The sequence below is a fragment of the Zonotrichia leucophrys genome, chromosome 2, assembly GCF_028769735.1.
Source record: "Zonotrichia leucophrys gambelii isolate GWCS_2022_RI chromosome 2, RI_Zleu_2.0, whole genome shotgun sequence".
Classification (NCBI taxonomy): Eukaryota; Metazoa; Chordata; class Aves; order Passeriformes; family Passerellidae; genus Zonotrichia; species Zonotrichia leucophrys.
In genome coordinates this window covers 2,521,782-2,665,960 of record NC_088171.1, presented here as the reverse complement: position 1 = coordinate 2,665,960, position 144,179 = coordinate 2,521,782, and the positions used below count along the sequence as shown (strand labels likewise).

Sequence of the window (144,179 nt, the reverse complement as noted above, 5' to 3'; positions counted from 1 at the left end):
GCTCAGCAAGAAGAGCACTCAAGTGGGACCCTCCAGCAGAGCCTTGGACCCCGTGTCCTGCAAAGCCAAGCAATGGTGACACTGTCATTGGGGGTGATGTCCTTGTCCTTGGGGTGATGGCTCCATTCCCCAAACCACCTCCTCTATCCAACCTTTTTCTGCTTCAGAGCCTCCCACCACCATCCTTTGGGAAGCACTTGTGGATTTTTCAAAGGATGGAGCCTTGGACCCCGTGTCCTGCAAAGCCAAGCAATGGTGACATTGTCATTGTCCTTGGGGGTGATGTCCTTGTCCTTGGGGTGATGGCTCCATTCCCCAAACCACCTCCTCTGTCCCACCCTTTTCTTCTTCAGAGCCTCCCACCACCATCCTTTAGCGGATTTTTCAAAGGATGGTGTAAGAGGTGCCTTGGGGAACGAGCACTGCCTGCTCAAAGGCTCTTCAATCCACCCAAAAACAGGAAAGGGGAGATGGAAATGTGGATTAATTCACAATAGAAATAAAGCAGAGGTGCCCCAGGAGGGAAAACCAGCTGAACTGATTGTCTCTAGCAAAGAGAAAGATTTGGGACAATCTTCTTGGCCAGGATAAATGTGCAAAATTTAAACAGGTGATGTTTGGGAGGACATTAAACAGCCAGAGAGAAGATGATGAAGCAAAGCCTGGGATCATAAATTGAGCCTGGGATCACAAACTGAGCCTTCCTCTGCATCAACAGCAAAATAAATCCATGCAAAGTAAGGCTGGATGTTTGCCCAAGATATGATCTTGGACAGGGGGATCAAGGCCACTGAAACAGGAATAAAACCAGAGCTGGGTGTTTCAGGCTTAGCATTGACTTCTGCAACTTTGGAATGGGAAATGCAGGTCTGCACCTCAGAAAAATTATTGGGATTATTCCTTCTTCCAGATTGGCTGAAATGTTTTTTTCCAGGTAGTGGGAACTCAAAACTTGGTGTTTGGGTATGTGAAATTCAGCTCAAGGCTTAAACCCCTCCAGAGGAGAATCTGACCAGAGCTGGGATGGTTTTGCCAACACTTATGTGGACAAATCTGAGAGGGTTTTTTCTCTACCAGCTTTTTGGAGGAACAGGAAATCTCCTGCTAAACAGCATCTAATCCCTGTTCCTGCACAGCAGAGATTTCCAAGGGAAGCTTTTTCCAAACTCAGAGCTGCATTTTGCCATTTTACCAGCAGGATACAGCTCATAATCGAGATTTCAAGTGAGAAAGAAAAATCAGATTAGCCTTCCCAGCAACTCCTAGTAAAATTTGTTGGTTTTCTTTTTTTTTTTTTTTTTTTTTTTTTAAACATAGATCTACACAGTGATGGAATTCCTTTGGCTTTCTGATAAATGCTTTGAACTTCCAGCTGTTCTTGTGAAGAGAAGAAACATCAAAGACATTTCTGCAAAGGCCATTCGTGTACTTGAGCAGCTCAGGGCTCTGTTCTTCTCCTGGGATGCCTGCAGGAGACTGAGGGGTGTGAAAGTGTGGCTTCTCCTGGGAATTCAGGAGAATTCCCTCTTTTCTGTGATTGTCTGGCCTCTTTAAAGCTTCATTAAAGATCTTTTTCAATCCACTGCTGTTCTTCAAGGACCCACATCATCTCATTGCCCATCAGCCATGTGCTGAGTTCCTCTTCCAGGTACTTCCAAAATTTGGAATAATCATGTTTCAAACTACCAAACATCAATCAATTAATTCTATGGCATGGATTTATGGATGAGGGACCCTCAGATGGTGACTTGGTTATAAAAAAGGGATCTGGCATTGCTCCCTTGTGGGAAATAGATTTGGAGAGAATCCTCAAAATTTGATAGAAGGTTGATGTAGTGTCCATCTGTATGCAAACCTTGAGATGGGAAATGCTGGCTTAGAAACGCCATGGAATGGACAGACATTGCTGAGAGAGAAATGGAACCAGGAATAAGTTTCAAAAGTGTGGCCTTGCAAATAAGACTGGATACTTTGGAGAAATAGAACTATGAAAGATGCATTGTAGTTGCATCCATGAGGGGTAATTTTAGATGATTGGCTTGAAGGCATTTTCAGCATGGTGTGGCTAAAGCTGATAGGCCAAGAAACACTTGTAATGTATTGTAATTAGGAAATAATTGACTTCTGATTGTGATGGCGATGCCTTGTGCAGGCTGCCCTAGAACAGAGACTGGACAGAGCTAAAGAATAAAGCAGGGATTTATTAAAAGCCTCCATGGATGCACCTTGGGCAGCACCAGAGCCCAGCCAGGGCTGCACCCAAGATGAACCAAAATGGCCCCAAAATGCACAGTCCTGCAAGTGATGGTTGGAAATACCTCTAGATGTCATCTCAGCCTTGGAAACAGCACATGGAAGGGTTCAGAGTCAAGTTTGCCGTCAAGAAAAAAATAACAAAAAATTGGAATAGAAAATCGTTCAAGTCTGATTCTTCTCCTGCAGTGGGGTGATGCAGGAGGGGAGAGAACTCAAAGCCCTTTCAGACAAAGCCCCATTGCAGCTCCCAGAGTGCAGAGCTGTGCCTCTCCATCCTTCCTTTTCCAGGGAGAAACTGAGGGAGGGAAATTTGCTCAGACAGCAGGAGAACACCTCTGACAGCTCACATTTACTCTTCTGACACCACCCTGCTCACTGTCACATGAGGAAATGCTCATAAATATAATTTTTTAATTTTTTTTTTACTGTGGTGGTTGGAGAAACCAAGGTGATTCTTCCTATGTGATTTCCCTGCAACTACTTTTGCTGCTTTTCCAGCAGCCACAGCTTTAAAATCTGGTTTTTAATGAGCAGAGCCCAATCCATGTCCTCTGAAGGAGATCTTTGCAAAGTTGGTTGGGAAATTAGGAATTTTCTCAACACCATCCAGTAATTCCTAAAGGGAAAATGTAACAGCAAAGGATATTCGCCTCAATGTTACACTGAGAGGGGAAAAAACCCTGTTTCAGACCTGGGATGTTGGAATCCAAAGAAAGTGTTGAGGATTTGGGCCAAATTCACTGAAACAGCCTCAGATTTGGGGCTGATCGCCCTCCTTGCTCGTGCTGCAGTGGGAGCAGAGCTCACAGCACTTTTGAGTGGGAATAAAGCAGGATCAGCTCCATGCCAGGCTCCAAATGCTCTGGGTTTGCTGCTCTGGAGCTAAAAGGCAAACTGGGATCTCTCCAGCTCAAAGATCACCCAGGGCAGGAGGGAAAGCTCAGCCTCCATCCCCTGCCAGGTTGTCCTCAGCATCTCTCAACTCGCCATAATGTCATTAAATTTGGAAAACACCTATCAGGTCACCCAGTCCAGCCCTAGTCCTGCAGCATTCCTTGAGCTGCACCACTGCAAACTGAAGGAAAATGAGAATTTCCAGCCTTTTTTGGCTGCAACTTCCGCACCAAGGACCCTGCCCCAAGCCTGGGTAGCTCCAGCCACAGCCAAGCTGGGTAAAGCCCCAGGTTGACCTAAAGAATATGGGATCTAAAGATATGGGATATAGGAATATGGGATCGTAAAGAATATGGGACTGCCACCTCCTCCTGCTACAGCCAAGTTGAGGACCCTTGTTGTGGCCTGGAAAATCCTAAAGGATGTGGGACTGCCACCTCCTCCTGCTACAGCCAAGTTGGGAAAAGCACCTGTGAGGAGCTGGAAAATCCTAAAGAAAATGGGATTGCCGCCTCTTCCAGCCACATCCAAATTGGGGAAAGCCCCAATTGGGATCTGGAAAATCCTAAAGGATGTGGGACTGCCACCTTCCCAGCAATGTGGATTTGCCCCAGCATCCCCCAGAAGGAGCCAGCCCTGAGATAAAGGAACTTGTTGACTTTTAACACCACCTGGGAGCAGGGAGGAGGGGAAGGAAGCAGAGCAACAAACCCAGAGGAGGAGGAGGAGGAGGAGGAAAACAAGAGGTTTACAGCCTGCCTTGAAAACCCCTATAAAATAAGAAAAAAAAAGGAATAAAAAGAGTGACATTCTTGGCTGCCCTCACACCTATTAGCTTAGGAAATGGTGCCCTGGGAGCTGGCTGAGACCAAAGGCAGGGACCTGTTAGCAGGTACTTGAGAGAGGGGCTGGAGCCCCGCACCCGCTCATTCTGCCCCCCTAATGACCATATAAAAGGCTCGGGGGGCAATCAGCGCCCTGCGAGCCCCCAGCCCCGCACAAACCCCCCCTGGCCGTGGCGGGGAGCATCCCGAGGGACGGAGCTCCTGCATTTCCATCCCTGCCCAGCTGCTTTCCCCAGGAAAAGCGGGATGGTCACACCCCAGGGCGGTCACACAGCCTTTGATGCCTGCCAGCATCTCTGGGCAGCGGCTGCTGCTGCATCCCAGAGGTGAATCCCGGGATAAAGACAACTCCAACCCGCGTGTTTTGTAGCAAAATTGCTCATTTTCCTCCAGAATCACAGAATGGTTTGGGTTGGAAGAGGCCTTAAAAATCATCAGCTCCAACCTCCCCACCAGGGGCAGGGATCCCACCCCTATTTCCTGGGGAAAGCGTCAGGTTTTGTGGCAGTGCAAGAGCTGTAAAAAATTAAAGTTATCAGGGAAATCTAAAGGAACGTCTTTCTGACCTGGATGAGGCAGCAAGAGTTGTCTGGGCTCCCCCAAAATTTGGCTGTGTCATTCCTGGCTTTCCCAGAAGAGAAATAGGGATTTTGCTGTTGATTTCCCCTGATTTTTTGGTCTGGAAAATCCTCCAATTGTTTTCCATGCCTGTTGTGGAGGGCAGTATATGATTTGAGGATATGGAACCTGGGACATGTCACTTAAAAACCTTGGAAAAATTCAGATGGGCTCCTACAGTGTCTCTAAAATTCCATATTAAGAGGGGATGAACTGTTGGATCATTCTCTCACCCTTGTTTTGGTCATGGATTGGGTTTTAGACACCACCCTGGAGGTGATGGAGATGAATTTTTGGACTGGAAAATCCTCCAATTGTCTTCCATGCCTGTTGTGGAGGGCAGTGCAATATTTGAGGGCAGGAAGCTTGGGACATGTCACTTAAAAACCTTGGAAAAATTCAGATGGGCTCCTACAGTGTCTCTAAAATTCCATATTGAGAGGGGATGAACTGTTGGATCACTCTCTCACCCTGTTTTTGGTCATGGACTGGGTTTTAGACACATCCTGGAGATGATGGAGATGAATTTTTGGACTGGAAAATCCTCCAAGTGGCTTTGATGCCTTTTGTGGAGGACAGTGCATGATTTGAGGATATGGAGCCTGGGACAAGTCACTTAAAAACCTTGGGAAAATTCAGATGGCCTCCTGGAGTGTCTCTAGATTTCCATATTGAGATGGGATGAAGGATTGGATCATTCTCTCACCCTTTTTTTGGTGACGGATTGGGTTTTCGACACCACCCTGGAGATGGAGGGGATGAATTTTTGGACTGGAAAATCCTCCAATTGTCTTCCATGCCTGTTGTGGAGGGCAGTGCAATATTTGAGGGCAGGAAGCTTGGGACATGTCACTTAAAAACCTTGGGAAAATTCAGATGGGCTCCTGGAGTGTCTCTAAATTTCCATATTGAGAGGGGATGAAGGGCTGGATCATTCTCTCACCCTTTTTTTGTCACGGGTTGGGTTTTAGGCACCACCCTGGAGGTGGTGGGGATGGATGTGAACCAAGGGGGCTCTTTGGGAAGTGCAGCCTGGTGTGTTGGGGGTTAATTGTATCAGGACAAATACCTGAGGAATTAATAATGATTTGCCTCTTGAAAAATGTAACGCAAGAAAAAACACGTTGGGAAATGCCAGAAAAATGCAGAGAAAAAACAAATTGTGGGGGTGTGGGGGTTGGTGGTGTGGGGAAGTGGTTTGGGATCCCATTCTGGTTTAGTCTAGGGGTCACACAAGAGGATTTTCCCTGCTGGATGAGGTCACCCTGAACCCCAGGGCCTGGATCTGCCCTTTGCCCAACTTCCCCAAAAGGGGAGACCAAAATTTTGGGGGATTTCGTGCAGGGCACGACCTGTCTTGCTGTGGTGCTGCAGCTCCATAAAAGGAGCTGGGAGGAAAAAATTCAGTCTGCTGTGTTAGGAGAGGCAGGGCTGTGGTATGAAAGGCATTCCTGAAGAGGATGGATCACCTGGGCTCCTGTCAGAGTGCAGATCAGGGATGCAAACCCAGCACGAGCCGTGAACAGCTGTGCTGCTCTGTCCCCATCTGGGGAACTCCTTGCTGTGCTAACATAAAAAGAGAAAAGGGGGAGGAAAAAAAAGGAGAAATAAAGTGATTTACAGGAGTAAAGGAGTGCTTGAACCTCTGGAAGCTCACAAGTGCTCATGTCCCAGGGAATAGGTGAAGCAGAGTAAGAGTTTTTTATAATTCCCCCTAATTTTGCACATCGAGGATAAACAAAAAGATGCTGGCTTGGCATGGCAGCATCTCCAAAGTCCTGGATTTCCCTGCTGCCATGGGACATCCCCAGAGGGATGGCAGTGCCTGGGGAGGGGACCTGAGGTGGCAGAGCCATTTGGAATGACACAGTCCAGGCCTGAGCCACATCTCCACAATGGCCCCTTGTTCCCACTTCCCCAGCTGTGCCCTGCCAGGGACGTTGGGTGTGCCAGGGTGGGCACTGGGCAGCAGGACACGATTCCTGCTTGGCTGTCCATGGTCCCCCACTGCTGGAATGGAAAATCCCATTTCCCTGGAGGGTGAAACCCTTTGGTTTCTGGCATTCCCACTTTGTTTTCTCGTTGATTCCCACCATGGCTTTCCCCCAGGTGAGCCTGGTGTTGGTTTGGGACCTGCTCATGGATATTCTGGCAGCAGAGGAAGAGTTTTGTGGTGGTTCCAGGTGTGGGTTTCTCTGGGTCTGAATTGAAGGCACTGGAGATGTTATTTCATGTTCACACTCAGGTGTTTATTATTTCTTATCTCAGTCTCACTGCTGGGAGTTCAGCAGCTTTTCATTAGAAGGCACAAAATGTCCAACAATCTCTTGTTCCAAGGCCTTCTCAGACTAAACTCTCCAATTAAGAACTGACACCTGGATTATTTTCCCTTTTAACCCAATCACTGATCCCACAGAGCTGCAATGGGCACTTTTCTGCCCAATTACAAAATGCCACCCAAACCCATGGAGAAGGAGGAAGAAGCAGCATGAAGAAGAAACCCAGGATGACACCCTGTGCCCTCCATCTTGCTGCCATCCACAACACACTAAAAACCCCAAACCCTCAATTTCTCACCCAGTGACACACCTACACTGCTCTCTATAATCTATTTCACACTTTTGTGGGTTCCAGTCTGTCTTGAAGTCTGGGAAACTTTCTCCATGGATGAGGGTCAGAGTCAGTGCTGCCCTGGGGGTCAGGGCACCCCAGAGCAGACACAGAAATATTCCCTGTGCCCTGGGTTTGCACAGAGTTTTGTCATTAATTTCCCTGTGGGCACCAGATTAAGGCAGGGATGCCCAAAAATATTAAGATTTAGGTATTTTCCTCTCATTTTGGAGCCTTTTGGGATACCTATCCTCCCTATTAAGCAAACCACCAAAATCAACACAGTCTGCTGCTCAGCTCCACTGCCAGGGAATGACACAGCTGGTTTTGGGGTCAGGATGAGTTTTTTGATCAACAAAAACGGGAGCAGGGAGCTGCCTCGTGCCCTGACCCGGAGCCAGCTCTTTGATTGATGCTGCTGGGAGCTCGTGCTGCTGCCAAACAGCTGCTGAGCCACTTCTCAGCCACCACTTCCACTTTCTGCCAGGAATAATCTTAGTCCTGAAGCTGTGGAGTCGTTGAAATGTGGAGAAGGATTTTGAGAAGAAATTTGCAGTAGTACTGTGCCCGATAAATATGGCATGGAAGGAAAATACCTGGCTGCTTCCCAGACATCTATTCCATGGAGCTTGGTGAATATTAGAATTAATTTATGAAAATCCAAGAACCTTCAGCAGCCTTGAAATGCAGAGATTGGATCCTGGCAGTTGGATTTTAGTTCTGATATAATCCTGCCTGAATGACTTTTCCTGAAGCTTCAGTGCCTGAGAGGAAAGCAGAGGAAAAAAAAAAAAAAAGGAAAATCAGGACAATTTGTGTCCATTTACAGATCTGTGGTTCAACACCCCGGCTCATTCTCTCCTTTCTAATTGCTGCTTTCTTCTCTTTTGTTTCTCTCTGCAAGCAGCCGCAGCTTTCAGATGTTTTAGGGTCATTCCTCCATGTGCTGCAATGCTAATTATTTCTCCTGCCCTAATTGGCTTTTCCATATCACTCCCAGGCACCCAGGACACCCAATTCACATGAGAAACCCTCCCCACAGCCACACTCAGGACAACACAAAAACAACAAAAAAAAGAGACACTGGGGAGCAAACCATGGGTTGTGTCATTTCTTAATTGCGCTGTCTTAATTAGGGGGTTCCAAACCTGCTGCAGCCATGTGCCCAGTTTGCCCCGTTAACACTTTGGAATGATGAAAATTGCATTGATGACAGCCAAGATTCCTTTTTTTTTATCCACAATATGCAAAATATTCAAATTGGAAACTACTCCAAACACTTCCCAGTTCATGAATGATTTGGGAAAATCTCTCTCTCTCTCTCTTCCAGACAATAATAGGAATTGGTGCTGATGTCATGGAACAGATCCCATTCAGAAAAACCATTGACAAGTGTCCAAATTCCTCCAACTGTTAAATCTCCTTTAATTTCTCCTCTTTGTGGAGATATAAGCTGTGGGGGTTTTGTTTGTTTGTTTATTTCCCCCTTGTGGAGAGTAAGTTTTAATTTAATTTGCATGTTGGGTTGCTGCTCTTTTTGTGTTGCTTTTTTAATATATTCAGAGCATTTGGGGAGCCTGAAGTTTGGAGGCAGAGGAGGGGGAGATTGTTTTCATTGATGGGATGAGAAAAGAAAGAGAAAAATTGGGGAAAATAAATTCCACAAGAGGAAATGGATTATTTTTTTTCCCACACATTTTTCCCAGGAAAAAAAAAAGCAAAATCCTGTATTTTCTCCTTTTTTAATAGTACCTGCTTTAATAGAAGTAATTGCAGCAAGGGCAAGGGAAAAAAAAAAAAAGAAAACACCAAACAACTAGGCAGGGATTAAGGTAGATAAATTCCAGAGAAAGATTAATCAGAAGGATTCATGGAGACATGCAGCCCTCACCCAAAAACACACTGAAAAATTAATAGAAAGAGGATTATGGAGAGCTTTCCATGGACATCCTTGTGCCCTGTGTGTTCAGATGGTGTTTTCATCCCGTCCATGAGGATGAGGATGTATGGGATGGGGATGTTTTCTCTTCTATAAAATACATAAAATCCCTTCTTTCCCTCCCCTCTCCACTTTCAACTTGCTCCCTTCCAAAGTGGAATTCCTAATTTCATGCTTTAGAGCCCGAAATGAGCAATTTGTAAGAAAGAGGAGTTTCCCTGCAGGCTGAAGGATAATGCTGAGGACCCTTGTCTCTCCTAGAGGAAGATTTAGCACTTCTCAAGGGTTTAAAAACACCCCAAAAGCAGCTGTGGGAAGATTTGTAGTTTGTAAAATCTAATCAGATTTTACCACCTGAGCTGCTGAGCTTTGCTTCGGTTAAAACACAGGAGCCAAACTTGCCAAATCTCTGTTTTTTGGATCACGTGGCCAAACCCATTTCAAAATGAAAGAGGAGGGTCCCTAAAGGCAACATGGGGATGTTTATTTTTCTCTCTTCACCCCTGAAAAATGCCCATTTAGAAACGCCACTCACCCAAGGGATGCACAGGTGACAGCCAGGGATGCTCAGCCAGGCTCAAACCTCTTCTTTTCCCACCCAGCTCCATCCCTGGCCCGATGTGAATTCCAGGAGACAATGAGAAGTGTTTAAAAACACCCCAAAAGCAGCCGGTGGAAGATTTGTAGTTTGTAAAATCTAATTAGATTTTACCACCTGAGCTGCTGAGTTTTGCTGTGGTTAAAACACAGGAGCCGGAGCCAACCTTGCAAAATATCTGTTTTTGGGATTGTGTGGCCAAACCCATTTCAAAATGAAAGAGCAGGGTCCCTAAGGGAGACATGGGGATGTTTATTTTTCTCTCTTCACCCCCCAAAATGCCCATTTAGAAACGCCACCCACCCAAGGGATGCACAGCCACAGGTGGGGACAGGTGACACCTCTGCTTTTCCCACTCAGCACCATCCCTGGCCCGATGTGAATTCCAGGAGACAATGAGAGGTGTTTAAAAACACCCCAAACCCAGCTGTGGGAAGGTTTGTAGCTGCAGGAATATTCTGTGCAATCTAGATCAGATTTTTCCACCTGAGCTGCTCTGCTGAGTTTTGCTGCTGGTTAAAACACAAGACCAGGAGCCAACTGTGCAAAATCTCTGTTTTTTGGGATCGTGTGGCCAAACCCATTTCAAAATGAAAGAGCAGGATCCCTAAAGGCAACATGGGGTTGTTTATTTTTCTCTCTTCACCCCCCAAAATGCCCATTTAGAAACACCATCCACCTAGGGATGCACCAAGGGATGCACGGCACAGCCAGAGGTGGGGACAGGTGACACCCAGGGATGCTCAGCCTGGCTCAAACCTCTTCTTTTCCCACTCAGCTCCATCCCTGGCCCGATGTGAATTCCAGGGGACAATGAGAGCTGCCTGAGGCCCATGAAAGGCTCCTGCCCTGCTGGGTCTGGGGGAGATAACCCCGACCAAACCCCCGCCAGGCTCTGCTGCCGCCCTCCCCCCAGGGCTGCGTCCCCGTGCTTGCAATTCCTGTGTGTGGCACCATTAAGAATTGATATGCTCGATATGAATGGCCATACTTCAAAACCCCCTGAATAGACCCCGAGCTTGCCCCTACCACAAAAAAAAAAAAAAAAAAAAAAAAAAAGAAAACCCAAAAAAAAAAAAAATTGTTGGAGGGAAAAAAAAAAATAAAAGTCCCCTACTCAGCCTGGGAGGGAAAGTTTGTGTATCAATCTAGTTTTATAATAGTGTAATTTAGTGTCTAGGCCTGGGCTCTGGTGGTGATATTGTACTGCAATGAATGAGCCAGAGGGCTCCAGGCTGAGCAGGAGCTCGAGGACCCGGCTGCTCTATTCAGGCCAAACTAATCGGCTTCAGCTCAGCTCTCCGCCAAAGCTCCCCTCTCAGTAGTGGGTTTTTCTCTGGGTTTTTGTTACTGTTTCTTAAAGAGCTCAGCTGGCTGCTGAGGCTGAAAAGAATCAAATTATTAAAGATTTTGTGGAAAATCCAGTGAGAATGGGCCCATGCAAGAATAATAGCATTGTGCCACCGTGGGCCATTCCCAGCTTCCAGTCGGGAGAAATTGTCAACTCTGTCTTTGTTTTCTTAACCCTTTCAATGGAAACAAAATAATATTTAGCTCAGCACAAAATACCTTCTTTTTAATTTCTAATCCTTTCAGGTTCTTTTTTTTTTTTTCTCCTTCCCCCCTTCTCCTCCTCCTCCTCTTCTTCCCTCTCTTTCTCTCTCCCCCTCTCCCTTTTTTTGTTGGCTGTCCTCTGAAATACATTTATATCCCTCATACATTCCCCTTTCCCTTGCCAGTTGGCCAGAGGGGCATCTGTTATCAGGAAAGCCCCTTCTTTTTTAAACAGGATGTAAAATGGGTGATTAAATCCTTTATTAACAGTTGCCACCAGAAAAGGGAAGAGGAAAGGGAAGCGTTTTCTTTCAAGCTTCTATTTTTAACATTTAGAAGCAGTTAATAAATCATTAGTGTGTTGTTCGGAGGGCTGGTTGTAAAATGTGTCATGTTTTTAAATGTCAATACATTTTAAATTTAGAGAAGTGTTTAATTAGCATACTGTAATGGCATTAAGGAAATGTCTGTCTGTCCATCCTCAACCCATCAGGGAAGATACAGACAAGCAGTTTAATCACTCTCCTCCTTTATTTAGGGACTAAGTAGCTTTTCCTGTGTGATCCATCTCTTTTCTGGGCTATTTTCTGCACACACCAATCCTGAATGCACTGGGGAGAGGCATTGTGTGAGGGATGGGAGGAAAAGGCTGCTGGGCACAGCGTGGGTGTGGAACCTCAGCTCCCTGAGGAACAGGGGGTGGGCGTGTGCCGCACCCCAACTCTCCTGGGGGATGGATGCCCATGGTCAAATCTCCTATTTTTGGGCAACAAAGTGACTGCCACCTTTTCCAGGCTTTCTCAGGGATGGAGCAGAAGGAGGAAAAGAGGGGGGGAAAATGAAATTATCAAAACAAAACCTCTCTATGCCAAGAAGCCAGCAGCAGGGACACAATGCCAGATCTTGTCCTGATGACAGCAGAGCTAAGCTGGACTTAAACTGGATGAGCCCATAACCCTCCAAGTTATGGCATTGATAGAAAGCTCAGTATCAGGGGCTGGGGGTGAAAATAATGAGACAAAAGGGTATTTCTGTCATATTGTGGGAGAGCCCTCTAATCAGGGTATTCTCCCTCAGCTTTGCTCTGCTCTAACCTCTGATAACACAATGAGGTCATCTCAGTGAGTGGGGTGCGTCTGGGGACACTTCTGTGTGTTTGGGGCTGGGGGGACTGTGTGTCCTGTGTCACAGACTGGACAGTGTCACAGACTGGACAGTGTCACAAATCCATGTCACAAGCCCATGTCACAAACTGGACAGTGTCACAGACTGGACAGTGTCACAAACTGGACCGTGTCACAAACTGGACAGTGTCACAAACCTGTGTCACAAACGGAAAGTGTCACAAACCCATGTCACAAACTGGACCGTGTCACAAACTGGACAGTGTCACAAACCTGTGTCACAAACTGGGCACAGTGTCACAGACTGGACAGTGTCGCAAACTGGACAATTTTACAAACCAGTGACACAAACTGGACAGTGTCACAAACCCATGTCACAGACTGGACCGTGTTACAAACTGGACAGTGTCACGGACTGCAAAACTGGACAGTGTCACAAACCTGTGTCACAACCTGGACAGTGTCACAAACCTGTGTCACAACCTGGACAGTGTCACAAATTGGACACAGTGTCACAAACTGGACCATGCCACAAACTCATGTCACAACCTGGACAGTGTCACAAACCCATGTCACAAACCTGTGTCACAAACTGGACAGTGTCACAGACCGGACAGTGTCACAAACTGGACAGTGTCACAAACCTGTGTCAAAAACTGGACAGTGTTACAAATTGGACAGTGTCACAAACCTGTGCCACAAACCCATGTCACAAACTGGACAGTGTCACAGACTGTCACAAACTGGACACAGTGTCACAGACTGTCACAAACAGACCTTCTGTCCCCCTGTCCCCAGCAGCTGAACAAGGGGACAGCTCCTGTGTTTTCCCTGTCACAAACGGAGGGTCCCATCCAAGGCATCCTTGCCAGCTGGCTTTGGGACAGGGGAAGCTTATTCATGTTTTTAGAGCTCAGCCAAGCTGAGCCAGGAAGGCTGAGATGTTTTAAGCTGGGGGAAGGGCTCAGGGAGCCAGGGAGGTGCCAGCTGGGAGGAGGCAGGAGTTGCATTATCCCGGTGTGCTCTGGAGCTGAGCCCCCTTTGTGTGTGCTCCCAGGGACAGAGTTATCTCCCTGTGGGAACCCAGGACATCCCTCTGGCTGTCCTGGACTGCCAGGACCCCTTCCAGGGGGCTCAGAGACCCTGGCACAGAGCCCAAAACACCTGTGGGTTTGATTATGACCCATGGAGCAAATTGCCAACCTTAGATGAAGATCTGCAAGCCACAACAGTTTAAGTAGAATATTAGTGAAGTTATCACTGGGTGAAAAATATATTTTTGGGGTTTTTAGAATGGGGGTTCAGGGGGTAAGATGGAGGAATCTGGTGTGTCCAGCCTTTCTCCTTCTTCTTCTTGGCCTCCATCTTCTGCTGTGATGGTGGCACTTACAGATTGGTTTAGAGTAGAAGCTCACTGTCTAACATAGGTGATGGGTATTGGAAAGTAATTGTAAATATTGTATATCTAGTTTTTAGTATAAAGACATAACACCACCCTGGGGCAGGCAGAGTGCCTGGAACTGTCCTGTCGGCTGGACAGGAGAAAATTTTTTATAGATAAGGAACAATAAACAACCTTGAGACCGAGCAATGAAGAACTCTGACTCATTCAAGCACCGCCTGGGAAAAGAGACTTTCCAACTTTTCTCGGGGCCATTCTGAGCAGTGAGAGATCCCAACATCTCCATACCCCTGGCATAATGCTGGCTTGGGAGGGGACTTTTTGTGGTTCTCCTGGCACTTGTTGAGGGGACAAGTCCACCCCTGCTTGCTTGAATCATCTACAATGGCAGGAGAAGAAGGGAGGATGTGCTGCAGCACCGTGCTGGTGCTGAGGGATTCACCAGTGAGTCAGCCCAGTGTAGGTGGGTGTTTCACTGCAGCCCAAGACACTGACATGTCTGCTGATGAGCCAGACACAGAGGAGATGTTGATTATCTTCCTCTGGACAAGGTGTTTGTTGGGGAAGATGAAACAGGAAAGCCTTACAAATATGATTGTCTGGCAAAAGATTTTGAGAATATGGAAACTATAAGCGAGATTGAAATTAAAGCTTTGAGATACCTCAGTTACTGAACAATGGGACAACAATGGTGTGGCTGGCTGAGGGTGATCCCCTTTTGGTGAAACAACACCCTCTGCTTGCAGACAGGCCCAAGGGTCAGAACAGACCCTACAGCTTGGCAGAAAGAGCCCAAAGAGGAGATTTTAGGGTTTAAAATGTAACACAGTATGGTAATGTAGTGATTCTTATAGGCTGTATGTAAATACTATAGGATTTGCATGTTGTACTAGATTGGTTAGTGAGAATCAGAATATTCAACACAGAAAATTTATTGTATTGTAACGGGAGCTTCACACTCTTACCTCTCGTCTTTTACTTCTTGTCTCTTAACTCTTGCCTTTTACGCTCTTACCCCTTTTACTCTGTTATTCTTTAACTCTTTTACTCTCTCATCCTCTCTCCCCCTCTCTTCTCTCGGGCCTGCTCAGAGCTGTGGCTGCAGCTCCCAGCAGGGCCCTGCACCCAGGCCCTTTGCAATAAACCCCAAATCCCAGCAGGCCCCTGCACCCAGGCCCTTTGTAACAAACCCCAAATCCCAGCAGGCCCCTGCACCCAGGCCCTTTGCAATAAACCCCAAATTCCATGACATGGCTTCAAAGATCCCTTGTCTCTGACCATCCCAACTGTGCTACCCTCCAATGATCTTACAGTGTTTGCTCCCCATCCCATCTCAGGATGTTTCCTCTTCAGTCTGCTCCGAGGAAGGAGGGAGCATCATTGTGCTTTCTGTCTGAGGTCATGGGGGAATGTCCCAGAAAAATACCTGAACCACCTTGGTGTAATGTTGCTCCTGGCCTTTTTCAAGTGTAAAAACATCCTTGGATCTTTCAGAGCAGGTGATAAGAAGAGCTTCTCCTAAGGAATCCTACCCTGGAGATCCCTCAGACATTAGTTCAGGGCCTCAAACACCTTTTCCTTGTTAGTCAAACCTCACCACCATTACTCTGCTGTTCTGGATCCTTCTCCACCCATTCAGGAATGTCAGCTATCCCTCACTGCATACCACGTCCTGTGGATGACAGGAGAGAGCACCCAGTGTGAGAATCCATAAAATCAGAGGGTTCTGGGAAAGCTGCAAAAGGCAAGCCTCAGAGACAGCAGAACTGTGAGCAGAGCTAAGCAGTAGCCATGAGATTGGTCAGCAGAAAAATCATGTAAAGAGTAGAAAGGTAAGGACAAATAGAACAATGATCTATGTATTAATGCTTGTCTAGAATAACTCCCTAAACTGCAAAAAAGTTTATCTAGTGAGATATTAGGGAGTTTTAAGCTTAATAATGGAGCTCCGTGCATTGTGTTTAAGGCTTACAAGCACGTATTGGATTTAAAATAAGCAAGCACTGTTTCACCAAAGGTACATGTGCTTATAGTCATTGATAGAACTACTGTCAATGTGCTTTTGCTTTGTGGGATTGGTCAAAAAACTTATAAAGTAAGTTATAACATTAAGTTCTTGGTCTGCTGCCTGGGATGTGAGCTACTGGCATCTTCCCATTGTCATGACCATGGAATGAGACTGATGCTGGAAAATAAAACAGCTCAAGGCACGTTCCACAGCAGTCCTGTCCCATTTGTGATTTGTACATAAACCCTGGCCAGAGATAACCCAGCACTGTCCATTGGGCTCTCCACGACTTCCATGCTGTGATTCCCACTGCTGACCCCACAGCCACTCCCCAGCACCCTTTGCTGGACACATGGAAGGGGTTAAGCAGGGGTGACTGAGGGGAGACAAACCTTCTCAAGGACATTCTCATCCTGGTAACACTCAGCTTTCCTCACCACAAGCCTGGAGATCAGACAAGGAGCATCACAGGAATCTTTCTCAAAGTTCCCTGTCTCTTGTGGTCCTCTTTGGTCTGCTCTTGGAGATGAGTTTTGCACCTCAGGGGACTTTTGGTTGATCCATGAGAGCTCTTCTAGATGCTCATGGACCTGCTACAGCTCATGCTGAAGATGCTGTTATACAAGAGACAGTGTGTCCTAAACTTGGCTGCAAGCCTGGATTAGAAATTAAAGGCAAATAAGGCAACCTAAGCTCTGGAACTGCATCAAAGGCAAAGCCAGGATAATGGGAAGGATCCAATTTCACATTTAAGTTTGTTAAACAGGTGGGTGGTGGCTGTCGGTGCTGCACACGTCCCTTTATTAACAATTTAAAAATGAAAGGTCTCTGCCTGGAGATAGCTGGAGGAGCAGAGCTCTTTTGGGCTGATCCTTTCTCATGCAAAATTCCTACTAAATCCAGCAGAGCTACTCAGGCACGCGGACCATCGTGGAAAAATTTAATATAGAAGCCAGGACAGTAATAAACCTTTGGCAGTCACAAATCTTCCTCTTTCTTTTTCATTTGTGGGTAGATCCATGAGTAAATAAGTCCCAGTTAGAAATTATTCATCTGTTCATTCACACAAATATGGTTTTTGTTTTGGATGGCTCCTGAATTTCCCTGGAATCAATTATACTCCTTGCACTGAGCCTCTGACTGCTTTCCCTGAGGTAGGCTCTGGTTAAAGATGACAATTTGGCAAAGAGAATTTGCCAGATGATTTCTTTCCTTTGGCTACAAATCTTAATGTCATAATTATTGGGTAGTCATTAAAGCCAGAGTTAGCAGAGATCTCACTGACAGCATTTTAAAATCTCTTTGCAATGTAGAAAAAAGGCTTTGTGTAACCTTAGAAAAAGTTTAACAGCTTCATTCCAAGACTCTTACACATGTTTGTTTGCATTTTTCACTGGACAAGAATTATTAAAGGTGTCTTTTCTATCTACATCAGGATCAGGATGAATAAATATGATTTTCATTTATTTTTGGGCATAACTTTGTGTAACCTCAGAAAAAGTCTAATAGCTTCATTCCTAGGCTCTCACATATGTTTGTTTGCATTTTTCACTGGACAAGAATTATTAAAGGTGTCTTTTCTATCTACATCAGGATCAGGATGAACAAATATGATTTTCATTTATTTCTGTGCATCACTTTGTGTGCCCTGTTGAATTATTGCTACTTTTTGCCTGATTTTTTTTTTCTTGCTTATGGCACTTTCTGCTTCAACTGCAGACCTTTTATATATCTGGACTTTTCCTCACATTTACATTCTCAGCCATGTGATAAACAGAGCTGAAAAGAAACAAAACCTCTTCCCTGGATTTTCACAAAACCTTTTTTCTTGATTTTTAGCACTCAGAACCAAGTTGGAGAAATATGCACACGAAGACTCAAAACTCAGAAAATAAACTGCATGGATCCAGCACGAATTATTTCTAAGGTGTCAGGATGTTTGAGCAGATCTGATGATTTTGGCAGAGAAGTGCCTGGAGAGGTTGTTGGGCTGCTTGGCAAGGGCAGCGCTACACGAAACAAGGCTGTAAACAAAAGGAGGTAATTAAAATACATTTGCCAGAAAAGAGCCCCAGATTTCCCATGCAACGTGGAATACTCCAGGCAGCAGAGCTTTTCCTTTCTGTGCTCCCCCCAGCTCCTTGGTTTTGTCACCTCTCAGTCAGAGGCAGGCAGGACAATGGGAATTCTTTGAGGAATTCTCTACAGGGGACACGACGCCGAGGTCTGTGGTGCCAGTTTTACATCTCCTTGGGACTTGTCTTCGTGGCAAATGTGACCAGAATAGCTATTTTGGAATTAGCTTTCTATGGTGTCACTATTCCAGAGGAAAGAGATTTTATTCCAGATGAATTACCCCGTTGAGGAGGGCGCTTGCTGTTTTTGCAGCCAAAACACGTCATGGGTGGATCAGCACGTGGAAATGTGCAGAGATATCTGACATGGAGAGGGTCAGATGTGATAAGGCCACATTAATGCCGTGCTCAGATTATGGTCTTATCTGCAGCATTATGTGGGGAAAATAAAGTATTCCTCCTTAAAATATGTTTTATTAAAATACCTTGCTCAGCACAGGCTGCACACCTTGTGTCTCTCATCAGATAATGGGGTGAGAGGCTCCTCCAGAAGGATCTCAGCTGTTTTTCCACCCAATTCTTCCATCTTTGGGTGGAAGAATTGCTTTGTATAAAATTTTACACCTCTTTGATTAAAAAGGAAGCCAAAATTCAGATCCTAATCTAGAACTATGAGAGTGGTAATGAAACAAATCCTCCTTCAGGTGACCTCTCCTCTCAGACAGGACATGGGACTCATCCTGCCAGCTCAGATCAGGTACAGGTTGTGTTCTCATGGTGAGAACACTTTGTCATGGACATCTTTTATGGAAAATCCTTTCCTTAGGATTTTTTCTCCTGAGAAGCTGGGAGGCCTCAGGAACAAAATGTAAACATTGATTATCTGCTGCTGTGGAATGCAACAGGTGCATCTGTGATTGGTCTCATGTGGTTGTTTCTAATTAATGGCCAATCACAGTCAGCTGGCTCAGAGAGTCCAAGCCACAAACCTTTGTTATCATTCTTTCTTTTTTTATTCTTAGCTAGCCTTCTGATGAAATCCTTTCTTCTATTCTTTTAGTACAGTTTTAATGTAATATATATCATAAAACAATAAATCAGCCTTCTGAAACATGGAGTCAGATCCTTGTCTCTTTCCTCATCCTAAGACCCCTGTGAACACGGTCACAACATCTCAGACAAAAGCTGCTGCAGTCCCTGAAATAAACATTTAAGATGCCAGAAGGACACCTGTGGACAAAATCTGTGCACCTGAGTTCAGTGGTGGACCTGGGTTTCTCAGAAATTGCCACCTTCCCATTAATTCCCCAATACCATTATTACTTCTTGCCAAGCATTGTCTTTTGTGTGGCTCAGGTCCCTCCACACGCATGTTCTGTCCTGGGTTTAAAATGTTTTTAAGCAATGGGGAGCTGGTCCCCATGGCTTGGCACTGCCCTGCCTGCAGAAATATCCCTCCTGTCCCTGGTGGAGGTGCTGATTCTGGATTTTTTAACCATGTATGGCCCATGGGGAATGATAAAAAGACACAGCACATGTTGAGGCAGCATCTCTGAGCCACAGAGCCTCCATATCAACTGCCCCAGAGGAGAGATGTCTGCATGGGTTCTCCCAGTTTGATGGAAAATAAATATTCTTAGCTTTTTTTTTTTGGGGGGGGGGGGTAGTGTGAGGATGTTCCTTCCAGTCAAGTATTGTTGGGGAAATTGGTCCATCCCCTAAAAGATGCTCCATAAATTCAGGGGAAAATCAACCCTACAATGGATTAAGGCCACTCAAGAATTTGTGGAGAGGGTGAATATCTTTTATTGGGCCATCTGATATGGCCAGAGCAGAGAAATGTGCTTCTGGCTACACAAGATCTCTTTCTCATCTAGATTAGCAAAAATTAGGAGAGATCAGACAAACGGAGTCGTTAGATTAGATTGTGCCCTGTGGTGGTGGAGGGTTTGCAGCCTCCCATCTGTGACGTAGGCTGAGCCTTATCTCATCAAGTTATGCTCAGAATGAACCTCAGGGGCCTTTTCCTGCTGCAATCATTTCTACAATCCCTGAGGATATGGATGGATGGCTCTGGAGAGCATGGGCTGCAAGTCCAGTGTGTTGCAAGACTGAAAATGTGGACTAAATATTGGCAAAAAGCAAATTACAAGGGTTGGGTTGGCCTTTGGAATGTGGGGATTCCATCCCTGTGATGCAAGTGCAACACTGGGGGAGTTATTTGCTCTGGGACCCATCTCACATTATTTACTAAAAATTGATGTCTAATCCAAGGTAGTCTTTCACCTTCTGCTTAATTAGAGAGGTCTGGTTGTCTGGAAAGAGATTTATTCCATCAATTTTGGGGTCAGAGGATGACTCTAATTCCTGGTGTGTCACATCAGCCTCACTTCAGCAGCTTTTGCAGAATGAGACATCTCCATCTGCCTCTCCAGAAGGCAGCAAGAGACCCAACTCCTCAGCTTTAGGAGACCAAAACCAAGTGAAACAAATCACATCCTGCTTTCTTTGTGCTTCTGCTCCTCACTTGTAAAATAAAGGTGAGCAGCCTCTGCTCCATCACGGGGAAGGTGTGGATGGGGATTTGATGAAGAACGTGAGGTGGGTGATGTGGTCACACAGCTGAACTTTGGCTGCTCAACCCTGGAAATGCCCCAGACCAGGCTGGACAGGGCTTGGAGCACCCTGGGTTAGTGGAAAGTGTCCTGACCATGATTTATTATCAAAAGGAATAGTGGTGGGAAGGCACGGAGGAGGACTGTTGTCACTGGTGGGTGGTTGATGCCCAAAACTGACCTTGGAAATGTTGATCTGAAAACCATGTCCAAACAGAGGAGCAAAGAGTCTCTGTCTCTATGGAAGCACCTCTGGTGATGGGCACTTTAGAGCCTACAACAGCCACTGAAAATCCAGGTACCTCAGCAAATCCCAGGGGAAATAAAAAGTAAAATAGGGATAATGGAAATGCTGCATTTCAGATCTTCGAGTGCCAGGAGCAATGGGAAAACAACAGAATGTGGGGCAGCAGTGCAGAATGCAGCTCATTTGGGTCACTTTTCCTTCCCTGTTATTTCATCCTCTGAGAGGAAAATTCCAGATCAATTTGGAATTTTTGATCTGGAAAATCAAGATCAAATTGATCCCTGTGCTGGTGACTCTTCAGGTTTAGAGTCTGGAGGGATTTACAACCCAGCTGTGTCTGGATGGAGACATCAGTGCCTCAGCTCTAACACCTGGAGTTCCTGAGAGGGTTTAATACCATGAGAGTGGAGAATTTGCAGGAATTATTGAGAGTCCCTCTGCAGGATTAAATTCCAGATCCTGGTTTTAGTGCTGCAGCTCTTCTCTTCAGCCAGATTTTGTCTTGCAGGACTGCAGGGATGAACCAACCCTCTGTCCCACCTGCACCTCTGCTGCCAAGGGCAGAAGAGCTTCTTTTGAAGCCTAGTGGGAGAAAACCTTCTTTTTTCCCCCAATATTTTATTTAGAAAAGGACAAATCAAGATGGGATTGATCATCACCCCTTGGATGTCCTCTGAGCTGAAATGAGAGAGGGCTGGGATGAGACATATAGTCTGTTTACAGCAAAATCCAGCATTTGAGGCAACAAGAAGAAATTCATTGTCTCAACAGACACATTTTGGCACAATTTTTGCCCCAAGAAACAGATGGAAGTTTTGCTATTGAAGAGGGAGATGTGGCAGCACACGATGGTGCTTCAAGCAAACTCAGTGGTGTCATGTCCCTTAAGGGACACATTCTTCTAGAGACATCCCTTTCCAAAAACACCTCTCCAAACACACATCTCCTGCAATTTTCCTTGCAGGAAATCATTCAGCCACCAGATGTCTCTCCCTGCTGCCCTGGTGAACAAGGAGGACAAAAAATGGAAGTCAAGTCTTATGGAGAAAATGCTTCTTTATGGATTTGCACTCTTGTCTTTGCTAAACCAGATGCTTGGAGTTGGTTTTTCACCACCTCGGTGGGCACTCTGCTTCAGGGGTGGGTTTTGAGGCATCTCCATGGGTTGAGGAGGGTGGAATAAATTCTCTATGGACAATTTATGGTGGCACTTTTGAAAGATTGGTGCTAACGAGGTCAGAGGAGGTCAGACTTTGGAGGTCAGAGGAGAATTAAGGAAGAGATGGTCTTTAATGCAGGGATTAGTGGAGTGTCCTAGAGGAGTGATGAAATCAATGATTTGAGATGGTAACACCTAGAGAGACAGTTCAGTCGAAGTGGAGTCCCCAAAGAATATCCAATCATGAATTTAGAGCATGGAAAACACACCTAGAGAAGACTCAGTTCCAATCTCATTGTTTCTCCAAACTGCTGATTCCCAAGCTTTTAATCTGTCAGGTATCCAAGATTCAAACTATCCAAAGTCTGAGGCAACTTTTGCTTTCTATTTGTACTGAGAAGTTTAAAGTTAAAGACCATCGTGTGATCTGGACACTTCAGAGTATTCCCAACAAATGGGGAGTTTCCTATGGAATTGCACATTCCTAAGACTAAGAAGTCATGGACCTGGAATAAGTGCAAGTTCCTCTGTCCTCACAAATAATTTAATAATTTAATCATTTAATTCTGCTTGGTCGTCAGTCTGCAGCAGGTTAGGAATGAAATGTCCCAAATTTCCTCCCTTTTCCATGGAAAATCCACATTTTTTTTTTAAGAACAGCAGAAAAGACTGAGTTTATGGAGCTCGTGGACTTGCAGCCCCTTAAATTTACTCTTCAAAATCACCCCCAATTTGGATTTAGCTCCTGAATCCAACAGAAAAATCCAACAGAAATCCTTGTGCAAGTGAAAGATGGCAGCTGTGATGACTTTGGATCTGGAAGAGGAGCCCACCCTCCACCACTGGCACACTGGGAATGATCCAGCAAGGTGAGGGCTGGGTTTGAACACCTCGTGCAAGGTCTGAATGTTCCTTGCAGCCACAGAGTTGAAATCCAGCTGACTCAACTCAAGCCTTTTGTGCTTCTTCAGCAGCTGTTCAGATTAATGCCATTAAGGATTTATTATTTCATAGCCTGGGCAGACACTGAGGGCATTTTTTGGTCAAGAATTGGATTTGTTTTGGTGTCTTCAGCTGCAGGTTTCTCCCTAGTTAGAGGCGGCCTTCACTCTTCAGGTCCTGGGATTATCAAGAGGTTTTCTTCTTATGGGAGGCATTGTAGACTTTTCAGGGAGAACCATTTTTAGGCCAGGGGCTGACATGTTGAAAGGAAATTTTGATACCAAAATTTATTTAACTCATGCAAAACACTTCTGAAACATATGTACATTTTCTTTAGTGCTTTATACCTTTTTATGGATACTTTCTCTAAGTTCAACCTCACAATGGGGAATCCTGCAAATCTGATTCATGCAATTTTGGGAAGGTTTCATCAGCCCTAATTTGCACCTCTAAAAGTGAGATGCCCAGGTCCAAGTCAGTCAGCCCAGGCTTGTTTTGTGGTCAGGGCAGAGGAGAGTCACCCCCAGGGGGAGATTCATCTCCTGAAACAGACACCCAGGTTGGCCATGAAAATCCCTTGCTGGACGTGACCTGCTCTCTCCTTGGCTGTAAAGATTTGTCAGGATTTTAATATTTTCAAAGTCAGGTGGAATGACCACTGTGTTCATTTTTTTCAGTCAGACTAAGAGAAGAAATCACCTTTTTCTGAAAGCCATTCCCCCATGAAGTGTTGAAGGAATGGTAGTATCTCAGGATCTGTTTCACATTTATGTCCATGGATTTATGATCAGCTGGGCTGGATCAGGTTGTGTTGCCCCATCTCCTGTCTCTGACACAGGCCAGGTGTAGGAAAAGGGAAGGAGAAGAGGACAAACCCAGGGTGACACTTCCACCCAACTCCCATGGATTTCCCGTGGAAGATTTGAATCTTTCATATAAAACCTCCTCACGCGTCTTTCTTTGCTGAACACTGCCCAGTTGCTTCTTAAATGCAGATAAATTTAAATCTCCAGCTGAGATTTCCCATGGAAGATTTGAGTTTTTCATATAAAACCTCCTCACATGTCTTTCTTTGCTGAACACTGCCCAGTTGCTTCTTAAATTCAGATAAATTTAAATACCCACAGCTCCCTGTGGCGGAGATTTCTGCCATCAAACCCATGAGCAGAAAACCTTTCTGTTGCTCTCACCCTAATTACAGTGGATGTCTCCTGGGTGTAATATGATGAGAAATGGGTATTGGATCCACATTCACCTCTCAGCACTGCTGTGTCCCAAAGCCTGGCTGCCCAAGGGTTTCTTTGGTGGATTGTGCCAGCTTGCACCACATAACCTGTGCTTACAGAGCAGTTCCCACCTTCTCCATGCCAGCAAGCTCTAACCACCTGCTTGATGAGCTAGCAGAACGTTCAGATTTTTATTGGCTTGTACTAATTGCAAGCCACAAGGGAAAAAAAGTAATTTCCTTGACATTACAGGTTTGATAAATGATGGTGAAAGGTGGACCTGACTTTTTTTCTAGTTAACCAGTCATTGTGCTGTTAAAAATCTGATGTTTTTCTGCATTTAGATGATTTGTAAGATATCTGCTTGGCGTGTAGAGCTGTGTGACCTCCTTGGGTACAGCTGTTTTTACAGACAAATGGCTGAGCCCACAGCAATGGTTGAGAACTGGTTTTATTTATCAGCATCACTGTGGATGGAAACAGAGATAGCCAAAACCAGATCCCTGGGCCTGGAAGTTCTTTGGGGCAGGATCCACCACCCTGTGCTGTGTTTGGGCATCACCCAGCACATGAGGGATGGTCTTAGGATGGTGATGAGCCCAGAGGCACCACCACAAAACAAGGATTATCATTGTGATGGAGGCTGTGATAGCAACAATCACACCTGGATCTCATTGTGCTCCCCAGCTACCAAAACATCCTGATTAAAGGGGAGGGAAACCAATCCATCCAAGCTGCACAGCCAGTCCTTTGGTCACATTTTATTCCATGTTTGGAGTGCCTGCTGCCTTTTAATGAGTAACCTTTCTCTTCCCCCAGCAGGAACAGCATCTGCTGCTAAGGCAAGGTGTGCCCAGCAGCCCCTGCCAGCCTGGAACAACAGCTGGGACCTGGGGAAACTTACTCAGAGCTCTTGAGGACCACTCAATTATCATTCATTAACAAGCCTAAAGGTGAGCTCCGTGTGCCAAACCCCTCCTGTGTGACTGTGGTGCTTGCAGGGTGGTGTTCCCACTCCATGGCTGGACCAGGAACGAGTTTCCTTATTGATTTAGCTGTTCAGTGTCAGCCAAAGTCCTTCCCTTCCCCACTTCAGGACTATTTACTTGTCCTGCCCTCCCCACTTCATCGAGACATCGCGTTGTCCCAAGGGACACTGAGGGAAGCACAGCAGAGAGAAATCCCCTGCAAAGTCCTGGCATGGAAATGTGGAAGGTAAAACCATCTGTAGGTGCTTGAAGGGGCTGTGCCTCATTAAATTCTGCACTCACAGTGACAATTCTTGGTCAAAAAAACTCCCCCATCTTCATCCTGATTAACCAAAATCTCCCGCGTGGTCCCTTCCGTGACCTTGGGTCTGAAAAATAAGTAGGACCCAAGCTGCTTCTTTATTTTTGATAGAAATTAGAAATAAATAAATTTCTGGAATCTGGAAACACACCTGGAATCTGGGTGTGTTGCTCGTGAAGGAGCAGCTTGAGGGACAGAAATTCCACAGGAAGCATTTGTCCTCTGGAAAGCAGCAGTTTGTTGAAACTGGAATTCCTGTGGGGTTGCTCAAGACCCGGCTGGAGTTATCAGTCCCTGGTGACTCAGGCAGGGCTTCAAGCCTTTGTCTGATAGGGAGGAGAGGCCTGGACCTGGATTTCCATATGCTGCCATAAAGGCCTTGACATTCCCAGGATGAAAGGCACTTCCTGCACAGAGCAGCTGCATTGATTAGGACAGAACAAACAGGTTCAAGGCTCTCCCTGGATTCCTGCATGAAGGAAATTCTCACTGTAGCAAAGCTGGCATTTCTTCACCTCAACCTCTCTTTCCCACACACAGGATTGAGAATTATCTCACATATTCCAAGAAAAAAATAAATTGCAGAGCAAGTGGATTTTTGAGAGCTCAAAGGCTTGGTGAGGCGTAGTCAACACAGCCTTGCTGTGCTCCCGTCTGACAAAAGAGTAGATGGAATTCAGGGTGTTGTGATGTTCCTGATGTTCCAGAACCAGGAGGAATGGCACAAGGATCCAAAGGGTCAGCTCCAGACCACAGACCTGTTCTAAATCACCATTAAAGTGATTTAACCTTGCTGCCCTTGCACAAAACCAACTCGAGGAGGAACTGAGCTGACCTCACCCTAGCACCACCACCGAGTTCATTAGTGAGCACTTCACCTGCTGACACTCCCAGGCAAATCCCAGACCAGATTGAAGCCCTGTGGAATGCAAACCTGGCTGTGTGCCTCCAAATGACTGCATGGTGGGGGGAAAAATCCCTTCCACACCTGCAAATAAAAGACATCAGTAAGCAAATTCCAGAGCCAGGCTGGGTAGCAGTGAGATGGCAGAGCTTTCAGATTTCATTGGGTCACAGAGTGTTTCTTTATGGCCTGGTGAGCTGCTGGTCAGGAGCTGCTTTCAGCTGGATTTCACAGCTTCAAAGGATGCTGGCTTGGACTGATTGCTCAAGCGGGATCCAACTTGCAGATGAAGACATCATCATTTGGGTGGCAGGATGCAAAGTGCTGCCTGCTCGTGCTCAAAGCTCTGAGCTCCTGCTGCAGCCAGTGGAGATGGGATTTTCCAGGTGCCTGACTGAACACAGGTGTCCAGAACCATCTGTGGTGTCTCAGTGTCATTCCTCTGGGTGTCCCCCTGCCAATCCAGAAGGACACAGAGCTCCCAGAGGGTCTGTACGTGCCAAATCCAGATTTCCAAAGGGATACTGTGACGGTGTTCACAGGGCGCTCAGGATGAGGGAAGAGATGAGGATCTGACTCCATGCTTCAGAAGGCTGATTTATTATGATATATATTACATTAAAACTGTACTAATAAAATAGAAGAAAGGATTTCGTCAGAAGGCTGGCTAAGAATAGAATAAGAAAGAATGATAACAGAGGTTTGTGGCTAGGGCTCTCTGTCTAAGCCAGCTGGGCTGTGATTGGCCATTAATTAATAACAACCAACATGGACCAATCAAAGATCCACCTGTTACATTCCACAGCAGCAGATAATCAATGTTTACATTTTGTTCCTGGGGCCTCTCAGCTTCTCAGGAGGAAAAATCATAAGGAAAGGATTTTCCATAAAAGATGTCTGTGACAGGATACAGGCGGCACTCAGCCCTCATGGTGAAATGAATCCCTCAACTCATTGTGAACAATAACAGGAACTTGACAGTCAGACCTCAAGTTCAGGCAAACTGGGCTCAGTCACTTGGCTGGAGTGTCTAACACCTGGTGAATATCCTGAGGGATCTGAGACATCTCCCTGGAGCTCCCAGACATGACACAGACTCATGGAGCAGCACCCAGAGCACAGGCAGAGCCTGGAGGGCATTGCCGTGCCTGTTTGTGGTTCTGTGGGCACCTTCACTGGGCTGGGTGAATCCATGAGCTGAGCCCCACTCCCTGCAGCCCATGGAGCCTGTGGGGCACGGCTGTGACTTCATGGAGGCTTTGGGGGCCTTGCTCAGGATGCCTTGTGCAGGCTGGCCTAGCACAGAGACTAGATAGAGCTAAAGTATTTATTAGTATAAGGTATTAAAGTATTAGAGTATTAGGTATTTATTAGAAGGCCTCCATGGATGCACCTTGGGCAGCACCAGAGCCCAGCCAGGGCTGCACCCAAGATGAACCAAAATGGCCCCAAAATGCACGAGCGCTCCCGGGCTCTCTCCCTGGGATCAGTTCTGCTCCATTTGCACCTTGCAGTTCATTGTCCCATTCCAGCTTCAGCCCAGGCAGTCCCACGGGGTTTGTGCTCCTGGGCTGAGATTTGGATCATTTGTCCTTGGTGCCCAGCTGGAGCAGGAATTGTTTTGTCTCCCTGCTCTGTGCACAGAGCTCACCATGCCCTGATGTGGAGCTCAGACCCACACACTAAAGCAGCACAGAACCTGAAAATATAAAAGCCAAAACCTGAGGCATCATCCACATTGAGAGTGGTTGGTTTCCACCATACTGGTGCAAATAACTCAGGTACAGAACAATCTGCACGGTTCCTGTGGATCTGGCACATCCCAGGCTGGTTTGAGGTGCTGTTTGTGCATGGAAAGCAGTCAGGAGAGGGGATAAAGTGCTGCCAGAAGGGTGAACCTGGCCATGGTTTGCTGAGGAGTAGCTCAGTCAGTGCTGAGGTGAAAGACTGAGAAATTTGAGGCTGTTCAGCCTGGGGAGAAGATCACAGCACCTTCCAGGATCTGAAGCAGCTGCATGAAAGCTGGAGAGGGACTCTTCATCAAGAACTGTAGTGACAGGAGAATGGGAAACATCTTCATTCTTAAGGAGGGGGAATTTAAGTGAGATACAGCAGAAATTCTCTCCTTTGAGGGTGCTGAGGCCCTGGCACAGGGTGCCCAGAGCAGCTGTGGCTGCCCCTGGATCCCTGGAAATGTCCAAGGCCAGGCTGGACAGGGCTTGGAGCAACCTGGGATAGTGGAAGGTGTCCCTGCCCATGGAAAGGGGTTGCAATGAGATGAACTTCAAGGTCCCTTCCAACCCAAACCACTCTATTTCTAATAATTCTAATCCTAAAATTCTAAAATTCTAATTCTAAAATTCTAATTCTAATTCATTCTTATTCTAAATCTAATTCTATTTCCAATTCTAATTCTATGAATTTTTTTTTTTGCTGGTGACCAAGCTTCACCAAGTTCAGTGCACTGTTTCTCAAAGGAACACGGAGCTCTCAAATCTTCTGTCAGGTTCCTGGTACCCCTCTGCAGCACCTCCAACCTTAAATCATGCCTGGGGATGAGGTTTGACTCTTTGCTCTCATGTCAAATATCTCCCACTTGGTTGTGGAGCAGTTTTGGGTGACTTTTGTGAGCTGGGTTGTCTTGAGCAAAGGCAATTGCCATGGCTAAATGTGACCACAGATTGTGCTGCCTTCCCATGGGGGAATAATTCTACAAAACCAAAAGGAAACTTAAAGAGTTTCCCAAATAATGAAAAGTCCAGGTCATGAGGCAGCAATAAGTTAATAAGACTGTTTTATTTCATTCCTAAAATGATCTGGAGGGGCTAATAGTATCTGTAAGCTGAGAGTAACTGAGATGTTCACTCCTATCTTAGTTTTTCCTATTTAGGTTCAAAAAAATAAAAAAGGAAAAAAAGATTCTTGCTCAAACCTGGCAAAGCAGGCAACGCAGCTTAACAAATAGGCTTATCTCAAGTGCTCTTTAATAAGAATGTTTATCATTTATTTCTTGAAAATATGCTGAGCCTGGAATGCTGAAACTTTCTGTGGTGTTTGACCTGTGCTGCTCAAAGCCAGGCATGGGGGGTGGTTTTGGGAGGGGGATATTCTGTCCCAGCGTGCTGCCCACCTCCCTGCCCAGGAAAAAGTTGTTTTACATTTATACAATAAATTATAAATGAACACATTTATAGATGTGTTCATTTAGAGCCTCTGTAAGAAAGCAGATTTCTCCAGAAGGTGATTTATTCCAGCTCAGGTCTGTGGTTTAAATAATTGGGATAAATCTCTGGATGTGCTTAAATCCCTCTGTCAGTTATAAAGAAGTCATCAAGGTTGGTTTTAGAGCAGGTTCAAGGCTCCCAACCTAAAGTAATAACAGAGGAAGGAGGGAAGGAGTGATTTGAATTGGCAAAACCAACATGAAATTTCTTCTTCTTCCAGAGACATTGTGAAAACTCATCCCTTTGCCATGTTGGCTTTTTATTGCTCTGGGAGAAGAAACTGGGTCCCTGTCCTGGTGATGCTCAGCTTAGAAATGGACTCATGGCAGTCAAAATGGATTTGTTTTATTTATATTTGTGTTGTCACCTCCCACAGGAACTGTTCATGAATTAAATGGTGACAGCACAGGTGACATTTCTTCTTCCAAAGCACACAATTCCTGTCCCACAAGAGGAAGTCATATTTATTTCTTATTTCTCATAACCTTATTTCTCATTTCTTTTAACCCAGCTGAATTTCAGCCTGTAATATGAAATTCCATCCAGTCAACACTAGGGAACAGTGGGAAACAGCACCCAAACGCAGAATTAATTAAAATTAATGCACTTTTTTTCTTTTTTTAGATTTTAATTATAAAGTTAACACATCTATCAAACTTAACTGGTAACAAAAAACAGTTACAAGACATTGCTAATGTGCTGTCAGTAGAAAATGGGGTAAAAGCCAATGAGGTCACAAGCACAACAGCAGAGCAACAACACTGTCCCGATGAGTTATTTCAGCAAATATATACTCTTACTAATATATACATTTATTCATAAAATAAATAATCATAAAAAAATCATCAGACTTAACAAAATACTGAGAGGGAGGAAAAAAAAAAAAAAAAGAAAAAAGGTGACAACTCTACTTTGTACAATAGCTTTGGAATTCCAGGTTGTATCATACATGCAATCTGTACACGGGGGTGAGGGCAGGGGTCACAGACAGTGATGGAGCTTTGAAGGAGGCGATGTAATCAGGCAGACAGTCTGTGGGAAGGGAAAGCAACAGCAAAAAAAACCCACTCACAAGAAGAGACTTGTCCCTGAGTGCTGGACAAGCATGTTTTGTACCGTGGGGGAATCCCCTGGGGTGCTACAGGTTTTGTGTTTTGTGCCTTCCACACTGCTGGTGGGCTTGTCAGAGAGTCCAAAGCTACAGCAGGGCTTGTTTGGGCAGGCTGGGTCCTGGCAGGGACAGAAAGTGATGCCACAAGGGATTGATGGAGTGGGATCCCACTGGGATGAGGAGGTGGAGGCTGAGCTGCCATCAGCTGGGGACAGGGACGACCAGGACTACAGCAGAGATCAGGAGGGTTTTATCTGATTTTGGAATTTTTGGGAGGCTGACCTCAAACCTCTTGCGCTTTCCAAGGGGCAGCAGCAGGTGGAAATATTGGCAAGGAGCTCTGACACCATGGTGCCATCCCTCAGAACCATGGGTGACACTCAGCTGCTTGCTCAGCCCGTGTCTGCAGCAGATCTGCCTTCAGGATTTTTGGTGGAGAGGAATGAATGGAGAGAAATAAATAAATACTAATAAATAATAAGAAGAAACTTGGAAAAGGAAGAGAAATGGGGAAAGCTTCTCCTCACGCTTTCCCCACTTCCATGCGGGGCTGTCCAAGACCTTCCTTGGTGTAAGTAAAGGTCCACAGAGACAGAGGAGGAGATCATGTGGAACAGACCCTTGTGGCTTCAGGAATTTCCTCCATCTGGGTGGTGTCCACCTAAGGGCAGGATTTTGCCCATGGATGACTTGGTGGAACCTGTCCATTCCCTTTATGCGCTCCTCAGCAGGAAGAGCACAGATGCTCCCTTGGGGTCACAGCCATGACAAACCAGGCAGTAAAGTGAATTAAATAATTATTTTTACAGAACAGGTTCACCTTCTGCTCCCCTTGAGACACTTGTGACTGATTTTTGTTGGTTTAAGTGAGAATTGAGACCATGACCAGTTTTCCACCTCAGAGAATCTAAAGAGAGTTTGGAATCTGGAGTGGGATCCTGCTCATGGATGAAGACATACACAAGCCTGTGTCTGCATGGGATTGAGACATCTAGACACCCATCTCTGATGGAGAACCATCTGTATGGCTCTGCCAGATATGCCCTGAGATCCAAGGGAAGCCCACATTGCTCCAGAGTAGCTTTTAGGAGCCACTGGGGTACCCTGGAGCATCCCAGATGGCTCTAGACACCTATTTCAATAATTTAGTTCAGCCCTAAACGCTGAGTTTAGGCAAATGGAGCCCATAATTTGGTTTCTATGGGGATTTAGGCACCTAACACATATGTAGATACCTGCCTTTAAGCATCTCACTTTGTATTCCAAGTCCCACTCTAGGTGCCACTGCCTGGGAATCAACTCCTGGCCTCTTGCTCATGCTTGAGAAAAATCTCCTCCTCCAAAGTGGAAATGCACCAAAGACCCCTCTGGAAAATGTAGAAAAGTGGGAAATGCAGTCAACTTAACCAAGCCAGGAAAATACTGAGAGGGGCAGGAATGAGGACTAAACACCCCTTCTGGAAATGGAGGCCAGAGGAGCCCCCATTTCCCACCAAACTGAGGAATCTGCACCCCACAGCTGTTTATGGAGACCTGAGCTGGGGGTGAGGAGCTGCAGAGCAGGAACTTTGCTGGAGAACACAAGGAAGGGCAGGAAACAGGAGGATGGAAGGGTTAAAATGTGAATAAAACAATTCAGCCAGATGTCACTGCTGCTTCCAGTGAGAGAGGGGAAATCTGGAAAAAAGAGAGACTCCCATAATGAAAAGTCACAATTAAAGCAGCCAAATTTAGCTTGGAGGGAGGTAGAAAGTAGGAAATTATAGGTATGAAGAAGAGATGAGGTCTTGTCCTGCCCAGCCCACCTTCTCTCCCTTCATCCAACACTCCCTGACATCTCACCCCAGCAGCTGCTGGAGCTCAGGAATGACAGATCTGAGCAGGGCACTTGGGCTTGGTGCCTTTCATGGCCCAGTTTTCATCCTCCCAAATGGATTTTGTTAAAGCATCAAGGGAAGTCTGGAGTAATTTCCATAGTGCAGACCCTGGGACTGGATTCACAGCTCCCAGCTCCTGCAGAGTGCTCATTCTCCATCCCTGAATATCCCCAACAACATCAAACACCAGATTTTCAGCACTGAAACCAATCTTTGAAGCTAAAAAAAAATTTAAAAAAAAGTGACCCAAAGCTCAGAGTTTTTCTCCTGTATATTAATTTAAGGATGGGGGCATGATAAGAATATGAAGACACATGACAAATGTAACATAATCCAGGGACATTTCTGTGGCAAATGAATGCAATGAAAACACCAAAAAATATTTGAGATTGAGAGGCAGAAGAAATTGTTTTCTGGGGTTTGTTAATACAGAAAATCTGCAGTGCTCAGCTTAGACGACAGCACTGCAGGGCTGACGTGGTCAGTGCTGACTCAGGGATGTCTGTGCCATATTGCATTTTGTGGTGTGGTTGTCTCTGCAATCCCCTCCAAAAATTAAACCCCAACTGCTCTAGTTCTGCACGTGAAGCTTCCCATGAGGCGTGCAAGCAATTTGGGAGATTTCAAAATGCTTTGGAGAAGACTGTCAATGCTGGGTACGACACTCAGTGAGAGAGATAACTGGGATCAAGCATCAAAAATGTTCTTCCCTCTCCATATATTAATTTTCTCTGAGAAAGAGAAGCCCCCAGATTCTAAAACTAAACCAAACCAAGGACAACAACAACAACAACAAAAAAAAAGTAACACCCAACAAGACAACCAAACTCCTAAACTTTCCATTTCTTTCATAGAAAGAAAAGAGATGAGGCCTAATTCACCCCTCGCAGGTAACGCCACTGTCTTTAATACCTTGGATGTGGAACTGATGGGGCCCATCTGACCCATCTGTCCAGCTAAAGGAGAGGCTGGATAGCAGCATGGGAGAGGATGGAGTTATGGTCCTTTCTCACTTTTATTTTTTACATCTGTTCCTTTGTTGGGTGACACCTTGTCCCTTTCCCCCATCCTGCCAGAGACACCTCTGGTACAAACCATCTGCCTGAGGACAAAGCTCACCAGGGAAGGACACCAGGGAGCACAGAGGTGAAGATGGCCAGCTCCCATTTGTGGGAAATGAATGATGTTTTCCTTTTGACTATAAACTGGAGCATTACACCAAGGTGGGGGAGAAGGTCTGACAGAAAACCATGTCAAGAGAAGTGCCCAATTCAATTGCCTACACGATTACATCTTGGGTCATTTTGGACACCCAGAGGTCTCTGACTGCCCAGGTTTATGATCTGTGTGGGTCTTAGGCCATTGAAACAACATCTGAACCCCAACAGGACACTGTAGGGCACCTGTAAAATGTCACCAGATGTTTCTATTATTGAGTGAAATGCCAAGACCCTTCCATAAGTAATGTCCTGCTGTTTTCACAGGAGAAGCTGAGGCAGAAGGCAGCTCTGGGTGGCATTCAGACCATCTCCTGTAGGGAAGGATGGCACCTCACTCATCACTGGCTAAATTTTCTCACTGGTTCAGTGGAAACCCTGACTCGAGACACCCAGTGTAGGCAGTGGAGAGGGATCTCAGTTTTCCAAAGACACCTCCCAAATTCATGTGCAGCAGTGAGCAATGGCCCAAGCCCCCTCTCCAAAACACAGGCCCAGCTCCCAGACCCCTGGCAGGATTTTTTCCCCCTCAGGGATGGGCAGAGCCAGCCCCAGGACTGGAACCCCCTGGTTGTGTTTGGGGTGACGAACAGAATTCACTCAGGCATTTTTCATCGACTTTAGTAGCAGCTGCTCAGCCCCTTACATTGGATCAGCACAGGGATGATTAATTACATAACAAACCCAAACAAGCACCCACAGGCTTTGTTAAAATCCCCTTGGATGGGGAGGAGTCCCCAACCACTGAGCTGGTTCCAGCCTGACCCCAGCTTGGAGGGAAGGAGCACAGCCTCCAGCCCATCTCAGATGATGATCAGGTTGTAGCTTCACCTCCTTGACTCATGGTGGATTTCACATCATCAGTCTGGACCCACGGAAGAGCTCACAGTCTGCTCTGAGCTCAGCAGCTAAGTCAGAGATACACCCAGAGGGCACTTAACCAAACATAACTTAGGTACCATTCTAAATACCATGAATCACCTTCTGGGTTTGTTTCTTGCCATTGATCCCAGCAGAAAATTAGATAAATAGCTTAGACCGGATGAAATAAATCCCACTGTTGCAGTCAAAATTTGTTCACCTCTAGAGGCAATTGCTCAGCAAATGCCCAGTTTCAATTTTTTCCCCCCCTGCTTCTCAAAACGCTTCACCTGCTGGTGATGCTGGGCTTGTTCTGGTGCAAAAGCAGAAATGGTGGATGGGAACATACTGTGAATGGGCTGGGGCCAGATTCCAGCTCCCACTCATGGAAACCAAATCCTCCAACCCATTCCTTCACTGGTGTGGTATAAAAGAAGGAGTTTGAAATCACTTGGCTTAAAAATCTTAGGGTAGAACCAGTTGTGGGTGTGACCCTGCTGCAGTCAATGGATTGAAGGGACTGTGGTGGCCTGCAGTGATTTGAATTTCCACTGTTGTGTCACCATTTATTGGCAGAAGTTCCTGGTAGGACATGTCTGACATCTCTCATTGTGGCTGCTTGCGCTGCATCACATTAAGTAAATCAGATGTATCTTCCCTTATCCCATCCTCTCCAATTTATCAATGTCTTCCACCCCTTGTGTGGCTTTCTGGAGCATTTGCTTTCCTGACAGATTGTGTTTGAATGTTGGTTACAGGTGCAATCTCCCCCTGCAGTGGCTTCCTTCTCTATTTCCCATGATTAAGTTTTCCTTTTCTCCAAGACTGCATTATGAAAATCAGTTATACATCCCTTAATTGATCTTCATTTAAGTTTTCAGTGACCTATTGCCTTCTCCACATGGTGTGTGGCCATTGATGATGTGCAGTGTTCACATGGACAGGTGTCACAGATTGATTTTTCTCCCCATATTTTTCTTTGCTTCTCTCGATCTCCTCTCTCCTTCTGCTCTCATTTCACTGCAGCATTTTTTTTTTTTTTTTTTGCAAAGCACTGATAGAAGTGCCTCCATCAATAAGCAAATCTTGCTTGTGCCCTTGGGCACAGCCCTGAGACAAATGGGTGATGCATAAACTGCACCAACCTAGGAGTAGTCCCAGGAGACGCTGTGAGTCAGAGCCAGCCCTTGGAGGCATCATTTCCTCCTGTTTTCTCTCTGATGGGATTAAGCTCTGTTTGTTCCCTTCTTCTTCTGCATACTCCCTCCTTTGGTTCCTGGGAAAAGGCTGACACACACAGAGAGGAGCACTCTGATTTCTCTACAAAGATTTCCAGGAGTGATCCAGCCAAGGGCCATGATTACATTGCCATGAAATGGGAATTAACTCATGCCCTGTTTCCCTTTCTGTACTGAAGAGACAGAATAAACACCCATCCATTGTCCTTTTTCCAGGATAGGAACCCAAAAGCAGGGGTGAGGCAGAGAGGACACAGGGCAAGTGCATCTGGGGCTAAAACAGGCTGTGACTGTGCTTGGTTCACCTCTCATTTACCCCAGTATTGACCAGGAATAGCCCAAGCAGGGTTCCAGTGCTGTAAATACCAAGGTGGTGGGCTGAGCTCATGCCTGATCCCCCGAAGGAATTCCTGATGCCCATGGAGGAGGTGAGACCTGTTTCTGTAAGCTGTGATCCTGACCTGGAGTTGGAAGCAGAGCACCATGCAAGGAGGGCACTCAGGGGTGAGCAGAGCAGCAGAGATGGGCCAGCACTGCAAAGCTGGGGTTTGGCTCTGTGTCCAAACCTACCCAAACTCTGGGCTGGTTCACACTCTGGGTTTTGTCCATTTTAATCTGTGCCACTTTTACAGGAATTAGCTGTGGAACAAGGTTTGGCTTGAGTCTGAGACTGCTCCAGCTTGTGGGGTGTGGTGGTGGTGGGCTGCTTCACCCTCGTGTCAATTAATGGGTGACAATGAGTCCTTCAGATCCATGTTCCCGACAGACCTGTGGGCTCAGGCTGCTGCCAAGTGCCTGGGGAGCCTGCATCAGGTGCAGAGAGTGGAAGAACTAAGTGCACTTTCCAACTGCTGGTGACAGACCTGCTCAGTGAGGTGGGAAGGGTGAACACTTTCCCTTGCCATCCTTTCCCTGGGGTGCTGAGGAGAGGGATGTCCCGTGCTCAGGAGTGAGTGAACAGCCCCAGAGATTCACTGCACCACGTTTCCAAGGAAAACTCACTGGCTGAGCCACGTGCCAGGCTGGAGAGCTGGAGCAGCATTCCCAGCTGCGGGACTGCGTCCTTCTCAATGCACACAGAGTCCTCTTCACTTCACACACAAGACTCTGAACTTTTCCATGCTGTGCACATCACCTGTGTGCCAACAGGGAGTTTACAAGAAGTCATCAGAAGTTTTCTCTCTTTCTCTCCCTCCTCTTCTCCCTCCTTCCATTTCTACAGATGTCACAGGATCCTATGTCCAATCTGGCAGAAGCTACTACGCTAAAAAGTTCGCATCAAGAGCTTGCCTACTCTCCAGCTCTGTTAAATATTTGTAGACTTCTCTGGTTCCAAGGCAAAAGCAAAGTAGTCATATTTTTTATTTTAAAAATCCTTAATTTATCTGCTTTTATTTCTTTTGCTGCTGTTGCTCATATCACACAGTCTGGCCATTCGTGTTTGCAGAGAGATCTCTCAGAAACTCAGTGCTGTTCAGCACAGCCTCTGCCTGGCTGAGAGAAAAGGAGATGCTTAGGAAGATGCAAGTCTTTCAAAGGACACTTAATCACACGAGTCACTTCAGGTGGGTGGGAGCAGAGCAAATCCATGCTTTTGCTAATGCTCTTCTTTCCAGCTCAGTGTTGTGGGCTGGTGGAAAGAACTGCTCTCCTTCCAGAGGCATCGGCATCGGGGCAGAACTTGTGTGACTGCCAGATGTACCTTGGGATAGCCCAGGAGTCATTAGACCTATTCTATCCAACCAGTTTTAGCCTTTTTATTTTTTAAATTTTTTTGTCCAGTTTTAATTCTTTTTTAATATCAAAAAAAGTAGACTTCTCTCACGTCTGCAACCTCAGAGGAAGTAGGCTCAAAAAATCCATTTCTCCACTCGGAGCCCGGCCAAGGGGGGTTTTTACGCCTGATTTATTTGCACGTGTGGACGTCGTAGACTCGTATGCACTCCTGGCAGCGGACGTAGCAGCACCAGTGGAAGATACAGTGACACTTCTCTTTCCTTTTCTCAGTCCTCGTGTTGTGCCCGCGGCCGCAGCACAGGAGGTCACAGCCGTCGATGCCGTGGGAGGTGACGTTGCAGATCCTGTCGCGGGTCCCGAAGGAGCCTGTCTCGGGGTTGGGCTCGCAAAAGTTTGGCGAGTTCTCGTAGTAGACCAGGTCCTTCTCAGTGGGGGCCTTGAAGAAGTTGTATTTGGGCCGCAGGGTCTCCACCCAGCCGCGGGATTCCCGGTGTTTCTCCACCACCATCTCGGACGCGCTGTCGTACTTGTCCTTGAGGTAGTCGCCGATGACCCTGAAGTCGGGCTGGGACCACCAGCAGGTCTTCACCTCACAGCTGCCCGAGAGCCCGTGGCACTTGCACTTGAGGTGCATCAGCTCAATGATGGACTGCAAAAGAGAAGAAGGGCAAAGGAGAAGGAAGACGTTAATTGTGGCGGTGTTCACAGGGGTATCAGGATGAGGGAAGAAACGTAGATCTGACTCCGTGTTTCAGAAGGCTGATTTATAGTTTTATGATATATATTACATTAAAACTATACTAAAAGAATAGAAGAAAAGGTTTCATCAGAAGGCTAGCTAAGAATAGAAAAGAAAGAATGATAACAAAGGCAGCTGTCTTGGACTCTCTGTCCAAGCCAGCTGGGCTGTGATTGGCTATTAATTACAAACATCCAAGATGGGCCAATCAAAAATCTACTTGTTGCATTCCACAGCAGCAGATAACCATTGTTTACATTTTGTTCCTGAAGCCTCTCAGCTTCTCAGGAGGCAAAATCCTCAGGAAAGGATTTTCCATAAAAGATGTCTGTGACAGTTAACCTGTAATTAAATTTATGACATCCTGCCACTTGGCCATGATTTTCCAAGGAATTATGGATGTTTTCATAGATATATTGTTGTGAACAAAAATCCTCTTATCCCCCAGTCACTTCTGGGTCTAAGCCATAAAACTTCCGTACTTTACAGTTTTCAGTGACTGGTTCTGACTCCCAGCTCAAATTTAAGCATTTACCAAAAAGCTTTCACCAAGGAGATTTATTAACTTCTGGCTTATCAATGTTCATGTAGGAATATTACAGTGCTGTCACACAGGAAAAAAATTCAAACACATCTGGACAGAGAAGCAAAGAACACACAAAGCTACTCAAACAATTCCTTCATAAATGAAAATAGCAGCTTTTCTGTTGGAAATAAAAGGAAGATGAAGTGTCCTAACTATCTAGAACAGAACTCCATCCTTTACATATGTTAAGCAAACAAGGTTCAAGCCTTGTTATGACTACTTTCAGAAACTGAAAAGGGATTTGTTTTTATTTTATAGCCAGGGTTATGATTTTTCTAAAATCACTTCAAAGGAAAAAAAAAAGAGCCCTACTTTTGATTTTAATGGCTCAGGCTTCAACACAAAACACTTTCCTGGGATAAATGGGAGGGTGATTATTGATCCCAGAAGCTTTGCTGCTTGTTTTTACCTCTTATATAACGAGTTTAAATAAACAGAGGTGTTGCCCTCCAGTACTCTGGGGTGGGAGACAACCTTATGCAACTTGATAATCTGCATTTCCAGAGCGATCAGCAAATTTCTGGGTACGTGAACAGGCGAGTGCCAGCCTGAGTCCATGAGATTTGCCATGAATCAGCACCTTGGTGCTCACCAGGTGTTTCCCTGTGTTATTTACGGAGTATCACCCTCCACAGAGCTGGCTGCAATTAGCGAGGAGGGAGAACCGCAGAAGGTTTTGCTCATAAAATCACCCCGAGCTTAATCAAAACTCCTGGAGGAGCAGTGGGGTTGGAGTTCCTATGGGAACTGATAGGAAACATTGCCCATGGCTCAGGTGTAGCTGGGAACACTCGGATGTGGAGGTCTGGAACAGCTGTCCCGTGGGTGCTGGCATGGTGACGATGGAAAACACCAGTGCTTTCTAAAATACTGGGATTTCGGGTCATGGTGTGATGTCTGTGGGATTTCAGGTTGTGGTCTGATACCTGTAAAATGTCCTAGAGTCAAGGAACAAAACTTAGAGTAAAAAGACCTCTGCAGGCCTGTGGTCACAGGGATGTTTGTGTCACGGACACATTTTATGAAAAATCCTTTTGCCAAGATTTTTCCTCCTGAGAAGCTGAGAGGCCTCAGAAACGAAATGTAAAATAAAAATTATCTGCTGCTGTGGAATGCAACAGGTGCATCTGTGATTGGTCTTGTGTGAATTGTTTCTACTTGATGTCCAATCACAGGTCTAACTGTGTCAGGACTCTGGTCACTCACAAGATTTTATTATTCATTCCTTTCTAGCCTTCTGATGTCTCCTTTCTCTTTCTTTAGTGTAGTTTTAATATATAATTTTCTTTTAATATAATATGTATCATAAAATAATAAATCAGCCTTCTGAAACATGAAGTCGAGATTCTCATCTCTTCCCTCATCCTGAGGACCCACAAACACCACCACATGTTTGTTTGTTTTTTTCCAAGGATTCTCACTTTAAAACAAATTCTCACTTTAAAGGAAATCCCTCCTTTCTAGAGCTTCTCCCCAGCCCTCTTTTTCCCACTACATATCCCAGTAACTGCCCCATCCCTGGTGGTTCCTGGGATAATTTAGGCCAGAGCTGGAAGAAACCACATCATTGCTTGTGGTCGTCTCCATTGCAGACAATTTTGGTTTCTGGTGGTATTTCCCTGTCAGAAGTTGTATTCCAACAGCTCTGCTGTGGTGTGGGGTGGGATAACACCGCTGGGAATTCACAGTATCCACTTCAGGAGCCCTCAGGAAACCCCAGCCTGCCTGAGGACCTGTGGCTTTGGTACAGCTCACTGCACAAATGTCCTCCTGGATATGTGCAAGACCTTCTGCTGTGGGGACAAGACCACATTAACCTGTTCCCCCTTATCTCAGAGAAGCTGTGGCATAATCTCTGTTAGAAAAGACTTTGTGGTTCAGTTCTACAAATTGTTTCCCACAAATTGCATTCTTCTGGATTTATGGGCTATTCTTGACATTAAAAAAAAAAAAAGGAATATCCCCCTTTTGGGATTATTCCACCTAGGGAAAAGATTCATTGTGTATTAAGGCAGATTTTGTGCCTCCTTTCCCCTACATGTTTTGTTCCAAGATTGTTTGAAGTAAAAACAGCTTCAGGGCATGATCCAAGTTTAATCAGGAGGCACCAGAGTTCTATTGCCTCTAATTTTGTTCAAATATTTCCTGGGAAATACAACAGGGTTGAGAAGATGGGTTGTGGGAAAAGCTCTCCTGGCTCTTCTCCTCCCTCAAGGCTGCAGAGAAGGGGAATGGACAATTGCACTCAAACTTCAGGTGCCCCACAGTCAGTGGAAAGAAACAGCCACAATTAGGACATTATTAATAACTCTAATAGTGGAATAAGGGTTAATAACTCTAATAGTGGAATCACAGAATGATTTATGTTGGAAGGGACCTTAAAAATCGCCCAGTTCCAACCACCCTGGAATGGGCAGGGACACCTTCTGCTGGCCCTGTCCAGCCTGGCCTTGGGTACTTCCAGGAATGGGCATCCACAGCTTCTGGGATATCCTTCTAGATATCCTCATCCCATCTTCTGGGGGTAGAAATCCTCTTATGTTGGGATGAAATCCCATCCTACACCTGCCTTGATCCATCCTCTATAAAAGAGATCTGGACAGATGACTCCAAGGCAGGTATTTACATGTGTGTGGGTGAATTCATGTGGAGCCTTCACAGACCAGTCACATCAATCTAGAGCTATCACAGGACATGTATTACCATTTTGTGACACAAATTTGCCCAGATTTAGGCCCTTTGAGCCCCCTTAATCCCCTCCCACCACTCATCCTCTCAGGTAAGAAAACACCAACAGGAAAGGAGGAGATGAAACGCCCTTACCGTCCTTCCAGCCTCGTTGTTGTGCCGGTTCATGGCCGAGCGCGCGTCGGGCCGGTTCTCCCGCGCGTCCGCGAACTCCCGGGACACCATGCTGCCGAACTCCACGTCCTCACTGCAGCCTCCCCACTTCCAGCCCTCGCCAGGAGAGCCCTTGTGGCGCGTGTCACACCCGCAGATGGTGGCCGAGCCCTCGGCACAGGACCTGGTGACAGCGAAAGCCACCCCGGCGGAGGCGATGGCGTGGACGAAGGCCGACTCCCTGGTGGCTGTTGAGAGGGAGGAAATGTCACCAGGATATTTTATGGAAAATCCCTTCGCCAGGATTTCTTCTCCTGGCAAGATGAGTAGCCTCAGCTTCCCCATGTTTTGCTCCTCTGGAATGTGATTTGGAGAGTTGTTTATTCAAACATGTTAATTGTTTTTACTTAGTAACCAATCCAAGTCCAGCTGTGTCAGATTCTCTGGTCTGTCATGGGTTTTTATAATTCATTCTTTTCTAGCCTTCTGATGTCTCCTTTCTCTTTCTTTAGTGTAGTATTATTATATATCATATCATATCAATCATATCATATAATGTTGTAATGTAGTGTAATGTAATGTAATGTAATATAATATAATATAATATAATATAATATCAGGCCTTCTAAGAACTTTAGAGTCAATTCTCATCTCTCACCTCGTCCTGGGGACCCTCACAACACCACAACAAGGAAGGGCCAGCGAAGGATGGATTTGGTCAGTGCTGTGAACACTTTCTCTGGAGGGCATGGCAGAAGGCCAGGGAATCCTCCTCTTCCCTGTGGTCTGGCTTGGACCTACTCCAAAGACTTTTTTTTTGCTAGGAAATGAGTTTCTGCACAGACAGGACCAGGCTTGATCCAAGGCCACTGAGGTCAGCCAAAAAGTTCTGACTGGGGTCATCCTCAGGTCTTTGGAGAGGGCCATGGCACCACAGACAGCTGTGCAAATCTGAATTTCAGGGGAATATTCTATCTGGTACTGTGCAGCCAATGCACCACATAGCCAGACCCTGAGCTGTGGGCTTTGCTTCAGAATTTGGGTATGTTCCCAAAAAAATTAAAAATGCAGGTTTACACTTAACAACAACCTGGGACCAGCACCAGGTAAAGCTCCTCTTCCTTGACAGGGAGAGGTGCTGGTGGCTGGAAGGTAGGAAAATGCCAGGATTGTCACATCCTCAGTCCTCAGGATGTGAACCAAGCCTTGTCCCCTCCCTCCATCTCTTTTCCCCAAGGCTGAGTGTTTTACTCAGTGACAGCACTCAAAATGCACCTTACACCTGCCCCAAGTTCTCCTCCCTTGCCTGATCAAGGTCCCTGCCAAGGGGACTGGAAATGAGGGAAATGAGCTTTCCCTGGTGCCCACAGGCTCAGGCTGGAGGGTGGGATCAGCAGAACGATCCCACCAGAATAACTAGAAGATGTCTTGGCCAAGGACTGAGGAGTTTTAGTCTTTGTGGAGAACTTCCCTCACAGCCTTCCATGCCAGGGAGAGCTGGGCAGGGAAGGGGAGCAGGAAGGGCTTTCCTGGATGTATGAAAATGAAAACCAAACTTTTCAAACTGCTTTGCAAGTGGGGAGCACTCCAAGATATCAAATTTATTTCTCTTTCTCTTCCCAGTTTTTGATTTATTCACTCACAAGAAATGACCCCACAGTTCAACACCACACCTCAGAAAACACCAGCAGGGTAAAAATGGGATTTTTACCATGAACAGGGCTGCTCTCAAACCTTTGGGGCAATTCTAAGCAGGCACAATGATTCTGACAACAGGCCTCCCTGAACCTCCTGTATTATTCCCCACTCACCTTGTGGTTACAGACCAGTTAGCCTATAAACTGTGTTCTTCCTGACACTTTTTAGATTATTTCACTGAGACATTGAAATATTAATGGATCCATAAAGTCACAAGGTCACATTTTCAGTCGATGCAACTTCACCAAAGCTTCTAATGAATTTTATATCACCTGACTGCTCAAAAACCACTCAAACCTTCCCTGCACCATATTTTGCTGATCTGAGCTTTCCCTGGGCACTTTGGCTTAATCTTTGCCTTCCAGATGCTTCCAGGCTTTGCTAATGTGAAGAAAGTTTAATGCACCAAGCCAAAAAGCTCAACATGTTTTTGGGGAGCAATCACGACTGTGGGGCAGTCCTGGCTGGATTTTAGGCTTAAGCAAGAGCTCAAGCTTTGCTTTGGGAAGGCTACCAAACACAACAATATGCAAATCCCATAATGTGCATGACCTTACAGGCTGAAGGGATGAGCAATGTCCTGGAACACGTTTGCCAGGCCACTTGGGGAGGTTATTAACTCACCGAGGGCTACAACCAAAAGAAAAAAAAAAGGAAAATGCAGGAACCCTGAGGTCGCCAGTGTGATTTTGAAAAACCCTTGTTCAGCATCTGGCCATGCTGGAGGATGCCAGCATCCTGCAAATGATGACCATGCAGTTCTTGATTGTGAAAGCTCAGCTTGGAGCATGGACAGGAGAGCCCCGTTCACACAGGAATGGGGATTCTGCATCTTACACTTGCCTAAGTCCAGGTGGGATCCAGAAACCAAATTTTGGGGGTGCAGCACTTCATATGAGGTCTCCATGAACATTTCTGACCAGCTTTGGGGTCTCTGAAGAATGAAAGGCTCCTCACAAAAGCCAAGGAGGTGAGGTGAGGGGTGGATGCCATGATAACCTCTAAATCTCTAAAAACCAGTTTCAGAAGATGGCCTTGAAAAAAGACCAGATATTTTAGAGAATTAGAACTGTGAAAGATGCATTGTAGCAAGACCACATGGGGTGGAATAATAGGTGATTATAAGCGATTAAAATAATACGTGATTGGTGTTAGAAGTATTAGCAGCATTGCCTGGCAAAAGCTAATAGGCTGAAAAATATTTATAATATATATATTTGTAAGGTAATATTTATAAGGTAATGAGGAAACAGGTTGGCATCTGATAGATTGGCGTTCAGTTTTTCATCTGTCTCACTCTTCATTGAGACTGATAATGGAATAAACTCTTTTAAAAGGCCTCTCAGTTGCCTTGTCTCTGTAGAGCTGGGATTTTCCAACACAGGACCTTGCACTTGGGCTTGAGCTTCATGAGGTTTGCTCAGAGCCACATCTCCATCCCTTCTCTCAGCCTGGTGTCACCAGCAAACCTCCTGAGTGCCCTGGATCCCACTGTCCTTGTCACCAACAAGCAGTGCCAGCCCCAAGCCCCAAGGAGCACCACTGCAGTGCCACCATACAGGTAATTCCTGACCGACCAGGAGGCCCATCCATCAAACCCAGGTATCTCCAATTCAGAGACTAGGATGATGTGCTTCCCTAAAGTTCCTTGGTCAGGCCAGCTCTCATCTCCTGGGAATCACCCTTTCCTCTGCCAGGAGGGATCTGATCCAGGCCTGGGAAGGAGCTGTGGGTGCTGAAATGATGATTGCAAACCTCCTGTGCCTTGCCAAGCTTGGACCAAAAAAAAAAAAAGTGGTGTTTGTGCAGGAAAACTTCTCCTGTGTGGGGATGAGAGGGGTGGCCTTGGCTTGGGAGTCCTTGGTTTGGATTCAGCAGAAGCCATCAGCTCAGTGGTGTTTCCCTGGGCATTGCCCTCACTACAGAAAGATATTGAGGGGATGGAGAGTGTCCAGGGAAGGGAATGGAGCACCAGGAAGGACTGATGGAGCTGGGAAGGGGCTCAGCCTGAAGAAAAGGAGGCTCAGGGGGGACCTTGTGGCTCTGCACAGCTCCTGCCAGGAGGGGACAGCCGGGGGAGGCTCTGCTCCCACAGAACAGGGACAGGAAGAGAGGGAATGGCCTCAGGCTGTGCCAAGAAGGAAAATTTGGGAAATTTTAGGGAAAATTGGATATTTTGGTTGGATATTAGGGAAAATTTCTTCACTGAAAGGGTTGTCAGGCCCAGGGCAGTGGTGGAGTCACCTGGAGGGATTTAAAGGATGTGGCACTTGGAGACACGGGATTCTGTGGCAGTGCTGGGTTCATGTCTGGGCTCGGTGACCTTGCTGGTCTTTTCCAGCCTTAAGGATTCTACAATCCAATGATTCTGTCCAGGTGCAGAGCTCAAACCCCATGGAGCTTCAGGCAGCGCAGCCTGGAGAACTCCCATGTTTGCCAGGACTTGGCCACAACCAAGCAATTCCAGGCAGACAGTTTTGTCTGTAGAGACCAAACCCTAAATCTCAGGTCCATCCCCTAAACTCTGCACGGTTTTTAGCCAGGAGGGCATTGATGGGATTTTCCTTAAGAAGCACCAATTACAGAGAGCTCTGCTCTTCCCAGAAAGCGCCGGGTGCCTTTTACAGCCTGGGACAAGACTCAATCACTCCCCTGCTTTTGAAATGCAGCCACCACTTAAGAGCCACACAACAGGAAGCAAATCGCCTTGTATCTGATGGTAACCACCTGGGGAATGCAGGCAGGCAGGGCCAAGGAGCTCAGCTCTGGCCCCGGGGCACCGAGCTGAGGAGTTTTGTCTCTTGGGAAAGTCGCAGCCAGGTCCCTTAATGACTCCATGAAATTAGGGCACTGGCTTTAACATCTCCTACCCCCCTAAGTGAAGGCAGCGGGTTCAATATTGACGCAGATGGAGCCGTGCCATGGTGTGAGTCACGTCCTGCCACCTCCCAAAAGCCATGGGACATGTCCTGCCTTCCCCCGAGCATCCCCGAGCATCCCAAAAACATCCCCGGGATGCAGCCGGGGGCGGCGCGGCTGCAGGAATGGAGCAGGAGCAGCGTGGAGATGGAGATAAGCAGGAGGAAAGCACGCACTTGTGATGGAAATGAGGGGTTATTAAGGTGCCATATAAAAATGCAGGAGATTTGGCCAAGATAGCAGGAAAGTGCCCGGTGTTTGTCAGGCCTGGTCCCTCTCTGGGTGGTTCTGGTGGCAGGAGGTGGTTGGGGCTTGGAGAGCTTCTGGAAAGTCACCTGGAAGGAGGAGGTGAGCAGGGACCAATTCCTCATGGAGATGTTGACTTCAGAGCATTTTAACCGCTTAATTTTGGTCACCAAAGCTCTGCCTTCAGCTCGTTCGATTCCCTGAGTTTCCCTGCAGGGCGCAGATTTGGATATCTGCTGCTTCTCCACAATTCCCTCTCCATTCTTGAGGTACTGAATATCAGTGAAAAAGTGACTTACAGAGGGCCTTAGGGGTGTCCACTAAAGCAGAGCTCTCTCTCTCTGGAAAGGGTTTCTAAGAAGCCCAGACTGAAATCTGAGAAAATGAACGTCCCCTGAATATTCTGCGCAGAACTTTCTGACCACTTATCCCAGCACCAAACCCATCCTGACATGCAAAACCACTTGGCTAAGCAGTAAAATTTTGACAATCAGAGGCCTGAGGATGATGTGACCCAAGATTTGCTTTTCTGCTGTGACAGGGCTGTTTTGTGTGACTTTGGGCAAACCCTTCAGTCGCTCTGTGCTTCTCCTTCCTTATCTGTACACCCGAGGACAATCCTGCTTATCTCCCCAGGAGCCTGCAATGCTAAATTCAGTGATGTCTTCAGAATTGTAAGGAGAAGGGATTGGAGCCCAGCAGAGGGTTCTCAGATTGTGGGATGAGGAAGGCAAATGAATAACTGCATGAATATCTCAGCTGTCTGATATGTGGCAACTGCTCTCGTGTGTTCTTCTGCCCAGACAGTGACTTATTTTCCCTGAGTCTTTCCCTGAATGATGAAATGATTAACCCCAGGTCAGGTAGGTGTCTCAGATATGTGGCAAGATGGACTGTGGTGATGCAGCAGGGTGAATAGAATGGTTTATTTTGCTCTGGAAATCCCTTTTTATCACATCTATAAAGCAACACTGAGCCATTCTCCATTCTTGAAACCCTAAATCTTTCCTTTTTGAAACAGAGTCCTTGGAGTGAAGCAGTGAGTGCCTTTTGGGCTGGATAATATATAAACAACATGGAAAAAACCAGAAATTTCCCAGACAATGAAGGAAAGTCTTCCCAGCCATGTCTGCTCTTGAGGAGAGGATCCTGCTCCATTCCATGATTGGAAAGACATTGGGAATGTGTGGCTGTGAGCCCACAATTTCTGACACCACAGACCTCTGGAGTGCCCTTGGGAGAGGCATTTTGCTAAAAATGGGGTGAAATAGAGGAAATGGTTTATCTGTTTAGCAGGGCTGTGGGGAGGAGCTGTGCTGGCTCCTCTGAGCTGTGTTTTTCAAAGCTAAGAGTCTGCAGAAAGTACCTCTAACTCCAGGTTCTTGAGACACCCATCTTTGAAGGCTGGAAGGTGCCAAGGCTTCCCAACATCTTTCTGGTTGGGCAGATTCCTTAGGTACACAGAGAGTGTGAGAAAGGGTTTCAATTCCCTCCTTGGCTCCAGGGGATAGAAACCCACAGCTGCCAGTTAAGATTTGCACAACAGTTGACATACTGCACTGACTCTGGATTAAAATGGAAAAAAACCCGACCAAATAAACAAAATAAACCCTAAGAACTCAGAAACTGGAAATGAAGCTGGGAACAAGCTGGTGTTTGTGGTATTTGGAGCAGCACAACCCAGCCTTTTACACACACAAAGAGCTAATCCCAGCTCAGTTTTCCTGGTTCCTGTGGTCCTCCTGCACCTTTGGCATCCCAGGCATTGGAAGGTGCTGCCCAGTGGAGAAAGGTGGTGAGGAATTTGTGAGGAGCTTTGGAAGCTCAGCCTTAGACTGAGGTGGGGTGAAGCACAAACCCTGTGAGGAGCCCCTGAGGGAGCTGGGGGTGCTCAGCCTGGAGAAAAGGAGACTCAGGGCTGCCCCCATCACTCTCTGCAGCTCCTGAAAGGTGCCTGTGCTCAGCTGGGGCTGGGCTCTGTCTGCAGCAGCACTGACACAGCCAGAGCACACAGCCTCGAGCTGCACCAAGGGAAATACAGGTTGGATATCAGGAAAAAGTTTTTCACAGAAAGAGTGATAAAGTTCTGGAATGGCTGCCCGGGGAGGTGGTGCAGTCCCCATCCCTGGGTGTGTTTAACAAAGCCTGGATGTGGCACTGGGTGCCAGGGTTGAGTTGAGCTGTTGGGGCTGGGTTGGACTGGATGACCTTGAAGGTCTCTTCCAACCTGGTCATTCTGTGATTCTGTGAATTCTGTGAATTTGAGTTTTGACTGCAGTGCAAAGATCACCAACCCAGCTGCTCTCAGCACGCTGTGCTCTCTTTGAATCCACCCAGAAACATCTCCATGAAGATAAACCAGTAGGCTCTGAATGAAAGCCCACGCTGCATCACTTTGGATGAAAAAGAAGAATCCCAGAAAAGATTAATACAGAACGAGCCTGCTGATTGCTGAGGAGCTGGTGGCCCTTGGGAGAAGGAGTTTCTCTAGGCTCTGACAGCCTTGCAGGCACAGCTGCTTTCTGAACAGCAGGAGCAAAATCCAGAGGGACTGGTGAGTCAGAGCTCCCAGGATTTGCAAAAGCACATGGAGGCATCACTGCTGGCTTATGCCAACACAAATGGCATTGCCTGCTGGCCCTGGGATCCACGTGCAGGAGGAGCAGAGCACCCCAGGCTGCCCCAGATTCCAGCAGAGGATACCCCAGTCCCCCAGCACTGCTGGGCTCTGCTGAACTTGCAGCAGATCAGCACATCCCTGACCAGCAGATCCCTGAAAGCCAAAACCTGAGAGTTCAGGATATGGGGATGGTGTCCCCCACCTCACAATGGTCTTTAGGAGCTTGGAAGAAAACTGGGGAGAGACTTTTCAGTAGACCCTGCAGAACTAAAATAGAGGCAATGGTTTTAAGCTAAAAAGATGTGGATGCAGACATAAGGAAGTAATTTTTTGTGATGAGGGTGGTTGTCCAAAGAGGTGGTGGATGCCCCATCCCTGGAAGCAGCCAAGGTGAAATTAGGTGGGGCTTTGAGCAAGCTGATATATTGGAAAGGGAGCTGGATTAGATGAACTTTAAAGGCTTCTTCCTTCCAACCTAAACCGTACTAAGAAATGAAGGTTCACATTTTCACAGGACATATTTCTCCCCAGGGAAAGGAGTGATAGTAGGGCAAAAGAAAAATGAATGCTGAAGTTTTTGGTTTTTTTTTGAATGATCACCAAGCAGGAAATCATTTGCCAATCAGAACTATTAAATATTGGCCCAGCGCCAGGGGAAGGCAGAGAACAGGGAACTCCTTGGCACAGGCTGGCTGACAGATCCATCCACAGGCTGTGCCCAAGTGCTGGAGGGCAACAAGCTCTGTTCCCATCACAGGGGAGGAGGAGGAGGAGGAGGAAGATCACAGGGGTGTCACGGTGCTGGGACCCTGGCAGTGCTCAAGGGGAAAACACTGGGAACGTTGGAAACCAAATATTGGCACTGAGAGCCTCGGAGGCAGCTGAGCTTCAGCTTCCCCACATTCCTCTGGATTGTACAAGAGAGGATCCCATCTCAGATAAAGCAACCAAAAGGTTTTACATAAGTCTGGCTCAGCCTCCAGCTGCCCTCAGCTTCCCTCTGTTTCCAGAGTTCCCATTTCCCTTGACCCATGCTCACCATCTGCAGCACCTCAGACCTCCTCAATTATCCCTTTACTCCTTAAAAAGGGGCTCCTTGTCCCACATGTGCTGTTTGATTTCCACCCATTAGGATGGAAGTGCTCAGCACGAGGACTCTAAAAGGAATCAGAATTCCTGGTGGGAGGGAGACTCATTGCACAGAGCACATCCCCAAATTCTGCAGCGTGCACAGTGTCCATTTCATCCTGGTTGTGTTGGAAAACACCTCCCTAAGTGGAAGGAGAGGACAAGTCAGGATTCCTGGTGGGAGGGAGACTCATTGCACAGAGCACATCCCCAAATTCTGCAGCGTGAGCAGTGTCCAGTTCATCCTGGTTGTGCTGGAAAACACTTCCCTAAGTGGAAGCTTAAGGAAGAGATCCTGAGGTCTTTAAACTTTTGTTTCTTTCCTTGGTGTCACTGCCAAGCCTAAACCACCAAATGCCCTGACCCTGATTTTCTGTCTGACCCACCAGGGAGCCCTTGTGGAGCCCTGAGGAGCCTCCAGAGGCTTTGGGAAGATCAGAGCCTGGTGACTGCACCAAGGGAGCCTCTCTGGACAAGGGTGACTCCAAAACTCTGCCTCAGTTTCCCCATCTGCAGAGCAGTGGGCAGACAGCTCATCCTACCCTCTCCAGCCTGAGCTTTGGGCACCTTTTCAGCCTGCAGCATTCCACAGGGGTGGGGAAAAGGGCAGGAATGTTCTCCTCAGCCTGTGCTGCATGATGCCTGGGCACCCCATGAGTGATGCTGGGATCACTGTTGATCCATGGAGCCTTCCAGAAGAACCTCAACACCTGGAGCTGCCTCAGGGCTGAGTTGTGGTCACCTCATTGCAAAGGGGTGGGACTGGGGGACCTTTAAATGTCCCTTCCAACCCAAACTATTCCATTATTTATGACATGGAGACTTTCTAACCAGCACCCCATCTGGTTACAGATCTTGGCAGCAGCTCAGGATGTTCCAGAGCAGCTCTGTGCTGTACTAAGGTGTGCCCAGGGTTATATAAACCCCATCAATCTTATCCTGAGGACCTTGGGAACTTTTGAACAGGAGCAGAGCCCAAATGGCTGCCTGGGATCCCTTGCATGCAGAAGGATCACTAATTGCATTCCTCAAAGATCTCTTTGTGACACTGCAATCAGAGAATTATAGGATCACAGAATGGTTTGGATGGGAAGGGACCTCAATTGTCTCTTTCCAACCCCCTAGTAGACACCTTCCACTAGCCCAGGGTACTCAGAGCCCCATCCAGCCCAGCCCTGAGCATTTCCAGAGATGGGAATCCACAGCTCCAATCTCCACACAGTTCCACAGACTGGCCTGAAAGATCTGGAGCCATTCCCCAAGCTCCTGCTGCCATTGCCTTGTGTCACATCCCCTCCTCTTCAGCAGCATTCCCACATGGGATTATCTCCAAATCCAGGGAAGCCCACTCCACCAGAACAGCAGTCCTTGGTGCTGCAGGTAACTGAGGCTGTCCCTGGAATGGGATGGGGGGGGCTCCAAGGAGCAGCTGCAGCTCTGGGAGAGCTGCAGCACCCACAGCACTGTTACCTTGGTGTTTTAAGATTTTCTAAACTTTCTGATGCTGACATTCTTGTAGTAAACTTTCTCACATACTTTCTGTAAATAACTCATTGTTTTGCATTCCTTTATGGAAGAAGAGAAAGTTGATGGTCTGTTAGTTTAACCAGTGTCATTGGAGAGGTGGCACTGTCACCCTCCAATCCGCTGTCACTTTTGGAAAACCATAAATGTTGAAGTCAGAAAATAACCTTCCCTTTTTTCTTCACCTTGAGAACAGCAGTGTGAGCTTGTGGTTTTTTGTGTCCTATAGTGACACAGCAGGTGATGCCAACCAGGAGCTGTCCCACAGCCCTGTGTGGCACCACAGCCTGTCCCCTTCCTCACAGAGAGCTCCGTGCCCAGCTGGCTCTGCACAGTTTCTCATCAAAATCCAGCTCCAGGCTTTGCCTGGCTTCTTTAACCACTTAAAAATCAGGCCCCTAGATGCAAAGACTTATGCAAATGCGTAATAACAAGAAGTTAACCACACTTTTGCATATCTGAAAGGAAAGGTTAGGTTTGGGTCCCATCTGTGTTTTGAACGGAGTTTTGATTGAGTTCTTGTTTCCTCTGAACCAGCTGTGCTAGTGTCAACACATCCCTGGGAAGATGAAAGGCCCTAAAAAGACATTTGATCAGATTAGCAGTGATTCAGCTCATTGGAGGGAAATTATTAAATGGGCAATTCCTGCCAGGGAACATGAAGGTGATCCAGATAAGAGGCAATGCTGGATTGAAGGAGGTTGGATTAGCTCAGCTTGTAAAATCCTGAAGGCCAAGTTTCCCCAAAACATCTGAGTGATGGGAGTCTTCTCTCATTCTTTTTCTTTTCACTTTCTCATTCTTGTTCTTTTCACTTTCTCCCTGTTGGTTGCTCATGGCTCTGGTTGCACAACAGAGCTGAAACCTCCAGCGTGGCACTCAAACCTCCAAACCTTTCTCGCACTTCCAAACTTTTCTAGCACTTCCAAATGTTTTTTGCACCCCCAAACCTTTCAGGCTGTACCTGGAACAGGCAGAGCCAGCTTGCCCAAGGCCAGGGCAGCCTGCAAGCCTGGTATCCTGGGCCAGTGCTCCCTGCTGCCCTGCCTGTGAGCCCAGGGTGGAATGCTCTCCCCAATTAGCCACTGTCAAAACAACCCCAGGTGATCTCGCAGGTAACCAGACCCCCGAGATAGGCAAATCAGCAGGACGGTCTGGTATCAGTAACCCGAGTCTGATACCTGCAAAGCAAACACTCCCTTATCTCTCTCCCTATCGCCCTATCTCTCTGCTGATCTAATCATTGCCGTGTATGTCTCCCTACCTACCCCGCTCAGTGCTTTATCTGCCTTTCTGTTGGCTTGGTCATGTGTGAAAGGCTCTGATCCCCCCCTCCCTCCATCCCGTGAATGCCTTCTCCTGAATATTCCTTCTTCCTGGAGCAGCACGGTCCAATCCATCCGCCCCGAATTTGCCCCTGGTCTCCCCAACATCCCCGGGAGGCTCCGGACAAAAGGAAGCTGTGTGTGCCAATTGGGGGTGATTAGCAGAGATACAGGGCGCTCATTGTGCCTGGACAGGGTCCTTAATGAAAGGGGAAGGAGGAAAAGGACTGGGGTGAAATTCTCCAGGCTAAAGAATCATTGGGGTCCCTCCTGGCTTTGGGAAAAAAATAAACAAGGCAAGAAAAAGAAGGCAAGCCCCTAAAACCGCTATAAAAACAGCCCCAACGGTCAGTAGGATACAGGCAAAAAAAAAAAAAAAAAAAAAAGGATATAATTGTATTCTGTTATCAGAAGCAACATGGTCGAACAAAAGGATCTCCTTCGCCCACCTGAGAATGGAATGCGAGGCTCCATTTCGCTGCTCTGATCGCATTTGACAGCCCCCCTCGAGACTGCCTGGTTGGTATGGCAAATCGTCCTTATTACCTGCTGGGGGGAATGAATCCCCCTTTGTGCTGCCACTGTCACGCCGCATTAGGTTGACAATGGGCCGAGATATTTTATATGAAATTTGCCCTCACTTGTGATTAGCCAGCACCAACTAAGTCATAGCAACCTAGAACTATGCATTGGCCGGGCCCCGTTGTCGGCCGAAAGGGAAATCCCTATTCAAATGGTTTAATAAAACAATCTAAAGGGCGTGTGAATCGTGAAAAGCATTTTCACTTTTCTCTTTAGCTTAATCTCATGGTCGCTGGGATATTGTGCTCCGAGCAGACCCCAGCAGGGTGTGGGCTAAGGTCCCCCATCAACTTCTTTTACAGCCTCCTTTTCTGCGAGTTAATGATATACCGGTGTGATTGCCTCCCGCAGCAAGAAGAAACACGCATTTGATGAAAAGGATGGACCTCCTAACACATCCTAAATGGCAACAATTTCTCATCCAAAGGTCACAGGTCATAACCTGGATTTTGAATCACCACCCAGATCTTTTTCAAAGCCCTGCTAAAGCTGGGGGATTCGGCGAGGCCGTTTTACACACACACACACAGACACGGCGTTATCTCCAGAGGTTCCTGCTCTGCTTGAGACCTGAGCTTAGAGCTTGGAAACAATTGGATTTTCCCCCGGTTTGGGGGCTACAGTTTGCTGCTTTTCACATCCTCTCAGCCCCGGGGAGAGGTGGGCAATGCAGAGATGTGCAGCCCCTGAGGCTCACCCGGAGCTCAGCACAGCACTTGGGGTACAAGCAACGTCCTTGCTTGAACCAGCAGCTTCTCTTTTCTGGCCTGCTGAACTAAAACAGGGGCAATGTTTTAAACTAAAAAGATGTGGATCCAGACACAAGGAAGTCATTTTTTATGATGAGGGTGGTGAAGGACTGGAGCAGGTTGTCCAAAGAGGTGCTGGATGCCCCATCCCTGGAAGCAGCCAAGGTGAAATTAGGTGGGGCCCATTCACCCCAAACCTGTCCCACTCCCAGCCCCAAACATCACCTCCAGCAGGGCTTTGAGGTCTCAAAACTCTCCCCACCTGCTTGAAGGTGTGGAAAAGCTCCCCCAGTGCTGACCCCTCCATAGATGAGATCTCCCATAATGGGTGAGATGCAGCCACAGAGGTTTGGAGTGGGGTGGTGTCACAGACATCTTCTATGAAAAATCCTTTCCTTAGGATTTTTCCTCCTGAGAAGCTGGGAGGCCTCAGGAACAAAATGTAAACATTGATTATCTGCTGCTGTGGAATGCAACAGGTGCATCTGTGATTGGTCTCATGCAGTTGTTTCTAATTAATGGCCAATCACAGCTGGCTTAGACGCTCTGTCCGAGACAGAAGCTTTTGTTATTCTTTGCTATTCTATTCTTAGCCAGCCTTCTGATCAAACATTTTCTTCTATTCTTTTAGTATAGTTTTAATGTAATATAGATCATAAAATAATAAATCAGCCTTCTGAAACATGGAGTCAGATCCTTGATTCTTCCCTCACCCTGAGATCCCTGTGAACACCATCACAGGGTGGGGTGGGAGAAGGAGACACACAGGGCTCCCCTTCTGCATTTCTGCTCCACTTCCTCACTGGGGCTGGGAGGAAGCAGGGTCCCTGCAAGGCTGGATCTCAGCATTTATCTAAAGCTCTGCCTCTGCAAGGCAGGGCTGGAAATCCCCAGGGTAACAAGCTCCCTCACGAACCTCCCTCAGCCCAATCCTGAGCACAAACCAAAGGTGAAGGGGAAAGCAGCACAGGAACATGATCAGTTTCCCGCACTTTTCTCCCCTCTTGATTCCCCTCACAGAGCCTTAATCCAGGTGGAGAGTTCATCTCCTGTTTGAACATCAAAATTCTCCTTTGAGGTTTTCCCACTGGAGCCCAGCAGGAAGAGTGGGGCTGCACAGGCTCTCCTGAGGGACCCTCTTGCCTTCCAAAATCCACGTTAACCTCTCCTAAAAGGTGCTCACATGAGCTGTGGTGTGTTTCCACTACAGCTCCCCACATAATTGCAAGCTATCTGGGGCAAGGAATGGTTCTGTTATTAAGTGCTTGTACACTATTTAGCACAATGGGGCCCTGATCTCTGCTTGGGGCCTCAGAGTCTACTGTAATACAAATAATTAACCATAATAGAGCTGGGAAAATATCTTAATAAAACCATGGAATCAATTTGAGGCAATTAAGCAATTTTTCGGCTTGCAGAAATTTTTGCTTTACAGGCTCCATTTGGAGAAGGGAGGGGGTCTGGGTGCTGGAGGAGCTGCTCACCTCCCTGCAGCAGGCTTGGGCAATCTGGGTTTTTGGGGCTTTTTGGTTTTTTTTTTTCAGTGGTGATTTTTTTTTAAATTTTTTTTGTGGGTTTTTTGGTGGGTTTTTTTTGGGGGGGTTTTTTTGGTTGTTGTTTTTCGGTTGTGGTTTTTGTTTTTTGTTGTTTTTTTTTTTTCCATGGGTTTCAGTTCCACCCAGTTGGGGAAGCAGAAAAATTTTGATGCAGTTCCCACAGCATAAAAGCCACTTTTTATAAATAGCTCATGAGAGGAAGCATGGTTTGGAGGCTGGATCTGTGGTCCCTAAGGGAGAAGGGGCTCAGTCCTACAAAACAGGACTTTTCAAAAAGCTCTTTTGCCCCAGCTGCCCACCTGTGAGATGGAGAGCCACCATTATCTTCCCATTTTCTAATCCCAAACACTTTAAGGGAATTTCAGATCTATTTAGAAACTGAGGAATAAGGAAATTGCAAAGCCCCAGACACAGGCTGGATGATTTACAAGCAATTTTAAGTCAGCAGATAAGCTGGGGATGACAGATATTCTGATTATAGTTGGAGCTCTTGTATAAATCCCAAGCAGAAAAGGGAGTTAAATATATTGAACACTTGTCTGAAATGCCTCCATCATTGGGGGAGTGCACGTGAGGACACTGCTGAGGGAGCTCAGCTCCTAAAGATGGGAAATCCAAAATATCCCCTGCCTGACCCAACCAAAGCAGGAACCCCAAAAACTGAGCTGCAGCTCCCTTTCCAGCAGCTCCACCTGCCATGAACACATCTGCTGGCCTGGCGGATAAAGACTCAGAATTTTGTCATGCAGAGTTTTTTATGGCCCTTGGAAACAAGGAAAAGTTATCACAGAACCACGGAACCACAGAGGGGTTTGGGTTGGAAGGGACCTCAAAGTCAGGTTTCAACCCCTCTGCCATGGCAGGGACGCCTTCCACTGTCCCAGTTGCTCCAAATCCCATCCAACCTGGCCTTGGGCACTTCCAGGGATCCAGGGGCAGCCACAGCTTCTCTGGGCACCCTCTCCACCCTCCCAGCCAAGAATTCCTTCCCAAAATCCCACCCAACCATTCCCTCTCCACCTTAAAACCATCCCCCCGTCCTATCACAACTTGCTCTTTCACTAAAAGCTGTGTTCTGAGACATTCCCTTAAATCTTGCAATCCTAATCAGAGACAATCAAAATAATCAGAGCAGAAAAAGTGGAAAAAACCAAATTTCCTCCTTATGTTGTGCATTGCCAGCATGGCTGGGAAAAGTCTATGAGCTGGTGATCAGCCTGATATGGAGAAATGAGTCCTAGAGGTTAAAAATGGAAGAAAATTATCCTGACCACAATTTCAAAGCAGACTTCACCCTGTACAACATCACCTAATAACGTTTAATTTCACCCACCAAGAGGAGCCAGCCTGCTATTGTGTTGGGCTGAAAATGTCACTGGTTGGGTTTGGGAAGCTGAGCAAAGCACAGAAAGTGAATACATGGCCAGGGACCTCCTGGGAATCTGTCACACACTGAATAAGACATGGGACCTTGTGTTCCTGGAGAATATAAAATCACAGAAATGTGATTTTTGGGCACTCTCCATTAGCTTTACAGTTAAATCATAGACAGATGTTATATAATAATAATAATCATAACAGCACTAAAATAGCCAGAATTTTTATCTGCTTGTGATTTAAAACAGCGAAGTTTTCACCTTGCCATCACCAATATAAATGGGCTATTCTACCTCAAAAAAACCCACAAAAAATCAAATAACCTGCTGTAGAAGCAGAGGATACCAAACACCTCTGAATCTGACACACATGAATAAGACACATTCACAAGATATTGTGCTCCTGGTGAATATAAGACCACGGAAATGTGATTTGTGGTTGCTCTTCATTGGCTTCACTGCCAAATCATAGACGAGATATTAAATAATGATAATGATAATGATAACAATAATGATAATGATAATGATGATGGTGATAATAATAATGATAATAATGATAATAATAATAATAATAATAATAATAACTATTAAAATAGCCAGAACTTGTATCTACTTAGGATTTAAAACAGTGAAGCTCTCACCTTGCCCTCACCAATATAAATGGGCTATTTGACCTCAAAAAAACCCCAAAAAATCAAATAACCTGCTGGAGAAGCAGAGGACACCAAACACCTCCAGATAATTTTCTTAATCAGTCATCATTTGTATTCACAAGACAAACAAATATCATTCATCTGATGCTTCCCTTGTTTTATCCAGGTTTCTTAAGCTCAAAGAATGACCCCTCTAATCAGAGAGATGCCCTGTGCCATGCACTGGTCAGCCCTCACATCCAGGAATCCTCTCTGCTCTGGAGATGATCTCTTCCAGCCTGACCTGCACATGGATTTTGCCCTCCCAGGCAAGGAAAGCACTGGGGACCAGACTGGGAATAATCTCTGGGTTGGGATTGGGGTCTCTCTGAAGGGCAATGGGACAATGGGAAGAGCAGGGAGGTGCTCTGGGTTTGGTTCAGGGTCAATCCCTGGCTCTGGGCTCACACATTTTAAGCCAAATGATAACAGATCCCTTGATGAACTCTTCCCTTGCTCGGGCTATTTGCCATTTCAGTATATTTTCTTTCACATTCTGAGGGTTTTTCAGAGCTTTGCCAACCTGATTGCAAGAAAATTCACAATTCCAGCTTTGGCTTCTCATTCTTGCTGCTGTCAATTCACCAAATGCCTGCTTGTTCTTACATCAACCTTGCCTTCATATTTGAAGACTGGACATGATTTTATTCCTGATTTGACTGATTTTATTTCTGATTTGACTGATTTTATTCCTATTTGAGGACTGGACATGATTTTATTCCTGATTTGACTGATTTTATTCCTATTTGAGGACTGGACATGATTTTATTCCTGATTTGACTGATTTTATTCTTGATTTGACTGAATTTATTCCTATTTGAGGAATGGACATGATTTTATTCCTGATTTGACTGATTTTATCCTTATTTGAGGAATGGACATGATTTTATTCCTATTTGTCTGATTTTATTCTTGATTTGACTGAATTTATTCCTGTTTGAGGACTGGATATGTTTTTATACCAGATTTGACTGTTTTTATCCCTGTTTGACGACTGGACATGATTTTATTCCTGATTTGACTGATTTTATCCCTATTTGAGGACTGGACAAGATTTAATTCCTAATTTGACTGATTTTACTCCTGATTTGACATCTGATGTTCAGTTTCAGGTTCTTGAAGAGCATCCACACCCTCCAGCCTTGGGTGTGTGCTCTCCAGAATATTATGTGGGAATATATGTGGGAATAACTCATGGCTCCTTATCCATGATGTTCATTGGAGGGGAGGTGATGACCTGTTCTGATTTTGATGGTTTTCGTGGGAGGGAAAGGCACTTGTGAAGCTGCTGGAGGAGCCCAGCACCTTAAGGATTTCCAGAGCACACTGCTTTCATCCCTGCCTATCTTAGAGCAACAAAATCAAAGCTCCGCATCCTGCGGTCCCCTGGGATGGGAATTGCTGAAGATTCCTCTCTTGCTGTTAAATGTGAGCTCCCTTGGTGGCAACACTGCTGCTGCCCTGTGTAATGACTGGGGGAGAGATGACATGTGAAATGCAAAAAAACTGGGGAAAAAAAAAAGGAAAAAAAAAAAGAACTGAACAGCCTTTGGAAATGTCTATGCAAATCAGTTAGTGAATAAATTGAGTCAACTAAAAATATATATTTTGGCCATCAGCAGAAAAACACGTGGCCTGATTCTCCTCTTGGCCTGGTGTAATTTAGATCTAATTCAGTGGAAGTGGCAGAAAAGTTTAGCCAGTGTAATTAGGAGTGCATATTGGTATTAAAATACTCTTTTTTTTTTCCTAGAAAAAGTTAACTTTGTTTATGACACACTTTTGACTTGCACTGGATATGACTTTGCACACATAGACTCTGTGTGCCCTGGAGGATTCGAGACCCTGCCAGGGGGCTCAGAGACCTTGGTACAGAGTCAAAGACCCCTGTGCCTTTTATTTTAACCCATGGAGAAAATTACCAACTTTATGTGAAGATTTACAAGCCAGGAGAGTTTAAATAGAACAATAGTTAGTTTGTCACAAAGTAGAAAAGGAGAATTTTGGGGTTTCTAGAATGGGGGTTCAGAAGCCAAGATGGAGGGATTTGGGTGTGCCTTGTCCTTCTTCTTTTTTCTTCTTGCCCTACATCTTCTGGGTGATGGAGGCACTTTTGGATGGGTTTAGAGTAGAGACAGACTGTCTAACATAGGTGATAGGTATTGGAAAATTACTGTAAATAATGTAGTTGTAGTTTTTAGTATAAAAAGCTAACATCACCCCAAGGGTGGTCAGTGTGCCACAGACTGACCTGCTAGACAGATCTCAGCAGGTCAGAAAAAGATTATAGATAACAGAGAATAAAAACCTTGACAACCAGAGCAAAAGAATCCTGACTCCTTCTTCAATCTCAGGGCTGGGAAAAAGAGACTTTCCAACACCTTGGGGTCATCCTGACCACAGAGACCCCGAGATGTGCTCCAAAATCACCTAAAATCCCAGATCCCAGACTTGGACCTCTCACCCTGCTGCCCAAAGGCAGGATCCAGTGTTCCTGAGCCATGCTGACATATGTTGGTCTGACCTGTTCTCCAAAACCTCCCAGGTTGGGTCTCCCACCCTGTCAGAACTCCGTACATCCCTTTGGATGTCCAGAGTTGCCAAGGATCCCTCTGGGGGGCTCAGAGACCCTGGCATGCTGCCCAGAACACCTGGGGATTTGATTATGACCCTTGGAGCAGGTTGCCAGCTTTGTATGAGGATATGAAAGTCACACAGGTTTGAATGGTGTAATAACAAAATGTTCACAAGATTTTTGTAAGATTTTTGAGAGTTATCAGACAAGATAGAAGAATCTGGGTGTGTCCAGCCTTTCCTCTTCTTCTTCTTGCTCTCCATTTTCTGCAGTGATGTTGGCAATTTAAGATTAGTTTAGAGTAGAAGTGCACTGTCTAACATAGGTGATAGGTATTGGGAATTAAGTGTAAATATGTTAAACGTAGTTTGTAGTATAAAAGGACAACACAGAGTGCCTGTGGCTGCCCTGCTGAGCAGATCTTAGCTAAGCAGAAATAAAATTTTATAGATAAGAATTAATAAACAACCTCAAGACCGAAAAGTGAAGAGTCCAGACTCGTTCTTCAGCCGCGCGGGGCGAAGCAGAGACACCCTGCACATCTCGGGGCAGCAATTATCAACCAAAACCCAAGACCCTCCCATCCCTGCTCACACCTCGCTGCCCTCTCCATTACTCTGCCCTTCCCAAACTCTGCCCTGCCATGGGCTGGACGTGGAGAGAACTTGTCCCATTCACCTGGAGGGGGTGGGAGTGCAGGGAAGGGGAGGATGGAGCTGTGGAGTTGTGTAACAGAGCTCAGCTCCCTGGGCTCTGTGAGTTATTCCTGCGTAAGCAAGGGAGCCCTTAATTTCTAACTCCACTGGGAACCTCGCCTTTCTCCTGGCCTTTTTTTGAATTTGTTCCCTCTCCACGCTCCTGATGCTAATTTCCCTTCCCTCTCAGCATCTCTCTCATGTGCACTCAGAGGGAGAGGCTGCTGTAACACGAGCAGTCCCTGACTGAATCATCCCTTTGCTTCTGCATGACTAACACCCCTGCTATTTGTCTAACTATTTCCACTGATGTACATTTAATATGTAAAAAGTTAATTAAAGCCTTATTCATAAAAAAATATCTGGGCCAATTTAATATTTTTTTTATAAATACCTCAAGGTAATATTTCAATTAGGGACTAAATACTAGAAAACACTGTCAGATTCACCCTCCCTACTACCACCACCTCCCCATCTCTAATCAAAGCATCAAGTTTTGATATTATAAAGAAAAAGCCACCAAAACCACAACAATATTTACAGGAATTCACTCTGCAGGTGCAGAGATCAATCCTGAGAGAAGCTGAAAACATCCAGCTCTCATGGAAGTCACTCTAAGGAAAACCCAGTTCCTTGCTCAGAGCTCCTTCCCAAGTGAATCTGGGCTCACATTGGGCTTGGAGAACCTTTCTGATCACTTTGGTCCAGCAAACTTTAATCATGCAAATGTTTCAAGTCTTCTCTGCAGTTCCAGACTTGGCAGCTAAAGTTTTGCAGGACTAAAATTGAGATTTGCCCTGGCACAACAAAGCTGCTGACAGTTCCAGGCTGGAAAATGCATCCCAACAAGCAGATGCTTCCCCCTGGTCAGGTGGGAGGAGTGGAAATTCTGGAGACTGTTAGAATTACATGTTCCAAACAGTCTGGTCAGTGGGCAATATCATCCAGGGGCTCAGTGGATGTATTGGTGCATTGTGGAATCCCAGAATGATGGAATGGCTTGGGCTGGAGAGGAACTGGAAGATCACCCAGTCCCACCCCTGCCATGGCAGGGACACCTTGCACTATCCCAGGCTGCTCCAAGCCCTGTCCAACCTGGCCTTGGACAGGGATCCAGGGATAACCACAGCTTCTCTGGAATCCTGTGCTAGGGCACAGGGAACAATTTTTTCCTCAATATCCCAGCTAACCCTCTTCCCCTTCAGCTTAAAGCCATTGTTGTTCAACCTGTGAATGTCCCACCCCCTGTAGGTGACCCTAGAACAGATGGCAAAGCCACCTCCAGAATGTGAATTCTACCAAAGTCAGGAAGTTGTTTACTCAGAGAATGGTAAGGCCCTGGCACAAGTTGCCCAGGAGAATTTGGGGAGGCCCCATCCCTGGAAGAATCCAAGGCCAGGTTGAACAGGGGTTGGAACACCCTGGGATAGTGGAAGGGAGTTGGAATTGGATGATCTTTGAGGTCCTTCCCAACCCAAACCACTCCAGGAGTCTGATTCTGGGAAACCTCAAAATCTGCCACACCAAAACCAAGCCCAATGAAAATGCCATGAGCCACGTGGAAGGAGCAGTCCCCAAACTCTCCAGCAAAGGCTGAGCCATGAGATTCATTCTGAAGAAGATCTCCAGGCCCATTTAACCCAAGTCTTCATTTCAGGAAATCTGAAAATCTGCTACACCAAAAAGGAGCCCAATGAAAATGCCACGTGGAAGGAGCAGTCCCCAAACTCTCCAGCAAAGGCTGAGCCATGAGATTCATTCTGAAGAAGATCTCCCGGCCCATTTAACACAAATCTTCATTTCAGGAATTTTTATGGGGTCATCCCAAAAGCTCCTCCATCTGTGCCTTCAGTGGGGTACCTGGAGCAGTTGCTGGTTGGTGATTTCCCCTCATGGGGCCTTGCAGGCCACACCCCGGAGCTGTCAGAAATGCTAATCTGGGAGCACAGGCCTCAACTGGAAACCTTAAAGAGGGGATTAGAACAGATGAGTCCTCACTGAGCCCTCCAGAACAACTGCAGAGATAAATCTGGCTGCTCCTTTGGAGGGTGTTAAAGCAGGATTTCCTGGGAGGTGGATCCCCTCAGTGGGGTGTTATTGTGTGGGCTGTGGGCAGGGAAGGAATGGATTAGGCCACTGGCAATGGGATGTGGGGCCTTTTCCTGTGCTGACAATGGATCTGAGCTGGGCAGGGTGGATGGAAAACTCTCCGTGGGTGGAGGAAATCAGGGGTGGCTCCTGGCTTTCTCCTGGAGGCCACACTGCTGCTCTGGAGATGGGAATTACTGCTCAGATGTTCAGCCATGGCTCTGCTGGGCCTCCTGGTGTGGAGAGGCAGAATTTGGGTCACCACACGCTGCCCAATCCTGTCCTGCAGCAGAACAATGCCAGTGCTGATAAGAAATGTTATAAATGTTATATCCTGCTCTTATATCACTCCTAGGTCTCACCATCCTCTTGACTTTCTTGAAGATGCACAAAAGAAATGTTATAAATGTTATATCCTGCCCATAAATCACTCCTAGGTCCCACCATCCTCTTGACTTTCTTGAAGATGCACAATTTTTTGGTGTTGTTTCTTGGCTGCAGTGGGAATTTTGGGACGTTTTCCTTCCAATCTCCATGTTTGTTGTGTTGTAGATAAGAGTGCTTTGGGCATCACCACCAGCCTTGGTGCTAATTTTGGGGATTGCTGGAATCCCACACAGAGTTCAGGAACTGAGAGCTCAGCTGAGCAAAGCAGAGAGAGATTTTAGAGAGGAACTTCAGGGGTTCTTTTAATTTCAATAATTCACTATTTGATTTTTTTTATTGCTTTTAATTAATTAATTAATTTTAACTTCAGTGTTTGTTCTTATTTTAATGCTGAGTGCAATACGCAGCCCGTGACGCTCAGAAACTTCTTGAATAAATACATTTTTTTAAACCCAAGACATAAAATTCCCACTACCTGCAGATCCCCACAGTCTCACAGAGGTGCTTAGAGGTCAAGCACTGAGATGAGGAGCTCCCAGATGGCGAGTTTTGCACAAGGAAGACAAATCCTTCACCCAAGCTGGTTAACCTCAGTTGGGTTAAATCAGTTTTTATGGCAGGGCAGTTTGTGCACTTTCCTGGGTGAGGTCCAAGGCAGGTTTGGGTTTTATCATGGGTGAGGAGCTGAATTCAAGCTGCGAGGGCTGGAATGACTCCCCAGCAGCAGCTCCTGGATCACTTGTGGCTCTGCAATATTGTGTTGATGGTTTCTGGCCTGACTGTGGCCTGTGGGCAGCAGGGCTGTGCCCAGCAGGCTGGGTCACTCTGGGATCTGGTTTTCCTGCTCAGATCAGCTCCAGAGGAGCCACCACCATCCTCTGAGGCTCATCCCAAGCTGCCTGATCCCAATCAGGACCAAGCTTATCTCCTCTATCATTTTAAGCCAGGCCAACTCCCCCCAGCCTGAGCTAAGAGCACCCTACTTATTCTGGCAGCATCAATGGAACCAAATAAAAGCCTGAAGCACCACAAGTCACAAACCTCACAAAAGAAGGTGCAGCCCTGCATTTAAAAAACCAACTCCAAGCCTTTTAAATATCAGAAGACCCATCCCTACCAAGAAAAGCCCAATATACCTCCAGCTTTTAGCCAACCACAGCAGTGGTCAAGCCCATAAAATGGGTAAATGCATGCAGTGAATTGCGCTTGATGCAGTGACCTCACCAGTGATTACAGGCTCTTTTCCAGCTGGAATGATGATCCATATGGTTTTAAAATGCATCTACCCCGCTCTCCAGACTTGGAATAATTAATATTTTGTAGCCAGCACCAGTGTAAGAGGTTTGTGTTGTACTGGTGGGTGTTGGAGCAAAGTATATGTGAAAAATCAGGTTAAAAATGGAAATATGTTTGGAATCTTTAAAAAAAACCTCAACTTACAAAACAAACACTTCATTATTTCTTAAAAAATTACTTTATGGCTTTATGTCATGTTGGTGTGAGAATTTCAGGGATGTCACAGTGGCTTTAACATGTACTGGAAAGATCCAAGGTGAGGTTGGATGGGGATCTGAGCAATCTGACCCAGTTCAAGATCTCCCTGCTCATGGCAAGGCTTGGACTTGGTGACCTTTAAAGATCCCTTCCAAAAATCACCAACATTTTCCTCCTTTTTTCCCCAATCTTTTCCTTTGGATCCTGACCCTTTTCCAGCTGAAGTGGGAAGAGGGAAAAGCTGGGAAGAGGGAAAAGCAGCAAAAGGGAAGAGCAGGAAAAGGGAAAGGCAGGAAAGATCAGGAAATTATTCCCACTAAAAAACCACCAACATCACCTCAATTTTCCTGCATTTTTCTCCAACTTTTTATTTTTCTTCCCAATCCTTCCTGACCATTTTCCAGCCAGCCTAGGTGGCTCCAGAGTGGGAAGAGGGAAAAACAGGAAAAGGGAAGAGCAGGAAAAAAGAAGGGCAGGAAAGAGGAAAGATCAGGACTTTGTTCCCACTGAAAAACCACTGACATCACCCCTATTTTTCTCCTTTTTTCCCAAACTTTTTAGTTTTCATCCTGATGATTTCTGACCATTTGCCAGCTGGCCTGTCTGGCTCCGGAGTGGGAAGAGGGAAAAGCAGGAAAAGGGAAGATCAGGAAAAGGGAAAGGCAGGAAAGATCAGGAAATTATTCCCACCAAAAAACTGCTGTCATCACCCCATTTTCCTCCTTTCTTTCTCCAACTTTTTATTTTTCATCCCAGTCCTTCCTGACCATTTTCCAGCCAGCCTGGGTGGCTCCATAGAGGGAGGAGGGAAAAAGAGGAAAAGGAAATGCAGGAAAAGGAAAGAGCAGGAAAAAAGAAGGGCAAAAAAGAGGAAAGATCAGGAAATTACTCCCACTAATCATTCAGCCTCAATAATATAAAACCCACTTCTATATTCTATAAAATACTAAAGGTGTGAGTATACGATGGTTTAATGATTTTCTATTTTAGCATAAGACTGCATTTAAATTAAAAAGAAATAAAATGCCTCATTTTCAATAATTCAAATAAAACTATCTGAAATGTGCAAAAAAAAATTAAAAAAGGCAGGAAAAAAACAAAAGTTGTGATTTTTTTGTCCCATGGAAATTAAGGAGAACATGCAAAACATCTCCAGTTTGGTGCAGCTTCTGTTTTTGCTGGAAAACTGGCTCAGAAGAATAAATAAACACATTTTTTGACAAGATACAAGATCTCCTAGGCTGAATTTGGTGTGCTTAGCCTAAGGGGTCTCCAACTTTTTCATGGCTCGGGGTGAACAGAAACATCTCCTGGTGCCCTCCCCACCCATTCACACTCCCACAACATCCCTGTGGCAACAGCTTCCCTGGGAAAGCAGCGTGATTAGGAAAGGATAAACCATAATTATCAGCTATCATTGAATGTGATTTAGCACCTGGAAATAATGGGGAGGAGGAAATGGTGCCAGGTGCTGAGTCAGCAAACTGCAGCCTTAACTAGGGAAGTGTTGCTGCCCTGTCCATCAAACTGCAGGGGAAACGCTCATGGAGGCCAATAAAAGTTCCTGAATTGTGTTTCAGGAGCTGCAGGGCCCTGTGTGTGACCTGCTTTGGGATATCCAGGTGGTTCTGTGGTGGCTTCATGGGAAAAGGAGATGCAAAGGAAGGTTCTGCTCTGCTGGATCCAGAACCAGAACCAGAATCAAACATCCCTTCCCTGCCCTGTTCCCCACCACTGCTCCTGGCTGGGTCACGAGTGCTTTGTAAACTGATTTTCTTCTCTGGGATGGGTGAGATGAGTCAAAATGAAACAAAAAGAGAAAGACATTTTCTGTTTCTCCAGCCAGGGCCTGCTCCCAGGGCTTGAGGGCAGCTCTGTATTTCCCAGCGTCTGGTGGCTTTCTGCATTTCTCCTTGTGTTTTCACAGAAGCATACAAATATTTGGGTTGGAAAGGACCTCAAAGATCATCCAGTGCCACCCCTGGATGGGCAGGGACACCTTCCACCGGCCCAGGTTGCTCCAAGCCCTGTCCAACCTGGCCTTGGACATTTCCAGGGATCCAGGGGCAGCCACAGCTTCTCTGTGCACCCTGTGCCAGGGCCTCACCACCCTCTGAGTAAAAAAGAAGAATATGAATTCTATAGAACTGCCATTCTATAGATGGCTTTGCCATCAGATTTTAGGGTCACCTTCAGCCAAAGCTCCAGAGCTTCCCTGGGGTTCACCACCCCATCTTCCACATCCTTAAAAAGCCTGCCCAGACCAAAACCAGCCCACAACAGCTTCCTTCAAACCCTTCCCTGGAGCATTTCCAGGCTGTGACATATCCACATCCCTCTCTTATGGGCAGGGAGCACGGGAGGTGGGCAGGAGATGGAACACCACACACAGCAGAGCTTCATGGCTTGGGGTCAGCTTCACACAGCCCTCAGCTGCCTCAGCTTCACCCATCTCATGCTGCTTTCCAATAAATGCCATTTCTGTGCACCTCCTTTTCACAGGAAAACTCCCCACCTGCAGCAGGTGGATCTCTCCAACCCCTTTGCATCCCCCAAGATTTTGGAGCCCACCAAAACCTGCTTTCCTCCTTCGTCCTCACTGCTCAGCCTCGAGTCAGCTGTGCCCCCATCATTCCTAGGAGCACATCATTCACCTGCACAGCAGAAACCCAGACTCACATCAACCCTCCTGAGCCATTCCCTCTCCTGGTGACTGATCCCTGCCTCTCTCTAAACCCTGTGGATCTTCAAGTCCTCACTTTGAAGGAGATGCTCCCAGAAAGATTAGGCTGAGGAAACAAGGAGTGAGAGAGGCTGAACCATCCAGGCACAGGATTCCTCCTGCACCAGAGCTCACCAGGGATTGTGTTAAGCATTATCCTGCTGGAAAACTCCATGGTGCTCTGCAGGAAACACTCCCACTCCCTTGCCATGCAAGCCTATCACAGGAAAAAACAGCAGGGTATCTTTATCCACCCTGGTTTTCCTTTATCTCCTCGAGGATGGAGAGGAGGAAAATCATTCCTGAAAATCATTACTGTTGGGGGTTATTTGAGTGAGTCAAAAGTTTAGTGTGATTAGGAGGATGCTTAGGGTCAGTGATAGGGCTAGTGTGAATAGGATTATGTTTATTGCTCTTCTCTGGATTTAAACCAGATTGTAAGGATTGGAAGTCGATTTTAATTAATGTACGAGAAGAGTAAGATCCTCATCAGTAGATAGAAATGTAGAGGAATAATCATACAACATCTACAAAGTCCAGCTGATGCCTCAGGTTTTGGTTTTTATATTTTCAGATTCTGTGCTGCTTTAGTGTGTGGGTCTGAGCTCCACATCAGGGCATGGTGAGCTCTGTGCACAGAGCAGGGAGACAAAACAATTCCTGCTCCAGCTGGGCACCAAGGACAAATGATCCAAATCTCAGCCCAGGAGCACAAACCCCGTGGGCTGGAGAGAGAAAAACAAGCAGGGTGGGACTGCCTGGGCTAAAGCTGGAATGGGACAATGAACTGCAAGGTGCAAATGGAGCAGAACTGATCCCAGGGAGAGAGCCCGGGAGCGCTCGTGCATTTTGGGGCCATTTTGGTTCATCTTGGGTGCAGCCCTGGCTGGGCTCTGGTGCTGCCCAAGGTGGATCCATTGATTAGGATTAATAAATCCCTGCTTTACTCTTTAACTCTGTCTATTCTGTGTTCTAGATCAGCCTTCTCAAGGCATCACCCCCAGATGATCCCACAGCCCCTTCTGCCCCCAAACTCCCCCCCTCCATTCAGCACTGCCAGCTCCCAACGCATCTCCCGCGGAAGAAAAGCCACATTCACCAGCCTGGATCCCTCTTTGTCAGGAGGGAATAGAAGACACATTTTCCACTCCTTTTGCCTCTTTGGGACGTAGCACACACATTTACGTCCTCAACCAGCCAAACCCACGCAGGGCTGGTTGGTTCTGGAGCCATCCCAAAGCAGCCCCAGCTCATCCCCCTTCCCCCAAGCATCCGGGTGAAGGCGACCAAGGCTTTGCTGTCGCTGTTTCCCTGCTTGGCTCCCATCCATGAGCGTGTGTGTGTGTGTTTGTGCCTCCCGTGGCGAGCCAAGGGCCCGTTTGGGGCCGGGATTCTCCCGGGACAAAGGGATGCTAATTCAGCTCCCTCTGCTGTTCCCTTTTGTCTAGGGCCAGCTCCCACGCCTGGACTTGGCACTCTGGGGATGCGGCAGAGGGAGCTCCTTGTTGCGACCAACCTGAGCCCTCTGTGGGGAATGGACCCAGCAGGGAAAGGGGGAAGGAGGGCAAGGGAGGGGGGATGGAAATAAATCCCTAATTCCGCGCATTGTGAGCGCAGCCCGGGGCAGAGACGGCACCGGGTTTGTAGCCACGGGCTGTCTTGGTGCTTTTCCCCGCCCCTGATCCCTTGTCTAATGGTTAAGTAGCCAGAAAAGGAAAACAAAACAAAAAAAAAAACCCAAAAAAACCCCCAAAAAACCCACCAAAACCCCCCCAAAAAAACAACACCAAAAAACCCAACCAAAAACCCCAAAAAACCAACCAAAAAAACCCCCAAAACAAACAAACAAAAAACCCAAAAAACAAACAAAAAATACCCCCCAAAAAAACACAACAAACAAAAAACCCCCAAAACAAAAAAACAAACCTTACCAAAACCAAAACAATAATATAACCCCCAAAACAAAAAAACCCCAAAACAAAAAACAAACAAAAAGAAAAAACCAAAATACAAACAACAAACAAATAACCCCCAAAACCAAAAAACAAACCCGCTCCAAAAATCTGAACCAAAAAAATAAACCACTCCCCTAAAAAACCCCAAAAAATCCAAAAACAAACAAAAAAACCAAGCCAAAGAAACATCACCAAAAACCAATACAAAACAAAAACAACAAAAAAACAACCAACCCCCCCCAAACCACCAAAAAACCAGCAAAAACTCTAAAACAATCAACCAAAAAAACCCCAAAAAACCCCAAAAAACAAACAAACAAACAAACAAACAAACAAACAAGAAATGAAAACAAAACCAAAACCCAAACCAAACCAAGAAGCCCCTGCATGTCAGGGTTGATAGATGAGTGGGAGGTGGAGAGAGCACAGAGAGCAAACGGGATCAGCTCCTGGAATTGCTGCCATTTCCTTTTCCCCATCACTCCTCTCAGGGTTTGCAGCCTGCACCAGGTGTTGGCTCTTTACAGCTGTTTCCAGCTGTTTCCAGCTGTTTCCATGGGCTGTCTCCTCTCCAGATGCACGGGAGCCAGATCTTTATCCCTTTATCACAGGGAGTTGATGAGGTCAGAGCCTCTCAGAAACCCCAAAAACCCGAGGGCACTGGGGATGGAGAGGCAGATGCAGCCAGGTGTGATGTTATCCACAGTCTCCTGGTGCCATCCCTGCCCAGGGCTTGTCCTTGGACACCTCAGAAGTCACCAGAGAATGAAGTGACCCCTCTGATTGTCCCACCTGGCTCCAGCAGAAAGAGGAGGATCTCCTCAACACCTCAGTGAGGATAACAAAAGCTGAGGGGTAACACCTTGGCACATTTCCTCAGCATCTCTGTTTGCTGCCCTTGCAACCCTGCAACTCTTGCCAAAGCTCAGGGGGAGCTGCAAATCCCCCAGGACTCTGTGGGATGCAGCCACAGCTCCTTCAGATCTCCCCAAACTGCTTGGCCAGAGTGCTGCAGCTCCAACATGCTGGGTTAGCCACCCAAAACCCAGGTCAGGAATGCTGAATTTGGGAATTTGGGCTGGAATGGGCACAGCAGTACAGCATTCCCTCATCCCATGCAGCAATCCCCACTCAAAGCTCAATTTAAACAGACTGGAATCTCCAAGCTCAATTTCCATGGGCTGGAATGGGCTCAGCAGTGCAGCATCCCCTCATCCCATGCAGTATTTCCCACTCCTTATCCAATTTCCATGGGCTGGAATGGGCTCACCAGTGCAGTATACCTTCACCCCATGCAGTATTCCCCATTCCAAGCTCAATTTCCACTGAACCCAACTGGAGCTCCTGTCTGGAGGAGCTTCAGTTGGATTTAGTGGAAGCTCAATTTCCATAGGCTGGAATCTCCAAGCTCAATTTCCATGGGCTGGAATGGGCTCAGCAATGCAGCATTCCCTCACCCCATGCAGTATTCCCAATCCAAGCTCAATTTCCATGGGCTGGAATGGGCTCAGCAATGCAGCATTCCCTCATCCCATGCAGTATTTCCCGTTCCAAGCTCAATTTCCACTAAATCCAACTGGAGCACCTGTCTGGAGGATCTACAGTTGGATTTAGTGGAAGCTCAATTTCCACAGGCTGGAATCTCTGAGCTCAATTTCCATGGGCTGGAATGGGCTCAGCAGTGCAGCATCCCCTCATCCCATGCAGCACTCCCCACTCCAAGCTCAATTTCCACTAAACCCAACTGCAGCTCCTGTCTGGAGGATCTACAGTTGGATTTAGTGGAAGCTCAATTTCCACAGGCTGGAATCTCTGAGCTCAATTTCCATGGGCTGGAATGGGCTCAGCAGTGCAGCATCCCCTCATTCCGTGCATTATTCCCCACTACAAGCTCAATTTCCACTAAATCCAACTGCAGCTCCTGTCTAGAGGCTGGCATGTCCTGCCTCTGTATTTCTGCAGGCAAACCTCTGGATTTCTGCATCCTGCTGGCTGAGAGGAGCTTGCACAGTCGCATTTTCAATCCTGATCCTTCCAGTTTCCTTCCCCATAGTTACAGGGCAGAGTTTGTAGATCTCCGTTGTTGATACCAGGGCAGCTGCCCAAATTGCCATCAGCGGGGAGGGAGACGGGGTGGGGCTGGAAATCAGATCCTCTTGGGAAGAGTTTCATGAGAGAGAGAGGAGAGAGAGTACCTCCTACATGTAACAAACCTCCTGGATGGATCGGTATCTTGTGGCTTTCTGCTCATGCCTTACTTTATTGCAGAAGTGGAGAAGGCTGATGCAGAGCAGGGGAAAGGAGGAGGGGAAAGTCTCCTTTTCCCTGCTGAGATGCCAGAATGCCATCAGGAAAATAGGACGAGATCTGCTAAATGTATTAATTTTAAATAATTATCAAATGTTGTTATGCCTTGAATAGCAAGGGACTGGCTAAATTCAGTGGTCCAGGAGATCCTTTCTATGTTTTTCCATTATTAAAATAAATGGAACCCCCTCTCCAGCTGGGGCTGGATGTCAGGATTGCTTTCCAACAGGAGAAATGCAAGGAGTGGGAACAATGTGCCCCCAAAATGGGCCTCTGAGAAGCACCCATGGAAGTCTGAGGCTGTAGCCCTAGGCTCCCTCTATAGTCAATGGAGAGAAATAAACATCTTGCAATGATTCATGTTATCCTGAGATAGGTGTCTGAGATAGGTCAGATGAATTGCTCCCCGGAGATGCCGGCTGCTCTCCACGGACTGCAAAGGGAGCCTGGGGTGACTGCTCAGACTCTGACAGCAAACTCTGGGAGATGGGATCAGGCCCATCAGGGAGCCTGGGCAGCGAGGCTGTTATGACACAGCAAGAAAAAAAAAAATATATGGAGGAGACTTGTGACTCCAAGGGATGATAACTGAATTTAAAAGTCTGGCTCCATTCTCGCCTGATCTGGGGAAAAACTCTCATGGATTTCACCAGACATGAGATCAGCTTCTTCATCCACAATGGGGAAGAGTCAACTCTTGAACACAGCTTGGTTTGGGCTTTCTTGAGAGAAAGAACACGTGGGGCTCATCCCCAGAATGTCTAGAGTCCAAACTAAACCAAACTTAAAATGAACCTTGAACACAGCTTTGTTTGGGCTTTCTTGAGAGAAAGAACATGTGGGGCTTATCCCCAGAATGTCTAGAGTCCAATTAAACCAAACTTCACAAATGAGCCTTGAACACAGCTTGGTTTGGGCTTTCTTGAGAGAAAGAACACGTGGGGCTCATCCCCAGAATGTCTAGAGTCCAAACTAAACCAAACTTCACAAATGAACCGAGCCCAAAGCCAGCCTGGCAGCAAAGGTGACAGTGCCCAGCATTCCACAAGGAACTGGATGTGATTTGAATCCCACCTCTCTCAGGAGCTAGACAGATGCCTGCTCTGCCCTTCGTGCAGCCCCTGGGAGCAAGAGTCTTCTCATCCAGAGCCGGTCTCCCTGGATTCCCTCAGTGATTGATGGAGAGATGTAGAAACGTCAGGGTGTGAATAATTTAATCCAAACTGTCTGGAATACCTCAGATGAATCATGCCCTGGAGGACCCCAGCAACAACTGGAACTACCTCGACCTGTCTCGCTGTCTGGCGTCAAGGACCCAAAGTTTTGCTGACCTGCAGGCCCCAGTTTTAACTTTTTAGGAAGTCTAAGTAGCAAAGAAAATGGTCAATGCTAGAAGAGAAAATAGAGGGGCTGGTTGTCAACACCAGAGCAGTGGAGAAGATTTGTAAAGAGGAGGCTGTCTATCTCTTGGTGATATGTCAAGGCAAAATGCAGTCAAATTCAGATTTTGGTTTCATTCCAGAAGTCTGGAGGGGAAATTCTCCAGTCTGGATCATGCAAGGAGCCTGCTTGGATAATGACAGTCATGTCAGGCCACGAACAGGCATTGTGTGCTCTGCTGTGGGAAGGAATGAGGCACTGGAGATCCAGGGATTCCAGATCCCTGCTGGTAACACACTCTCCACTGCCAGGGGATCTTCAGAGGGGTTTTTTGGTGTCACTTCCTGAAGGACACTCTAGGACAGTGTCATCTGCAGGAACGTGGTGAGGGAAGACAATAGGGAATGTTTGGGCTTTGTGGTCATTCTGGGGAAGATGACAGAGAGATCCCATCCCACCTTGATTTGAGATGGAAGTGCTGGAAGGCAAGACACCCCCCAGTTTAATAGCAAAGCAATGCAGTGGTCTGAAATATTTCATATTTCATCCCTTGCTCAGCCTGGTGGGTGCCCAACACCAGAAAGGAGACTCAGGAGAAAAGGAGACTCAGGGCTGCCCCCATCACTCTCTGCAGCTCCTGAAAGGTGCCTGTGCTCAGCTGGGGCTGGGCTCTTTCTGCAGCAGCACTGACACAGCCAGAGCACACAGCCTCGAGCTGCACCAAGGGAAATACAGGTTGGATATCAGGAAAAAGTTTTTCACAGAAAGAGTGATAAAGTTCTGGAATGGCTGCCCGGGGAGGTGGTGGAGTCCCCATCCCTGGGTGTGTTTAACCAAGCCTGGATGTGGCACTGGGTGCCAGGGTTGAGTTGAGCTGTTGGGGCTGGATGACCTTGAAGGTCTCTTCCAACCTGGTCATTCTGGGAATTCTGTGAATTCCGTGGACTCCGTGAATTCCGTAAGCTCCATGAATTCCGTGAATTCTGTGAATTCAGTGAAAGGACAGGGCTTTGCTGGCCACAGACAGGATTAACCCCGGGGAACACGAGCAGAGGGTCACTCCAGCACTGCTGTGACTCTCGACATTTGCCTCGGAGCAGGCTCAGCAGCCAACCATCATTTCCGGAATGAATTTACGCCCCTGGGCCTTGGTCACCCATCGGGCTCGCATTTGTCCGCTGGGGAATTTGCTGCACATCCTCAAAGGACTCATCCCATGGGTGCAGAGCCATGGGACACCCCTGCCCTGGCTCCTTCCCACCTCCCTGTGCACACAGAAAGGGCAGGAGTGGCTTCCCAAGGCTGCACACGAGTGTTAAAGTCTAATAAACAAGCCCTGCCGGCCGGGGCTGAAAGAAGCCGAGCCCTCTCCAACAAAGCATTTAATCCAGTTTGGCGTAACCTTTGACATTATTAGGGATCTCAGTGACCCTAATCCAATCAGATTGATTAACTAAAGAGGAGACCCCATCAGCAGACCCCCCTGTGGCCTCTGCTATTTAGCCCTGACCAAACAGTGGGAGAGACGTGCCGTATTTACACCACAATGGGTCGGCGCTGAGAACCTGTTTCATTACAGAGAGACTTAAACTCCCATTACTCCATCAATGTATCATTCTTCAATAGTTCATTAAAAGCTGCTCCTCCACAATAACTATTAACCATTTCTCAGCCCAGCTGGCAGGTTTAAAGCCCTGGCCAGTCTTTAGCAGAAGGAGGTGGGAGTGAGTGAAAGAAATAGATAGACAAGGGCTCCCTTTTTAAATTTAAACGAACAGCGGGCTTAAATAGTTGGAGGTAATTTACTTTTATTGAATGGGGGGGGGGAGGAGAGAGAGGAAACTTTTATTTTGACTTAATTATGTGCCAAAGTCCTTTAAAGAGACAAGGCCCATGATAAGCTTTAATTGTGTTACTTCTCTTGAGATTGGTTCATATTTCTGCCCAGAGGAGTTTCAAAGGGAGCTCACGCGGCACCAAGAGACTCTAAACTCCCAGCTTAAGCATGAACAGCCTCTTCAGGCCACAAAAGCTAAAATAAAGGCAAAAGGCACAATTCCCAATGCATGGCACTTCAGCTGGAGATGGAAAATGCCTGCCAGGTTGCACTGCTCACTTTCTGCTGTCAGTGATGGGGTGTCCTTCTCCTACATCCCCCAAAGTTTTGTCCTGCCTCTTTTTAGAGGTAACTCAAAAATCTCCCCTTCTCCTTGGTGAACTGAAAGATGCAACTACTGCATTAAAAATTGCAAAGCCTCTCAGGCAAGTGGCTGAGCATGAGCTGCGGCTCAGTGGTCACTTCAGGTCATGTGGCCATTGCCATGATTTTCTCCACTTCATAAAATACAGGTGGAGAAAAAAATAACAGTATTTTTCCTTTCAATATTACAGTATTTTTTCTTTCAATATTGCAGCATTTTTCCTTTTGATAATAATGTTGCAAAAAATCAACTGAGAGGTTCTTTCTACTGTCAAGCAGTTGAAATTTGAGCTTCTGGGAAACCAGAAATGAGTTGTAGCGTCTTTATATTAGAAATTATTAAGTTCAGGTAGAGAGAAAGAGATCAGACTCAATTTTTTCCCCATACAGGAATCCTGGTTTTTTTTGCATTCCAAGAAGTCCAAACTGACCAAAACTCCCATTTCCTGGGGATTTACAAGGAAGACCCAACAGTGGCACCTGTCTGAATGCTTCTCCATGAAGCTGCACACCTGCCCATACACTCCCAAGACCACAGAGGAGGAGAAAAACCCCATCCCACAGCCCTGACCCTAAAGCTCATCTCGTTACCCCCCTGCCATGGGCAGGGACACATTCCACAGGTTGGTCCAAGCCCATCCAACCTGGCATTGGACACTCCCAGGCATAGAAAATCCACACCTGGATAATTGAATAAATTCAGTTCTGGATAATTGAATAAATAGGGTGGCATGGGGGATTTCTGCTCTTTCTCTGCCCTGGGTGACATACAAAGAGAAAAAGGGATTTAGGGTTAAGTGTGGCCTTCAACAGCAGCAGGTCAGGATGCCCTGGACATCGCCATTCCCTGGTAGCTGAGCTCATCAGTGCCATTCCTGTTTAATGTGTGATTCACCCCAAAATCCCAGAATTGTTAGGGTAGGAAGGGACCTCTGGCTAAAAGAAAATTATACATAAATATAGTCTTAGTTAAAACATGTGGGATCTTTCTCCATAAAAAGGCAGATGGGGGAAAAGAGTCTGGTTTTAGAGGAGATATCAGAACATGGCTCTTAACAGGACCAGAGTCTGGTGACAGTTTGGCACTGCTGAATCACAGCTCAAGCCCAGTCCTGAATGAGCAATGAGCTCCCACAGCAGCAAGGGCAGCCCAGACAGCGAGATTTGGGCCTGGAAAGGATTTCCTGGAGGCATTAAAATCGATCCTTTTCAGTGAAAGGAGTGCAGATAGTGTGTGAGGCAAAGGGGAGATGCTGCAGGAGCTGCTGAAGGAGAATGGGGATCCCCACTGACCCACACCAGAGCTGCACTCAGATCCTGGGTGCCTTAAAATCCAAGCTGCAAACCAGATTTTTGCTTCCTTGCTTTCTCTCTCTCCTTTTCCCCTTCTCTCTTTCAGGGTAGGAGCTCAAGTATGTTCCTACCCTGGGGGATCTGCCGCACAAGAATGCGACTGAGCTGTTTTTTTGAGCTGTTTTTTTTTTCTTCTCCCCCCTCTCCTGCTGTAGGTGAAGCAAAACTGAAGGGTGGTTTGATTCTCCCTCAAGGAACAACATTCTTCAGTTATGAAATCGTCCCAGTCTCCTCTCCCTCCCTGAGCCTGGCTACTGAGAGCCTCCCCTGTGGGGCAGGGACAGACCCCGGAAGCTGGCACTGCTGGGGGATATTTGGGAATTTGGGAGATGGTGGGATTGGGGTTCCTCTGGTCAGCAGGGAGGTGAGGAGCAGTTTGTCCATGAGGATAATGTGGGGTGTAAAACCCCAGAGTGTCTGGGAGAACATTGGCCAGAGAGGTGGTGGAGTCCTCATCTCTGGAAGTCCTCAAGACTGGGTTGGAGCAACATGGTTTGGGGGAAGGAAATGCCCAAATCTGTTCTGATTTGGGGGAAAAACTGAAAAAGAACAGATGGGAAGCACTGCAGAACACACCCCAAGGTGGGTATGGATCAATTACACATGCCAGATTCCCTGAAAATATTAGAGATGTTCATTCCTCTTTTCAATGAGAGAAGGAGGGAGGGAAGGAAAGGAAGGAAAGGAAGGAAAGGAAGGAAAGGAAGGAAAGGAAGGGAGGGAAGGGAGGGAAGGGAGGGAAGGGAAGGAAGGGAAGGAAGGGAAGGGAGGGAGGGAGGGAGGGAGGGAGGGAAGGAAGGAAGGAAGGAAGGAAGGAAGGAAGGAAGGAAGGAAGGAAGGAAGGAAGGAAGGAAGGAAGGAAGGAAGGAAGGAAGGAAGGAAGGAAGGAAGGAAGGAAGGAAGGAAGGAAGGAAGGAAGGAAGGAAGGAAGGAAGGAAGGAAGGAAGGAAGGAAGGAAGGAAGGATGAAGACCCAGTTGAAGGATGAAGTCCGTGGGGCAGGGACAGACCAGAAGCTGGCAATGGGGGGATATTGGAATGGAGATGGAAGGATGGGGTTCTGGTAGCAGGAAAGGAGAGGAGCAGTTTGTCCAGAGGATAATGTGGGGTAAAACCGCAGAGTGTCAAGGAGGAGAACATTGGCCAGAGAGGCCGTGAGTCTATCTGGAAGTCTCAAGACTGGGTGGGAAGCAAAGGTTTGGGGAAGGAAATGCAAATCTGTTTGATTGGGAGGAAGAACTGGAAGAAGAAAGTGGGAAGCATGCGGAAAACCAAGGTGGGAAGGAATACGAAGGAGAGTGCGAAAATGATAGAGAGAGTGCGGAAGGAAGGAAGGAAGGAAGGAAAGGAAAGGAAAGGAAGGAAGGAAGGAAAGGAAAGGAAGGAAAGGAAGGAAGAGGAAAGGAGAAAGGGAAGGGAAAGGAAGGAAGGAAGGAAGGAAGGAAGGAAGGACCCCTTTGTGCCAAACTTATCCCAGACTTAGTGAGACCAGCAGGACCAGGCTGGGTTGAAAAAGACACACAAGTTTAAAGAAGGATACAGTAGGTCTCACAGGCTCCTACCAACTTATAAGGGAAAAGACCAGATACTTAGCTTAGGGCTTAAATCTCACAAGATTCAACAACCTAGGGCAAGAAAATTCTAAGTGTTCCCACTTTTATCAAGGGGTGCAGAAAGAGTTGCCTGAATTTGCACCCTGTCCTAATTTACTGTGTTCACAACCAAGGAAAGCAGATGCATTAGTTGATGGTGATTTCCCCAGGCCTTTGATCTTCACTGTATTTCATAATAGCATAAAAAACTGCTGTTATCTGCTAAGTCCAGCCCCTAGGAACCATCCCCAACAGCCCCTCTGCCATCATCTAGAGAGCTGAAATCACAGCACAGGGTCAGAAAAGGAGCCTGGTCCAGCTTGAGCACTGCAAACACAGAAACCCTCTGTGCTCATTCCCAGGGTGCAGGATCATGGATAACTAACGCTGAAAGGGACTCAGGGAGGTCTCCAGTCCAACCTCCTGCTGCCAGCTGGAACTCAGATAACCCCACTCCTTTATCCAGCTCAAGTTCTATGTCTATACAAGACATTTTACAGGATTTTTTCAGAAGGGAACGAGCTCACAGGAGGTTTTTCAAGATCTCTGCTGTCAATTCCACCACAGATCTCCCCAAACCCGTAGCTCCATGTCGCAGACAACTTTTATGAAAAATCCTTTCCTTAGGATTTTTTCCTCCTGAGAAGCTGAGAGGCTTCAGGAACAAAATGTAAATAATAATTATCTGCTGCTGTGGAATGCAACAGGTGCATCTGGGATTGGTCTCATGTGGTTGTTTCTAATTAATGGCCAATCACAGTCAGCTGGCTCGGACTCTCTGTCTGAGACAGAAGCTTTTATTATCATTCCATTCTATTATATTCTTAGCTAAACTTCTGGTGAAACCTTTTCTTCTATTCTTTTAGTATAGTTTTAACATAATATATATCATAAAATAATAAATCAAACCTTCTGAAATATGGAGTCAACATTCCCATCTCTTCCCTCATCCAAGAACCCCTGTGAGCACGGCCACAGCTCCTCACTCACCTTTATCCAGCACGGGCCCAAAGATGGCCAAGCTGTCGTTGACAGTGGTGCAGTTCCACCTCCTCCCTCGGAACTGGTGCTGGCACTCCTGGATGCCAATCTTCACCCCCTCTGCCACGCTGGGCATGATCTCCACGTAGTTCCTGCAGAAGCGCAGCTGCTTGGGCACCAGCCCCGGGATGCTCCCACACAGGATGGGCTGGGTCCCCAGGGACGAGTACTGGTGACCAATGGCCAGGGACCTGGGCAACAGAAACAGGGGAAAAGAGATCTGTCAGGCTGGGTTTCACCTTTGTGCTTGGTGCAGAAGAACGGGGAGAGAAAATCAATGTCTTTAGTTCCTTGGCACTCCTCCTCACCAGAAAACACCATTTTCATTGTTATCCGTCACCAAAACATCTCCTGAATTTCCCTACAAGCCAGCAAGGCAAAAAAACTCTACTTTAAAATATCTTCCTTTCCTTTTATTTATCCTCCCAAAGCCTTAATTCATCATTGTGCTGTGAAATATTTCCTTCCTCCTTTCCTTTCCTTTCCTTTCCTTTCCTTTCCTTTCCTTTCCTTTCCTTTCCTTTCCTTTCCTTTCCTTTCCTTTCCTTTCCTTTCCTTTCCTTTCCTTTCCTTTCCTTTCCTTTCCTTTCCTTTCCTTTCCTTTCCTTTCCTTCTTCCTTTCCTTTCCTTCTTCCTTTCCTTTCCTTTCCTTTCCTTCTCCTTTCTTTCCTTTCCTTTCTTCCTTTCCTTCTCCTTTCCTTTCCTTCCTTTCCTTCTCCTTTCCTTCTCCTTCTTCCTTCTCCTTTCCTTTCCTTCTTTTTTCCTTCCTTCCTTCTCCTTTCTTCTCCTTCCCCTTTCCCCTTCTCCCTTTCCCCTTCCCTTCCCCTTCCCCTTCCCCTTCCCCTTCCCCTTCTCCTTCTCCTTCTCCTTCCCTTTCCTTTCTCATCTCCTTTCTCCTTTCTCTTTTCCTTTCCTTTCCTTCCTCCCAATAATTTCCTTTCCAACCAGGGACTCAAACATGTATTTCTTTCTTTGAGACACAAGCACACCTCTTCCAAGATGTTTTATAGGAAATTTTGGCAGCTGAGTCACCCAAAAGGAATAACTCCAGCAGCTGAAACCATCAAGCTCTGAGTCTTTGGAAAGGCAGCAACAAGAATTTGGGAAGGGGAACAGCATCATTCATATGGAGCTTTGGTTAAAGTAAGGGGAGTGAAATAAAATCCAAACCAAACCAACAACCCAAAACCAATCCTAATTAAACTTGAGTGCAAATTCTGTGCTCAGCCCAGTGGAAGTCTTGAAAGGAGCGTCCATGAACCTTTATGGTGGTGAAGCCTTGGAGACAAACAAGTCAGCTCTACAGGGAGATCAGCAGATATGCAGCTAATTAGATAGATTTTTAAAGTGTTTTTTACTGGTGCTTCTAATAATAACCTTGATTACTAAAACTGAAGGGATTTTTAGAGTATAATTTCCTTTTCTTCTAATTAAATCTCGTGATTGTCTTTTCTGCCCTGAATTAATGACAAAGAGGAACCTGCCTGGGCAGTGTGTATTTCTGTTTACATTCATTTTTTTGCTGTGTGGTTTTCATTTGGGAACAGCCTGCTGTGTTTAAATTATCAACAGTGCTGTCAGGGAATTACAGCCTTTACTCTTTCTTGCTTTGACTTAAAAAATAACACAAGAATTCTATTGTTGCCAAAGTCCAGAAGAAAATTGTCTTAGTTCTCTAGGCTAGGATAAAAATTATTTTAAAATTGCTTTGTTTTAAAGGGAAGAATCCTTGCAGCCAATTAACTCCTGTCCTGGAGGGGACTTGGTCTAGAGGGGACAGAATTGAGAAGATGGTGACATTCACATGGTCAGGAGCCACATCTCAAGGGCTTTGCCAGCTCCAGATGAATTCTTACAAATCCACCCTTTCCAGGCAAATAAGGACATCCATTTCTGGATCCCAAATGGCTCCAACCAGGAGTTTAGAACCTGGATAATCAGCTCAGCCAAGAACGTGCCCTCCACTAAACGAACTTCAGATGGACAAGGTGGAACAGCCCAACAACCCAACAACCCAACAACCCAACAACCAAAGCCAAGTGTTTCCAGCTGATTTCCTGAACTTTGATGCCTCTTCCCACCTCTGCTGGACTTCTGGGAGATGATTAATCTCGACATTAGAGGACAATCCATCCTACCCCAGGGAGGGAGGCTGAGACAAACAGCATGAACTGCCCTCCAGAAGTGCCCCTTTTTTCCATTGCATTAAAAGGGAGGAAGGAGCTCAAAATTGTGTCCCTGCCACCCACCCTCCAACACTTGCTGGGGTGTCTCCAGCTGACCCCAGGCTGCTTTTGCAACCAGGGAGCAGCAGACATCTCCATGCCCCTGCCCAGCTGAGCTGTGTGCTTTGGGTGAATCATGGCCTTGCCCCCACCGGCTGGGCTGGCCAGACTCAACCCCCCCTGGGTGGCTGGGGCATGTCTGCACCCTGGGAGTCTCCAGGTGAATCACACCATCATCCCTGACAACCAGCATGGGTAAATTCCTTGAAACTCTCCCACCCACAAAAGTTCAGCCCTGGGTTGAAGGACATGCAGAAACCTAAGCTGGAGGAAGGAGATGAGTTCCTGCAGGAACCCACAGGAGAAAACTGAAGAAAGGACCCACTAAACTCATTTTCCTTATCTCAGTGGCTAGATATGGGGTTTTCTGAGCTTTAGATTAATTCAGGGTACACAGCTGGCAGAAAGCCATCTGTGAAATGGAGCCCATGCCAAGTGTATGTTCTTGTTTCGCTGTTAAATATTCTACAAAGCACTGGACCAAAATTTCTGGACTAAAGACACCTTCTAAAACATTGTTTCAGTCTTCAGAGGACTTTTTGAGTGTTGCCTCTGTTGCCTTTTTGAGTTGCCTCTGTCGCCTCATTGAGTTTTAGGGTGCCACATACCCAAATTTTAATCCTCTGAACTCCCACAAGACTGGGATTTAGGAGGTGTTCCCAGCTTTAGGATTGGGAGGTAAGTGGTCCTATCTCTGTAAACCATCTAGAGAGATGCCTGCATTGAAATCTCCAGGGAAAAACATTAGTTTACTTATTTCTACTCATCCTCCAGCCATTGAGAGTCCAAAATGTGGATGTTTTCTGGTGTCTGAGGTTAACTCTGGGGTAACATCTGTAGAGTTTGTTTCCACATCCAACATCCTTTCCAAAGCTTTCCAAAATCCCTTTACCCAGCTCCCAGAAATGACAATAAAGCATCCACTGAGTTACCATCAACCTGTTGCAGGCTCCATCCACAAAGTTGTGAAGGCAGAAGGATTTTTCTGAGCTATATCAGTAGGACCCTGATGAAGTTTAGGATTCCAACTTAATAATCTTTAATCATTTGAACAGCCAAACTCAAGCTTGTCTCTGGGCTGGTTTTTTTGGTGGTTACTACAGTGGTAAAATGAAAATACCAGTCATAGGAAGAGGAGTTTGTACGTTGGTGACCTCAACTATTCGTTTCCATTGCTGGAAAGATTATCTAAGATTAAAAAAAACACCCAAAAAACATATAGAAATACCTCTAATTGCTTTTCCACACTGCTCCCTGCTCGGTACAGCAGGGAAACAGTCACACCTGACTTTGATCTGAGTTACAGTCTGGAAAATTTAATCTGCAAAAGACAATCTCCAGCAAGAGCCTTGTTCTCAAGGTGTCATCAGCCCTGAGACGGTGAAACACAAATTTGGTGTTTCATGGGGCACTGTGGAGTCACTTGAAGGGTGGAATCTCAAAACATCTCCCCATGAGCAGTGGCTCTGCTGCAGAGCAGAGCTGAGCACCTTCCTCCTCCTCCTCCTCCTCCTTCTCCTGCTCCTGGCTCGCTCACAGCTCCTGGATTGTGATAACATCTCCCTGAGCACCCTCTTTTGGTTTCTACTTTGCTTCCAGCTGTAAACACTTTCTCTCTCCTAAAGTCAATTTATCTTTAGGAGAAACCCAGTTCTTTCAGCTCCCTGTCATTATTATTGATCATCAGGTGGGAACCTCATGAACCTTCCAGCCTTCTCCTCCACCCAGAAAAAAACCCAACAACAACCCAACAACCAATCTTTAGAAAAGATTGGGAAAGTCTATAAAGATCAGAATCTCATTTCAGTGTTGCTCAACTCTCTCGTGGCTCCCATCATTCATTTTTTTTCCTCCTCACTGTTTCCAATGATCAAACCTGGCATTTGCATTTTTCCACTCTCCTGAGCTCTCCTCCCAAACAATTTCCTTCATGTGGGCAATTTTGTGTTGAGAAATGGGCCGAGTGTCATCTACTGTGGTCTAACCTTCAAATTCCTGAGCACCAGCACTTCCTGGATGCACTGACCCCAACCTCTCCTTTTCCATGCAGAATTCCTGAAGCTCTCAATTTTACAAACACACTCATGCCCAGAACAGGCTCTGCTCAAGTCTGAACCAGGGGAAAGGGTCAAAGAGTTGTTCCTTTCAAACCAGCCATGATTTTCTTCCCATTAGCACAGGAGGAGCCATGAAAACACTGCTCTGTATGTCCACAGCCAAAGTTCTTAGCTTATCTCTAAGCCTTGCATGCCCTGGAGTGTTTAATTCAACCTCCAGTGAGCATTTTTCTTTGCCAACACACCTCGAGAGCTCTTCATTTCCCTTATCTCAATCTATCTGCTCCTTCAGCAGAGCCGTTGTAAATAAGTACCTGGCCACCTTCTTAATAAATTACATGGACCCTCCCTCTTGGAATGGACACCCCAGCCAGGTTAGGAGGGAGAAATATGCAGGAAATTCCTGCTCAGAGGTTTTTTTTCAGAAAAAGAGAAGGTTTCAGCTCTGCAGGACCTCACTGACAGCACCACTCTGCTGATTTTTCAAGGTCACCACCTTCTCAGAATGTCACAAGTCCTTGACACATCAGGAGCAGAGTGTGGAGACTCCTACAGCTGCTTGCTTCTCCCTGAATTCTCTCATTCCTCAGCTCTGTTTTGCTGTTTATCCTGGAGAGGCTTTTTGAGAGCTTCCTCCAGGAATGTCCTTCCAGGGTCTCCAGCACAGGGAAAATAACTTCATTTATTAATGCTGAACAGCAAGGGTGCAACTTGCCAAAAAACCCCAGAAAAGACCCTGAGGGCACTTAAATCCCACCAAATATTACAAATTGAGCACCAGGAGTGACTTTGCTCCTCTTGCCCAGCCAGTTCTGGTGAAGAAGTCAAATCAAAGGATGTCCATCTGCTCATACAGAGGGGATTTATGTTCTCTTGTAGATGCTTTAAGTGCTTCTCTCTTTGCAGGGAACCCCCTAACAGCAAGATGCCTCCTCCAAATCCTTTCTTATAAACCATCCAGGTTTCCAGAGGTTCAGCTCAGCCCTTGTTCCTCTCTAACTCATCTTGGCTGCCTCTCTGAGGTGCCACACATCCCTTTGAAGAATCTCAGCCACGTGATGAAAGAGAGGACAAATTGTGAAAAGTGGTTTGTCTAAAAAGATGCATTTTGGTATAATGATCCTAGAATATTGAAATTGAGCAGATGGCTGGAGAAGTGTCCATAGGTTGTGAAAGGCTGTAAGGAAACCCCTCAAGGGCTGTCTCACCTCTCCTGGCACCAGAGGGGCTCACAGGGAAGCAGGTGAGGAGTGGGCAGCCCCACTCCATCCTACAACATCCCAAACAGATCCTCTCTCATCTCTCACCATAACCCTCCAAGCTGACCAGCATGAAATCCATACATCTGAGGCTGCCTAAAACCACTTTTTGGGGGTTTTTTTTGGAGCAATGAGCAGCTGGAAGGCTGTGAAGGGTCCAAAAATGCCATGCATGGTTAATGGCACTGAATGTCAAAAGGCTCTTGGGGAAGGATCTGGGGGCAATTCCCAAAATCCCTCAGCACACAGGGCTGCCACAAGACACATGGAGTGTGGTGTCCATCTAACCTGGACAACTGGAAGATGGCAAGGATATCCCAGAGGTTAAGACCAGGAACAGGAGAAGGAATTTTTTATATGTCTTTTCCATTCTGGACACACAAATGTCCATGAGACTCTTGGGTAGACGCACGGGGAGGACATGGAGTGATCCCAAAGAGATCTGCAAAGTTGATTTGAGGGATGGAGCATGGTTCCTACAAGGAAAGGCTGAGAGAATTGTATTTGTTCAGCTTGGAAAAGAGAAGACTTTCAGAGTGTCTTCATTGTGGCCTTCTTGGACCTGAAGGAACACACAAGAAGGATGGAGAAAGAAAATTTATGAGCCTGGAGCGGCAGGGCAAGGAGGAATGGCTTCAAATTGCCAGAGGGCAGGGATAGAGGAAGGAATTGTGCCCTGTGAGGGTGGGGAAGCCCTGGCACAGGTGCCCAGAGAAGCTGTGGGTGCTCCTGGATCCCTGGCAGTGCCCAAGGCCAGGCTGGACAGGGCTTGGAGCAGCCTGGGACAGTGGAAGGTGTCCCTGCCATGGCAGGAGCAGAATGGAATGATCATTAAGGTCCCTCCAACTCAGGCCATTCTATGGTTTTATGGTTCTATGGTTTGAACCACCAGCCCAGAGGCCAGGCCAGTGGACAGGCAGGAAAACTTCTAATTCTACATTCACTGAAAACAACAATATTCTGGCATAGGCTTTGATTTTCCCCCCATTTTACTATGAAAACAAAACCTTGAAAAAATTTAGAATGAAAAGAATTGGAACTTGTCACAGCACATTATTTTAAATGGAAAAGGAAATTGTTCTGCTCACTATTGTCCCTCCTGCATCAAAGTGGTTTTATTCTATGACATTAAAACTATCCCAAACCCAAGCAACTACAAAATGTGGACAATAGCAGCAATTTTAATCGTTGTTTTAGTTGAAAACTTGGAAACCACCTTAACACAGATCAGCAAAATGATAGGTCTGGCTCTAGAAGACATGAATCAAGTAACAGATTCCGATGAAAGATATTTTTTCAGTTTGGGGGTTGTTTTTTTGTATTGCATGGACCAGTAACAATCAAGCTTAGGCCTAAGCAGTCTAATTACAGAAGTGTCGTACTTTAATTCAGAAATTATGACTCTCTGCAACGTTGATTGTGGTGAGGTCTTCAACATTTGGCTCTGGGCATTTTGCTATCAAGACTAAGACATTTCAAAGAGGTTCACAGAAAGAAATCTAAACCTGTTAGCACAAATTCTGTCTTTCCAGATTTTTTTCCTCCAGCCTGGAAAAGAAAAAGGCTGCAACCCTGTGACTGTGCTCACAGGGGTTCTTGGATGAGGGAAGAGATGAGGATCTGACTCCATGTTTCAGAAGGCTGATTTATTATTTTATGATATAGATTACATTAAAACTATACTAAAAGAATCGAAGAAAAGGTTTCATCAGAAGGTTAGTTAAGAATAGAATAGAATGGAATGATAACAAAGGTTTGTGGCTCGGACAGCGAGTCCAAGCCAGCTGACTGTGATTGGCCATTAATTAGAAACAACCACATGAACCAATCCCAGATGCACCTGTTGCATTCCACAGCAGCAGATAATCAATGTTTACATTTTGTTCCTGAGGCTTCTCAGCTTCTCAGGAGAAAAAATCCTAAGGAAAGGATTTTTCATAAAAGATGTCTGCGACAGCAACCTACTGGGTTAACTGTTCATGCTGGATAATTCTTCATCCATCTCCAAGAACAGCACAAGGGCTATATTTAAATCCTTTTTTTTTCTCCTCTAACCCCGAAAGTATGCCCATAATTGTGTGGCCGAGTCCAACCCTGCACACACACAGAGGTTTGGAGGTGCTTTTCTCCCACAATAACTCCCTCACCCTTGCCCTGTATGAATAACAGCGGTGGTGATGGTGATGATGCAGCAGCCCTGGGTTTCTGCTGCACCTTTCATCAGAGCATCTCTGAGCGTGGGACTCACCTCACCCCACTGTGACCATCTCAGAGTTTGGAATCTCAGCCAAGCTCTCTGTCTACCTGGATCCATGGAGCAAGATCAGCATCTCCAGAGGGCAACTCAGCCCATCCTGGGAGAGAGATGCCTCAGATAGGGGGGCTGAATCACTGGAGATGCCCAGGAGGCAGCACTGGCTGTGCAAAAATGAGGAACATAAACTGGACACCTTTTGTTGGTTTTTTTCCCAAGCTAAAAGTAATAATTGGGAATTTCACCCTTTTTTTTTTTTTTGGCAGAATCTCAGAAATCCTTGGAGAGCTGGAAGAAGAGGCCAAGGAAGATCTTTGCTATCTCTAACAGATTGTTTAGACCGGTTTGGGGCTGGATTGAAAAAATAATAAGCTCAGTGGCAGCTTCAAGAGGGTGCTAAGAAAGCAAAATTCCCTGAGCTGAGGTTTGGCCAGGACAGAGAATTCCCACAGGAACTAAGGCACACCACAACACTCAGCACCTTCCACTCGCAGCGCAAGAGATGTTGCTTTGACTTTGTCTTCCCTTAGGATCTACAGAACAGAGGAGGAGAGAGAATACAAGTATTAACAGCCCGGTTCCTTGGAAAAAGTCTTTGGAACTCTTTAATTACCCAAGGCAATTAACTCCTTTGCTACACATGTCATCTGAAAAACAACCCAGGCAGCAGAATAATGGCCCCTCCAACCACGTTTTCAAGCCTGGGTCCAGTTCCCAGTGACCCTGGTGCTGCTTCCTTTCCCCCTCCTACATCAGGGGCTGCTCCCTGGAGGTCTCCCCTCTTGAGATCTTCCTCCATTTACCTCCTAAAGTGTGCCAGGATGGCAGTGCAGGGTTTTAGAGATGCATAAGCCTTAACATTTTAATCTGCCACCTACACTGCAGTTTATGAGCGCTGTAAATCTCGTGGTTATAATGAACTCATCTAATGATATTGCTGATGGATAAATTCACCTGGGACGAGGAACAACAGTTACTTGCAAATGAAAGGGGAGCAATTTTGAAGTTTCATGTAAACACCTTTGCTGCCTTACTTCTGACTTCTCCCAGCCTAACCCCTCTCAGGGTTTCATGACAAATGGAAAGAATGTGTGTTTGTGAGGCAACCACTGGCTGGCCTGGAAAAGGACCTGCCTCCTTCTCCCCAGCACGATGCTTATATAACTTGGGCACTGGAATGAAGTTTTAGGTGAAAATAGCTCTAATTTTCTGGGTCAGGTGTGCTAAATTAGGGGAATGGAGGGAAAGGATAAAGCAACATATTAGGCAATGAAAAATGCCTACACAATGCAAAGATATTTAGACTCCTACTCTGAATTTCAATAATAATTAGGACTGTGGCTAGTCCTAATGCTCCCAGTTCCCCCCCTCCCCAGCCCTAAAGCATCCCAACTTGAACCTTTTTTAAATGCTCAGCAATATAAAGTACATCTTGTGGTTTCAAACCTCTCATTAAGGCTCATCCCCCTGCGCTGAGGTCCGGCCTGGGTTGTGTCAGTGCTAAATACCTTGGAGGACTGGGCTCAAAGACCTCAGATCCCTGCAAAGATTGGATTTGGACTTCTAAATTGCTTAAGTGCTTAAGTGCTCGGGGGAATTTTATCCTGAAACTCCTCTGCCAGCGAAGCCAATTTTGAAATGAGAACCACGGATGGAGGGAATTGTCATTTTGAGGTTTTGGGTAAGAACAGCAGGATTTTCACTGTCCACTGCTCTGGTAAAGCAAATTGCTCACATTTCTCACCCTTTCCTTGGAAACTCTCATTTCTCACCCTTTCCTTGGGGAAGGTGCTGTGAATATGCATTGGGTGAGCGCACGCAGACCCTCACACACACACACAGGGCTGCACAGAGTTCCTCCTCTGGCTTTCACTGACTCATCAGGCTCACCAAATGTGTGAACTCACGCTATAATGTTCTCCCAGAAAAATAACAAATTGATTTCATTTTTACAGGCTACAGCATGCTATATAATTGGAGACACTGCCTTGTCAACTCAGACCGGTCTGACCCGACCAGAGACATTGCTTACAGCTGTTTACGGAGCCATAAAGTTTCCTCCTCTTTGTTTTTCCTTCCTTTTGCACTCTCTCTCTTTTTTTTTTTTTTTTCTTTTTTTTTTTTTTCTTTTCCCTCTAATGAATCCTACAACTACTTTTTGTTCTGGTCATAAAATACTCCTAAGGAAAATGCAGGAGATTTAGAGAAGCACTTCAGCCAGTGCCTCGTGTTAACACAGGGGCTTGAGCACATATTTAAAACTGAGCATCTGTTTAAGGACTTTTATTGCACCCAGACAGTCAATAAGGAACTTGTCACACTGTTAGGTGCTTTTTTTTAAATGTAATTATCGATACCAAATTAGAAGTTTGGATTGGGCAAGCTCAGGGATTGTTTCCTTTGCAGACCCACAGCACAGCTCCAGTTTCATCGGGAATTTTGCCATTTCTCATTGTCACTGGGTCCAAATCGGAAACATCTGAGGAAGGGCAAACTCCTACATTATTTTATCAACTCTACTGAAACTGCCACCTAGAACTGGGCACAGTTTTTTTGCATTACAAAAAAACCCACCCTGAAATCTTCTGAGTTTGGCATATTTGCCAACCACTCACAATAAGCTTAATTTTTCAGACCAATGTAAAAATAACAGTTTTGTAGAGGGTGGATTTGCAAGCAATTGTATTTTTTGTAAAAATCTTTTATGTTTATCTTTATCAGAATCTCAAAGCAAAGTGAAATGTTTTGATTTTTTGGAGAAAAAAGGATTTCTGATCACACGCCTGATTTTGCTACCATGAAAAAGTTGCTTCACTTTGAACTAATGAACTGAAAAAAAAAAAAAAATCCCAAACCCAAAAGGGCTTTTCATCTACTTGCACTATCCATCAAAATACCTTCTAAGTACTTGGCAATAAATTATGGTTGTGCTTCCTTTCATATCACTCATTCATCATGGAACCTGCTCCTCCTTTGGCCTGAAATGTCACAATTCTCCTCTCATTCAGAGCCTCTGAACCACTCAAGGACTGATCAAGAGGGAATCAGCTGCTCCAGAGTCACAAATAGACAAAAACACATCTTACACCTTCTCTGAGGACCATTTCTGTGCCAGAGGAAATAATGGGAATACTTGTCTGGATCCTGGTCCTGCCATATGGGAAAGGAGCATGAGAGGAGGTCAGGAAAGATAAACTTCTGTCCAGATCTGTATTCCAGCTTTTAGAAAATGTGTAAAGCAGCAGAGGGCAGAGAGCTCCTCATCCTCTCCTTCCCTCTCTTTGGGAAAAGATGACCTGGTATTAGACAATAAAAACCCACATGGAGGAAGGACATGAACAACACCAGAGCCCAAAGAGAAACCAACTCTTATTTAGCACTAAAACATCAACAAGACTGCCATGAGGTCAAAGCTCAAACTTTTTTTCCTGCTTATAAAAGATTTTTTTTTCCTCAAATGAAAGTGCAATTTCTGCTGCAACAGAACAACTGGATTTTCTTTTTTTTTTTTTTTTTTTTTTTTGCAAAGAAACTGCTTTGCATGGGAAAAAATCCTCATGGCTCCTTGACATGTTTCAGCTAGATCTCAGTAAAATTAAAGAGGTACAGACTGATGAGTCGCTCAGAGGTACAGGAAAAATGCCAGTGGATGTCCTGGCATTTGTATACACCTTGAGAGAGAGAAAAATTCTCTCTCAGAGATCATCTCTCACAACAGAAAGAATAACAACCACAATAAAACCTGGTGCAGGGAAGGAAGGGAAAGGTTTAATTTGCCGTACAGCACTGACTTTTAGCATTGTCTGCACACAGCTCCTGTTTACTGAAATGGATCTGCTGGATCTCCTTCAGCCCAAAATTCATTCTCCTGTGAAGGGAACAGGCAGGGAAGTTTCAGCCATAAGGCAGCTTCATTTTCTTGGGGTGCTAAGCAAAATCCTCCCATTTGGCAACCCCTCAACAGTGACAACAACCTAAAGTCAAGGTTTTATAATCTGTTTGGGAGAAGGGAAGCCATATATAATATATATGGCTTTCTTTCTCCAAAACACATTTTATTTATTTATTTATTTACACAAATATATATATCTCGGTGTAAAAAATATATATACATTATATATATCTGTATAAATATATATATACATGCATATTTATATTTATATAGATTTAGACTAGGTGTTCAAAGGAATTCTTCCCTGTGAGGGTGGTGGAGGCCTGGGATGGAATTTCCAGAGAAGCTGTGGCTGCCCCTGGATCCCTGGAAGTGCCCAAGGCCAGGTTGGACACTTGGAGCACCCTGGGATGGTGGAAGGTGTCCCTGCCCATGGAATGGGGTGGAATGGGATGAGCTTTAAGGCCTCTCCCAAACCATTCCATGATTTTATGACTCTCAATTAAAGAGGCCACCTACTCTCCAAATCTCTTGGGTGAAAAAAGGTGATTTCTATGAAAGGTCCTTCCCGAATTCCAAAAACACATCCAGAGCATTATGGCACCACATGTGCAGCACCAGAGGAAGGACCAAGCTTTCCTCCCCAGGCTCTGTCCCTAAACCTGCTGGGGTTTGATGCTCTCACACCAGGAGCTGGGGCTCAAGGAGTTTCCTCTCCAGGTGGTTTGGCAGATGTGGTGCCCTGATGTTCCTCAGAGGAACAGAACTGCTCTCCAGGGTGGAAACTCCTTGGCTGGTGAGGCAGGGCCTGGATGGAAAACATCTGGAAAGGGTCAGGCAGGTGAACGGCAAAGAAACTGGGGAAGGAGGAGGAATCATGAAAGAGAAACACAGAATGGCCTGGCTTGGAAGGGACCTTAAAGGGACCTTAAATCTACTTCCAGATCCCTTGCCATGGGCAGGGACACCTTCCACCATCCCACAAACCCCATCCAGCCTGGCCTTGGGCACTTCCAAGGATCCAGGGGCAGCCACAGCTTCTCTGGGCACCCTGTGCCAGGGCCTCAGCACCCTCACAGGCAAGAAATCCTTCTTAATATCTAATCCAGCCCTATTCTCTTTCAGTGTGAAGCCATTCCCCCTTCTCCTACCACTCCAGGCCCTTGTCAATATTTTATCTCCATCTTTCTTGTAGCTCCCTTCAGGTCCTGGCCACAATTAGGTCACCCTGAGCCCTTCTCTTGTCCAGGCTGAACCATCCCCATTGCAGGCAGGAGGGAAACGATTTTGAACAAAGAAAGTGAGTCAGGAATTGTCCTTGCAGCAGCATAAACCACCCCAAACCTCTGACCTGGGGGATGGAACAAGATTTTGGGTGAAGAGCCAGGGACCCCTCAATGCTGGGGCATGGAAGGATTTGGGAACATCTCCGGTGGCAGCAGCAGCACCTGCACACCTGAGCAGCATCCCAGCCTTAATGATTTCTGTCTGAGAGTGGCTGGGGAGCTCAGACAGGCTGCCAGACCATGATCAGCCTGTGGAGGGCTGATCACTGCTAGGCACAGATACCAGCTTTGACATGCAGCAAGGGAAGCGGCCAAGAATTTGGGAAAGCAGTCCCAGCTTTCTGCTGCAGGCTCCTCTGCCAAGATCCCTCCTGTGTTTACTTTAGAAACCAGAGACGAGCCCTCCTCAGCATAATAACAATAATAATAAAGCTTCAGGGTCACTCAGCTTAGCAGATGGATTCCTTCCAGCTTGGATTTCTGCGCAGAACTGAAGCACTTGGTGGATCTGGGGGATTGTGCAATGCTCATAATTGGGTTTCACAGGAGATCTGAACGGTGACAAAACCATTCTGTGGGAAGGGAGACAAAGCAAAGCCGTCCATGGATCTCAGGTGGGCTCTGAGTGGCCACAGGGACCACTGCAGAAGCAGCTCTGTCTCACCAAAGAGCTGCTCACTCCCTGGTTTTCAGCTTTCCATGCTCCTAAACCCTAAATACACAATCAGAGAATAACGGAATGGCTTCCATATAAATGGTTTGATTTCAAGGTAACCCACTCCAACCCCCTGGTCGTGATCAGGATTGTCCCCAACCAGGTCAGGCTGCTCAGAGCCCCATCCAGCCTGACCATGGATGTTTGCAGGGATGGGACCCATCACCTCTCCAGGCAACCTGTGCCAGTGAAAATGCACCAGAATGTGGGAAAGTAGGGGTCTAAAGGAGATATTTTGACTGGCCAGAAATATTTAATTGAACAAATCACTCAATATTTTAACATCTTTTTTTTCTTTAAATTAAATAATTTAGGGATTTTCAGTTGTCCATAGTGCCTGGACAAGAGAAAGTTCAGTTTTAAAGGAATTTTACAGGAACAACATCCTACATGGTGTAGATGCTCTGTAATTACTGTCTTAGAGCACAACTCTGGGGTTTATGACAATGCTGAACTAATTAATTAATGGAACTCAGTTCCACAGATTATCACCAAGGTTCAGAGGAGCAGAAGGGGATTTAGCAGCAATAAGAAGGGTTCAGTTGTTTTACACAAAGCAGGAACACCTGGAGCTTTGATAGCACCAGGACTTTAAAGGTCTCTGATATCTTCATCTACAGGACATCACCCCAATTATCACCAACCAGGAGGGCAGAGAGGACGCTTTCTTTGGAAGGGATTGCTCAACTGCAGGGCTGAGAACGGCAGTGGAAGCAAAGCCATGGGCACAAGGACGTGTTTACCCCTGGTGCCACCATCAGGTGTTCTCTGCTCCCTTCCCTTCCCATGTGTACCCACGCATGGACACACCTATTGACACATCCCCATGTTTGGAGGCTTGGTTGAACATTTCTCTGCTCTGGTGCACCCAAGCATCCACCAGAAACATCAAGGGTGCCCTCAAGGAACTCCTTCTTACTCCTCCTTTTCCTACTAACAGCGACTAATAATGTTTGGGAATCAGAAGCTCAGGATGGGTGAAGTCTCCAAAAGCTGGTGAGATATCTCAGGGCCAGGTTGAGTGCACAGGGACACCTCTTGGGGCTCCCAAGTGCCACAGGTTTTCTGTAGGACCTGTGCAGTGGCTTCCAGCCCTGCCTGGCTGTCTCAGGTACCCCTGGGAATCTACACCAGGATTGGGAGCCTCAATGGGGACCCTCAGCTGCTGTGGGTGGCCACAACACAGAGCAGAGCCAGCCATCCCACAGGTCCCAGGTGTCCAGTGGAAGGAACTGGACACAACTAGGAGATAAGCAACTTGGCCTAGTCAGGATGGGAGTTTCAATTAGAAGTCCAGTTTAGTGCTGGACTCCATGGCCATGAAAGTGTGGAGATGCCACCTCTGCATCCCTGGAAGTGTCCAAAGCCAGGCTGGACAGGGCTTGGAGCACCCTGGGACAATGGAAGTGGAGGTGGGGTGGAATGAGATGATCTTTAAGGTCCCTCCCAACCCAAACCATTCCATGATTCTGTGATTCCTCAGCTGTGAGCTACTGGCAGTGCAGGTGTCCAATGGGATGAATCCCACCTTAACCTCAGGATTATTTAGTCAGGCGAAAAACAAGAGGTTTGTGTTCAGCTGTACCAAACCCTCTGGCTGAAGGTGTCCAACGGGATGAATCCCACCTCGACCTCAGGATTTTTTGGGTGATGAACAACAGGTTTGTGTTCACCTGTACCAGGCCCTCTGGCCAAAGGTCTGGCTCTGAGCTCCACAGAGACTTGCTGAGAGCAGAAGGGGGGCTGCAGTGGGGTAGAAACCCCCTGCATGGGAAATAGAGCAAATACAGGAGCAAAGACCCAAGCCCAGCAATTCCCACTGTAGACCAAGCCAGGGGCATCCTCACTAGGACACAAAATTCTGGCATGAAGATTCAGCACTGTTCCACTCATTGCCTCCCTGTGAGATGGTTTTTCCTCAGCTGGGGCAGGGGAACTGGTGAGAGGCAGTCACAAAAGCTCAGGAATTCTGCCGAGCTCCCTTCCAACAACACCGTAATCTCATGGATTCATCAACGTGTATAATTACCAAGTCAGACCACCCATTAACTCATCTCCTCTACAGCACTGGCCTGAATCACCTCCTCCAGAGAGGTGCCCACTCTTGATGCAGAGATATCCAGAGACAGGGAATCCAGCATTCCCCCAGGGATGTGCTGACCCATCCTCCCTGTGAGAGCTGCTGGAGCCACTCTCTCATGGCAGTGGTGGCAAAGAGGTTTGTGCACAAGGACTGTGGCTTTCCACACATGGCACCTGCAGGTGCTCATTTGGACTCTGCTGAAATCACCGAGACCTGAATCCTGTCTAGAACAGGAAGCAAGAAGAGGAAGACAGCCAGCCCCCCATAATTTTTAACCTGGGTTTGGTTTATGCCCTTAAAAATAATAATTAGAGGCTTCCCCTTCTCCCTGCAAGAGATCATTTATAGCTTCTGCTGTAAAAATGAGTTTGTGTGTGAACACATTGGCTCTCTGCTGGAAGTGTTTGTGCTGGGTATTCACTGTAATGGGGCTGATCTCACCCAGTGGGTGGTGGGGAGAAGGGGAAGCTTTGGGGTTTTCAAGGGGACCTTCCTGCCCTCCTGCTTTCCCCTCTCTCCCCAGCACAGCTCACCTCCTTTTCCTTTCTGAGCAGCAAGCTGCTGCTGCTGTTATTGACACATATTTCAAACAAGCCCGTGCAAGGGACTCGAGACACATTACATTGCACATGGTGCCCCGGGCCACACATTCGCCTCCTTACACCGACAGCACGTTTTGCTTCATAAAGAATGTGCAGGCCTTCACCTGGAGCTATTTATCTGCTGTGCTCCAAAGAAAGGAGAGGGGGAGAAAGCCCCACATGCCCACGTTGGCTGTTAACCCCAAGATCCAAACCCCATAAGCAGCCAAACATTGACCTCTGTGGCTGTGAGGCCCAAACCACTGTCTGCTGATGGACCTGGACAGATTCCTGCAGTCCATTACCCAGCTTTCTGGGCACCTGAATTTAGGAAAACTCCTTTTTTCACCCTGACTGACCCACTCCCACAGCTCCCAGCACATGCTCCATCAGGGAACACAAGCAGAGCTCCCAGACTCCTGCATCACCCCACCCTGGAAGAGGAAGCCTATCTGGTGATTAAAAGTTGCTGATACACACCTCTTTCCAGGATCAGGGTAATCTTCCCTTGCTGTTAGCAACATTTTTTTTTCCCCTTGCTTTCTCTAAATCTTTCCATCATTGTTATTACAACGATAACAACAATAATTATTACTATTATGCCTTGAACCTGAGTCTGAGATTAGGGCTCCCATTGTGTTAAGAGCTCGGTGGAGAAGAGTCAGGGAGATGATTCCTGCTGCAAAAAGCTCATTTTCTGCACTCAGGCAGGACATGAAGGGGTGAAAGAAGGAGAGAAGGGGCCAGGAATGAGGTAGGATGGGAGGCAGCAGAAGGAGAGAGCGAAGAGCAGCGAGCAGAATAGCAGGAGTCAGCACTGGTGCATTGCCTGAGCAAACCCCACTCCTTGTCTGTGTCCACACATGTCAAATCTCGACAGGGAGAAGGGGAATGCTCCCTTCAGTTTCCCAGCTGCAGAAATGTGCATTCTGTTATTTTTCTTTTTTTTTTTTTTTTTTTTGGACACAGCAGCAGGAGAGCCTTCAGCATCTACTCACAGCCACTGCCTCTTCTCTGCTAGACCCCTGCTTCAAAAGTGCTAAATTCCCAGAATAAAGAATAAAAACCCCTTCCTCTGTGGCAAAATCAGGGTGGAGAACTTTCCTCCACACAAAAAAAAACTCCTGCTCTGCTCTGATTTACCTTGAAAAGAAATACCTGCACTCCTGTCCTTTTGGGGGCTGGAAAGCTGCCAGGGATCCGGGGTAAGGAGTTGCTAACACCGTGCCATACTAATAATTCTTCATTTCACCCACCTTTTTTTCTGTCTCTTTAGATTAGATTTGAAGTGCTGCAGGGCAGGGACTGTCTCTTGCTATGTGCACACACGGTGCTCAGGACAAGGAACCTTTCCACTTCCTTGGAACTGGCAACTGCTAAGGCATAATCATAAATAACAGGGAAGGTCTTGAAAGGCAAAATTACAACAGGGGGCTGGGAGGGCTCTGAAAAAGTTTTGAAAGCTTTTTGGTTTTTTGGTTTGGTGAATGATTAAAAACAAAAGGACATGTTTGCTGGTTCTAAGAAATCAATGATTCTACTGGGACTGGGATACAGGAGCACTACTACAGGGTAAAAGAAAAATCTGTCCAGGTAGAGCATGAGAAGTTTATGAAAAGTGAATGCAATTCCATAATTCACCTTTGCTCTTACAAAAAAACCCAAGAGAATAAATGTAGACGAAATCCCATGGGGTGGTTTAAAAGCTCCCAGCACTGCTCATGAATCTCACTCACCCCAATTCTCAAAGATTCTCACTCAAAGATCAGGTGAGAAGAGTGGGAAATTGTGAATATAAATTAGCACACCAAAAGGCAGATAAGCGATAAGGAAAGCCCATAGTGGATAATCCATGGTCAGCAGTGCTAAGAACATTGAGGATAACCAATAAATAATTGTTTGATGTGTTGTTAGAGAACATACAGAGATATTCAAACACACATTTGTAGTCCCTAATAATGTATTAACCTCCTGGAGATAAACAAGGAGATAAAGAAGGAAGGGAATCTTGGATATTTCTGGATAACTACTGTTAACATTTGTAATAAATCTCCAGGTGATGATGGAAAACAAGAGAATGCCAAATAGGTTAGGAATCCACTGTGCTGTTAAAGAGCAAATGGATAACTGTAAATCTGTTATCTGGCCCAAAAGGGAATTGGATGATGCAAGACTGAACCCACAGAGGATGGAAAAATTGTAATACAATTAGTGGTAGCAACCACAGTTCTATGGAAAACTAATTTTGTGCAATTTTTAAATGAGATTGTTAAACAGAGGTGATAAAAGTGATGTTGGTACAGCATTTTTAGTCAGAATATAAAGAAAAGGAGGGAATAAAGAATTCAAAATGGTCATATTTAGGATAGTAAATATGCTATTTAGTACAAAAGAAATACATGGGGAGGTGACAATTCTCCAGTGTCACTCTGCTGAGCAATGCCATCAAACAAAGCTGGTTTTAACAGGAACTCCTTGAGATCACCTCAGTGCTATTCAACTTTCTTACCAACAGCCCAAAAACTCCACCACATCATCACTGAGAGAGCCTGAGGGACGTGGAAACATCAGAGGGGTGAGAGGGAAGGACACGGGCAGGGCAGCAGCACAAAGAGAGGGGTCAGGATGTCACCCCCCAAAGCCACCTCCATGGCCCAGGTGCCAGCCAGGCTTGTGGCAGTGACAGGAGCCTTGGAAAATCCACAGGGGGATGTGGGGATTTGGGAACTGAGCCCGGGATGGGAATGCTGAGCACAGCAGGGCTGGAGAGGGAGGCCAAAGGAGGAGGGAATGACCCAGAACCCAGCACAGGGGAGCACAGATGCCTCAGGTTTAGCTTGTATATGGTATTATATAAAATTTTATAAAATTATATAAATTTTTATATATTAAAATTTATATAAAATTATATAAAATAGCTTTTATACTGTATTATTTAAAAATTTTAGAGTTTTTCAGATTCTGTGCTGCTTTAGTGTGTGGGTCTGAGCTTCACATCAGGGCATGGTGAGCTCTGTGCACAGAGCAGGGAGACAAAACAATTCCTGCTCCAGCTGGGCACCAAGGACAAATGATCCAAATCTCAGCCCAGGAGCACAAACCCCGTGGGCTGCAGAGAGAAAAACAAGCAGGGTGGGAGTGCCTGGGCTAAAGCTGGAATGGGACAATGAACTGCAAGGTGCAAATGGAGCAGAACTGATCCCAGGGAGAGAGCCCGGGAGCGCTCGTGCATTTTGGGGCCATTTTGGTTCATCTTGGGTGCAGCCCTGGCTGGGCTCTGGTGCTGCCCAAGGTGCATCCATGGAGGTCTTTGAATAAATCCCTGCTTTATTCTTTAGCTCTGTCCAGCCTCTGTTCTAGGGCAGCCTGCACAAGGCATCAGGACAGGACCCAAAATGCCACATCCAGATGAAAAGCTGGAGAAGGCCTGGGAAAGCAGAGGGACATCCATATCTGAGTGGAATGACTGATCCATACCTTCCCCTACATCATCCTCCCCTTCAGATGAGGATATTGGACATGGGACTGAAGCAATTCACACACAGAGATACTTTGAATATCACCAAACTTCTCTTTGTTGCTCAGAACCAGAGTTTTAACCTGAATTATTCATTGACATTACAGTAGGTTCCAATAAATTCCTCTGAGGTTTAAGAATTGAATGTGAGCCACAGGAATTTTAGGAAATGCCACCCAGGTCATCTCTTTGAATGCTCTAACTCAAACAGGGGTTGTTAGAGCTGACAAAGGAGCCACCAGGTGTAGCCCTCATGTTCCTAATGGTCCTGAAGATACAGAGTCATACCGAGATTTCCTTGGAGCTTTCCCACCCAAGTAGTGACTCAGGCCCCTCATTGTTTTCGGGCAGGAATCTGACACGATCAGGCTGAGATGCTCCACGGCTCCAGGCCACAAAGTCCCCTATCACCGAGTGCTGTAAAATCCCCTGATCAGAGCAGCATTCCCCACGAGCCCTCAAAGGGCTGAGCACCACGTTCTGCCTCCAGACAATGGGATGCAATATATCTACAACCATATAAATAGCGAGCTGGATGAGGCTGGGATAAGATCATGGCTTTACAATGCTGCCCCTCCTGCTTTTAACCCATCCCAGTGTCGGCTGAAACCGGGGATGTGGCAAGCCTCAAAGGGATTTATGCCTTGGAATTAGCAGCCTTCTCCAGCCTTACAGGAATAAGGATGTTGATTCTCACCAGCAAATTGCTCCCACTCAGCACCGACTTTCCTCCTTGATCCTTTTAGCACCACCTTTTGTCGAGAGCATCTAATCACTTATCAGCAAGGGTCTTCAACTAAAAACCATTTGGGAACACCTCAGCCGTGGCCCTTCCATTCATTGTGCAGCAGCATCCTGCCCAACAAAGGATTTTGCACCCAGGGCTTTCCTGTAAGTGAGACTGGACCCTGGGTCCCCAGCGTTGTGAAAGACACCCTGTGCCAGCACAGGGGAAGGGATTGCCTTGCTGCAATTCCCATGCTGCTTGCTGTGACAGGACAGAAATGTCTCTTGGGTACCCAGAATTTGGTTGGCGCCAGAGCTCTGGGAACAGACTGCAAGGCGTGGGTTGTTTTTGGATGAATCATGTTTTTAATCATCAAACACTGCCAATCAGAACTGCAGCAGATTTTCCCCAGAATTTTTTTTTTTTTTTGTGTGTGTTATGTGTGTGTGTTTTAACTTAAGAGTGATAATTTCAATTTCAGGGTCCCAATTCTGGATTAAGCACACATAGGAACCTCCCTAGCACTGAGCAACAAAAATTCTCAGCCCTCTTGTTGGAGATGGAGAACCTTCAGCACTGACAGATTGGGTGGGTTATGAAACTGTCCCAACGCTGGATTGGAGATAATAATCACCCCAGTGTGCACATGGATCAATTCTATCAGTAAATTACCTTAATTAGAAGAGAAGGTGATGCAGTTATTAAGGTGTGAGCATGCCACTGTGGGCTGGGGGCATTTTGGTTTGCCTCAATTTCCTTCCTGTGAAGTGGGAATAACATCGCCATCCCCATCCGTGGAAACAGCCATTCCATTAGGGAATTAAGGAGAGAGCTGTTGACACGTAGGTGATAGATTATTAATGAATGAGTATTCATTAGTGTATTTCAGTGGTGAACTGCTGATGGATCACTGGGTGGGTGTTCTTAGAAGAGCTCCAGAGGTGCACATCCTGTCTCTGCCTACAACCAGCTATTTGTCAGTGGTTATGAAAACCTCACTTCCACTGTGGTAAGCCTATAAACACAATTTTGGGTGAGGGAGGCTTCACTTCTACTTCTATTTAGGAATCTCCCCACTTCATCAATAAATTTTATCCTTTTAATCTCTGGAACAACACCAAACGCTGTTGTTTTTTTGCATTTCCACTCAAGTCTTGTCTGATCTGAGGTTTTTTTTTAAGTTTTCAACCTTTCAACTCACTCTGCTAAGCAGGGCAGGTGGTGAGGGGCTGGAAATTTCCTTTTCCCCCCTCCTGGGTCAATTCCATTTGTTCCTGATTTACCCTGAGAGATGGATCAATGAGACACAAGCAAGAATGTAAGGACAGGATGTCCCACGTGCTTAAACATGTGGTTTAAGTGTTTGGCTCAAGGAAAGTTTTCATAAGGATTAGATTTAATGCAAGGAAAATGAGTAATCCCACGCATGACCCAGGTTTCCCTGTGTTAGGTGCTTCAACATTGGACCCTGCTCTGAAGAAATGGCTGCTCCAAGTGTTTTAAGACTTCCATAATTTAAAACCATGAAAATCTCCAAGAATTTTAATAAATAAATAAGTAAACCAGAACCAAAACCAAAAAAACCCCTCTCAGGTCAAATTTTCAATAAATCTGTGTCCAGCTCTACTTTATCAACCAAAATTATCCACTGAGATATTTAATCAAAAACTTGTTTTTAATGAAAACTACTGTTTTCATATCAGTTGCTAAATTGACAAAGATCTTTAGGGATGTTTTAGCAGGAGTAGAAATAATATTGGACATGCAGGAGGAAGGCTTGATCCATAGCCTGATCCAAAACCTATTCCAGAGTAAGAGATTTCCAATAAAAAGACCTCCAGGAAGCCTCTGCCTCTCCAACTGGATGGAGCTGACTCCAAAACAATAAACTGAGATAGGAAATGAGAGCAGAGGGGTGACACAGCCGTGTCTTTGCACAATGTGTACATTTAACATATTTTCACCCATTCTTTCTATTTCTGCAACTTCTTAAATGATAGTCAACAAGAAAAATCCAGGAGAAAGCACAGGTAGGAACCCAGGGAAGACTCAGACAATTGTCTAAGATTTGGTGCTCACAAAAGTTTTGAGCAGATTTGCCTTAAGAGAATCACAAACCTGGTGCAGATCAGATCCCTGAGCCTCACACTCATTTTAAACTTTTGAGTTCATCCACTGTTGCATGTGGTTTGTACATTATCAGTAATGTATAAAATAATTATTACTTTTATCAGCTCCCCTTTAAAACCACTTGGGAGCTTCTGTTTGTGGGGTTTTTTAGGATAGGTGGAAAAAAAACACTGGGGCAGCCAAGTCAAACCTCTAATTTTGGATAATATCATTCTTCAGGTTGTTTTTTCTGCTATTTCTCCTCTTTTTCACAGACACAGGTAAGGAATTGTGGTCAGGCTGTGCCCACCTGGAGCTCAGCTCTGAAGATTGGAAATCAAAAAGGATTTTGCCAGTTCCCCTCATTGGAAGGGCATCACTTCAATGAGCTTGGAGTGAAATCAGTGTTTCCTGGAAAGAGCTGGCTGCAGAGGGCTTTGGATAGAGTAAATCAGGATTCTGGCCATGGTTTTACAGCCTGAGCCCTTTGCAGAGCTGCTGGCAGCTTTTGGATACCCCGTGCAGATGAGATCAACTTAGTGGGCAACCAAGATTGGGGATTTGATCCAAGTGAGGAGATAAGAAGAATCCCAAAGGGCAGCTTTATGGCTTTGTTACTGATAAGGTGGCAGAGCAGGGACCAATCTAGATACCAGCATAATTGATAATAACCTTGGAGCTTCTCAGAGCTGTTTAATGACCCAGGAATCTGGGGAATGCTGGGGCATGGCAGAGCTCCTGCCATGAGCCTGACACAGCTCCTACCTGGGGGCTGTGAGAGCAGGTATTGGGTCAAAAAAGGATTTCTTCAGCCCCAAAATGTTGCATGCCTGAGATCTTAACTCCTCACAAACCCCCAGTCCAGGGATACCACACCACGAAGGTGAAGAAAAATGCGCTTCTCCCTTGGATAATTCAGCGCCTGGGAGACAATCCAAATCCACGGGGCCAGCTCCCATCCAGGAGCTGCGTGTCACACCTCAGCCTGGAATCAAACAGATTCCAGTAGCTATGGGAAAGCATGCAAACAGTGGCTTCCAGCTGAGACAAGTTCAGCACAGCTCGGCCAACGCGGGGTGGAGGCTCCATGTTTTGGCTCATCTCATGGAGCTCCTCCTGCCCAAGGACCACGAGGGTCCCTGTGCAGTGAGACACGAGGTCCAGCCAGGGCTGGGAGAAGGAGTGGAGAGATCTCTGGGCGGATTTGGCAGCCAGCTGGGTGGGTGTGGGAACTCAGCACATCCCTTTGGATGTCCAGAGTTGCCAAGGACCCCATTGAGGGGCTCAGAGACCTTGGCATGCAGCCCAGAACACCTGGGGATTTGATTTTGACCCTTGGAGCGAGTTACCAGCTTTGTATGAGGACATGAAAGTCACACAGGTTTGAATGGTGTAATAATAAAACATTCACAGGATGAAAATGTAGATTTTAGGGTTTTTGATATGGGGGTTATGGGGACAAGATAGAAGGAACTTGGATGTGTCCAGCCTTTCTCCTTCTTCTTGTGCTCCATTTCCTGCAGTGATGTTGGCACTTTGGGATTGGTTTAGAGTACAAGTGCAGTGTCTAACATAGGTTATGGGTATTGGGAATTAAGTGTAAATATGATATACGTAGTTTGTAGTATAAAAGGACAACACAGAGTGCCTGTGGCTGCCCTGCTGAGCAGATCTCGGCTGGGCAGAAAGAAAATTTTATAGATAAGAATTAATAAACAACCTCAAGACGGAAAAGTGAAGAGTCCAGACTCATTCTCCAGTTGCATGGGCTGAAGCAGAGACACCCTGCACATCTCGGGGCAGCAATGATCAACAGCAACCCGAGAGATGGGGAGGGTGAGATCCTGCTGCCGAGCTTGCCTCAGCTGGATTGAGCTCAGCACAGACACAATTCATCCCTGCTCTGTCCTTTCTGTGCAAATCTCATCCCAGGGCGTTTTGGAGCAGCACAGGGTGCACCATGGCCAGGCTGCTGGAACCCAGGGATCCCTGTCAGCTCCCTGGGGACAAACAGCACTGCTGGACTTCCAGAAAGCCAGCACTCAGGTCCTTAACAGCATTTAGTGTGTCCCTAAGGATGCCAGCCCCACCTTGGCTCTGATGGCAAAACCCTTCCTCCTTCCTTCCAGCTGCACTCACACAGGGATCTGATGTAACCCCACAGCCAAGAGCACACTGGGGCTCCGTCACACTCATGGAGACCCCAAAAATCAGTTTGCAAGTTCCATATGCCCTCCTCCTACCAGTATCTTGCCAGGTCAATCAATAAACCCTGTTTGCTAAATTTAGGTGAATTTTTGGCCATTTTCTTTGAGGAGCCTCTTGTTAAACCCCAGATCTTTGATTAAGGAACATGCTGGTTCCTTATCAGCAGGGTGCTAAAGAGAGAAGTGCCACAGTCCTTAAACAATGCTGATCCTGAGAGTCTTTGTGCCTCTGCTGTGGGTACAGCCCTTTCACACCCTTTAATAATGGGGAGTTGAGAAATGACCACCTCACACACTGAGGGTGTGCCCAAAGGAGGGGAGTATCCGTGTCCTGCTCCTCTGAGTGGCACCAGATCAATTCTTCACCCCATCCCCTCTCAGGAAAAGCTAAAAGATTAAAGTTTTGGCCAGAGCTGAGGGGCTCTGACAAAGAATTCCCAGTTCTCATGCACTCAGGAGCTTCTCAGAAGCTCATTTGCAGCTCAGGTAGGACCCATCTCACCAAACATAAACCACCTAAAAATGTAATTACCTAAATGTAGCCTGACTATTCACCCACAGATCTGATGAAAGGAAAGGTTCTTACAGGCAGCAACTCAATCACAATCCAGTTATGGCAACCTAAGTGAGAGAATTCCCATTTGTGGAATCACAGAATGGTTTGGGTTGGAAGGGACAAGTTCCTGTGTCCAACCCCCCTGCCATGACCAGGCACATGGGGGGTTATTCACAGCCTGTCCAACCTGGCCTTGAATGCTCCCAGGGATGGGTTATCCACATCTCTGGGCAACCTTGGTGCTGTCTGCTAAGGGTTCCCTCAATGCCACTGATCCATGTCCCTGATAAAGGAATTACACAGCACTGGACACCACACAGACCCCTGAGGAACCCTGGGTGTCACTGACCTCCATGTGGACATTGAGCCACCACCCTCTGGAAGTGACCATCCAACCAATTCCTGACACTGAGCAGTCCTCCCATCAAACCCACGCCTCTCCAGTGTTGTGGGCACTGAATACAGTGACTGATCAGGTTAGAAGGTAAATTTCATTATTAACTTGAAGGCACTCGAACCTGGTCACAGCGAATTACTGCAGTCGGTGGGAAGTTATAATGATGCAGTTTGTTATCCCTGGGACACAAAGTCACAAATTGGCAATTTCACCATTTTGTATCCAAACAAGAGAATGCCCAAGTCCTGAGGCCGAGGCACAGATAAATGCCTGGAGGGTCCATCCAGTCATATCCTGAATTCCAGCCCTTCCATCGCCTCTCCCATTTCTTTGGATTCTGCAACTGCTTCACTGAAGTCAGGGCACCTCTGGGTAATTCTCACCAGCTGAAGATAAACCCTGACTGAATTCCAGTAAAACATCACTCATTTGGTACCACCCAGCCATAAAATGGAAACTACATCACACATTCCCCAGGTCTTGCCTGGGATCATGTTGAATAAACCAAATTGTGATACTTCCATCATTTTAACATCACTCCTCTACACTGTCATTCTAGATTGTAGATTCTAGATTGTAGAGCATGCAGGCAAGTTGTTTTCTCTGATATTTCACTGGTATTCCTCTTTCTTTCCTTCTCCAAGTTGTGCTCCTGGTACCCTGCAGAGCGATCCCTCCTTGCTTTCCCCTACTGCATACATGTAAACCTTCCATCAAGCTTTAAGGATTTTCTATAAATCCATTTCCCACACATACACCTGAAAATGCTTGAGAGCCATTATCCTCTCATTCTGTGGCCCAGATTAGCACCTAGAACCAATCTTTGCCCATCAGCATCAGTCCTTCCATTCCCCTCACTCTTTGCCTGCCCTCCAGTTTGTCAACACCTCCCTGGCACGGGCAGGGGATGGATCCCTGCAGTCCAGGTGGGCTCTATCACCCCACCAACCCCATCCTGGGCTGGGATGTGTCTCCTGGGGGTTCTGCTGGCCTGTCACCCCTCATTTCCTACTCAGCCAAAGGGCAAATTCAGCAAGTTCAGCACAGCTTGGCCGACGGACTGGAGGCTCCATTTTTTGACTCATTTCATGGAGCTCCTCCTGCCCAAGGACCATGAGGGTCCCTGTGCAGTGAGCCACGAGGTCCGGCCAGGGCTGGGAGAAGGAGTGGGGAGATCTCTGGGTGGATTTGGTGCCCGTGCAGAGCCCGTTCCCTCCCGTGGGTCTGCGTGCTGGTGCGCACCTCGGCACTGCAGCGCTGCAGTCCAGGTGGGCTCTATCACCCCACCAGCCCCATCCTGGGCTGGGATGTGTCTCCTGGGGATTCTGCTGGCCTGTCACCCCTCATTTCAGACCCATCTGAGGGCTGCGTGCCCACGTAGAGCCTGTTCCCTGCCATTGGTCCGCGTGCGGGTGTGTGCATTGGCACAGCAGCCCTGCAGTCCAGGTGTGCTGTATCACCCCACCAGCCCCATGCTGGGCTGGGAACAGTCTCCTGTGGGTTCTGCTGACCTGTCACCCCTCATTTCAGACTCAGCTGAGGGGTATGTGCTTTTTCAGAGGCCATTCTCTGCCATGGGTCTGTGCACGAGTGAGCGCATCGGCACGGCAGCACTGCAGTCCAGGTGGGCTCTATCACCCCACCAGCCCCATCCTGGGCTGGGATGTGTCTCCTGGGGATTCTGCTGGCCTGTCACCCCTCATTTTTCACCCAGCTGAGGGCTGTGTGCCCGTGCAGAGCTTGTTTCCTGCCATGGGTCCGTGCGCGTGTGCGCATTGGCACAGCATCCCTGCAGTCCAGGTGTGCTGTATCACCCCACTAGCCCCATGCTGGGCTGGGAACAGTCTCCTGTGGGTTCTGCTGACCTGTCACCCCTCATTTCAGACTCAGCTGAGGGGTATGTGCCTTTTCAGAGCCCGTTCCCTCCCATGGGTCTGCGTGCGCACATCGGCACAGCAGCCCTGCAGTCCAGGTGCGCTGTATCACCCCACCAACCCCATCCTGGGCTGAGAACAGCCTCCTATGGGTTCTGCTGGCCTGTCACCCCTCATTTCAGGCCCATCTGAGGGCTGTGTGCCCGTGCAGAGCCCGTTCCCTGCCCTGGATCCACATGCACATGTCGGCACGGCAACGCTTTCCATAAAGGCGGAGGCCGCGGCTCTGCCTGCCTCTGTTTGCTCACCAAGGTGACGAGAAGCAAGGTACTGGCGCACAATGAATGAGATCAAGTCATTCACAAGTTGCTGCCTGCCAGCAGAGCTGCTGCAACTGTCCATGCGTGTGTGCTCCGAGCCTCCACCAAGACGGCGAGGCTTAAATCCCTTCCTTTGCCCTTGACTCTGGATTAAGCTGAGGTCATGCACAGGTGTTGCAGGGCTGTGAACGTGTCAAGCCACAGCAGCTCTGCTGCAATCAGTCATCTGAGGATGATGCATTTTTTTTGGTTGCAAAGGAAGCTCAGTGCTTTGATAACCTGCCTGCCTTTAGAGCAGCTGCTTCTGGTGGTAAATTGAAGATTATCCTGTGTAACGCCATGACTTATCCTTCTAGGTAAGACAAACACCTCAATTTTCCTCTCCAACAATAATCAGAGCCAGATCTAAATCAGTGCTACTCGATTACTCTTGAAAGTGAGAACTACTTAAAGTCAATTTAGGGTCAGTGGCAGGTAGTAGGCTACCAGTGTAAGGAAAGTGTGGGATTCCTTCACCTCCACACATCAAAATGAACTTCCACTTCCCTGAACATTGGCTCAACCTGACCCAAATTAGCTGAACCAAAACACAGGGCTCATTCTTTTCTTTCATATTTTGGTCATTCTTTTCTTTCCTATTTTCAGGTTGCCCTGGGAAGCTGTTGATGCCCCAGCCCTGGAAGTTCTCAAGGCTGGGTTGTAAAGGTCTGGAGCAGCCTGACCCTCTGGATAATCCTCCAGATCCATCCCAGCCCCTTAACATTCCAGAATTCCCTAATTCTGTATTTCACCCCCCTGTCTCAATGATAACAGCTCCCTGTGATGTCCAAGAGCTCCATGGCCAGGCTAGCAGAGCTCTCAGCCCTCATTCCCATTTATTCCCAGGATAAACCTTCACTGCTGCACAGAAGTCAGCTGGCCTCACTTTACATAACACCATTTCCAGCCAGGCAGCAGACATTCCAAAGCAAACCTCCCAAGAGCTGCCTTTTGGGAGAAATTGTACTCGCCTGCTTGAAATTCTCTGGATATTTATTTCTTTTTCCCCCCTCATAGTTTATCACATGTTGAATTCTCAGGCTGGAATTCAACTGCTTGAGCACAGGTGTGTTGAGTACCATTTGAGCTGCTTTCCAGCACCCACCTGGCTCCAGCCTGGCTCCCTAAATCATGTGGATTCCTGGGGTGACACAAAGCACCCCTTTGGATGGCACTGCACAACTACAGGGAGCCTTAAGCCTCCACTGACTTGGATCACTCTGGTAGAAAGCCAAATAAAAATATCTGGATCTGAAGCTCAGGAATCAATTCAATTAGTTAAATATTTCCTAAATATTTCCATGTGAAAACCCCTCTATGAGATACACAACACAAGATCATGAGGGACCTGTGGGAAAGCTGCACATGGACTCCAGGGAAATCTCAAATGGTTTTAATCACCTGCAGTTAACCAAATATCAAAACTCTCAGGGAGGGTTATCACTGTTCTCTTTGGAAATTCACTATTTCCACAGGACTAAAATCTTTAGTCCTTTTCCCTGCTTAGCATATTAGGAATCCCAAAACTGAGATTATGGAAAGGATTATCTGCATTAGGGAAGGAAACTTGGAGAAGGTTATCTATGTTAGGGAAATGAAACTGGCAGCACTGGACAGGCTATTGAAAGATTCTGATTAGAAAGAGTAAATAAGTGCTTGGGACATTATTTCTAAGCTCAAAGCCTCTTCATTCATCTCCTGTACACTCAGTGCCTTGGAACTTGACCAGTTCTATGATTTTGGCTCACATGGAGGCAGGAATTGCACCCTGCAGAGAATTTCCAGCTCTCTGAGTCATCATGAACACCTATAAAATGTATAGAAATCACTAATGATTTAAATAGAAATCACTAATGATTTACCTACATGGGACAGCATCACAGAGCAACCAGGACTGGAAGCAGATTCCTACCTGTCCCTCACAAACCCTGAAACACAGTCAGAAGCAATTGAATAATCTGCAAGAGAATGCCTCAAAGTCAGCAATTCTCCTTTGAAAGGTGCTCCAGATTTAGGCCACAGATTCTGAGATATCAGCAGGTCTGACATGGGATCTCTGGGAGACCTGAGGCCTTTTGAGAGGCAGGTCCTTGGATGGCACAAGATCCTCATCATCTGTGACAAAACTCATTGATAAAATTGTAAAGGGAGGATTTTGTCATCCATTTGTCCATTGTGATCCATTTGTCACCCAGCTGATGACCTCCAGGAGGCATGGAGTGGTCTCCATCTGAGACAGCCATCCAGCTTTCCCTCTCAGCAATTAAGAGGATTTAAAAACACCGTTTAAGGGCACAGTTCAAGGTGTTTTCATCCCATTTTTTTAAAAAGTTCTTTAGGGTAAGAATCATGTCTCATTACAATCACCCATTTCTCCTCCTTATCGACCACAGAGGAGACAGGAAGAGATGTCTCTGCTGCAGGAGTCTGAGCGTGGGTGTCCTGGAGCGCATCCTGAAGGAATCACTGCTCAGACACCACAACAAATCCCACTTAGGGCTCAATCTCATGGTCAAGCAAGAGAGCAGCTCAAATTACTGCCTGGTGCTAGCTGACCCACAGCAATCCTACACATGCGAATCCCTAGCCTACAGCAAATGCTGGCGAATGTGATTTAAATTAACCCTTTTTTATTGTGGGTAAGCAAAGTCTAATTACCTCACTAGCTGCAGGCTAGTGAGCACACAGACAGGTACCAGGGGTCAGCTGATGTGTGGTAACTTGCTGCACCGCAGAAACTCGATCAGGACTTTAATTTGCTGGGACTTCCACACGCAGGCAAACCCTGAGACCTGGATTCTAATTCCTCCCAAAGCCCCGGGCAGTACAAAACTGACTAAAAGTTGTATTTGAGGAGAGGGAGAGGTCACAGAGGTGCCCCTCTGTGCTGGGAGGTGCCACGACAAGGTGGACTTCAGTATTGCTCCAAAGCCCTCCACTTTGTACAAATCTAACTGGTAACAATAAAAAAACCCCTCAAATTCCTTAATTTTTTCCACTTTGTACAAATCTAACAGTGGTAACAATAAAAAAAACCCTTAAACTCCCTAATTTTTCCAGTTTAAAGCATTAAGAGCTGCTTGTATCAAAGAGCAGCAGATTTGTTTCACCAGAGCAGGCAGCATCCCTTACAACGGGGCTGTGCTGAGTAGAAACCAGTAAAAAGCATTTATTTCTCACAAATAAATCAGTTTTTAACTAAGTTGAATAAAAATAATAATAATAATAATAATAATAATAATAATAATAATAATAATAATAATAATAATAATAATAGGACTAAATAGGTCCTAAATAGGACTTTTGCTTCTGAGGCAGGAAATAACAAATGAATGTCACCAAACAAAGGTTCTTAGTCATGGGTGCCATGATAGCCCAGTCAGGTCTAAGTCAAGCCTAAGTCACAAACTTAACCTCTTTACTATTAGAAGTGAGAATTTTCAAGGCAGACACTGAGAGTTTTACTCTCCCATCCCACCTCTGCTCTCTGCTCCCAAGACAGGTGTGATCAGCAGCGTTGTGACCATGAGCAGGGTCCTGCTCACCTCACCAGCCTGGGACAGAGCACAGGAACTCTTCATTCCAGACCTCCAGTGGTCCACAGGGTCCATTGGACACTGCTGGAATTACCTGCTCCAAAGACTCTTGAAATGACAAACTCCCAACCAGAAACTCGGATTATACAAAGCATTTTTTTCCAGTTTGGAAGGGAAATGGGAACCAGTTCACTGAAACCAGACTCAGCTCAGAAGCAGACCTGAAGTGTGATGAAGCTGATGAATCCCCAACTGGCCAAATCCCTCAATAGAAAGGATGGATTCTGCCAACCTGTTGACATCTTCAAGATCTCAACCCAAAGTTCTTCCCAAAAATGCACTTCAGCTCAACTATTTCCCCAATAGGGGAAAAATGTGGTGGAATCCTCACTGCAATCCTAAAAAATGAGCCCACAGACTTTTACACCTCAGATCCACTTTCAGATGGGTTGAACTTTCAATCACTAATGCTGGAATTTCCTGGAATGGGAACTCAGCTCACAGACTGAGACAAACACAGAGATAGATGATGGATGATGGATGGATGGATGGATGGATGGATGGATGGATGGATGGATGGATGGATGGATACAAAAATTTCCATCAGGGCTAATTCTACCTTTACTAAATTCACTGTACACAGAATATTTGGCAATTAAACCTCATCCATTCAGGGCTGCAGGAGACTCCAGTCACCTATGGGATCAAGTTGTCAGTATCTATAAGAAAGCACTGGAAATATGGACCTGTTTTATGCTAAAGAGCTGAGCTTGCTGCTCCCACCTTTCCCTCTGACTTTCTAAACAAGGCATGGATTGCACTGCACCAACAAATGAAAGAGTTTCTTAAATCCTAGGGGAAACATGATGCAAAGAACAGCAAAGCAAAGGGAAAGGTGTTCAGACATTGTGGAGCTACAGGAATGCAGATGGATGCTTCAACTGGAGAAAAATTAGGAAAATTCTGTTTAAATTTTCCAGAGCTGAAACTTTGCACTATCTTAGAAACTCAACTGTAATCACTTTTGCCATAAAGGTAAGAATGGGGAAATCACCATAAAAACCAAGTTGCCATGGAGCTCTGGAGGTCACTGGAGACCAGGTGTGATGATATCCCCCAGTTGCTTAGGGTTTTCTGGGGAAACCTCCGCATTTCCAGGTCAGCTCCTCCGAGCACACATCCCCAAAAGCCTGATGAAACACCCAGGCTTGCTCTTATGAAATCAGTCTGCAGACAGAGGCTTTCTCACTGGGGAGGTTTGCAGCAGAGCAGGGCAAGAAGGAAGCTTCCAGAGCGTGGTTAGAAAGTTCCCTGGAGTCAGGGTTGCTGGAGGATCAGCACAATTAAGATTTTGGGAGGACGTGTAGGTACTAGCAGACTTCTCAAGCCCTGACTCTGTGCAAGGAGCAGCTCCTGCAGCTTCCCCAACCACAAACGAGCTGAGGGTTCACCTCTGAGCTGTAACATCGTTAGTGTGACATTTGTCACCTGCCGTCCCCATCCTCCAGGCTATGGAGCTGTGCCAGTTCACACCATTCCAGCTTTAAACAGGCTCTCAAGGCTGCAGCACTTCAATCGATATTGAACAAAAAAACCTCCTCTGGATTCACCAGGACTGGAATTTCACACGTGCTCATGGCAGAAACCAGCGTTCAATGGAGTTCATCTAATCTCCCTGGAACACCTTGAAGTTAGGAATTCAGTTACCGGTATCACCCAAACCCTCTCTGACCTTGTAACAGAATCATCAGGGCCACAGAAGATCAGCTTGCTCTGTCCTAAGATAGATGGCTGGAATAGGTGGGGTGGAATTGCCCCCCGGGGGAGTTAGTCCCTAAAAAAGGGTTCTACATGGAGATTATGGACCAGAGGTTTCATTTGGGGTGACAAAAACTTGCCATGATGAATCTCATCCTCCTGAGCCATAGACACACAAAAACTACAAAAAAACAAGTTCAGGGGGAGAGGTTTTTAAATCAACTCTCAGCTTGGTTTTAAACTAAAAAGTAAGAGATTTAGATGAGATGTTAGGAAGAAATTCTTGGTTGTGAGGTTGCCCAGAGAAGCTGTGGCTGCCCCATCCATGGAAATGTCCAAGGCCAGCTTGGACAGGGCTTGGAGCAATTTGGGACCATGGAAGGTCCCTTCCATGGGGTCGGAATGAAATGATTTTCAAGGTCCCTTCCAACTAAACCCCTTCTATGTTTCTATTATTTCTGTGATTCTTCAGTTAACAAACAATTTTTCTGTGAAAGCTCTACCCAGCCATTGGCCAGTCACAAAGCATGAGCTGCCCTCTGAAGGGTGCACTGATGAAAAATTGCTGCTGTTTTCTCATCAATGTCTTGGCTGCACCCATCACAGCCACAAATGGCTATACCAGGCTGGTAACAATGGTCCAGTCCTAAAGAAAAATGTGAATTTTTGCTGACCTGAAGTCAGCAACCCTTCCCTAGAGTGGCCAGAATCAGTTGTTCCAGAGAAAAAATATAAGTGCCCTGCACAGGATTTTCATGGAACATCATTTCCTTGCAAGAATCTTATTCTGGTCCTCATTAGCCAGATGTCACTTTAAGCCCAGAAATGAAAGTGCCAAAATACTCTTTGTTATTATCTACAACAATCCAGAATTTTTTGCAATAACTGTAAATATTGCCTGGAAAAATATATTGAAAAACACTGTGTTAAAACAAGAAGAGTTTGAAGAAGAAGAAGAAGATTTTGGTCTTTAACCACTTTTCTCCAGGCAAAATCAACAAGGAAGGTTAAGGACCTGACAAACACCTCAGGTTTCTCACCAGCCTCTCTTAAAATAGGGATAAAAACCTTCCAGACACCAACTGGCATCACATCAATGATATTTGTGGGGTGCTCAGGCACCCAGTCATCCCTCCCCACTTTACCTGTCTAAAAGGGAGGTGTTTGGGCTGTTTCTGGAGTGGATGGAGAGAGATAGGCAACTCCAGACAGTGATTCACCACATCCACTCGAGAGATCCCAATCTCAGGAAGGATGAATCGCCCTCAGAGGGTGCCCAACTTTCTAAGATGGTTGGCTCAGATAGTTGAGCATTACACGGCTAAAATTGAGTGGATTTGGTCCAGAGGTCTCTTAGGGAAGGTTCTGTCACCCAACAGAGCAGAGATACCACTCCTGGAGTGCTTGGAGACTCAAGGAGTGCTTGGACATCCTGAGAAAACCCTGATTTCAAAGCAGAGTTGTCCCCAGTTGGTGGAAGGCTTCCTGGAGGATGAATTCCATCTTCCCCATCTCACCTGAGAGGAGATGCCTCAGATAACTTGAGTCAGCCCTTGGGATCATCATGAGACAAAGTCCCAGCACATAAGCAAGTGGGTTGTGGGTTCGGTGGGTATTTTTATTTGACTGGAACATTCAGTCCAGTTCCTGGAATATTTTAAAGACATTTTCCTTTGCTCAGTCCTCGGGCTCATGCACAGTTATGCCTGCTCCCAGGCTAGGTTTCTATCTGTGCAGCACTGGAAGACTCAGAGACCACTGTTCCAAGGCCTTTCCTTCAGAAAATCCAGGTCTTTCCCTCAGAACACGTGGTGACATTTCCCAGATCTATGGAAAGCTCTTGGAAAACACCTGGTGACCTCACAACAGCCTGGGATCATTGCTCATCCCACAACCACACCACCCTTCTCCACTGGCTAAAGAGCTTTTTATGTGCCTGAATTCATATCTCCACATGTTTAAATCTCTGCAGGGCTCGGGAGCTGGCTGTGAGAAACAGGGATTATTAATATTCCGTCAGTGCCCAGAAGGTCTCTGACTATGAGGCAACCAAAGCTGGTGTGGTGTCTGTAGATTATCTGCCCTTGTTGGCTGGCCCTGGCCACCAGGACCTCAATGACCTCAAGTTTCCTGCCAGAACAGGAGCAGTGGAGTCAATCTCAGCAAATCCTTTCTGGCAAACCAAAGATGAACCGAAATAATTGCAATTTGAAATGAAGAAATGGCAAAATTTGTGGTTTATGTAAAGCAGAGGAGTTGGATTTTTCTTTTTTTTTTTTTTTGGGGATGGCTTCTCAAGGGTGCTGAGGTTAGAGGCACGGGCCCAAGTTACTGGGAGTCAAACCAGGGTGTGAGCCATGTGAACAGCCATGTGAACGTTCTTCCCCCCTGGTGAATATGAACCACCTCGTGTTTATTGCAGGGAAAGAGCATTCACACGGGCAGTTACCACAGAAAAACTGGCATCTGATGAGTTCACACCCTACCTTACCTCCTGGTAATTTGTTCAGGTGCCCATCCCCTAAGGTGCCATTCCCAAAGTGAAGGTGGAGGACGCAATGTCCCCTTAATGCTCAGAGTCAGCAACTCCGTGGTTATGGCACCAACCCATGGCATGGGAAAATGAGCTTCACCAGCTTCCTCTGCTCCTTCTCAGCAGGGTTTTGATCCCAAATCTCAGCAGCACACCATAACCAGCAGATTACACCATTCCCCAGAACAACCAAATCAATTATTCACATGGATTGAGGCTTGGCCAAGGCTGGGGATTCAGCCAGGAGCCTGTGGAGCTCCCAGCTCCTATCCCAGCTGGATTTTGTGAGCTCTGAAGGATACCAAAGCTCTGCAATTCTGCCTTTGCATGCCCCAAAACCCCATCCAGCTCCAAGCCAAGTTTTGCTGCTCGTTGTCAGATACGTACAAGCCTTAACTGGGCTCCTTCTCTGCCCTGCACTGGGATGGGGGAGATGGGACTGAGATATGCCTGTAATTTCCATATATTATTACTCTGTGTGTCCCTGATAGCAGGGATAATAACGTGCTGTGCATCAGCCCAGCACAGGAAAACTCTCCCTGCTCCCAGGCTTCACCTCAACCCCTGTAACCCAGCCAGTGCCCAAAATGAACGGAAAATGAACAGAAGTGCCCCGGTATTTAAGGACAAACACAAAGCAAACGTGGCACTTTCCTGGCCCAGAATCAAAGGTTGAAGCAACTGGAAGGATCAAGACCTAAAGGAGCTCAAAGTCTTAAGACACGAGACAAAGGAATTGCTCCAAAGCAGAACTTTCCTGGCCCAGAATCAAGGAATGAAGCAACTTGTAGGATCCTGAAGGATCTCAGAGTCCAAGGCATGAGACAAATAGGCTGTCCCAGAGTTTGTTACAGTCAAAGGAAGATTTTCCATGACTTCCAACTGCCTTTGAAGCAGAAGGCAAAGCTAAGAAGAGGGATATGTGATCTACCTATCTATGCACATACATATAATAATATTTATATATTTAACTACCTTCTTTCACAATAAATGCTTTTTCTCCCCACAGAACTCTCCCAGAAGAGGTTCAACCTTCTGGACTTTTCTAGGACACATCACTGGGAGCTGTCAGCACCAATCCACCAAGAAAGAAGTGAGTGGCACACAGCTGTGGCTGGGAACCACAGACCTCCAAAGCATAGGAGTCCTTCACTCTCCTTAAACCTGACGAGGAGGTTCCTCCTCTTCATCCCTTCCTTCTCTTCATCCCTTCCTCAGCCACACAGAGCAGTGAGGAGATTCCTGGTATGGCCCATTCCTCTCATAAATCACATCTCAGGAAGGATGGAGGGAAGGGAAGGAAAAAGAAAGGAAAGGGAAAGGGAAAGGGAAAGGGAAAGGGAAAGGGAAAGGGAAAGGGAAAGGGAAAGGGAAAGGGAAAGGGAAAGGGAAAGGGAAAGGGAAAGGGAAAGGGAAAGGAACCCTCTGATGATCAGAGGATTGGAGCAACCGTCCTACAAAGATTGTTCATCCTGGAGAACTGGGAATATCTCATTGTGGCCTTACAGTAAGTAAAGGGGGCTTATAAAAAAGAGGGAGAGGGATTTTTTAATTGGGAAGACAGGGAATGGACAACAAAACCAGTTTTAACTAAATGAGAAGAGATTTAAATGAGATGTTAGGAAGAAGTTCTTTACTCAGAGGGTGGTGAAGCACTGGATCAGCTTGTGGATGGCCCATCCTTGGAAGTGTCCAAGGCCAGGCTGGATGGGGCCCTGAGGCACCTGAAGCACTGAATGACATCCCTGCCCATCACAGGGGGCTGGAGCTGGGTGACCTCAAAGGTCCCTTCCAACCCAAACTATTCTGTGCTCTGTCATTCTGTGAAACAGGGTGAATTGAAGAAAACAAAAAGGAGAACAAGGAATTATTCTGTGGGCACTGAAATGGGTGAGCACTGACTGCTCTGTCTGGATTTAGGATGTTCAGGGAGCATGGATGCACACACACACGTCCTCACACCCTCCAGCCCCTGGCAGGACACTGCTCACGTTTCCACCCCATTTCACTGCCCATTTTGGTGAGATTTGTGGGTATCTAACGTTTCTCAGAACCTCTGCCAAATGAAGCTCACGGGGCCAAGAGGTTTAAATGTCATTATGGGGACAAAGAGGCAGCAGGATTGCTCAAGCCTGGGATCATGTAGAAACCAGTTCTGAGAGATGGATTAGGGCAGAAGTGGATCTGAAACCTTTCCACGAGCCCCTCCTTGCCCCCAGCCTGGATCCCTCTCCAGGGCCTGAAGGAGCCCTTTGCACAAGCAATTACAGCTTTTACTGCATAAAAAACACATTGCAAAGACCTGAATTTCACAAAAAAAGGGTCAACGTGGCTGAAAATTACACAAATTACACCTGAGATGTCTCTGTCTATTCTTTCCTAAGAAAGAATTATTATTTTCCTAATAATAAAGTCTAACTCAGCACAGTAATGCCCAAGGCTGAGTTCATGCCTAACTTAGCACCCAGACAGATTTAAAACCTGTGCAAAGACCTGGAGTTCACAACACTTCCCTCATTCCTCCATTACATTGATGCCACTGTGTTCTTCTGGCTTCAAAGAAAATCCCAGCACCTTTCCTGACATCTCTAAGATCAAGGAAATTGGAGATAAACCCAACTCTTCCTCATCCACAGGAACAGAAACAGTCTGGGAATTCCAGGAGCAGACAGCACAAGGGTATGAATAAATCTGTGCAGATCTTATCAGCAGGGTCAGCAGAACCATGAAAACGTGAGGCTCAGAAGGCAGCAGGAGCTGGTGAGTCCAGCTGCAGGGATTTTGGGATCAGAACCATGGTTGGGTTGGAGGCTGCTCCCTGTCAAGGTGCCTCTACCTTGACACAAGAATTCCCCTCAAAAAGCCCTTCTGAGAAATGGGATTTTTGCTCTTCTACACCTGTGGAACTTCAAGTGAAGAGGTTTTTTTAGGGTGATTTTGTCACTAAAGATTCACACTGAGGAGTCCTCCAATGGAAACATCTCTTTTAAGCATTCCACATGTCTATGTAGAACATAAAATGCCCAGATGCAAGTTCACAAGAATTCCCTTCAAAAACCCTGTCCTGGCTCTTATCCTCACCCAAAAATGACTGGGTTTTTTTTTAAACAGTGACTCAAAGGAGAGTCTGGCCCAGCTTCTCCTCCTGGCTCTGCTCAGTGAGCCCACACTGTCCCTTGGGTTGGGACATGAGCAGCTGCCCCTGTAGCAAACTCTCATTTTCTGATTCTCCTCTGACCAGGACACCCAGATGATTGTTGAGGCTTGAGAAGAAATATGGCCAGAGCTGCCAAGGATATGTTTTAGCTCCTGAATTGCCTCGTCCCCTGGTAAATCACAGAGATATTAGATAGTCAAGGTTTTGCAGGTTGGCCTGCCCTTTGGCATTGCCAAAATGGGCTCTTGCCAGCCAGAATCCAACAAGAGCCTGGTCTGCCCAATTCTGGAGCCTGTCTGCAGGACAGAATTCCTCAATTTATTCTGAGTGCCAGTGCTGGGGCAGCAGGAGCCACCAAGATACCCATGGCTGCAAATTTATAGCCTATACAAATACAATACAATATATATAACACAATAATATATACAATAAAGCCTATACAGCCTAGACAAATCCTGAATTAGTTTCTCAGTTAGAATTTGGAAATTTTCTGGCCAATTGCAGATCCAGTGGCTCTGTTAGGAAGCTGTGCTGGGAACAGCCTCTGTTAGGCTGAGCCTGACCCTTTCATCCACCAGGAAACCAGACTACACGTGAGTCAGCAGGACAAATCCTGAATTAGTTTCTCTGTTTGGAGAGCAGAGAATTTTCTCCAGAATTTTTGGAGGAAAGATAATTTTTTTGGAGAATTTTCTCCAGAAAATCTGGATATTTTCTGGCCAGTTGCAGATCTAGTGGCTCTGTTAGGAAGCTGTGCTGGAAACAGCCTATGTTAGGCTGGGCTTGACCCTTTCATTCACCAGGAGACTGAGATTACACGAGTCAGCAGGACAAATCCTGAATTAGTTTCTCTGTTAAAATCTGAAGATTTTCTGGCCAGTTGCAGTTTTAGTGGCTGTTAGGAAGCTGCGCTGGGAGCTGCTGTGTTAGGCTGAGCTTGACCCTTTCATTCACCAGCAGACCAGACTTCATGAGTCAGCAGGACAAATCCTGAATTATTTTCTCTGTTAAAATTTGGACACTCTTCTGGCCAATTGCAGTTTTATGGCTCTGTTAGGAAGCTGGAAACAGCCTGTGTTAGGCTGGGCCTGACCCTCTCATTCACCAGCAGACCAGACTACACATGAGTCAGCAGGACAAACGGACTCGATGCTCCTCCTCGGGATCACAGACTTCCCAATTGCCTGTGGGCAACTTACACCAAGGGTTTCAGTGGCCACGGAATTAGCACTGCCCTGTCTCATCCCCGATCTGCTGCTAATGTGCCTTATCTATTCCCTTTCAACCGGGCTGTTTGCCCCATCTGTCTGGGCCAGGTACTCTCCCAAGCCAAACCCAGTTCCCAGTTTTCTCCCAGTGCTCTCCTGCGAGTGACTCCGAGGTTTTGCAATCAATCCACTCATATCCATGAGCCATCCTGCTAGGAAAAAGCAGTGATGCACTAAGCTCCTTCCTTCCTTCCCCAGATGGTATTCCTGTTAGCAGTGACTCAGAGTGAGCTGAGCCCTCACATCCAGGACTTCTCCACAATTCTGATTGAGGCAGATTTAATCCAGCCTGGAGCACGTGAGGATGGATGAGGCGATTTCTGGATTTAACGGTGGTGGATGTGGTTACACCTATTTTTGCAAACCCACAGAGGGATGGAGCTCAGCTAACCCAAGGTGTTAGACAGCCAAATCTGTGCTGCTTAAAGCCTGTTCTCTCTGTGAGAGGGACTTAAACTTTCCCTACAGCCTCCTTGTGTGCAGAACAGATGCATTTTAGATAAAGCAGGGCTCATACTGATGATCCTGCAACTTTGAGAGCTGAGAAAACACATAAAAATAATGAAGATATGTGGCCAAAGAATGAGAGAAAGAGCCCCCTATTCTTTGTCTAAATATCTGAACTGTTACCACATATGACACCAGCAAGAGGTGTCAGAGGTTTTAGAGGTGTCAGCAATCTGTTAAGGCATCCTTCCTCATATTCCATCAATGTCCCATCTCCTTGAGCAGGGACCATCATTTTCACACCTGCCTGAAAACCTCTAGAAACTCACCAGTTTCAGTGCCCACAAAATAACTCCTTCTTCTGTTTATGGTTTTCTTCAATTCACCCTGTTTTTGTGCAAGCTCAAAATCAACACCCCATACAAAATCAGTACAATGGCACAGCATGACCTTTAGCCAATATTTTTTTATGGAAAACTCCCAGAGCAGCTACTTCAGATTTGGACCATCTCCTACCATATTTCACTGTAAGAAACACTCATACTGTAAGAATAAAAATACTCATACTGTAAGAATAAAAAATACTCATACTGAAAGAATAAAAATACTCATACTGTAAGAATAAAAAAATTGAAACAAAAATTAGAGAGCAATAAAAATAGCTCAGCCATGAGAGGAAATGAGCACTTCAAAAAAAGCAACAGAGCTCATCCACTTTTCCTCACGCTCAGGATGAGCTGAGGGTGTTCATGGACCAGTCTGCACCCCACTGGCAAGGGGCAGCTCAATAAAATCAGCTAATTGATCACTCTGCAGCAATGCCACTGATAAATCTGAGGTATAAAGCACAAATTATGTGTCCAAGCAGCCCCCAACTTCCCACCCAGCCTCTTGGGATGACACAACCACAGCCCTGCTAATGCTGCAGCAGAGCAGCTCTCAGGACATGGAGATTGAGCTGCCAGCTCTTTTCTGGATAGATTAAAAAATCAGCACAGTTTGGGAAAGGGGATGGGCTGGGCTGAGCTTCCCAATCCCTGAATCCTTCACTGTGGGAAAATCATAGAATATATCAATAGAAAATCATATCAGAAGGGTGGATGGGGCTCTGAAGCACCTGGGATGGTGGGAGGTGTCCCTGCCCATGGATGGGCTCCAAGTCCCTTCCAACCCAAACCACTCTGGGATTCTGGGATCCACAGAAGGGCCCTGCCCTCAGAGCCTTCAGGATGGCTCCTCACCACCCCAAATCCATGGGATCAGGATTTTGGGATGGTTCCCAGCCCTCCTGGCCAGGATCACTAATGCAGCTTGTTCCACAGCAAATTCATCTCCATGGCTGCTCCCAGAAATTGAAAGTTCACAAGAATTGCCTTCAAAAGCCTTTCTGAGAAATGGGATTTTTGCTCTTCTACACCTGTGGAGCTTCAGGTGAAGACTGTTCTTAGGGTAATTTTGTCACTAAAGATTCACATTGAAGGGTTCTCCAATGGAAATATCTCTTTTCACCATTCCCCATGTCTATGTAGAACATAAAATGCCCATATGCAAATTCACAAAAATTCCCTTCAAAAACCCTTCTGAAAGGTGGAATTTTTGCTCAGTTCCTCTACATCTGTGGAAAGCAACACCTGGACTTCAAGTGAAGAGTTTTTTAAAGGGAATTTGGTCACTAAAGATTCACATGGAAGGGTTCTCCAATGGAAAAATCCCCTTTCAGCATTCCACATGTCTGTGTAGAACAGAAGATGCCCATATGCAAATTCACAAAAATTCCCTTCAAAAACCCTTCAGAGATATGGGGTTTTTGCTCAATTCCTTTACACCTGTGGAAAGAAATTCCAAGACTTCAAGTGAAGAGCTTTTTTAAGGTAATTTTGCCACTAAAGATCACATTGAAGTGTCCTCCAATGGAAACATCCCCTTTCAGCATTCCACGTGTCTATGTAAAACATAAAATGCCCAGATGCTCCTGACTTTTAGGAGTGTTTCAAAGCCAAACCTGACCTGTGTAAAGGGAGATATCTTTGTCCCAATCATCCAGGATCCTCTTCCAGGCAATGGTTGGGAATCTGGGATGGGATGGGATGGGATGGGACTCACCTCACCCCAAAGCAAATGTCTGACAGGTGTCAGATGAGCTGGATCCATTCACTCACTCACCATTCACTAACTCTGAAGGAAACTTCACTGTAAAATATTCAGGAATATTCTCCCTCCACGAGGGATAGAAGCCAATCATAGATCTCCCAAAAAAATGCATTAACCAGATTTTTGTGTCTCCCAGTAAATTTTGCGCATCTTATCTGATGCCCAGTGGGACTCCCTGGACATTCAGTGAGTTTTAGATGGACTCCTCCCTATCCAGATTGTTCCATTCCTTCTCAGCTACAGCAGGCTCAGGGAAAAAAGGGAATTTCCCTTATGTCCCTCAGCCTGATGAGGATTCAGAGCTGTTTTCTGTCACAGCCCTGGCCAGCAACAGGCCCCATTGTTGTTCTCCTGGGGGCAGAGGGACAGGCTGAATGGAAGGCTTGGCAAGTGTTCAAGGAGCTCCATTCCTGCTTCCCACCCCTCTATTGGACATTGGAAATACCTCTATTAAACATTGGAACTATCTCTATCAGACATTGGAAATATCTCTGTGAGACATTGGAAATATCTCTATTAGAAATATCTCTATTAGACATTGGAAATATTTCTATTAGACATTGAAAATATATCTGTTAGACACTAGAAATATCTCTATTAGATATCGTAAATATCTCTATTAGACATTGGAAATATATCTGTTAGACATTTAAATATCTCTATTAGACATTGGAAATATGTCTATTAGATATTAGAAATATCTCTATTAAGATGTTGGAAATATCTCTAATAGATATCGGAAATATCTCTATCAGACATTGGAAATATCTCTATTAGACATTGGGAATATCTCTATTAGATATTAGAAATATCTCTATTAGACATTGCAAATATCTCTATTAAGATATTGGAAATATATCTATTAGACATTAGAAATATCTCTATTAGACATTGCAAATATCTTTATTAAACACTGGAAATATCTCTATCAGACATTGGAAATATCTTTATTAGACATTGGAAGTATCTCTATTAAAGATTGGAAATATCTCTGTTAAATATTAGAAATATCTCTATTAGACATTAGAAATATCTCTATTAAGATGTTGGAAATATCTCTATCAAGATGTTGGAAATATCTCTATCAGACACTGGAAATATCTCTAATAGATATTAGAAACATCTCTTAGACAATGGAAATATCTCCATTAGATATTAGAAATATGTCTATTAGATATTGGAAATATCTCTATTAGGCATTAGAAATATCTCTATTAGACATTGGAAATATCTCTATTGGACAAGGTGCACCCCTCTGGAGGCACAAGGAGCTCCTGCTTTGCTCAGAGAAATTTGGATTTGTCTCCCAGGCTCAGCTGCAGCAGAGATGGGCTCTGCCTTTTCTCCCTGCTCCACTTATGTTGGATAAAGCTGGCTGCCCTGGGTGTGCACAATTTTTGCCATAAAACTGCATCTTTGCCATAAAACTGCGTCTTCCAGCAGAAATGCAGAGAAAATACAAACCTGGAAAGGGAAGTTAAGAGGCATGGACTGGGAAAAGGTGGAAAGGGTTTGATTTCAGAGAACTGAGAGCAAAGCAAAGTCAGAGGAATTCTTGAAATGCACAAACATCTGTGGCTGTGTCCCTTTGCCAAGATAACTGTCAGGACAGGGAAACCACTTCAAATCTCTCCTTAAGAAGTTTTGAGATAAAGTTCTATCACAATCTGGAGGTAATGACTTGTGAGAGTGACTGGGGGACTCTGGATGTGCCCAAGAGCACGAGGAGATGCATTTGTTCTCTGGAGCGTCCTGGATTAAAGACAGGATTAAACATTTTACAGAGGAAGCTGCAAAACCCTCAAAAACCCGAAAATATTGAGAGCCTCAATATTTTAGAGAGGAAGCTGCTGAGGCTTTCAGCAGCTGGGCTGAGACAGGACAAAAGATGAATTTCCAGAGGAGAAGGGTGGTCTGGAGGTTTTCAGGACCAGCATGGATGTCATGAATGCTCCTGCACCCATTCCAATACACCAATGAGCACTGAAGAGATTATAAAATACAGAGAAATGATGGATAAAAAGTTAATTATGTGAATTCATGCCTGGCAATGGGAATGATGGATTTGAACAACTAGGAAATGGGCAAAGTGTGCAAAGACTTTTGGTTTTGGGTATATTCTGAGCAAAGCTGGATGATGTTGGTGAAGGTACCTCTGAGCTGGTCCCCTCAAGCTGGCACAGAGGATTTCACCAGCCAAGCTCCAGCAAACACCTGAGACAGGAATTGCACAAGAAAGTGCCCAGTTCTCCTCAAAGAAAGGAGCCAGGAGCCCCTGGCTTGGATGGGAATTGCAGCCATGGGGTGGGTGAAGTGAATTCCACCCCATGGTTTTGCCTGCAGATGGACACGGAGTGATGCTGAGATGCTCTGGGATGTCTCCAGATACTGCCAAGGAAGGAGCAGGTCACCAATGGATTGTGCACAACCCCTGCCAGGCCTCTGGGGATGCCCAGGATGTCACCCAGCCCCTCAACCTGGCATGGGCTCCTGGTGGGAACCTGGCCATGCCCATCTGTGCCATTCCAGGGAGGCCTGTTTAAACTGGGAACACTGGGAATCGTGCCTGGAGACCATTGGAAAGCTCCCAAACCTGTGATGAACCCCAGGGCAGGCTGGAAATGTGAGGGTCTGCCATGCCCTGAGCTCGAGGAACACCTGAGGCACTCCCTGAGCCTTCTCCAACTTTACACCTGTGGAAAGCAACTCCAAGACTTCAGGTGAAGGGTCCAACACACGTCTCCAACACACTTTGAGCCTACAGAACCCCATGGGAGAGGAGAAATGGCCCTCCCAGACACCTGGAACCCCTTGCACGGCAGGTGATGGAGAAGGGAACGAGCCACGTGCTCTGATGTGACTTTGCTGGCAAAACCTGAGAGTGCAAAGGTGCAAAAGGAGAAAAGAATTTCACGGCATGAAGGAATATCCACCTTGGGAAAGAGCAAGAGGCATCCCTGCTAATAATTACCACTGCTACCAATAATTTACCAATTTATCAATAATTTCCCTGCTAATAATTACCATGAATCCATGGAAGAATTACTGACTGGTTTGACACCAGGACAGAAACTGTGCTGAGCAGGAGACCAAAGGCACCTGGGACTCCTTTGATGGCCCAGTCTCTACAAATGCAAAGCTCCCTCTGGGCAGCAGCAGCAGCACCCAGATGGGAAGGGGGCTGTGAATATGCAGGTGACAAACCAGGAAGAGGGACAAACAGCACCTTTGTGATGCAGAACAGCCTCCCCTGGCTCCCAGGCTGCCTTTAAAGCCGTGCCCTATGTTAGGAGCTGAGAACAAGGCAGTTAATGCATCAGCTCTCCTTCCCTCCCCTTGGCTTTTGAGAGCTCCTGGAGAATTTGGAGTGAACTGATGGATTTTTAGAGGTTGTGCTAAGGCAACAGGAGTTAAATCCTGCCACTTTTAAAAGGATAAAAGGGAAAAGAGAATGGATGGCACAGGATGGATGGAAACAGCTGGCATGGACATTTTCATGAGTGTTTTTTCTGCAAGACCAACCCCAGACCTGATCCAGCAAAGCTCTGATGGATTCCCCATGGGAAGGCTCCTGCCTGGGTGCTCCTCCAGTTCCAGGCTTAGACCCCACTGAACCATCCAGGCTGTGTCTCTGGGTGGTGACAGCAAAGCAGAGATGGGTTTAGAGAGACCTTTTGGGATGGGGACAGTCCTGCTGCAGCCTTGGCTGGGCACGGGGAGGAGACCTGGCCAGGGCTTCTGTCCTGCCATTAAAGGCCCTTCCTTTCACAGAATCACAGAATTCCCAGAATGACCAGGTTGGAAGAGACCTTCATGGTCATCGAGTCCAACCCAGCCCCAACAGCTCAACCAAACCCTGGCACCCAGTGCCACATCCAGGCTTTGTTAAACACACCCAGGGATGGGGACTCCACCACCTCCCTGGGCAGCCATCCCAGAACTTTATCACTCTTTCTGTGAAAAACTTTTTCCTGATGTCCAACCTGTATTTCCCTTGGTGCAGCTTGAGGCTGTGTTTTCCCCATATTCCAGCAAGTTTAACCCCAGTTTAAACTGTCTGGGCAGAAATCACTGAGCTCCACACCACCAGAACTCTGTGGGTGCCTCTTCAGAGCCTTCTCCTTCCCAGCCATGATCTCCAGACCTCCCTCATCCTCGTCCCTTCTTCCCAGCCACACTGTTCATCCCCACAGGGACTCCCTGAGGAACCAGCATGACTCCAGCACTGCTCTGGGAAGGGAATCTCCCTGTGGATGGGGTGGGACCTGTCCATCCCTGCTGTAGGAGAGGCTGTCACCCCCAGGTGTGCTGCTCCCAGGGGCTCATCCTGGTTCAGAGCCTGCAGGATTCCCCTGGTGCTGGGTGCTGTCATTACCCCAACAAAGCCCTTTGGAATGCAGCTGGGCCCTTTGAATCAGCACTCGAGGAATCCTGAGCAAGGGCACAGCCCAGGGACAACTCCTCCTTGTCCCGGTGGGATTTTCCTGCCCTCCCGTGGGACATTCACATTCTCTGGAAAAATCCCTTTGCAGCCAGGATTTTTCTCCTGGGAAGCTGAGAAGCCTCAGAGAAAAAGAAAACAATTTTTATATCATTTGCTTCTCCTGTGTTTTGCTCCTTTGGAATGTGTTTGGAGATTGTTTACCCACAGGTGATTGTTTCATTGGATTCTGCTGTGAGTTGTTTTTACTCTTTGGCCAATCAGGGCCAAGCTGTGTCAGGACTCTGGAGGGAGTCACAAGGTTTTATTATTATCTTTTTAGCATTCTGAGTAAGTATCCTTTCTGTATTCTTTAGTATAGTTTATTATATTATAGTATTATAGCATATTATAGTATTAAATATATAGCATATTATAGCATTATATATATATAGTATATATAAACATATAATATATATATTATATATCTTTATATATATTATATATGTAATATTTTATATGTATTATATTTCTATATGATAAATAGTATTATAGTATAGTATTCTTTAATATAATATAGTTATATACTATGGTATAGTATATATAGCATTGTGTATAGTATATGTGCTATATATACTATATTATATATAAACATATAATATATATAGTATATTCTAGTATACTGTATACCTATATATAGTATATTATATATGCTATAATATATAGCATATTATATTATTTTATATATATCACATATATAAAAATAATATATATTCTATATATTTATAATATGTATATAATATATATAATATTTTATATAGATAGATAGATAGATAGTATTATAGTTTTGCATTCTTTAATATAATATAGCACCATTAAATAATAAATCAGCCTTCTGAGAACATGGAGTCAGAGTCATCATTCCTCCCTGCCATGGGGCACCCCACAAATACAACACTCCCACACATGCAAAGGACAAACATCTGCTCCTCATGAAGTCTAAGGTGGAATAATCCCCTCCTCCTGTGCTCGTGTTGAGCACCAGTGGTGCAGGGATTGGTGCAGGGGCTGCAGGAGCTGCATTGCTGCTGCATGGCTGGAGCTGGGTAGGAGGGAATTGGGATGGAAGCAGGAAAGGGATCCTGCAGGGTTGGGATGGAGGCACCAGGGAGTCAGCCTGACTTGCCCTGCTGCAATCAGCAAGCCTTGATTCTCAGAATCAATCAGAAATCCTTGATTTCCCTCTCTAGGAGACACCAGAGTAAAAATCAAGGCTCCTCCAGCCTTAATCTTTTAGAAGGAATCGTCAAAAAGTCTTTTTTTGGCCAACAGAAAGCAATGTGATTCCCATCCCTCAGTTCCAGCTACCTTGGTTGAAGATGTCTCCACTCACTGCAGGACCAGATGACCTTTAACAGGTTCCTTCCAACCCAAACTATTCCAAGCACTCAAAACCTTTCCATAGAGAATTCTCAGAGGTGTTCAAATGTCTGCAAAGGACAGGTTCCACCTCCAGGGTTACCTGGAAACAGGTGGGGAGCAAAAGGGTTCACTTTTCTTTATCTGAGTTAGGAAAGGCTTTTTATTGGATGCAATTCCTTCAGCCAATGCTTTGAATATTGAGCTGCTGGTTTTCAGGATAATTTCTCCAATAAAGTCCTCTTAAAATGGAAAGGAAAAATCAATTAATAATAGCAGAACAAGACAATTTGATAAAATGAGTCTGAAAGCTGAGCAGATGAGGGATTTGGGATTTTCTGTAGCACACTGGGCTCTCTGGGGAAATCCCAGCCCTCCCCATATTTCAAACAGGGACTTCTTGCTAAAACTTTACAAAACTTTCAGTTCCTGCTGAGAAAAAACCTCCTGGTGTGATCCTGGTTCAGTTATTAATCTCAACAGAACTGGACTATGCCAGGAAGAACACAAACACCACCAGAGTTCGTTTCTTCAGTCTCACCAGAAAAATGGAGATGGGAAATTATTTCCCTTTCCCTTTGCACACAGCATGGACAAGAACTGGTTTTTACCACTCAAATCTGCACAGAAATATCCCTGGACCCTTTTCCTTGTACCCCACTGGTGCTTGGGTGCAAAGCACCCATCCCAAATCCCAGCTGGTGTCTGAGAGGGGCCTAAACCATCACTCTGTGATTGATCTCTGCCTGGAAAACCAGGGCTGGCTCAGATGCTGCTGTCATGGAGATAACACAGGTACAAAAAGGCAACTCCAAGGTTTGGCACAGAGATGGATGCAGAGCAATTGCACTGCTCCACTTGTTGGAATCCAAAATTCAGGGAACTCTCAGAACTTTGGGCCTGGCAGGCAAAGCTTAGAATTAAACCCAGGATTTGATCTGAGAGCTTGGAAAAGGCTTCCAAATGGAGGTGCTAGAAATAAGAATGTGGATTTGTAGTTTAAAGCAGAGACAGAATAAGCTAAGTAGAAGAAAGATTAGAGTTTTAGAGTTTAAGATATAGAAAAAATAAGTGTAGTTACAAAGGTAACAAGAAGTTTTTGTAGGTTTGTATGTCATGACATGAGTGGCTAAGAAAGCTTACACTGTAGCACGGGTACATAAGATGAAATATTTAAAGATTGGACCAAAAGCAGAAATATCCTTGTTGGCAGTGATTTATTGGTCAATAACTCCTTAAAAAGACTTTAACTTCGGGTTTTGTGACCTTCTGAAACACGCAGTGAAGGTGTGAGCTGAGCTCAACCTTCCTGCCTTATGTAGAAGACAAGAAAAATAAATAAATTTTTTTTTCTTTTCATCATCAAACCCAACTGAGAGGTCCTGTCCATAACTCAGCCCAAATTCCCACATACCCTGATGGATTTTAACATCTCACCACGACCTGCTGCAGCAGGGGAGGAGACACAGGTGAATTCCAGCACCTCACCCCGGCCAATGGAGCAGAGGAGTGGGGAGATGCAATTCACACCTGGGAGCCGCAGAGACGGCAGCAGGAGCTGGGCTGGCCCTCAGTGACCTGCCAGGGCTCTGCCTCCCTCCTGGCCAAGGCAAGCAGGGATGGGGTTGGTTCTGCAGGGTTTGCAGCACACCAGGATTGGGTTTCTCCCTTTGAAATGGGAGCGGTTCCATCCACATTGAGGGGGACAAATCCCAGGAGAGAACAGAGAGCACCAGGCAGGAGCTCATCCCTGCATTGCTGCTGCTGTGGGGATGCCACAGTGTGGTGGTTCCAGTTCTCTGGGTCTGGATTGAAGGCACTTGAGATGTTATTTCATGCTCACACTCAGCTGTTTATTATTTCTTATCAGTAAAACAGTCTCACTGCTGGGAGTTCAGCAGCTTTTCATTAGAAGGCACAAAATGGCAACAATCTCTTGTTCCAAGGGCTTTTCAGACTAAACTATCCCATTAAGTATCAAGCTGTGCCAAGGAAGATACAGGCTAGAATTACAGAGGAAGTTTTTCACAGAAAGAGAGGTCAAATACTGGAATCATCTACCCAGAGAGATGGTGGAGTCACCATCCCTCGATGTGTTTAAAAAAAGACTGGATGTGGCACTTGGTGCCATGATCTAGTTGAGGTGTTAGAACATGGGTTGGACTCGATGATCCTAAAGGTCTCTTCCAACCTAGAAATTCTGTGATTCTGTGATTAAGAGCTGACACCTGGATTATTTTCCCTTTTAACCCAATAACTGATCCCACAGAGCTGCAATGGGCACTTTTCTGCCCAATTACAAAATGCCACCCAAACCCATGGAGAAGGAGGAAGAAGCAGCATGAAGAGGAAACCCAGGATGACACCCTGTGCCCTCCATCTTGCTGCCATCCACAACACACTAAAAACCCCAAAACCTCAATTTCTCACCCAGTGACACACCTACACTGCTCTCTATAATCTATTGCACACTTTTGTGGGTTCCAGTCTATCTTGAAGTCTGGGAAACTTTCTCCATGGATGAGGGTCAGAGTCAGTGCTGCCCTGGGGGTCAGGGCACCCCAGAGCAGACACAGAAATATTCCCACTGCCCTGGGTTTGCACAGCACAGAGCAGGGACAGGCTCAGGAGCTGCACTGAGCATTGCTGGGTGATGTCCCTGCTGTTGGCAGGGCCCCCTCGACCTCACAACTCCTGAATTTCAAAAAAAACCACCGAGGAAAGAGCTGCTGGATCCCTCTCCCCAGCCCTCACAGAAAGGGGATCCTGCAGCACATCACATCCTGCAGGGATGAGGAAATCCATGGAGCTGCTGGGGAACAAGAGCAAAGCCAGGGCACAGCAGGGAAATGTCTGCACACACATCCCCATCCTCCTGTTCCACTGGAACTCCTCTTCCCATCCCTGTCCAGGCACAGAATTTAACCCCACACACCCCCAAGCTGTTCACACCCAGCAGAAATGATGCCAGTTACCTTTTCCTACAGCAAAGGGGTCTCCCTGTACTTCCAGAGAGCCTTTTTTTTCTTTTTTTTCCCTTTTTTTTTAAGTTAGTGCTGTTCATTTTTTGATTTGTTAAAAAAAATATAATAATTAAAAAAAAAGAGATTGGAATGAGTGAAAGAAGGTTAAGGGAATTCTGAAGCAAAATTCTGGTATGATCTCCCCCAGGAGCGGCATCCTGGGCTGCAGGAGGATAAAATTCCCAGCATGGAAGCTCTGTGTTAAATTTTTATTGTATTTTTTTCCCCCCTTCTGAATCATTTCTGCCCACTGGCTGTGTTCAGACCAAGTCAGGCCACTTAGCACAAATTGAAAAATAAAATAAATAAAATAAATAAAATTAAAGGGTTTTATCCCCCCCATTCCATGTGGAGTCAGTCAAGCCAGTGCAAACCAACAGGAAAAAGTTTAAATTCTGCTCATGCTGCTCCTGTGACTCCCCCCAGGACAGGGAACAGGTTACATTTAATCCTCCCTTACCCAGGAATTTCACTTCAAAATTCCCTCAACCTTCCTTCCCCCATCCCAATCTCTTTTTTTAATATTCTCTTTTTTTTTTTTTTTTTAACAGACCAAAAAATGAACAGCACTAACATTAAAAAAAAGCAGCAAAACCCGAAAACCATCTGATTCTTACAGTTAATCTGGCCCCTGGGTGTGGGAGAGCCCAGGTTGAGCAGTTCAGTGCTGCACTGCTCTGGGGAAGGTCCTGTGGGGTTCCTGAGGCACAAAAAACCCCAAAACATCAATCCCAGCAGCAACCAGCCCCTCTCCTTGGATTATTGTTAAACCATTATTTCCAAAGCTTCTTCTATCCCAGTTTATACATGAATTATTGGCTGATTTTTTGATTTTTTAAGGAACTCACAGAGCCTCCCCTCCCACCCCCAGCATCATCAGGGAGGGATTTTTTCCATTTTCCTCCACTGAACCTTCCCCAAAGCTCCCAGGAATGTGGAAATCTGCTGGGTCTGGCTCCAACAGGTGCCCTGTGCCGTGCTGGGAGCAGCAATTGGAACAGCTCAGCCTAAAAATGAGTTCTGAGAGGGCAGACAGAGCTTACAACACCTGGCCCCCATGAGAAATTTACATTTTGGGACAACAATTTAGCAAAACTCGCAGGAAAATATAATTTCTCAGTCATTCCAATCCCTCCCTTTTTGCAGGGATTTTCTCCAAGTGTAAATATCCACAGGATGAGCTGATGCTTTAATTAGATTTAGTGGGGAGGGGGGCACAATTTGGGGCTGGTGAATGGCAGATTTTCTGCTCTAAACACTCAAAATCACCATGAGCTGATAGAGGGGAGATGCTTGGGGTGGGATGTGACCAGACTAAAAAAATTCCTGGTTGTCTCTTCCAAAATAAAAAGAGAAAAACAACAACCGAACAACAAGAAAACAGAAGGAGGAGCGGGACACAATGAAATGAAAATCAAATCAAGCAGCAGGGTGGATTTTGGTGAATTTGGGACCTGGCCTGGCAGAGAAGGAATTTGGGATGTGCATCCTGGACCACCTTGCAGACCCCAAACCCCACATCCCCATACTCATATCTCACTTGGGGATGAATAAAGAGGGAAAGGTTTGGGGATGAATAAAGAGGGAAATGTTGGGGATAAATGAAGAGGGAAATGTTGGGGATGAATAAAGAGGGAAATGTTGGAGATAAATGAAGAGGGGAAGGTTTGGGGATAAATGAAGAGGGAAAGGTTTGGGATGAATACAGAGGGAAAGGTTGGGGATGAATAAAGAGGGAAAGGTTGGGGACAAATCGAGAGGGAGAGGTTTGGGAGGGCGAGGGCAATTTGGGCAGCCAATGCAGCAGCTCCCGGCCTCTCCCGCGACTCCCCCAGCCCAATCCAGCCCCGCTTTGCATTTCCATGGCCCCAGGGGGGTTTGGCCTTGCGAAAGAACCGTCTGGGAGCACCGGGGAGGGACAGCGGGGAGAAACCAGCCCGGAGCCCGCGGTGTCACCGGGGAAAAGCCGCAGAGCCCGCGGTGTCACCGCCGCTGTCACACCTGAGGATGCCCCGCTCGGGTGGCACCTCCTGCCCCCATTCCCACAGCATTTCCCCATCAGTTTCCCGCAGCTCCATGGACCGAGGGGACGCAGGGGACAGGGGGGACACGGGGGACACAGAGGGGACAAGGGGGGCCGGGACCGCCGGGTGACAAGCGAATATTTATGTCGGTATTAGAGGAATGCGTTTCCTTCTCCAATCAGGAATGCGAGCAGAGTTTCTAATTATAAGTTAGATGGTGGCTGGCAATAAAAGATTGCTTTTTAATGACTCCCGTCCAGGTGCTCTCTCTCCTCTCGCTCTGCCTGTCTTCCCAAGCGCACATTTGCATTTTATTGCTGCTTTTTTTTTCTCTTTTTTTTTTTTTTTTTTTTTTTTTTTTTTCCCTCCCATCCCAACGAATTCCCTGCTTTCAGACATACCTGAAATAGTTGCAGAGGCTGCTGCCTTCACCACCCTCTCACCTCTGCACCGCCGGACAAGGGGGGGACCGCGCATCCCGCACCCGCGGATGGGGGGGAGCACGGATTAATTAATTAAAAATTAATTAATAACAGCACGGGGGTGATTTTTTTTTTGTCGTTTTTTAAGGGGGGGGTGTTTGGGAGCCCCCCGGCTGAGCCCGCGGAGCCTCCCTGCGTTAGGGCTTCCCCGAGCGAGCGCAATTAGCTGCGCGGGTAATTAGAGCCGATCGTGCGCCTACATGCCTTGCCCAGCACCATTTGCTTTTCGTGGGGGAGCGAGCGAGGTTTTTCTCTTAAAGGCGTAGGGTGCAGAGCGAGGGGAAAAAGGAGGAAAAGCGGCGAAACCCCCCCAAAAAACGAGGTGCGCATCCCCGCGCTGAGGGCGCGCGGGTTTTGCGCCGATTCTGCGCGGATTTTGCGCCGATTTTGTCTCCCCCAGCCCCGACTTTGCTGTGCCTTCCCCCAGCCCGGCTTGTGCAGCTTCACCTCCTTTTTCTTCCCCTTCCCCACCCCTATTTTTCTAATTTTTTTTTTTTTTAATTTACCCCTCACTATTCCTTAACGCGAAAGGAGGGGGGGGGGAATTAAAGCAAATAAAAGCAAATAAAAGGCACCCAAAAGTTTTGCCGCTTTCCCCCCCTTTCCTTCCACCTGACTAGCTCGAAATCACCTTGAAATGCTCATGTCAACTTCTATCATTATCTCTTTAATTCAGGCAGCGCCTTTTGTTCTTCACAGGAGAGGATCAAAGCGCTCAGAGAGGGGGAAAAAAAAAATAAAAACTTTCCGATCGCTCCCTCTCGCTCTCTCTCTTTTACAGTAGGAGAAGGAGAGATCAGGTATAACCCAGTCAAAATAAACAAAGTGAATGCATAAATAAAAGAGGTGAAATGCAGGTTCTAAGAACTTGCTGGCGCTGGAACAATCCCACCTCTTTAGCTGAGTGGCAACGAAAGGAGAATTTCAAGTCATCTTTAAGCGCAGGGGTTGCAGAGAAAGCAGAGGAGGGGAAAAAAATAAATGAAAATGAGCGAAAAAAAAAAAAAAAAAGAAGAAGAATAAAAACTTACCACCAGATTGGGTAACTTGACAGAGCCTGACTCAACCCACAAAGAAACAGGAAATATCCAAAAGAGGCCATTGATGAAAAGTTGTCTTTCTTTTTTTTTTTTTTTTTTGTTAACCAGAGTTGCCAAAAATCTTCCTTTCTTCTGAGGCAGGATGATTACTTTAATAATAATAATAATAATAATACACAATAATTTAAACCAAGGAAAAAAAAAAAAAAAAGTCAAATGAAGTGAACTCAACCCGACCAGGTAAATCCTCTCTTGCTTCCTTCTACTACTCTCAAGGAAAAAAAAAAAATCTCCGAGAGGTTAAAAAACTCTTCTCTCAGCCAAGACACTGAAGGCAAATATTAAAAAAAAAAAAAAAAAAAAAAAAAAAAAAAAAGAAAAAAAAAAAAAGTTTGAAGTAGCTCTCTTAAAAAGGACCCAATCAGCACTTATTGCCAAAGGGAGAATTCTGATGCTTTGGCTTGTTCTGTCAATCAGGAGCGTGAAGTCAGGAATGAGCTAATTGCGAGGAGATAGTGTTTTAATACTCATTAGGGGGCACGTTGGCCCACAAGCCAAGGGATAAAATGTAGTTTTAAAAAGGGGAAGGAAGATTTAGGGGGTTTAAATAGACAGGGGGGACCCCTGTGGATTTGGGTAGCTATAACAACCTGCCCGGATTTCACTCCCTGGGTCGAAGCTACTAAAATGCAAAAAAAAAAAAAAAAAAAAAAAGTGTGAAAGGTTTTTTTTTTTTCTCTTCTTCTTCTTTTAAAAATTAGTATTTTCTCAATTTTCTCCTCCTTGCCATTCTGTCTTCTTCTTCTTCTCAAAGCTCCATTTCCTCACGGGGACCCGATGGGATGCATTTGAAGCAAAACTTTCTAGAAACTTTCGCTCAGTCTCTTTTTTGGGGGCTTTTTTTGCTCCTTTTTTCATGGGAAAAAAAAAAAAAAAAGAGGATTTCCACCCAGTACGCAGCCCCTTCCCCAGCAGTCCAAGCAGCCGCAGATCCAAGAGCTCCACTGAAGACATCTGCTAAAAAATCGACTTTTCCCATGCAAATCTCCAAAGGGCTCCTTCAGCTCATCCCAATTTCCAGGAATCCCAACCCCGGACATTTGGGAAGGCGCCGCTGCAACGACTTCATCCACCAGATCCACCCCACAGGGCACCAGTAATTGAGCTCTTTTTTAATTTCTCTCTCGCCACATTGTCCCAATTTCTCTCTTTTCAGCGCCGGTGGTGGGGGGTGATTTCTGCATTTCTGCCGTACCCAAAAATTCGAATTTTTTTTTTTCCATGGGGGCAGAAAGTACCAAAAAAAAAAAAAAAAAAAAGAAAAAAAGAGGGGAATGGGGGGGAATCATTATTAATATTATTATAAAGATGTAGCTCCTGGATTCCCGGTCCGTGGTGGGATTTGCTGCTGCTCTGGAACATATTGGTTAAAGCTGGCTGGGGCTGGGAGCAAGTGTCACCCACAGCTGACAGGCGTCCCCTTCCCCTGGCTCATTTGAAAGGGGCTGGAGAGGCGAAAAGAGGGGATGGAGGCATTGCCTGGGCGAGGAGAGGTTTCTCCCGATCCTCTTTTCCATGGTTTTATATATATATTTATATACTTTTTTTTTTTGTGGTTGTACTGCTTGCCGCCCGTTTTTTTTTTTTTTTTTTTTTTTTTTTTCCCTGGGTTTTATCACTTATTTTGTTATTTTTTTAAAAGGATTCAGCGGGCTGGAGGAGATTTTATTATTTATTTATTTAATTTATTTCTTTCTTTCTTATTATTTATTTATTAAAATAAATATTTTAATTTACTTATTTTATCCGCGAATCAGAAAAACCTCTGTGGCTCGCAGGGAACAAAGCGAGGCACAATTTTTAATGACTTTGTTGGGGGAAGCCTCGCAAACCCCCGCATTAACTCAAATCAAAATGCGCTTTCATCCTCATTAAGAGCCGCATTTATATTTTCCCTGAGTAGGGAATATTTCTATTTACACACACGGGGCTTTTACATGCATATATATTTATAAAGATATGTTTGTGTGGAGCTAGATGGGAGAGATAGATTCATTCTAGTGAAATTATACTAGAAACGCAGTTCATTCGGGGATATTTAAATCGCCGGGAATTTTGGCAGGGGTCGGGCCCTGATTATTTTCTTTTCGGCTTGGATGACAAGCGATTGCAAATGCGAGCTCTGGCAAAGCGCTCCGAGATTTTAATCGCGGAGCGGAGCCGATCCCAGCGCCTTCCAGAGGGGGGAACGGATGCTCTGCGAGGCTCCTCTCTCTCCCCAGCAAATCCCCGCCGTGTTGATGCTGCAATTATAGCCAGGGTATTAAATTTAAATCCATCCTCCTCCTTGGGCAGCTCCCCCGAACCCCCCCAAGGGGGTGGGAGGAGGGAATTTTATTGCATAAGGTGGGATTGAGGGAAAAGGAGGAGGAGGAGTGGTGGTGGTGGTGGTGTGTGTGTGTGTGTGTGTGTGTGTGTGTGTGAAAAATCATCTTAAGGACTTTCCCTGTGTATTAGAGAAAATCCCATCCAATTATAGCATTACTGGAAAGAACCAAACACTGCGACTTTCAAAGGAGGGGATTTCTCCGTCTTTTCAAGTGGAATTGCTCACGCTGCAGACTGGAACACACACACACACACTCGCACACAGCCAAAGGGCAGGACGCACGGACAGACGGACGGACGGACGGACGGACGGACGGGGCAGGACACACATCCCTCCCAGCTAATCTGCCCCTCCTTTTGTTCCTGCAAACATCTCCCCAAGGCTCTGCCCCTCCCTGCAGGAAGCAGCTTTACCTGCAGGTACAAATTCAGCCACTCTCCCTTTTCTTTGCTTCCCCCCCTCTCTTGGCTCTGCAGCTGCCGCTGGCTCGGGGAGGAGGAGGAGGAGGATGGAGATAATCCACTTTGTCAGGGGCGGACAGACACACAGACACGGCCCGGGATGGGCTGCCTTGCCCCTCTCTGACGCCAGCAGCTTCTCATGACGCTGATCCCAAGGTTTGGGCTGGCTGAGGGTTATTCCCAGCCCCAGGAATTGCATATCTATCAGCAGAGTTAATTCTGGACCTCCAAGGGACGGGTTTTGCATTGGAATCTCTAAAAAAAAATGCCACCAGCCTTAGGGATACAGGGCAAACTCAGGGAGGTGACACCAAAGCTGCAGGGTTTTCTCCCAAAGGCTGATTTAGGGCCAGGCTGGTCCCTTTTTCCTAAATATTTGCACATCATTCAGACACACGTTGGGATGGGCAGGACCTTTGGCTGCTGGGAGAAATTGCCCAGAGAAGCTGGGGAATTGTGAGCACCGTGGCTTGCTCTGACTCCAGCAGCTTTTAGTGACACTGATGCCAAGGTTTGGGCTGGCTGAGAGTTATTCCCAGCCCCAGAGTTACTTCTGGAACTCCAAGGGCCAGGTTTTGCATTAGAATCTCTGAAAAAAAAATCCCACCAGCCTTAGGGATGCAGGGAAGGTGGCATTGCTGGAGTTTGGCTGCCCAAAGCTGCAGGGTTTTATTCCAAGGGGTGATTTAGGGCCAGGCTGGTCCCTTTTCCCCCAAATTGTTCAGACACACATTGGGATGGGCAGGACCTTTGGCTTCTTCTCCTCTGGATTTGTTCATCAATATCTGGGGAGTTTTGAGGGGAGAAATTGCCCAGAGAAGCTGGGGAATTGTGAGCACCGTGGCTTGCTCTGATGCCAGCAGCTTTTAGTGACGCTGATCCCAAGGTTTGGGCTGGCTGAGGGTTATTCCCAGACCCAGGAATGCTTCTGGGCATTGGATATCTGTCAGTAGAGCTACTTCTCAACCTCCAAGGGTCGGGTTTTGCATTAGAATCTCTAAAAAAAAATGCCAGGGGGCTTAGGGATGCAGGGAAGGTGGCACTGCTGGAGTTTGGCTGCCCAAAGCCTCAGAGTTTTCTCCCAAGGGATGATTTAAGGCCAAGTTGGTCCCTTTTTCCCAAATATTTGGGAATATATCAGACACACATTGGGATGGGCAGGACGTTTGACTTCTCTCCTGGACCTGCTCATCAATTTCTGAGGAGTTTTAAAGGGAGAAATTGCCCAGGGAAGCTGTGACTGCCCCTGGAAGTGTCCAAGGCCGGGCTGGACGGGGCTTGGAGCACCCTGGGATGGGATGGGATGGGATGGGATGGGATGGGATTGAAGGTCCCTTCCAACCCAGCCCATTTCAGGATTCTGTAACCCCACAAGAACCTGCTGCAGGAGCAGGAGCTGGAGCTGGACAATTCCAATGACCCAGCTGGGACAGGGAAAAGGGGATGGGAGGACACATGGGGCTGGAATGTCTCATGGAGCTGCTTCTGTCCTGCTGACTCACCCTGGCAGCTCCAGAGGCCACCTGAGCCTGTCAGGAGAGCTGATTTGGGAACATGAGTGATGTCCAGAGCAGGCACCACCACAGGCAGCAGCTGCTCCCAGGACAGGCTCACCCAGGCTGCTCCCATCCCACAGGAAGAGATGAGGGAGCTCTGCAGGGATCCAGACTGGTCACAATTCCCAAATAGCCCCTGAGTCACTGCTCCTGCTCTCCCTGTCCCCCTGCCCTCCATGGCAGAGGCTGCAGCATGGGGGGATCACCCTCATGGAGACCCCACCAGAACAAACTCCTTGTGGGGATGAAGGTTTTGTTTCATTTTACTGGAGGACACCAGTGATTCACCCCTTCCCTCCTTCCCATCTGAATTCCCACTGGTAAATTCTGATTTTGCTGCTTCTGCAAATTTCAGCTGGGCTGAAATTTCAAAAATTTCAGTTTTCTGGCTGGTGGTTCACCTTCCCAACTCACAATTTACCTCCTCTGTGCCCCTCTCATTACCCTCTGCTCTCCAGGGATGGTACAGCCAACCTGGCAGTGGGAAGATGGCACAGCCTGGTGTTCCTGCTGTGCCCAGAGGCACAAACTGGCTCATGTGGAGCACTGGGAGCACCAGGAAATGCCCACGAGGCAACTCTGCAACCCTCCGTCCCTAAAGGCAGCCCTGCTGTGGAACCCGCAGAGGACATGGGAGACACAGATATCTCAAAAAATCAAAAAAAAAAAAAACCAGACAAAAAAGCCCAAAAAACAAAAAAACCAAAACTACATATATATTATTTATTTTATATTATTTATATTATTTATTTATAAATAAATAATATTCTTATTTAATATTATTTATATTATAAATATATTATCTATTTATGTATTTTATATATAAAATATATTTATAATATATTATATTTATATATTTTATATAAACATGTATTTATATAAAATATTATATACTTAAAATTATATAAAATATATTGTACATAAAATATGCAATATTATATATATTATGTATTTATATATAAAAATATATAATATATAATTTTATATATTGTAGAAAAAATCTTTCCTTCCTTCCTTCCTTCCTTCCTTCCTTCCTTCCTTCCTTCCTTCCTTCCTTCCTTCCTTCCTTCCTTCCTTCCTTCCTTCCTTCCTTCCTTCCTTCCTTCCTTCCTTCCTTCCTTCCTTCCTTCCTTCCTTCCTTCCTTCCTTCCTTCCTTCCTTCCTTCCTTCCTTCCTTCCTTCCTTCCTTCCTTCCTTCCTTCCTCCTTTCCTTCCTTCCTTCCTTCCTTCCATTATTTATATTATTTATTTATTTAATTATTCATTAAAAATATATACCAAAACTTTATTTTCTTATTTTTATGAGATTACCCACATGCTGGGGTTCTGGATTCCTGTCTGCTGGCTTGAAGGAGGCCAGAGTTTGTCGTGGCCCTGTTGATTTGTGCCGTTTTTAATCTCTCACTTTTAACATCCCTGAAGACTGAGACCCATCTCAGTCTCATGTCATTGCCAGAGCAGCACAAAAAGTGACAATTTGGTCACCAGAGTGGGGCAGGAGATGGCACACAGGGCTGGGGAGGTGGCTCTGGGCAGCCCTGGTGGGTTTGGAGCTCAGTCCCTGTCCCCTCACCAAGGCAGGCCCAGCCGCTCTGGCTGTGGCTCTCCAGCATGGAGAGGAGATTTTTCCTGAAAGAATTCCACCTTTCCTTCCTCCTCGGTCCCCCCCCGGCTCAGGGGTGACCTGAGCAGCTCATCCAGCCCATGGAGATGGGGTGGGCTCCTCCTGGAGCTCATTCCTGCCCTTGGCATCTGCTCTGCTCCCATCTCCTGGGAGCTGGAGATGCGCACAGGCCCTGAGGAGGAGGCACTGATAGCACTGAGCAGATCAGGGCAAACTGGGCTGTGCTTCTCAGCTCTTCAGGCTTCAAAGAGATGTCCCCAGCTCACCAGAGTGGGGCAGCAGGTTGGAGATGGGGACACAGGGCTGGGGAGGTGGCTCTGGGCAGCCCTGGTGACAATGAGGTGGGTTTGGAGCTCAATCCCTGTCCCCTCACCAAGGCAGGCCCAGCTGCTCTGGCTGTGGCTGTGCCCACCAGAGGAGGTTGCTCCCATGCTGGAGAGGAGATTTTTCCTGAAAGAATTCCACCTTTTTTTCCTCCTCGGTTCCCCCCGGGCTCAGGGGTGACCTGAGAAGCTCATCCAGCCCATGGAGATGGGGTGGGCTCCTCCTGGAGCTCATTCCTGCCCTTGGCATCTGCTCTGCTCCCATCTCCTGGGAGCTGGAGCTGCCTGAGATGCCCACAGGCCCCGAGGAGGAGGCACTGATAACACTGAGCAGATCAGAGCAAATTGGGCTGTGCTCTTCAAACTGATCTCAGCTCTTCAGGCTTCAAAGAGATGTCCTCAGCTCACCAGAGTGGGGCAGCAGGTTGGAGATGGGGACACAGGGCTGGGGAGGTGGCTCTGGGCAGCCCTGGTGGGTTTGGAGCTCAGTCCCTGTCCCCTCACCAAGGCAGGCCCAGCCGCTCTGGCTGTGGCTCTCCAGCACGGAGAGGAGATTTTTCCCAAAGAATTCCACCTTTTCTTCCTCCTTGGTTCCCCCCAGGCTCATCCAGCCCATGGAGATGGGGTGGGCTCCTCCTGGAGCTCATTCCTGCCCTTGGCATCTGCTCTGCTCCCATCTCCTGGGAGCTGGAGCTGCCTGAGATGTCCACAGGCCCCGAGGAGGAGACACTGATAACACTGAGCAGATCAGGGCAAACTGGGCTGTGCTTCTCAGCTCTTCAGGCTTCAAAGAGATGTCCCCAGCTCGCCAGAGTGGGGCAGCAGGTTGCAGATGGGGACACAGGGCTGGGGAGGTGGCTCTGGGCAGCCCTGGTGGGTTTGGAGCTCAGTCCCTGTCCCCTCACCAAGGCAGGCCCAGCTGCTCTGGCTGTGGCTCTCCAGCATGGAGAGGGAGAGTTTTCCCAAAGAATTCCACCTTTTCTTCCTCCTTGGTTCCCCCCGGGCTCAGGGGTGACCTGAGAAGCTCATCCAGCCCATGGAGATGGGGTGGGCTCCACCTGGAGCTCATTCCTGCCCTTGGGATCTGCTCTGCTCCCATCTCCTGGGAGCTGGAGCTGCCTGAGATGCCCACAGGCCCCGAGGAGGAGACACTGATAACACTGAGCAGATCAGAGCAAACTGGGCTGTGCTTCTCAGCTCTTCAGGCTTCAAAGAGATGTCCTCAGCTCACCAGAGTGGGGCAGCAGGTTGGAGATGGGGACACAGGGCTGGGGAGGTGGCTCTGGGCAGCCCTGGTGACAATGAGGTGGGTTTGGAGCTCAGTCCCTGTCCCCTCACCAAGGCAGGCCCAGCTGCTCTGGCTGTGGCTGTGCCCACCAGAGGAGGTTGCTCCCATGCTGGAGAGGAGATTTTTCCTGAAAGAATTCAACCTTTTTTTCCTCCTCGGTTCCCCCCAGGCTCAGGGGTGACCTGAGAAGCTCATGGTGCCCATGGAGATGGGGTGGGCTCCTCCTGGAGCTCATTCCTGCCCTTGGCATCTGCTCTGCTCCCATCTCCTGGGAGCTGGAGCTGCCTGAGATGCCCACAGGCCCCGAGGAGGAGACACTGATAGCACTGAGCAGATCAGAGCAAATTGGGCTGTGCTTCTCAGCTCTTCAGGCTTCAAAGAGATGTCCTCAGCACACATGAAAGGCAACTGCAAACATTTGACATTGCCCCAAACTCCCCTGGGATGTGCCCGGGTCATTCCGTGTGTAATCAGAATTTTGGCTGCTCCTGGAGTCCCATTTTAAACATTTCTGTGTAATTGTGTTATCTTCTGATCTCAGGGCTCCAAAGGGAAATGAGGGATGGCTGGGAGTGTAAATCCAGGGCTGGAATGAGCCCAGGAGGGGTTGGAGCTATCACTGGATGGAGGCAGAGCTGCCAAAGATCTGCTCTGCTCTGTCCCAGACCTGTGGCACAGCACATCTGCCATGGGTGCTGCTCCTTTGGAATTCGAGATTCAGACTCTTCTTTTTCTGCCCCCCAACCCAAAAGAACCCAAAATGCTCTTTTGAGGAGGTTCCCTCATGTTTTGTGTGCCTCCAACTTCCCCACAGGCACCAGTGCTGACCCTTCCTTCCATCCCAGGCTCTGCCAAATGTCCTGGAGTGTCCTGAAGCACCAAGAGAGGAGTGGTGGGTGCTGCTCTTCTCTGGCCTCCTCTGTGCATGGCCCCTGCTCAGGGCTGGTGTCACCAGAGCACATCTGCCATGGGTGCTGATCCTTTGCAATTCCAGATTCAGACTTTTCCATTTCTGCCACCCAGCCTCTGGTGACAAAAATCTTCTTTTGAGGAGGGTTCTCTCACATTTTGTGTGCCTCCAGCTTCCCCACAGGCACCAGTGCTGACCCTTCCTTGGATCCAGACTCTGCCAAACATCCTGGAGTGTCCTAAAGCACCCAGGAGCTGCTTTGGGAGGGCAGC

General features: G+C 46.5%; 1 protein-coding gene across 1 annotated transcript; it reads right to left on the bottom strand.

The window, feature by feature from the left end:
• Positions 1–37,653: 37,653 nt before the first annotated feature.
• Positions 37,654–135,418, bottom strand: WNT3A (Wnt family member 3A). The gene is made up of 4 exons (XM_064703260.1): positions 135,348–135,418; positions 79,890–80,131; positions 41,720–41,985; positions 37,654–38,220 (listed from the first exon to the last, which is right to left on the bottom strand). The coding sequence occupies exons 1-4, from the start codon at positions 135,416–135,418 to the stop codon at positions 37,741–37,743; spliced, it is 1,059 nt and encodes a 352-aa protein (XP_064559330.1). The 3' UTR covers positions 37,654–37,740.
• Positions 135,419–144,179: the final 8,761 nt, after the last annotated feature.

Bases quoted from the DNA above. Each gene is read 5' to 3' on its own strand.
- WNT3A (XM_064703260.1), bottom strand. From the start codon at position 135,418: ATGGCCTCTTTTGGATATTTCCTGTTTCTTTGTGGGTTGAGTCAGGCT. The intron at 41,986-79,889 runs GTGAGTGAGGAG...CCCTCTCAACAG, and splicing joins TGGGCCCGTGCTGGATAAAG to CCACCAGGGAGTCGGCCTTC. The intron at 38,221-41,719 runs GTAAGGGCGTTT...TCTCTTTTGCAG, and splicing joins ACAACGAGGCTGGAAGGACG to TCCATCATTGAGCTGATGCA.